Raw genomic sequence first — 120,504 nt, forward strand, 5'->3', positions numbered from 1 at the left:
GAGAGGAGAGGAGAGGAGAGGAGAGGAGAGGAGAGGAGAGGAGAGGAGAGGAAAGGAGAGGAGAGGAGAGGAGAGGGGAAAGGTGAGGTGAGGACAGAGGAGGGGAGAAGATGGGGGAAGAAAGGAGAGGAGAATTGGTGAAGGTAGAGGGATGGAGAGAGGAAATGTGAGGTGAGGACAGAGGAGGGGAGAGGATAGGATAGGATAGAAAGGGGAGGAGAGAGGAGAAGAAAGGATAGAGGAGAGGAGAGAGGAAAGGTGAGGTGAGGACAGAGGAGGGGAGAGGAGAGGAGGGGAAAGGAGAGGAGGTGAGGGGAGAGGAGAGAGGAAAGTTGAGGTGAGGACAGAGGAGTGGAGAGGAGGGGAGAGAGAGAGGAGAGGAGAGGAGGAGAGGAGGAGAGGAGAGAGGTGAAAGGAGAGGAGAGGAGAGGAAAGAGTGAAGAGGGAAGGAGGGGGAGAGAAGAGAGGAGAGAAAGGATAGGAGGGGAGAGGAGAGGAGGGGAGAGGAGGGGAGAGGAGAGGAAAGGAGAGGTGGTGAAAGGAGAGGAGAGGAGAGAGGAAAGGTGAGGTGAGGACAGAGGAAGGGAGAGGAGAGGAGAGAAAGGGGAGGAGAGAGGAGAAGAAAGGATAGAGGAGAGGAGAGAGGAAAGGTGAGGTGAGGACAGAGGAGGGGAGAGGAAAGGAGGGGAGAAGAGGAAAGAAGAGAGGATAGAGGAGAGGGGAAAGGATAGGAGGGGAGGGGAGAGGAGAGGAAAGGAGAGGTGGTGAAGGGAGAGGAGAGGAGAGAGGAAAGGTGAGGTGAGGACAGAGGGGGAGAGGAGAGGAGAGAAAGGGGAGGAGAGGAAAGAAGAAAGGATAGAGGAGAGGGGAAAGGATCGGAGAGGAGAGGAGAGAGGAAAGGTGAGGTGAGGACAGAGGAGTGGAGAGGAGGGGAGAGGGGAGAGATAGTGGAGGAGAGGAGGGGAGAGAGAGAGGAGTGGAGAGGAGGGGAGAAGAGAGGAGAGAGGTGAAAGGAGAGGAGAGAGGAGGGGAGAGGCAGGGAGAGGAGAGGAGAAGACAGAGGAGAAGAGGAGTGGAGGAGAGAAGAGAGGAAAGGAGGGGATGCGAGAGAAGAGGAGAGAGGAGAAAGGAAAGGAGAGGAGTGGAGCGAGAGAAGATGAGAGGAAAGGCAGAGGAGGGAGAAGAGAGGAAAGGAGAGGATGAGAGAAGAGGAGAGAGGAGAAAGGAAAGGCAGAGGAGGGGAGAGAGAGGAGAGAGGAAAGGCAGAGGAGGGGAAAAGAGGGGAGAGGAGAGGAGAGGAGAAGAGGAGATAGGAGAGAGGAGAGGAAAGAAGAGGAGAGAAGATAGAGGAGAGGAGAGGAGAGGAGAGGAGAGGAGAGGAGAGGAGAGGAGAGGAGAGGAGAGGAGAGGAGAGGAGAGGAGAGGAGAGGAGAGGAGAAAGTTGAGGAGAGGAGAAAGGTGAGGTGAGGACAGAGGATAGAGGAGAGGGGAAAGATGAGGTGAGGACAGAGGGGAGAGGAAAGGAAGGGAGAGGAGAGGAAAGGAGAGGAGAGGAGAGGAGAAAAGATGAGAGGAGAGGAGAGAGGAAAGGAGAGAAAAGGAGAAGAGAAAGGAGAGAGGAGAGGAAAGCAAAGGAGAAGTGGAGAGAGGAGAGGAGAGAGGATAGGGGCAAAGATAGGAGGGGAGAGGAGAGGAGAGGAGAGGAGAGGAGAGGAGAGGAGAGGAGAGGAGAGGAGAGAGAGGAGAGGAGAGGAGAGGAGAAATTTGAGGAGAGGAGAAAGGTGAGGTGAGAACAGAGGATAGAGGAGAGGGGAAAGGTGAGTTGAGGACAGAGGGGAGAGGAAAGGAGGGGAGAGGAGAGGAGAGGTGTGGAGAGAAGAGAAGAGGAGAGGAGAGAGTAGAGGAGAGAGGAAGGGAGAGGAGAGGAGAGGAGAGGAGAGGAGAAAAGATGAGAGGAAAGGAGAAGAGAAAGGAGAGAGGAGAAGAAAGCAAAGGAGAAGAGGAGAGAGGAGAGGAGAGAGGAAAGGAGAGGGGAGAGGAAAGAAGAGAAGAGGAAAGAAGAGAGGATAGAGGAGAGGAGAGGAGAGGAGAGGAAAGGAAAGGAGGGGAGAGGAAAGGATAGAGGAGTGGGGAAAGGTGAGGTGAGGACAGAGGAGGGGAGAAGATGGGAGAGGAAAGGAGAGGAGAGGTGGTGAAGGAAGAGGAGAGGAGAGAGGAAAGGTGAGGTGAGGACAGAGGAGGGGAGAGGAGAGGATAGAAAGGGGAGGAGAGAGGAGAAGAAAGGATAGAGGAGAGGAGAGAGGAAAGGTCAGGTGAGGACAGAGGAGGTGAGAGGAGAGGAGAGAGGAAAGTTGAGGTGAGGACAGAGGAGTGGAGAGGAGGGGAGAGAGAGAGGAGAGGAGAGGAGGAGAGAAGAGAGGAGAGAGGTGAAAGGAGAGGAGAGGAGAGGAGAGGAGAGGAGAGGAGAGGAGAGGAGAGGAGAGAGTGAAGAGGGAAGGAGGGGGAGAGAAGAGAGGAGAGAAGAGGAGAGAAGAGGAGAGAGGATAGGAGGGGGAGAGGAGAGGAGAGAGGAGGGGAGAGGAGAGGAGGGGAGGGGAGAGAAGGAGAGAGGAGGTGAGGGAAGAGGAGAGGAGGGGAGAGGAGAGGAGAAGAAAGTAGAGAGGAGAGCAGAGGAGAGGAGAGGTGATGAGAGGAGAGGAGATGGGGAGAGGATGGGAGAGTGGAGAGGAGAGGGGAGAGAGGAGAGGGGAGGGGGTTGAAGGGAGAGGAGGGAAGGGAAGGGGACAGCAAAGGAAAGGAGATGAGAGAGGAGGGGAGAGGAGGGAGGAGAGGGCAGAAGAGGAGGAGGGAGGAGGAGAGAGGAGGTTGGAGAGAGGAGATAGGAGTGGAAAGGAGAGAGGAGAGGAGAGAGGAGAGGAGACAGGAGAGAAGAGAGAGAAGAGAATATGAGAGTGGAGAGAGGAGACGGTATAGAGGAGAGGGATAGAGGAGAGGGGTTAGATGAGGATATGACGGGCACGATACACTAGCACAGGATGCCGTGTGTTGAAACACCGCTTCCCATTCATTTCCATGGACGGAAAGTGGTGAGAAGCAGAGAGGGCGGGGGACCTTTGGGTGGTGCAAAATATCAACTTTGACCAACTTTATGCAAATCACCAGCCGTGACCGCTGGGCGGTGACCAATCATATTGAGTGGTTCCTATGACGAATTTGACGCTATGCGACCCAAGGCTGGAGACTTTCTTCAGCAAAGATGGCTGAAAATTGCAAAAAAATGTTGACAGGAATAGTTGACGGGAATATGTTAGTTAATGTAGAGACAAACGATTTAGCATATTTTTTATCATGAAGTTAATTTACGAAAATCATGATTTAGCAAGCTAGCTTACTGGCTAACATTAGCCAGCTAGCTTTATGGGTGTTGTGACATGAATATGAAATTGTAATTCTGGTTGTTAATGTTCTAGGGACTCCTGAAACAACCAGCAAACTGGGCTGTCGACTTGTGAAACAGTGAATGTAAAGAATCTAGCTAGCTAAAGCATTTACAGCAAATTGAATGTACAATTTTGTAAGCTTGCCTTGCTGATATTTTCCATGCAATGCAGATAGATGAAATAACGTAGCTAGCTATGTTCTTGCTTATTGTGCAGTGGAGGATAAAAATACCTGTATGCCTATGGATGTGTAGCTAGCCATCTAGCCAATCTGTGTATGGACCCAAACGTTTGGTATACATATTAGTTCAGAACCTAGCTCTGAACCTCAGCTATCATAGCCAGTTGAATCAACTTCAAAACAGTCTGCATGACATTAATGAAGCCTATGGATTGAGTAGAATATAATATAACTTTGTGCCAAGGATGCAAGTCGTATATACATGTAGTTATTACCATGCATGAGATCCCCACATTGTAGCCTGTACATTTAATATATTCACTGATCATGTACTCTACCTTGGCAAATAAAGGTGCAGTTCAGGTATGAATGTCTTTGAGATGATTTTTCAGTCATATCCAATACCAGGAGTATCAAATTCCAGTCTTTGAATGATGCTGTGTCTGCATGTATGTATTACAATTATACACGTCAACAGTGTTTACCAATCTTGGTCCTGGGACATCAATGTTTACACACTGTAACTAATAGACTAGAAACAGGATTTAAGTAGTTTAAGGCTGATTTGTAATTCGTATATACAGAAATATAATTTTAAAAACAGTACAATACACTTCCTATGCATCATGTAAATAGTCTAAAAACAGTTCATCTCAATATCTAATGCCCTTCATCTGCATTGATCTGTTAAACACAGGATAGGTGGAGTATTTCAACCAACAGAGAAGTGAAATGCTTTATTGAAAGAAGTTCATTATCCAAGTGTTATAAATACATAAATGCATTATAAATATTATAATTGTAATATTACAAGTACAAGTTCAATCTGTATGCACATCCAATGCACATCTGTTGTGTATTATAAAAACAGAGGAAGAAAGAGGAGGTGGCGAGAGAGGTGTAAAAGCGGGTGAGGTGGTGATGATGGGACTGGGGGTTAGCATCCTCTCTCACATCAAAACATATCTGCAGATGAGAGACAGATGGAGAGAGAGAGATAGCATGTTTAAGCCTTGTGTTTTAATTTTTTTATTCTAACACTGTCAGTCATCATAATCATCAGGAGGTGAAAAGCAAAACTGCCCTTGGATCATTAACTCTGGGACTACTACATCTCTATCTTCCTTTCAATGTAAAGCATCTCTTTAATAATACTTCCTGTTGACCTGTCTTACTATTCTCCATGGTTGGCCCTCTTGCCTATTCTTTGAAGGTGGCAGGAGCCACAGTTACACACCCGAGCCTGCTTACTGCATAACACAATCCATCAATCAGATTGATACATGAGTGTGGAGGTGTGGGTTATAGGGTGTCTAATTGTTCTACATTTTTTTCAATAAGGGTGATTTAAAATAGCCTGTTTTGTTTTTGTACGGACATCACACCCTTACCTAAACAGCACCCTCACCTGAGAAGTAGAAATCAAAGGGAGAGAAACTGTGAATTGAATAACTGCAGTTGACATAGCTAAGTAAATGGAAGAATACACTTATTGCAATGTGAATGGCTCTAAAAAGAGCCTTTGGTTGTGCATAGTGTAGTCTATGGTGTTGCCAGGGAACAGCGCCCTCTTCCAAGAAGTAGGAGGTGAAGATCTCCTGCACACTGATTACCTCTCCTGCTGTGTTGTTGGACCCCATCCTTGAAACATCCTGCAGAGCAGCAGACTTCTCCTCTGGCACACGGCGGCGAGCTGCAGATCCCCTCCTGGTCCTCCTGTCCATCCTCATGAAGTTATGCAGGACACAGGTAGCCTTCACACACCTGAATTACTCCAGGAGGCAGTCCCAGATGGCCATGGTCACCCAACCTTGCAGTGCCCTACACGTTAACTGCAGGCAATCGTTTTGAAGGAATCTCCAGTTACAAGGTATCTGTAGGAATATGGAAGACAATGTAATTATTAGACTTACACATCACCAGGTCATTGTGGATTACTAAAGTATAATATCCCTGATAACAAATCATGATAACATTGGATTGATAGATGCACGGGCACACATACAGTTGAAGTGAGAAGTTTACATACACTTAGGTTGGAGTCATTAAAACTCGTTTTTCAACCACTCCACAAATTTCTTGTTAACAAACCATAGTTTTGGCAAGTTGGTTAGGACATCTACTTTGTGCATGACACAAGTAATTTTTCCAACAATTGTTCACAGACAGATTATTTCCCTTATTTCACTGTATCACAATTCCCGGGGGTCAGAAGTTTCAAATACACTAAGTTGACTGTGCCTTTAAACAGCTTGGAAAATTCCAGAAAATGATGTCATGGCTTTTGAAGCTTCTGATAGGCTAATTGACATCATTTGAGTCAATTGGAGGTGTACCTGTGGATGTATTTCAAGGCCTACCTTCAAACTCAGTGCCTCTTTGCTTCACATCATGGGAAAATCAAAAGAAATCAGCCATGACCTCAGAAAAAAAATTGTAAACCTCCGCAAGTCTAGTTCATCCTTGGGAGCAATTTCCAAACGCCTGAAGGTACCACGTTCATCCGTACAAACAATAGTACGCAAGTATAAACACCATTGGACCACACAGCCATCATACCGCTCAGGAAGGAGACGCGTTCTGTCTCCTCGAGATAAACGTACTTTGGTGCGAAAAGTGCAAATCATTCCCAAAACAACAGCAAAGGACCTTGTGAAGATGCTGGAGGCCGCTCAGCAAGGAAGAAGCCACTGCTCCAAAACCGGCATTAAAAAGCCATACTACGGTTTGCAACTAGACATGAGGACAAAGATCGTACTTTTTGGAGAAATGTCCTCTGGTCTGATGAAACAAAAATAGAACTGTTTGGCCATAATGACCATCGTTATGTTTGGAGGAAAAAGGGGGAGGCTTGCAAGCCGAAGAACACCATCCCAACCGTGAAGCACAGGGGTGGCAGCGTCATGTTTTGGGGGTGCTTTGCTGCAGGAGGGACTGGTGCACTTCACAAAATAGATGCATCATGAGGATGGGAAATTATGTGGATATATTGAAGCACCATCTCAAGACATCAGTCAGGAAGTTAAAGCTTGGTCACAAATGGGTCTTCCAAATGGACAATGACCCCAAGCATACTTGCAAAGTTTTGGAAAAATGGCTTAAGGACAACAAAGTCGAGGTATTGGAGTGGCCATCACAAAGCCCGGACCTCAGTCCTATAGAAGGCAGAACTGAAAAAGTACGAGCAAGGAGGCCTACAAACCTGACTCATTTACATCAGCTCTGTCAGGAGGAATGGGCCAAAATTCACCCAACTTATTGTGGGAAGCTTGTGGAAGGCTACCCGAAACATTTGACCCAAGTTAAACAATTTAAAGGCAATGCTACCAAATTCTAATTGAGTGTATGTAAACTTCTCACCCACTGGGAATGTGATGAAAGAAATAAAAGCTGAAATAAATCATTCTCTCTATGATTATTCTGACATTTCACATTCTTAAAATAAAGTGGTGATCCTAACTGACCTAAGACAGGGAATTTTTACTCTGATTAAATGTCAGGAATTGTGAAAAACTGAGTTTAAATGTATTTGGCTAAGGTGTATGTAAACTTCTGACTTCATCTGTATGTGTAGCATGTGACAATATCAGGATCAGATCAAGGATAGCGTCACAAATGAATACATAAATACCACTCGAAGCTTGATGATGAGTTGATCCTTTGAATCAGATGTGCAGTGCTAAGGCAAAACCAAAAATGTGCATCCCTTTGAGTCCCCAGGACCAGGACTGAGAACCACTGCTCTTCATTGGGACCTCTTCATGTATAGACAGGCTTTCATAGCTCTCTTTATCTGAGGACAGAAAACCTCATAATGAACAGACTTCACTGTAGTCAAATTATACCGCACTGAATATTATGTTACTATTATCTCCGTCCTCACTTCTTGGGACAGAAACTACTCAAAAGTACCTGCCCTATCCAGAATCGTCTACTCTCTCACTTTGACAGTTGGGGCTGCTATCCTAGCCAACTAGCTAGCTCATTTGAGTTAGCCTGCACTGTAGCTAGTTAGCTAATAATACATTTCGAAATGTATTTACTTACTTGAATAGGTTCTCCCAGCCTGTTTGTCACCAGAGCGTTTTAGAGGATATTACTATTGAGCTATGTACCCATTTAATAACCAGACCTTCATACAAACTTGCTATGCTGAATTCTTGACGCACAATCAAACATGCTGCTATATGCTGCCATATGCTGCCAGCACGCCCACAAGTGAGTCACAATGGGAGGCCTTAGCGGCACGCGGCACGCGGCAGTTTACCGCTATCTAGTGTACATGCACCGTGAGAGAGGAGAGGAGAGGAGAGGAGAGGAGAGGAGAGGAGAGGAGAGGAGAGGAGAGGAGAGGAGAGGAGAGGAGAGGAGAGGAGAGGAGAGGAGAGGAGAGGAGAGGAGAGGAGAGGAGAGAGGATATGAGATAGGAGAGAGGAGAGGCAGAGGAGAAGAGAGAGAAGAAGAGAGGAAAGAAGAGTTGGGGAGGCCAGACCGGAGCCACACATAGAGAGATGAGGGAGCGTTTTTATCAGACCTGAATTCAACAGAATTTGTTTTCTTTCAGCATTCTTTGAGTGTTTGATTGAGACTGCCTGGTGTGCCAGGTGGGAGTGTTTTGCACTTTTGGGACTAATCCATTATTTCCATTGTGCTAGGCAAGCTCAATCAAGTTCAGCTAGAATATTTGCAAGAAAACAGATACTATTTGAACCTAGGTCTGGTGAGAGTGCTAGCCCAAGGCTATACAAGGGAGATGAGGGAGTGTCCTTGAATTTCAGTTTAAATGTACCCTGTTCACCATCAGATCTGTCTTTGAGGTTGGCATGAAACAATGTGGGGGTTGGATGGAACAGTAATTGGATGTGGGGGGATATGGAGTGGGTTGCCAGATTGACAGATGAAAAGGTTCATATGATCACTGGTCTGCTGGTGCCTCAGCTTGCCAGGTGGGGGATATGGAGTGGGTTGCCAGATTGACAGATAAAGGGTTAATAAAACTATCCCACCAGGTCACCTGGTCATCAGGTGCAAATGAAAGACAAGAGGCTGGTATCTACTGTGATGTGAGGCAGCTAGGTGGAAGCATCTGTTGGTGCATGCTCCTGTTAGGCATTCAGGGGTTGCCCTGGTAGCCATAGGCGAGGGACTATTTCCTCTCCAATATGTTTTGATTAGGGAGGATGGGGGCTGATGAAAGAGGTGTGCCTCAGGGTGAAAGAGGGAAAGTCTCCTGGATTCGCTCTCTCTACCTCCTTCTCTCTTTTCTACATCCCTCCCTCTCTCTCTTTTCTACTACATCCCCCATGTGCCACTTTCATCTCCACCTCCTCCCTTTCTACCTCTCACTCTCTCCTCTCTCTCTACGTCCCTCCCTCTCTTTTCGACACATAGCCCATTTCCACTTTTCATCCCATCACTCTTTCTACCTCTCACTCAGTTTCTCTCTCTCTCCTGCCCTCTCCTCTCTACTACATTCCCAACTGTCACCTCTCTACATCCTCCATCTCTCTACATCCTCCACCTCTCTACATCCCCCACCTCTCTACATCCTCCATCTCTCTACATCCTCCACCTCTCTACATCCCCCACCTCTCTACATCCTCCACCTCTCTACATCCTCCACCTCTCTACATCCCCCACCTCTCTACATCCCCCACCTCTCTACATCCTCCACCTCTCTACATCCTCCACCTCTCTACATCCCTCCATCTCTCTACATCCCTCCATCTCTCTACACCCCCCACCTCTCTACATCCCCCACCTCTCTACATCCTCCACCTCCCTACATCCTCCACCTCCCTACATCCTCCACCACTCTACATCCTCCACCTCTCTACATCCTCCATATCTCTACATCCCCACCTCTCTACATCCTCCACCTCTCTACATCCTCCACCTCTCTACATCCTCCACCTCTCTACATCCTCCACCTCTCTACATCCCTCCATCTCTCTACATCCCCATCTCTCTACATCCCCCATCTCTACATCCCCCACCTCTCTACATCCCCCACCTCTCTACATCCTCCACCTCCCTACATCCTCCACCTCCCTACATCCTCCACCACTCTACATCCTCCACCTCTCTACATCCTCCACATCTCTACATCCCCACCTCTCTACATCCTCCACCTCTCTACATCCTCCACCTCCCTACATCCTCCACCTCTTTACATCCTCCACCTCTCTACATCCTCCATCTCTCTACATCCTCCACCTCTCTACATCCCCCATCTCTCTACATCCCTCATCTCTCTACATCCCTCATCTCTCTACATCCCTCATCTCTCTACATCCTCCACCTCTCTACATTCCTCATCTCCATTTTCCTTTACCCCTTTGTCCTTCCTTCCTTCCCTCTCTCTCTCCCTCCTTCTTTCCCTCTCTCTGCCTCTCTCTCTCTCTCCTTCTTTCTCTCTCTTGGAGTGTTTTCTGCTTCATCTGTGAGCCACACCTCATGAATTATTCAATGTGCAACACAGTGGGGGGTGAGGAGCCGCACTCTCACTATTTGCACATACACGCACACATGCGCACGCACGCACACACACACACACACACACACACACACACGACACACACACGACACACACACGACACACACACACGACACACACACACACACACAGTTCAAATACACACCTCAGCAGAGACCTTTCAAACAGCCGATGCATAGACGCTCATTTGCTAAAGGTAAGCAGTGCCTCGAACACTCACGATTTGGGCTAAAAGATGAACACCTGTGATCAGTGAGCAGTAAGGACACATTTTATGATAAACTACAACCCAGCACTAAGGAAGGGCAGTGAACAGAAGGCAACAAGCATCTTATCTTTCGAGAAACAGCTTGAGGAACTCGTTCACTGACCAGGGGCTTGAGCAATGACAGAACACAGCTATCACAGTCTGAAGGCAGTTAAAGACAGCAAAGCAAAGGCCTTCTCTCACAGACTGAACGGATAGGGAGGGACCAAAGACGACAATATTGCATGGCCATTATTTCACACACACACACACACACACACACACACACACACACACACACACACACACACACACACACACACACACACACACACACACACACACACACACACACACACACACCAAAAATACTTTTGGCAGTGTGTATCATCCTCTCACAGAAGACCTCAATAAATGTTGTTAAAAAGTATAACATGCAATTTGTTATCAGGATTCATTGTATCTTTTGGCAAGTCTTTGTCAGTTCCTTGTTCTCTGTGCCATGTGCTTTCCCTGAAACACACACACCTAACAAGAGGGGTAGTGAAGAGGGGGAAGGGAAGTGTGGATGTACCACGCCCTATCTCAGTCCTCCTCTGTCACAGAATGGTGTTACATTGCTCTCCTCTGTCAAGTGGAAAACATACACACGCACAGACGCAGATGCACGAACACGCACACGCACACACCCTTCACAAATTTCAACATAATAAGAAAGAAGACTATTCACCAGACTGGGCATTGAAGGGAATTACATGATTTATATCAACTCAATGACTGCAGATTGATATCAAACTAATTGGAAAACCGCAGCAGGGAAGAGGGCTCTAGAGAGTTCTGTCATCAGAGTACCTAGCGAGCACCTGAGTGTGACAAAGGAGATCTCTATGGCTACAGTCACCAATGCTGCAGACTGCAGTGCACTTAACAGTCAATGGCTGTTAAACTCCCAAACGATCTCATCATCAGGACAGCATTTTACAAACAGGTTAAACAAGACAGCTTTAAAGGGTCATTCATCAGATATTTGAATAATGTTCAGTTTGGCATGTGGTTTAGATTGACGCAGTGCTACTGAACTGTAGATAAAATAGTCCTTCTTGTTTCTTGGAGTGCTGGTGGGTGTGCGTGCGTGTTTGCGTTTGTTTGTTGTGCATCGTCGGTAGTGTTTTCGTCAAGCGGTGCGACGGTGGTAGTGCCACACCCTGTTGTGTTTCCACACAGTCAACGTGAGGGATGTGTTGTGAATGCAGGAGGGAGGGAGGGAGGGAGGGAGGGAGGGAGGGAGGGAAAAGAAAAGAGGAGAGAGAATGGGTTTGTTCTGACACCCAGTGTGTGATTAGGGGAGTTGTCACTTTCCTCCTGTGATGCTACTGAACATGTGAACCCTCCTCCCACACACACAACCAGCGGGCATACATACACACACAGACGCTCGTAAGAATATGAGAGAGGGCACTGCACACGTATAATACGGAACAGCACGCAACCGATGGTATTAAAGCACACCAGAATACACACACACACAAACACACGCTCACAGCGCCTGAATATTCATAGAACACTAAACCCAACAGCACTGCAAGTTAGGGCACAGAACACATGACCGTATAACATTACACATCAACATACAATACATCCACTTCCTCTCAAAGTATCCCACAGAGAAAGAGTAGCAAACTGTAAAAAAGTGTAGTAGAAAAACAATAGGAAAAACACGTTGGCATGGTTACCTCTTTCATCAGTTGGATGCTTTCACAAGATTTACTGGCATCCAGGGTGTGTTCATTTCACAAATCAATCTGGCACTGAATGTCCTGACGAAATTACTCCGTTTAATTTCAAATCACTGGCAGCCGCAGTGGCAACTGCCAAGATACTTTCAAGCTCTTAGACAAGCATCTGGGTCATTGCCATCCAGAACATCATTCATTTGTTTCTACCAAACAACATTTCTGTTTTATTTCCTACTACAAACAAACTACCACTACATCCATTCCTCAACAGTCTGTTGTATTTTGTAATGGCAGGAGCAAATGAAACTACTAAGGAGAAACAGACAGAATAGAAGCTGTGATCCACATATTGATAGCTAAAGGATGGACATGTTTGAGACTGACTACCTTTTGCTGCACATGATCGCTGATCTACAAATCCCCTTGCGCACACACATGCAAGCACGCACACATCACGCACACATCACACACATCGTCACGGAGACACAAAGATTCAATGATGCTCCACATGGACACTCAGGAAGAGAGAAGCTGCTATCTGTACATTGATGCTATAGGAGGTCTGCAGTATGTCTATGTGGCATTTCAGGAGGCAGGTGGCAGATTACGCATTAATTAAGACTACACACTGCAGGTCCTGTCTCTGGTAATTGCTATTGGAGGGGAGTGCCAAACAGCCATTGATCTTAAATCAATAACCTTAGACCCTTTTACGTGTGCTTCAGCCCTGAGCCAGCATTACTAGGGGGCAGATCTACAGTTCTATACATTATAGATCTATCTGGAGGGGGGGGGATTATTAACAACAAACCTTAGGATTTTGTTTTTAGGTGATGAAGAAAACATTAATATCGCTATTAATAGAAACAGTAACTCATCTAGGAAAGTTGATCTTATTTCTAGGGAGTTGTCTACGTGACAGGTTCCTCTTCATCTCCAGCAAACTAGTGATGTCCAGGTTCTCTGTAGACCGCTGCTACCTCCTACCTCCAGGGTGTCATTACACTGACAGTCCAGCACCAGCTTTTACATGCGGTGGACCTGGGTCCTTGACAGGGGAGGAGTAGGTGTAGCTGGAGCACTGCGTTTGTTGCATAACAGCTGCGGCAGTCTAGGGCGGTGTGGGGCGAGGAGGGGGAACGCTCAGACGTTAGCATTACCCAGACCAGGGTGTGGTCCCATGCAGGAGCAGATGTGGGACTGAAAGTCCGTTCTAGTACTCTCATCTTCATCCTCCAAACAATCTCTCTGTTGTGTGATCCAGAAGCGGACATTCTAAATGTTAAACGCTCGTGTTTCACTAACTGCTTATTCTATTAATAATAGATGCAGGGGTTAATAAGTTCACTTGTGACCAGAATGGTAGCCTAGCGGTTAAGAGGTTGGTCCAGTACCCGAAAGGTTGCTGGTTCGAATCCCTGAGCTGACTAGGTGAAGAATCTGCTGTTGCGCCCTTGAGCAAGGCACTCCACCCTACTTTCTCCAGTAAGTTGCTCTGGATAAGAGTGTTTGCTAAATGACTAAAATGTCAAATGGATGGACCTTTCCTCACAGAGTATAACTTTCAACAGAAACCTATTGAATTTCCTACTTAATGCTGACAAGACTTCCTGCTATGATATTGTATACGAAACATACTAGTTTGCTTTTCAACTGAAATGGTGCATTCTCTTCTTGTACTGTGTCTATGTAATTGATAATGAGGTCTGGTGTACAGCCCATACTGAGGAGTCTGGGGGATTCTGTACGAAGGACTGCAGTGCAAGCTCAGCAGGTGTGCTGCAGAAGTGGATCTGATAACCTCCTCTTCTTCCCCCTTTTCTCTCCTCCCTGTAACACCAATCACATTGCAATAAATCACCTTATTCAACAGAGGTCCCCCAACTCACAGGGTGCATCCAAAATGGCATCGTATATTGTCACACCCTGATCTGTTTCACCTGTCTGGTGCTTGTCTCCCCCCCCCACCAGGTGTCTCCCATTTGTCCCCATTATCTGTGTATTTATACCTGCGTTTTCGGTTTGTCTGTTGCCAGTTCGTCTTGTCCCGTCAAGTCTTACCAGTGGGTTTCTGTGTTTCCTGTGCACTAGTTTTTGGTTTTCCTAGTCATCCCAGTTCTGCCCATCCTTCCTGCCTGCCTGCCTGCCTGCCGTCCTATACCTGCCTGACTCTGAAATTGGATTACGACTCTTTGCCTGCCTTGACTTCCCTTTTGCTGAATGGATGATCTCTGCATGTGTGGTTCCCACCGTGAAGCATGGAGGAGGAGGTGTGATGGTGTGGGGGTGCTTTGCTGGTGACACTGTCGGTGATTTATTTAGAATTCAAGGCACACTTAACCAGCATGTCTACCACAGCATTCTGCAGCTATACGCCATCCCATCTGGTTTGCGCTTAGTGGGACTATCATTTGTTTTTCAATAGGACAATGACTGAACACACCTCCAGGCTGTGTAAGGGCTATTTGACCAAGAAGGAGAGTGATGGAGTGCTGCATCAGATGACCTGGCCATCACAATCACCCAACCTCAACCCAATTGAGATGGTTTGGGATGAGTTAGACCGCAGAGTGAAGGAAAAGCAGCCAACAAGTGCTCAGCATATGTGGGAACTCCTTCAAGACTGTTGGAAAAGCATGCCAAGAGAGTGCAAAGCTGTCATCAAGGCAAAGGGTGGCTACTTTGAAGAATCTAAAATATATTTTGATTTGTTTAACACTTTCATTTGGTTACTACATGACTCCATATGTGTTATTTCATAGGTTTGATGTCTTCACTATTATTCTACAATGTAGGAAATATTCAAAACAAAGAAAAACCCTTGAATGAGTAGGTGTGTCCAAACTTTTGACTGGTACTATATATAGAAAAACACAGTCATGGGAAGCACAAATATAACATCACAAATCTCCCAGAAAATAAATGACATTCCTCAACTAAGTCTCCAATCAATGTTTTAAATTGACCGAATGGCATCAGAACATCAAGATGACATGTACACAACCGTTCAAAAGTTTGGGGTCACATAGAACTGTCCTTATTTTTGAAAGAAAAACACATTTTGTGTCCATTAAAATAACATAAAATTGATCCGAAATACAGTGTTGACGTTGTAAAAGGCCAGCATCCCGGAGTCGACTCTTCACTGTTGACATTGAGACTGGTGTTTTGCGGGTACTATTTAATGAAGCTGCCAGTTGAGGACTTGTGAGGCGTCTGTTTCTCAAACTAGACACTCTAATGTTCCTGTTCTCTTGCTCAGTTGTGCACCGAGGCCTCCCACTCCTCTTTCTATTCTGGTTAGAGCCAGTTTGTGCTGTTCTGAGAAAGGAATAGTACACAGCATTGTACGAGATCTTCAGTTTCTTGGCTAATTTCTCACATGGAATAGCCTTCATTTCTCAAAACAGGAATAGACTGACGAGTTACAGAATAAATGTCTTTGTTTCTGGCCATTTTGAGCCTGTAATTGAACCCATAAATGCTGATGCTCCAGATACTCAACTAGTCTAAAGAAGGCCAGTTCTATTGCTTCTTTAATCACAACAACAGTTTTCAGCTGTGCTAACATAATTGAAAAAGGGGTTTCTAATGATCAATTATCCTTTTAAAATTATAAACTTGGATTAGCTAACACAACGTGCCATTGGAACACATGATTAATGGTTTCTGATAATGGGCCTCTGTACACCTATGTAGATATTCCGTTAAAAATCAGCCGTTTCCAGCTACAATAGTCATTTACAACATTAACCATGTCTACACTGTATTTCTGATCAATTTGATGTTATTTTAATGGACAAAAAATGTGCTTTTCTTTCAAAAACAAGGACATTTCTAAGTGACCCCAATCTTTTGAACGGTAGTGTATTTTGAATTTTGTTCCAGCAATAGGGTGCATTCAAACTAAAAGCTGATTGATTTAAATTCTGACATGTATTAGATCAAATTGCTATGAAACTGTTGAACCATGTAAACACATACTGACATGTGGTTTTGGCCAAATCTAAAGCAATAGTTACAGATGTAATTTGATCACTCTTTTGTTGCTGAGAATGATGGGCGTCGTGATTTCAATCAATTGACTGAAAACCCACACTAACACACGGTTATATCAACAGTGTTGCACTTTTCATGTAGTCTACTTTCGGTCAGCTTATAGCCTAACCACTGATCAAGCAACATTATAGACTAAACGCTCAAATCCTGTTGCTGCAGGATTGTTTTGCTGTGACTGAATATAGATCAAATTAAGATCGTACACCTGTATGTTATTCCTTAAAATAATCAATATCTTAAATGAAATCTCTATGTACAATGTCCTTAGACAAGATGACTAGTCTGGCTAAAGTCAGATAAGCAGTGTAGAATATAAGAGGATATACAGGGATTAGTGAAGGACAAAGATTCCCATCAGAAATCTTGCTGGGAGAATGATTGAACACAGGCTGCAATAGCATGAATCCTTGTGGCTCAAAAGAGAGAGAGAGAGAGAGAGAGAGAGAGAGAGAGAGAGAGAGAGAGAGAGAGAGAGAGAGAGAGAGAGCTGGCCACACTGTAAAGGGGTTACCATGAATTTACAGGCAGCTCGGTGGCAAGTAAAATTCTGTATTTAATATTACTGTACACCTACTGTAATATAAACATGGTATCAAAGCAAGTACTGTGTAATGACACAGAGTACAATACTGTAAAATGTACATTCTCACTCATGGGTGCAACAAATATAGCCTTTTACAAGGCGCGCCTCAAAATATGTTAATGAGCCAGAAACAACAATACCATGCACCCACTAGTGGTCAAAAGGTTTTTGACGCTCCAAAGATACAGTATTCTGTGGGATGGAATTACAGTACCATTCGATATACAGCAATTTTCCCACAATGCACCATAATTTACAGTATGCTGCAGTTAAACATTTGAGTTTTTTACTGTTGATAATACCTAAAATGAAGGTATAAATTACAATTTCCGTTAAAGTGCAGAGAGAGAGAAAGTACAGTGGCATACTTCACATGCCCTGTAACAATGAGTACGTTTGCATGCACACTAATCATTTGAATATTACACATGATTATGGCAGTAAGCCAAGTATGGCAATAGTCATGTAAACACTTTAGTCTTTTTATCTTAATCGGAATAAGGTAAAATTCTAAGCATACGCCAAATAAAACACCTAGTTTGCTGAGAAATCTTTGGAATTATTAGAAATGTTAACACCTTACTCGGTGTTCCAGTGGTGTGTTTGATCTGCGCAGGCACCAGCACCGGTAGGACAAGCCTCCCTCTTAAGCGCAAGTGAAGGGAGTTCGGAAAAAGTGAAAGTATGCATCTTAGAGATAGTTTTCACATACAAACTTTACATGTCCGAACTCAGAAACAAATAGGCTTCACAAAAATACCTTGGTCGCTGTGGTAGAAAGTTCAATTTGACTGGATTTTTTTCTGCACTTATTTAAAGAAGTTTACCCAAAATCAAGAAACTCTGAAGTGATTCCATACATTGAAACTAGTTCATTGGAGCTTGTCCTCTCCCCCTCTCTCTCACTGTAGTGTTATACTGAAACAACTGCAAAAATGGGTCACATGACTCCTGACATTGCTGAATGCAAGCTCAGCGACTTTGCCATTTCAATATCAGTTGAAAGACCAACTGACTAAACTGTAATTTCATGAGCCAATGACATACGTAAGGTGGAAATCTACACAAAAATCTTTTCCATATATAGTGAATTCATGATTCAGAAATATGTGAACAGTTGTTCTATTGAAAGCCTCTGGCCGAATTAGCTATTTTGGTCAAAACTACTATCGGTTTGAGTCAGGAAATGTTTACTTATTCACCTAAGTTCCTCCTTATTGTCCCATCAGGTAGCCTGATTTCAGATTTGTCCATGTAAACTGGATTATTAGGAAAATCGTTCTTCTTGCAAAGCATGTAAACAGTTTAAACAAACTATTATATTAATCTGACTATCCACAATAATAAATCAAAATTGCATTATTGTATTATTGTGTGCATGTAACCGTACTCAATATGTCTTTCTCATAGAATAGACTGACAGCACAGCATTGTTGAAGGAGCAGCAGGTAGCTTAGCGATTAAGAGCGTTGGGTCAGTAACCGAAAGGTCGCTTGGTCGAATCCCCGAGCCGACTAGGTGAAAAATCGGTCGATGTGCCCTTGAGCAAGACACTTAGCCCTAATTGCTCCTGTAAGTCGCTCCCTATAAGAGCATCTGCAAAATGACTAGAATATAAAAATGTATTGCTTTTTCTTTCCTTTTTTTTACACCATTTCATTGAAAACATCAGCAATAAAAAAATATACTGGTATTGCCGAATCCCTTTAAGGAGATTTGATCACTCTCTCAAACGTCAGGGAAAGTGACAGTGGGCCCAAAGTGCCACCTACTGGTACAACTGACACATGACTGGCACATATAGATCACAGATCCCCAATCAAGGATAATCATTTTTTGTATATTTTTGTTAGCAGGTGAAAAATATATACTGACTAAAACTAAAAGCAATACAAGTAATGCAAAAAATATTTACCTCTAAGCTATTAGCTGTCCTCTTCAATAATGTTAACTAAGTTACAAATACAAGATTTTCATATAATACAAAAATGTTAACATCATAGCACAATATTTCTACAAGCAAGAAATATGAGTTGGCCATAATAAATCGTTCCTAAAAATAAAAATTGAAATTGTTATAAACTCGAATTTTGATTGGCTGCTGTACAGGAATGACGGTTCTCTAAGAATCCGCCTACACCACTGAGAACCGACGACACTACAATCTGTCCTTAGGGAGGACCAATCAGAATGCCAGATATTGTGCGGTCCACGTTTCTTTATTTTGCCCGTACATGCGCACTTCATTTCGAAAATGGCGGCTGTGCAAGATGGTCAGCTCAATCTGGAGGTCGAAAAAGACATAAAAACAGAAATAACAAACGATGGGTCTGGAAATATCAATGCAAACTCTTCGTCACCCGGTTCTACGTCTTCGGGCGGTAAATCGAAATCTCCTGCGGGATCGGGTGAAGATCAACAGACACTGCTCGCGGTGCTGCAATTTCTCAAGAGGAATAAATTGACCGAGTCGGTCGACATTTTGCGGCGAGAAGCGGGCTTATCTGCAGATGATTCCCCGGTATCCGAGTCGGCGGGAGCTGGATCGGGTGGCGTCCCAAATGTCAGTGCTGATGGGGGGGATGCCAACTCTCTCCTCAGCCGAGTGTCAATGGCCACCCCCGTCGCACCCCCGGCCACCGCAGCCCCAAAAGGTCTCGTGCGATCACATTCAAAAGTCATGCGTATTGTTTTTATTTTCCTTGTTAGCTAACTACCCAGCTAAGATACCAAACGCATGAGTATAACTTGCATATTCACAAGGGCATGTAATGCAATTGATTTGTTATTACCAGTTGGCTTACTGTTGAATGAATGAGACACGAGAGAGCTTGACAGGCAGTCCTGAAACTACTGTTTTTGTTCCTCATACTGTTGCTGGTAGATGTATGAAAACAGTTATTGTGATAAGACCATAGCCGCGGGAAGTAGGGGTGTTGAGTGTGTGCAGCACCCCCTGAAAAAACAGAATAAAAAAAAATAGTAACGCAAAATAGTAATATTTTTGGGAAAAATTATTTTCACAAAAGTACGGACTGATATAGAGGTCTGTTACCATGAAGCACATTTCCTTTTCTCCAGCATCTCTGCTTTGGCAAAAAAGGTAGTTAGTTGTATAATTAAGAACAGTATCTTTCATAATTCAATATTTGCAATTGTAAGAGTTGTTGCTCTGTCCCTGCGATTGTCATTCTAATAGAATCCAGAAAGAACAAAACCCCATCCTCAAACATTTATATTTGAGGACAGGGTTTTAATATTTTGACCAAATAAAATAGAAAAAACACAATTGACCATCCTTACAAACCACTTAATGTACATTACTGTATTGTACATAGGCTGGTCATCTAGGTTAGTACCGGTAGACTTTCCATCACTATGAAGAAAAACAACGTATAATACAGTAATTGAGTACATTGAGACATCAAGTGGTTTCTGGTGACGTGGCTCAGTTGGTAGAGCATGGCACTTGCAATGCTAGGATTGTGGGTTGGATTCCCATGGGGGGCCAGTATGAAAATGTATGCATCACTACAGTAAGTTGCTCTGGATAAGAGCGTCTACTAAAATGGAAAAGGAATGAATAGACCATTTTCCCTTTGCACAAATAAATAAGTTGTATTTCCTTAGTATTTCAAGAAACTGGAAAACATATATCAAGCAAGTATTTTTATGTTCCACAAGTTAACTGTTTTGTACAGATAATTATCAGACTGGTTACAAATGCAGGTAAACACTCAAATACATTTAGCTTCTGTTTTCACAAAAGTATGGGCCTTTCCTAGTCGCAGCACCCCAACCCCCAAACTACTATGGATATGACCAATAGTTATATTACTATTAGTTAGCTACTCCAATATATTTTCATTCTTCTAACTGTGCTTGTACAGTGGTGGCAGCATCAGGTGGGGAAGACCAACCAGACGTCAACGTTGTCTTGTCGGCCTATAGCCAGCAGGGGGACCCTGTCCTCTACCCACTCTACTATAACGGCCTGAAGAAGTTTATTGAGTCTGTCCTGGACTGCCACAGAGCTGAACTCTCCCAGGTCTTCTACCCACTGTTTGTCCACATGTACCTGGAGCTGGTCTACAACAACCACGAGAATGAGGCTAAACAGTTTTTTGAAAAGTAAGTGTTGTGGACTGGTAGTGTTTTTGCTCCCTTGTAGCGTCTCCAAAGTTCCTGCCTGTCAAGTACATGTCTTTATTGATTTTAGGTCCAACTGGTGTATTGATTTGTCAGGGACTTTTATGAGTTCCACAATCAAATGGAAAACAACCTGTTCTATTTGTAACTGCCTAACTTAGTGTAATGTTACACTATGCATGCGTTATTTAGATGTTAGATCCACTGACTCTTCTCCCTGCTGTCTCTTCCTACCTCAGGTTCAGCGGTGACCAGGAGTGTTACTACGAGGAGGACCTCCGCATCCTCTCGAGCATGTCCAAGAAGGAACACATGAAGGGAAACGAGACCATGCTGGACTTCAGGACCAGCAAGTTTGTCCTCCGCATCTCCCGAGACTCCTACCAGGTAAGTAGCCTTGGTGGGCCATTAACTTCAAATCCCAGCACTGACTGGGGGGGAAAGGAAAACCAGAAATGTCAAGGTCTCTGTGGCAGTTGACAATAACGTATCATATGTTATCTTACCAGCTGCTGAAGAGGCACCTTCAGGAACGTCAGAACAACCAGATCTGGAATATTATACAGGAACATCTCTATATTGATATCTTTGACGGGATGCCTCGGAGTAAAAGTCAGATTGATGCCATGTCGGGCAGTCTGGCTGGGGAGGGCAAGAGAGATGCCAACAAAGCCAAGGTGTGTGTGTGTGTGTGTGTGTGTGTGTGTGTGTGTGTGTGTGTGTGTGTGTGTGTGTGTGTGTGTGTGTGTGTGTGTGTGTGTGTGTGGGGGGGGGGTTTGTTTTAAAGTAGTGTTATCAATGTATGGGTGAGCAAGCCAGTGAGCAATACTTTTTAATTTTAGATATGCATTACTGTATTTGCTGATTGAGAGACTATCTGTACTGACTACACTTACTGTACCACTCCTGGCTGTTGTGCAGGTGTTCTATGGTCTTCTGAAGGAGCCAGAGATCGAGGTGCCTCTGGATGATGAGGATGAGGAGGCAGAGAACGAGGAGGGCAAACCCAAGAAGAAGAAACCTAAGAAGGACAGCATGGGCTCCAAGAGCAAGAAACAGGACCCCAACGCACCCCAACAAACTAGGTACTTCACCACTGACACACATTTCTTTAGTTAGGGGTTGTTTTCCTTACACCACACACCCTAGCGAACCGTTTTGCTAGGGAAAAATGAAAAAGTTTATTTCTTATTGGACCAGTCCAGGTAGTCCCTGTTTCAGTCAGTTTTCATTTGGTGCCTAATAAACGCAGCCCAGATTTCCTTATGTTTCAGAGACCACGAACAACATTTGTACTCTATTCTGCACTAGAGTTAGCCACGAAGCTTGTTAGCATTTGCAGTCCCTCCCCATTGAAACAACTGTTACTGCCTGACTATGACTTATACATTGACCGTGTTAATTTTTCATATCCAAGAATCCCCCTCCCCGAGCTGAAGGACTCTGACAAGCTGGACAAGATCATGAACATGAAGGAGGCCACTAAGAAGATCCGTCTGGGCCCAGAAAACCTACCCTCCATCTGTTTCTACTCCTTCCTCAACGCTTACCAGGTCAGCCATGCTTGGATATGGATTTTGAATGTTTGATAACTTTATTAGTATTCAAGTATAACTTGATTTCAATGTTGACAAAACCTTATTCATGTTTTTGCGATGAGCTCAGTGTTATCAACGTGAAGCTTCTAAAGCATCATTATTTAATATTATGAATAAAACTTTTATTCACAGTATTACCACAAAACAATGCGGTAACATATACAGTATTCTGTCTTGACCTTTGACCTGTAGGGTCTGACAGCGGTGGACTTCACAGATGACTCCAGTCTGATCGCGGGGGGCTTCGCTGACTCCACCGTTAGGGTGTGGAGCGTCACCCCCAAGAAACTACGCCGGGTCAAATCTGCAGCAGGTAAATGACAGTGGTGACCACAGAGATAATATACAATACATCATACACATGTTATAACCAAGGCAGAAAGTAGCATTCCACAAGCCATCTATAACCATTGTTGAACTTGAGATCATAAGCTTGCACATACATTGCTAGTAACCATGACTTTAAATCTGCTCCCCCTCTCTCTCTCGTCTCCCTGTAGACCTGAGTAATATTGATAAAGAGTCTGATGACGTGTTGGAGAGGATCATGGATGAGAAGACGGCCAGTGAGTCTAAGATCCTGTACGGACACAGTGGACCAGTATACGGCATCAGCTTCAGCCCTGACAGGTAAGATGTTATAAAGTGATCATTGGGGAGGACACTTTCCCAAACTCAGATTAAATCTGGTCCTGGACTATGAAGAATGCTCAATGGAGAATGTATAAGGTAGGGGTTTCGAACTGATTTTGCCCCGGTGGGGCCGCATTCGAGCTTCAATGAGGTCTGGAAGGCCGTACTGAAGCCGTCTTATTTCCTTGCCGTCAAATGTTTCTAAAAAGGAGTCCACTATACATTGTTAATGGAATTGTTATGCTCCCTGACGGTCTAGTGATTATTAGCGAGCTGGACAGTCAAGAAACGACACTGTTTTTATTTGACACCCCTGGTCTAAGGGCTTTTTAGTCCAGGACTATGCTTAATCTGTCTGGAAAACTGGACCTGGGTGTATCATGTAGTGTGGTGTATCGGACTAATGTTAAAGAGGAGGCAAGGATACATTAGTTTGAATTAATTGTTAACTTCATAGAGATTTGAAACACTAGAGTTAGTCTTTTCTAGTGTTCTTATTTCTATGGTTAACTTCAGTTCTCCTCTAATCATGTATTTTAGGAACTACCTGTTGTCCAGTTCTGAGGACGGTACGGTCAGACTGTGGAGTCTGCAGACGTTCACCTGTCTGGTGGGGTATAAAGGACACAACTACCCTGTCTGGGACACTCAGTTCTCACCCTATGGTTACTACTTTATCTCTGGGGGACATGACCGAGTCGCTCGGTAAGAACCCTTATTAATACCTAATGTTACATTTGTTTCAATGCAGTTGATGAATGGCATTCTTTGGGCCTGTTTCCTGGACTGAAAAGGATGTTCAATGGAAATCCTCTATTGACGGCTTTCAAGGCTTCATTTATGTCTAGAGAAAAAGCCTGATTTGTAATTTGGTTTTGTTTACCTGATGGGTCACAAGAAAACAGCCACTGGTCCTTTGAGGTTATGCGTTGTCTTCTTCCGCAGTCTGTGGGCGACTGACCACTATCAGCCCCTGCGTATGTTCGCTGGTCACCTGGCTGACATCACGTGCACCCGCTTCCACCCTAACTCCAACTATGTGGCCACGGGTTCAGCTGACCGTACCATCCGCCTCTGGGACGTCCTGACTGGAAACTGTGTCCGCATCCTCACCGGTCACAAGGTATGAAGAGTTCAAGGTTGTAGGGCACCTGGTGATCTGTTCTCTCCCAATAGAATGTGTATAGGATGGTTTGGTGTTCAAGGTCATGTTTAGTAGGCACGAAATGGGAGACTAAACCTTGAAAGGGAGGAGGAACAACCTGAATTGATTTTTTCCACAACCCTGAGTAACATGTCCTTTTGTACAAATGTATATATGATTTAAAATAACTTGTTGCAAACTGTACACAAGAGTAGTGTGTGATGTTACTGAACCTCCATATCTCATTAAACCGGTTTGGTTCCCAGGGCCCCATTCATTCCCTGGCCTTCTCCCCCAATGGGAAGTTCATGGCCTCGGGAGCAACTGATGGGAGGGTTCTACTGTGGGATGTTGGTCACGGCCTCATGGTCGGAGAGCTGAAGGGACATGCTGACACCATCTATGCCCTCAAGTTCAGCAGGGACGGAGAGATACTAGCCTCAGGTTGGTGTCCCTTTTAGTCAAACTGGCATGTAATAGCCTTTTCATACTACTGAGCCCTTTGTGCTGGCCTGGTCATGCACCCACCATACTTGAAAGGACAACGTGAAAAGAAAATACCTGAGCAAGCACAGTATGGTTTAGGAGGATATTGGGTCTACAAGAAACGTATGCTTGTACTTTTCCACCACTCCACTTATATAATTTATTTTCCAGGCTCAATGGATAACACTGTTAAACTGTGGGATACACTGAAGGCCTTTGATGATGTGGAGCTGGATGACTTCACCGCGGCAACAGGTCACATCCATCTACCAGAGAACTCCCAGGAGCTGTTGCTAGGCACCTACATGACCAAGTCCACCCCTGTCATTCACCTGCACTTCACCCGCAGGAACCTACTGCTGGCTGCAGGGGCCTACAACCCATGAGGACATTCAGAGAAGCCCCTGCTAAAAAAAACTAGGGCTGTGTGAGATGAGAAATTACAAAAGTCGTATCCAACCGGTTAAAGACAGTGGATCAAAGCAAAATGCCCAACCAGTTGAGTTGGCTAACTGAAGTTTATCTACTGTGATGCAGACCTAAGGACCATGGTTGTTCCAAAAGCTGCAGCACCGCCAAGCTGATCTAGGATCTGATTGAGCCCACCCAGCCTAAAATGGCTCTGGGGTGAAATTGCCCTAGACACAGATCCAGGATAAGCTTGTCCTCACAAATCTAAATCCTTAGTGGGGGAAATGCAAAACTGACCCAGGACCAGTGTCTAGGAGCAATGTCACCTTACTCCCCTAATGAGTGCCATTACTAGCCTGTTAAAGAGACCATGTTTTTTCACTGCCACAAACACAGCTTTATGTGGCTGTCATGCTGTATAGTCTTTTATAACGGTGCATATTGTGTAAATAAAACACTTTTTTAATGACTTGGTGGGTTAAATTTTACATTGTTTTTAATGTTAATAACACGATGATGCCAAATAATATGGCCTTATTTCTTACAAGCACATCCAGCTGCCGCCAAACTTCCGACCACTATACTACAGAACAGTCAGGACACCTGTGAGGAAACAAAAACACATGGGAAATATACAGTTAGCTTTCCACAGGCAGAAACATGTATTGTCCATACAAACACTCCTGATTATAGTCAAATACACATTTCTGAATAAAACAGTGCAGTCTTAACAAAAAATTGTAAGTTTGCTAGACAAAATGGGTACGAGAAACTGACAGTATCCTATGCAATACACTCACATCACTTTGCCGTGACAGCCGCCTGTTTCTTGGGCTTCAACTTGAAGAAGAGGGCAATGGTGGCTATGCTTGCATATGTGAGCAAGACACACTGTGGACAGAATAGCACACGTGTGACCTTTCTGAGAATGTGAACTGGTTGTACACCACCTTGCACAGTAATTCATGCATGAACTTACATTCCTCCTGCCTGTGATTGTGTATGCATTGAAGTACTTGGCAAAACCAGTAAACTGGTGACTGGTTCCTGCGTCGTGTCCGCCCATGTTGGATAGTAGCTGGTCCCGAGAGAAATAGATTACTCAGTCAATTACAATGCATTGATAATAGGAGGCTTACAGAGGGCAAGTAAAAAGTAATGCCAACCGCAAATTATGGAACGGCCTATTTCTAACACCCACGCGCAAGTAGTTAATATCAGTACTTATTGTACTGGGGGAAAAAAGGATTACTCAAGACAACTTGCCTGTCAAACATTGAAGCTCAGTAGCCCTAGCTGACAAGCCTGACGGCCTGCAAGCCAGGCAGCTTCTTCCCACAAGTGGAAACAAATCGGCTAACGTAACGTTAGCTAGTTACAGTAATTATATCATGTAATTGTGTGGTACCATTCAACACAAAGCGGACTGCTATATTTGTGTGGGTATTGCTTGTTTGTTAGCTGGTTCGCATTCATTCAAAAACAGTAGCTGGCCAGGCAGTAGCTAGCTAGCTCCCGCTAGAGGTTAACGTTAGCAAACGATCTGGCTTGTCTTGAGCTACCTCGCTAACGTTAGCAATATTGTCTAGCAAGATTAGTTGGTACTGACAAACAACTAAACGGGCATTTTAGAGACACCACAAGCAACAGCATCCAGGACAACGCTGTTATAAAACGTAGGGAAATGAATAAAGCTAGATGTTATATTGATTGTCACTATTCTTACCTTCAACACACGACCCTTGTGCACGGAATTGAACAAGTGCCCTTCAACGAGAGAGGCCGAAATGCTAAAAGTATCAGGAAATCCCGCCTACTCTCTACAGCGCATGTTCAGTAGTTAGTATTTAGTGAATCAATGTTTGTGGACAAAGCTAACGTCAGTCAATGAATAACCCCGCCTTTTTAAAGTAAAATTGGACAATGACAGGTTTGTTGAAACGTCAATCACTTGAAAGATGGACGTGAATGGACAATTAGGGAAACGCCCACTGAAGTCAGTTTCCGGTTTGAAAACTTGGTGTGCTTCTGATCCACACATGTGAGCTTGCATACCAACTTCTGAACTGGATATTTAAAAGAAAAAGGTAGAGTTTGCTGGTGGATGTAACATTTGTATAAACATGTACAATCGAGGAAAACGTTGGCACGTATTGATTGTTGTATTTTTTTGTTTTAACCGATTGTCTGGTTTGTATAGCTTGCATGCTAACGGACTGTAGCTTACTAGCTAACGTTAGCAATGCAGCTGATGTTTTGAGATGTGCTAGTGGGGATGTAGCTAGTTAGCAAGCCATCAAGATTCTAGTTAAATATTTTGTGAAGCAGAAGGTAAATAATACACTCAATGTGCATGTAGGAATGCCAAAGTGTTCACAATCAAAAGCTTTATCATAGGTGTATTAGAAATAGTCGATATATGAAACTGTACAATCATACATTGCTTGACATGTGCAGTGGTGTAAAAATACTTTTAAGTACTACTTAAGTCGTTTTTTTGGTATCTGTACTTTAATTTAGTATTCATATTTTTCACTACATTTCTAAAGAAAATAATGTACGTTTTACTCCATACATTTTCCCTGACACCCAAAAGTACAAATTACATTTTGAATGCTTAGCAAGACAGGACAATTGTCCAATTCACTTATCAAGAGAACATCCCTGGTCATCCCTACTGTCTCAGATCTGGCAGACTCACTAAACACAAATGCTTCGTTTGTAAATTATGTCTGAGTGTTGAACTGTGCCCATGGCTATCCTAATAAAAACAAGAACATGGTGTCGTCTGATTTGCTTAATATAAGCAATTTTAAATGATTTATACTTCTAATTTTGATACTTAAGTACATTTAACACCCAATACTTTTAGACTTTTACTCAAGTCGTATTTTACAGGGTGACTAACTTTTACTTGAGTCAATTTCTTTAAAGGTATCTTTACTTTTACTCAAGTATGAAAATTGGGTGCTTTTTCCGCCACTGGCATGTGTTCTAAAAGAGCCCTTGTCGCCCCCTTTCCTCTCTGATTGATAACATTCACTGTGTAATTTGTCTCTGTAGACCTTTAAATCAGTAAACAACCATGGCATCAACGGAGGAGGACTTCCCTCGTGGAGGTAAAACCAAGCAGACCACTGAAAGTAAAGCAGAACCTGTGAGAAGGCATACAGAAGTGGACAATCTGTTTGAGGTAAAAAAAAAAACGAGTCTAGTCAATCATCAATGTGATATACGAACCTTATTGTGGTTTAGCTCAAGTTAGCTCTGGTCCAGAGATTCGTTCGCGACAGTGCAACCTACTGACACCCTGGACCAGAGCTAAGCTCAAATGTGCATCTCAATCATTATTCTGACTCAATACAGATACTATTGTGGTTGACTCTTTCAGACACATGAACCAGAGGAATCCAAGAAAAGGAAGGGACAGAAAGAGGATGCCTTGAAGAAAGCTAAGAGGCAAAAGACGAGCAAAGAGGAGGCTCTGAAGCTCAATACAACAACCTCTGTAGATATCCTACAGTTAAAAGTAAGTTCAATCAACAACATACGTTTTAACATTTTATATTTCTCTGCCATCTCATTTCCTTTGCACACCCTTTGAATGTGCTCTGAACCTGGGTCATGCTCATAAGGGCACAACGTTGCATTTTTTAAAAAAGATTGTGTAACAGGGAAAGGGGTAAACAAGTGTTTCTTATTGGACAAGTCCAGGGAGTCCCTCTATGTTTCAGTACATTTTCTTCTGGTTGATTACTAATGAACACAATCCTGTTTTTTTACCCCCAGAGCTTGAAGGTGGGTACCCTACTGCTGGGCTGTGTGAAGGAGGTGGCAGATTTTGAGGTGACGATTAACCTGCCCAGCGGCCTTTTGGGATACCTGAACATTTCCAATATCTCGGACTCGTACACCAAGATACTGAGTGACCACCTGGACTCTGCTTCTTCAGAGGTAACACATTTAATCTAACTCCTACCGAGGGGATTGTTCTGTTTTATATAGGTAAAAGGCTGTGCACTTGTTTTTGAGATGTCTAATAAGGCAGTACTAAGGACATGTCCTCACTTGACACATAGATGCTAGTTCTGCTATCAGAATACGATAATCACTGAAAAGACAGTTCTAGGCGCACAAAAGTCGCGTTGGGTTCATATAAGGCTGATCACCTCAGGGACGCATTGTGTGCAGATTTCTCCGCAGTCTGGACGCAATCAGGCTACTGAAAGCGTATTTAGTGGGCGAGGTCATCAGCATTCCAACGGCAAGTCTTTAGAAACTTGTTTTTTGGGAGCGAGAGCCATCTTTTCATTATATTGTTGTGGGGGAAATAGTGTGTGAGGAACGTGTTTGCTGGCTTCATAAATGCAATCCAGCTGGCTAATATTTTGAAAAACACAATTTTGTTTGGCTAGAGTTATAGAGATGGTTATGCTAACCCCTTTAGCTTTCCGAGCTTGCTGGCTAGCTACAGGGGCTAGTTGACTAGTTACACTATTTTGCTACTGCCATCAAGTTCTTGTGCTATTATCATCTTTTGCCTATGCCACCGTTTGCAGAATGCTTACTGACATTTGAATATAGCGCGGGAAAGGGAATCCGGACACTGTGGACACGGTAGACATATTTAAATGTAGAGTAGATGCATGATCTAAAGTCCTTGATCAGAATACAACAAACCTAATGAACTAGTCTACACACGGCCTGAGCGGTCTTATCCTCATGTTACACCATATATAGAAGAACTGTGCTCTGAGTTCTTCTGACCTCACGGAGTTCAGAAGAAAATGCCTGATACTGTACGAATGAGGTGTGAACAACACATCCTAATGGATCCACTTTGGTCTTTCTCTCCAGGAGATCTTCTCTCTCTCCAGTCTCTTCTCCCCGGGCATGCTGGTCAGGTGTGTGGTAGCCAGGTTGGACACTGCCAAAGGAGGATCGGTCAGCATTCAGCTATCAATCAACCCCAAAGAGGTCAACAAGGGCTTCAGTACTGGCTCTCTGAAGGCTGGTTTGGTGAGTCAACACCTACAGTATACGTGATATAGTACAAATTAAAAACAGGCTCTGGGCCCGTGATCTCCTCTTCAGTGATGATACGCTGACGAGTCGGAACGGGGCACAGTCTGTCTCGGGGGGGGTCACTGAGTCAGGGTCACGTTTTGTGTGTCTGGGCCCAGTTCCTTCAGTTAAAGGCATAGAGGCATTTGTCTAAGAAGAGCTAGAAAAATAAAGAAAAGTTGTGATATCCTGTTTATGATTTGAGGTCATATTTTAGGCTAAGACTGATGTCACGTTTTTGTTTCAGATCCTGAGTGGTTGTGTAGAGAGTATTGAGGATCACGGCCACCTGGTTGACCTCGGCATCAAGGGAACCAAGGCCTTCCTGCCCAAGCAGGCAGCCAAAGACAAAACCAATAGTCCCAAAGGTATCTAAAAGAGTCCCCTTTCACATCAAATATAGTACACATTCCATTCAATGTCACGCTGTTAGTTTCTCCAGAGGTCTGATACATTTCTTCAATGTACTCTGTAGACGTCAAAATTACTAATGTGTTATTAATTGTGTTGAATGTGACTTTTCTGGGTCATGTTCATTGTGGCTCGCAATCGAAAAAGTTTACAATGTTTTGCAACGGAAAATATAAATGAGTATGGGTAGCCCCTTCCTGTTTCAGTCTGTTTTCTTCCATTTGATGCCTAATGAATACAACAACCCTGGTGTTGCAGAGCTGAAGGTGGGCCAGTATGTGACTTTTCTGTTGGAGGAGGTGAAGAACGATGGGCGTGTGGTCCGTCTGTCCATCAGCCCCACGGCGGTGGCTCAGGCCGTTGCAGACACAGAGCACGGCTGGACCCTTACCAACCTGCTGCCTGGCCTACTGGTCAAAGCCCAGATCAAAAAGGTACATTGACTGAATACTGTATTCTAACAACAATCTTATACATATTAGTAGTCTAAGTCTAAGCACAGAGAAGTGTTGGTTTACACCTATGATTTTAAATGAACAATTACACCGTTTCGTGGCTTAGTATTGTTGGCAAATGTCTCTTGTTGCTTGACGTATAAACTTTTTGTAATATTGATAGCAACTAGAGAACTTGCAATTTAGTATATCTGAGAGGTCTCTTCTTTTGAAGTCAATAATATGTTGATTTCCTGTTTCATTGTGGTTGACCCTGTGGTTCTAGGTGACCCTACACGGTCTGATTCTGGAGTTCCTCTCCTCCTTCACCGGCCTGGTGGACTTTATGCACCTGGAACCAGAACAGGCCTCCACATTCAGCGAGGGAGACAACGTAAGAATTTACAATCTATTAGGCTATTGCCAATCAGTCTGTCGCACAGTTGGATGAGACAGAATGGTATAGAATGTCGGACTTTGCATCGTATGAAAGTGAGTTTTTCAACAGTAATCGTACATGCAAGAGTTGTACAAATTTCTACCTCAAATAACAAAACAAAAACAAGCAATTCGTGAGAATTTCAAATTGGCCAATTATGACTGTAATCTAGTTTAGACATTACATTCAGTTGACCTTTATTGACTTTTGACCCCTTTCTCTCCCAGGTGAAGGCCTGCGTCCTTTATGTGGAGCCGTCCACCCGGCTGGTGGGCCTGTCCCTGCGCAGCCACCTGCTGCAGCCAGGGGGCGATGTGGACCTGGTGGCCACTGAGAGGATAGGGGAGGTGGCGCATGGCTGCAAGATGACCGCTCTCCATCACCTGTCTGGAGCCATGCTGAAGCTGCCTGACCAGACTGTGGTGTTTGTACATGTGAGTCCGTGTTGTTAGACCATACTTGTGTTACGTCTTGTGAGTTTAAGTACCAACTCGTGTCTTTGTACATGTTAGTTCCTATTGCTGGTAGACCATATTGTTGGTGTACCATACTAACTATAGCCAAGGCCCTCTTTGTAGACCTGGTAGAGCACCTTACTACTGCCAAAATGCTAAGGATAAAAACAGTGTTGTAGAGAATATTGCGACGGTTTTGAATGAGGAAGTTCATCAGCTATGGTGAGAACATAATGGTGAGCCCATGCCCCTTGGATCATGTGACAAACCAACATTAAAAACAATGCAAAACCTCAAACCCATGGCTGTTTTGACCTGGCCCAGTGAAAGTGGACTGATGTGGTCTGTGACTGGCCTAGGGGCAGGGGTTTGATTTGATAGCTCCGTTTCTCCCGTCTCCAGAGGAACCACATGAAGGAGCCCAGGGAGGCGTTCAACCTGAATCGTGTCATGGCCAAGCCTGAACACACCTGTAGGATCATGGACTTCAGCCCCATGGAGCAGGTGCACCTGGTCAGCCTGCGTCAGTAAGTGTGGTGTGTGTGTGGATGGACATCCTGTAGTGCAGTGGTTTTCATTTTCTTGGCCAGAATTTCTGGCGACCCCCCCCCCCAAATCTAATGATTTACATCAACACTTAACCAATTCAATATTTTCTATCAAAATTAGGAGAAACAATAAATACATTAATTCAATGAAATAGTAATTTTCAAGTTATCATTTCTCAAACGTTTGTATATTGTCCCATATAATAATCTGTATTTTTAATTGTCTGTTTGGGGTGACCCCACTACAATTCCCAAGCAACCCCACTAGGGGTCACGAACCCGACTTAGAATAGCGTGTGTGCGTAAAAGCCCTGTTGCAAATGTGTGTGACGTTTTCAATTCCATTCAATACATCTGGAAAGGACGTATGTTTGTTCCAGCTTGTAAAGGACGTCTGTTTGTTCCAGCTTGTAAAGGACGTCTGTTTGTTCCAGCTTGTAAAGGACGTCTGTTTGTTCCAGCTTGTAAAGGGCGTCTGTTTGTTCCAGCTTGTAAAGGACGTCTGTTTGTTCCAGCTTGTAAAGGACCTCTGTTTGTTCCAGCTTGTAAAGGACGTCTGTTTGTTCCAGCTTGTAAAGGACGTCTGTTTGTTCCAGCTTGTAAAGGACGTCTGTTTGTTCCAGCTTGTAAAGGACGTCTGTTTGTTCCAGCTTGTAAAGGACGTCTGTTTGTTCCAGCTTGTAAAGGACGTCTGTTTGTTCCAGCTTGTAAAGGACATATGTTTGTTCCAGCTTGTAAAGAACGTATGTTTGTTCCAGCTTGTAAAGGACGTATGTTTGTTCCAGCTTGTAAAGGACGTCTGTTTGTTCCAGCTTGTAAAGGACGTCTGTTTGTTCCAGCTTGTAAAGGACGTCTGTTTGTTCCAGCTTGTAAAGGACGTCTGTTTGTTCCAGCTTGTAAAGAACGTATGTTTGTTCCAGCTTGTAAAGAACGTATGTTTGTTCCAGCTTGTAAAGGACGTCTGTTTGTTCCAGCTTGTAAAGAACGTATGTTTGTTCCAGCTTGTAAAGAACGTATGTTTGTTCCAGCTTGTAAAGGATATCTGTTTGTTCCAGCTTGTAACCTTGCGGTCTCTCCTATAGGAGCGTCATTAATGCCCCGTTCTTCAGAAGATACCATGACATCCACCCTGGACAGATTGTTCAGGTAAGATATTTTTTATTTTTAGTTTGTCTCTCTCTCACACAACACCTCTGAAAGGTCTTCAAAAAAATAAACCACATTTGCCCATTAAAGTGTGTGTGTAGGGTGGAAAAATTCTGGTAACTTTTCTAGGTTTTCTAGAAATCCAGGTTGGGGGATTCTGGATGATTTGCTCCTGATTCCAGGAACCTTCCAACCGGGAATTGTGCATTCCTAGTGGCGTGTGTTTTAACCCAGTTTGTCCTCTCTCTCTCCCAGGGCACGGTGACATCCCTCCAGAGCCATGGCATGATGGTGAAGGTGACAGACTACATCAGAGGCCTGGTTCCACGGACACACCTCTCTGACATCATCCTCAAGAACCCCGAGAAGAAGTACACAGTGGGCATGACCATCAAGTGCCGGGTCAGTAGTACTGTGTAACCTTTAGAAAGGGTCAACTGTTGTGACCTTTAACCTTGGGGAACCAATCATTGATGAAATAAACACCTACTCATAATTCTCTTTAGCAAATATTAGGTGTAGGTTAATCTACCTAATAAGTAGATGAAAAAGTGTCTTATAAGGATCTGACCCTTTTTTCAATTTTCGTCTAAAATGTCATACCCAAATCTAACTGCCTGTAGCTCAGGACCTGAAGCAAGGATATGCATATTATTGATACCATTTGAAAGGAAACTCTTTGAAGTTTGTGAAAATGTGAAATGAATGTAGGAGAGTATAACACATTAGATCTTTTTTGTTCCATCGTCTTTGAAGTGCAAGAGAAAGGCCATAATGTATTATTCCAGCCCAGGCGCAATTTAGATTTTGGCCACTAGGTAGCAGCAGTGTATGTGCAAAGTTTTAGATTGATCCAATGAACCATTGAATTTCTGTTCAAAATCTTGTCAATACTGCCCAAATGTGCCTAATTGGTTTATTAATAACTTTTCAAGTTCATAACTGTGCACGCTCCTCAAACAATAGTATGGTATTCTTTCTGTAATAGCTACTGTAAATTGGACAGTGCAGTTAGATTAACAAGAATTTAAGCTTTCTGCCAATATCAGATATGTCTATGTCCTGGGAAATGGTCTTGTTACTTACAACCTCATGCTAATCGCATTAGCGCACATTAGCTCAACCGTCCCGCGGGTGGAACACCGATCTGTAGAGATCCTTAAGAGGTTTTAACGTACTCTGTACTTGCTTGTCTGGTTTGCTGTTTAATCTCTTAGTTTAAAACTGTTTCCCTCCATCCCTCTGTCTCAGGTGTTGTCGGTGGACCCACAGGAGAAGAAGCTGACCCTAACTAGGAAGATGGCCCTGGTAGATTCCTCCCTCCCCCTGTTCCTGACCTACGAAGATGCCCGCCGCGGTCGCGTCTCCCACGGGTTCATCGTCTGTGTCAAGGACTTTGGCTGCATCGTCTGTTTCTACGGCGAAGTCAAGGGGCTGGTGCCCCCCAACGAGCTCAGCACGGAGCCGGTGATAGTTCCTGAGAACATGTTCTACGTCGGACAGGTGAGGGGAAACAAAATGGCTGCCTGGAACTTTTCTGTATCTTGATAATTCTTATGCGTTGTCGATTTGTGGTTGTTTTTCTGTGTTCTACTTGCGATATAGGCTAATTGTCCTCTTGAATAACCTTGAAGTAGCCTACTGATAGTTATTGAACTTTGACACATAAAACGGTCACTTTAATTGAAGTTCTTCCACCAGTTTGTCTTGCCGGTGTCAGAAAAGGTTCAGTTTTAAACTTCTGTATCAAAACAGGGAAGGCTTAGTTTAGACAGACAGCCCAATTCTGATCTCTTTTTCACTAATTGGTCTTTTGACCAATCACATCTGAAAAAGATCTGACGTGAAAAGGTCTGATGTTAAGTGTCAAAATACCAATGAGTGGAAAAAATATCAGAACTGGGCTGCCTTTCTAAACACAGTTTTAATGGCTACCTTGGTTCTCTGTTCTATTCAGGTGGTGAAGGCTAAAGTGCTGAACTGTGACGTGGAGAAGGAGAAGCTCCTTCTTTCCTTCAAGGCAGTGGCAGGAGGAGACACTGAGGCACCGCCTAAACCCACGTTTGACTTTGAGGTTGGGAAGGTAAGAAAATGGCAGCACATTCTTTCATATTGTTAACACATATAATCATTTCTGAATTTGTAAAAAAAATATGGTCTCTCTTTTATATAGTTGCATGTTCTATGCAGTTGTTGAATGTGTTAGGTTAATCTCCATTGTTGGCTTGGAGTCTAAACTGATCTTTGCGTTCAGTTTTTTTTGTCTTTTTATTGTTTTAGAAAGTGGAGGTTAAGGTGGTGAGTAAAGTCCTTACCGGTCTGGAGGTGTCCATTCTGCCAGAGGAGACCACCGCCTTGCTACCCATGATGCACCTCTCCGACCACGTGTCCAACTGCCTACTGCTGTGGGAGGGGCTGCAAGAGGGTGACATCATCTCCAACATTGTCTGCCTCAGCAAGAAGAAACCGAATATTGTATCCTTTTCATACTTTTAAACTTCAGATCGCTCACTTACCTTCACACATTGATTTCAGACACATAGCCCAAAACATAACAGACCGCTCTCATCAGTGTGGTTGAATGTTGTGTTCGTCTCACCATTGCGGCTGGCTGTCGTGGTTGTGTTTAGAATGTAGTGGCTATACCAAGGAAACGACTACCTCTTACTAAAGGGCATCGTAACCGCTTTTTACTGTAGTACGACTACACAGTACCTTTCCCTTAACCCTGCCTGTCTCAAGACCCTGACTAAAAAGCCCACTGTGAAGTCATTCCTGGAGGAGGGGGGCGTGGTGGCTAAGGAGTTCTCTGACATCACAGTTGGGGTGCAACTGATTGGCTGGGTCAAGAACATCATGCCCTACGGAGTGTTTGTGGAGTTCCCCTATGGCCTGGTTGGCCTGGCCCCTAAAGCGGTGAGTTAATTGGGAAGGAGTTACTAGTGGCATTTAGCCTCAGTCAATTGGAGGTAGTGGGAGTAAATTGGAATGATTGGAATGTACTAAGAGTTAGTAGGGTTCAATGGGTGTTAGTAGGGTTCAATGGGTGTTAGTAGGGTTCAATGGGTGTTAGTAGGGTTCAATGGGTGTTAGTAGGGTTCAATGGGTGTTAGTAGGGGTCAATGGGAGTTAGTAGGGGTCAATGGGAGTTAGTAGGGGTCAATGGGAGTTAGCTAAGAATATTTTATGCAGTTTGTTGAAAAGGTATAGTCACCCTGACAAAGATCCACAAGGATATGAAGCTCAATCATATGGTGGACCAAAGAAACCCTATCGGAACAGAATATTTTTCAGGATTCGTCTCTTTGTAGAATTTATGCAGCTCAGCTCTCCTTTCTCCTTCAAATCATCAACAACATTGTCTAAAAGCCATTAGTATAGAATCATTTATATTGACGTACTCTTTCTCCTCCAGGCCATAAGTGACAAGTTCGTCAGCGACACGGGGGCTCACTTCCAGCTGGGCCATACGGTGGTTGCCAAGGTGACCAACTTGGACGAGGAGAAGCACAGGTTCTTGGTCAGTCTCAAGGTGTCAGAGGTCACCTCCCCTAAGAGAGACGGCCAGGCCAGGCTGATCCAAGGCCTGCAGGAGAGGAAGGCCGTGATGGAGATGATGGCCAGCAGAGGTACGTGTGTTGAGTTGTAACATTGTTGTCAACTGTTCTAGGAACTATTAGTTTTCTTACGTTTGCTAAGTTCCCTTTTCCTAGTAGGTTCAAAAGTGCTATTCCAATCAATTTAAATTGATCAAAATGATTATGCTAAGAGTTAGCTTTAACTCTCTCTTTTCTCTTGTTCCTCCTCCCTCTGTCTCTGACAGGTGACTCTGACCTATTCACGCAGCTGTCTGCGGTGACCATAGGCCAGAAGATGAAGATGAGCGTAGACGAGGTGAGGGAGGATGGGAGTGTCACCTTCAAGTCAGACGAACTCAGCGCAGCCACCGTACTGGCCACCAAGGACAATGTGCCGGGTGAGTATTCACTATATGTCCAATCAGGGTTGGGCTCAATCCCCTTTCAATTCAGGAAATTAATTGAAATTACAATTGTAACTCCTGCATTAACTGAATTTACATGGAATTGACCCTGTACCCAGTGGAACTTCTACCAGACATAACATGGGGAATCTTTTGACTTTTACATTTACGTCATTTAGCAGACACTCTTATCCAGAGCGACTTACAAATTGGTGCATTCACCTTATGATATCCAGTGGAACAACCACTTTACAATAGTACATCTATATCTTTTGGGGGGGGGGTTAGAAGGATTACTTTATCCTATCCCAGGTATTCCTTAAAGAGGTGGGGTTTCAGGTGTCTCCGGAAGGTGGTGATTGACTCCGCTGTCCTGGCGTCGTGAGGGAGCTTGTTCCACCATTGGGGTGCCAGAGCAGCGAACAGTTTTGACTGGGCTGAGCGGGAACTGTGCTTCCGCAGAGGTAGGGAGGCCAGCAGGCCAGAGGTGGATGAACGCAGTGCCCTTCTTTGGGTGTAGGGACTGATCAGAGCCTGAAGGTATGGAGGTGCCGTTCCCCTCACAGCTCCATGGGCAAGCACCATGGTCTTGTAGCGGATGCGAGCTTCAACTGGAAGCCAGTGGAGTGTGTGGAGGAGCGGGGTGACGTGAGAGAACTTGGGAAGATTGAACACCAGACGGGCTGTGGCGTTCTGGATGAGTTGTAGGTGTTTAATGGCACAGGCAGGGAGCCCAGCCAACAGCGAGTTGCAGTAATCCAGACGGGAGATGACAAGTGCCTGGATTAGGACCTGCGCCGCTTCCTGTGTAAAGCAGGGTCGTACTCTGCGAATGTTGTAGAGCATGAACCTACAGGATCGGGTCACCGCCTTGATGTTAGCGGAGAACGACAGGGTGTTGTCCAGGGTCACGCCAAGGCTCTTAGCACTCTGGGAGGAGGACACAATGGAGTTGTCAACCGTGATGGTGAGATCATGGAACGGGCAGTCCTTCCCCGGGAGGAAGAGCAGCTCCGTCTTGCTGAGGTTCAGCTTGAGGTGGTGATCCGTCATCCACACTGATATGTCTGCCAGACATGCAGAGATGCGATTCGCCACCTGGTTATCAGAAGGGAGAAAGGAGAAGACTCATTGTGTGTCGTCAGCGTAGCAGTGATAGGAGAGACCATGTGAGGATATGACAGAGCCAAGTGACTTGGTGTATAGCGAAAATAGGAGAGGGCCTAGAACTGAGCCCTGGGGGACACCAGTGGTGAGAGCACGTGGTGCGGAGACAGATTCTCGCCACGCCACCTGGTAGGAGCGACCTGTCAGGTAGGACGCAATCCAAGAGTGAGCCGCGCCGGAGATGCCCAACTGGGAGAGGGTGGAGAGGAGGATCTGATGGTTCACAGTATCAAAGGCAGCAGATAGGTCTAGGAGGATGAGAGCAGAGGAGAGAGAGTTAGCTTTAGCAGTGCGGAGAGCCTCCGTGACACAGAGAAGAGCAGTCTCAGTTGAATGACCAGTCTTGAAACCTGACTGATTAGGATCAAGAAGGTCATTCTGAGAGAGATAGCAAGAGAGCTGGCCAAGGACAGCACGATCAAGAGTTTTGGAGAGAAAAGAAAGAAGGGATACTGGTCTGTAGTTGTTGACATCAGAGGGATCGAGTGTAGGTTTTTTGAGAAGGGGTGCAACTCTCGCTCTCTTGAAGACGGAAGAGACGTAGCCAGCGGTCAAGGATGAGTTGATGAGCGAGGTGAGGTAAGGGGAGAAGGTCTCCGGAAATGGTCTGGAGGAGAGAGGAGGGGATAGGGTCAAGCGGGCACCTTAGTCATCGCGATGAACCCAATAATAGAGCTTTGTTTACCCTTCTACCAGACACAAAATGAGGAATCTTTTGAGTGTGACACATGGGGAATGTTTTGACTGTTACATCATAGTTATAATGTAAACTAAATGTGTGTAATGTTTCAGGTAAGTTGGCGACGGGACAGAAGTGCATGCCGGTAATCCTCCACGTTGACCTCATGACCTCTCAAGTCTACGTGTCCCTCTTGACTAAACTGACCGGCAAGAGGCAAGAGGTGAGTACAAGGCTGCATCGCAAGTGACACCCTGGTTCCTATATAGTGCGTTTGGAACACTGCCTTACTAGTATCATTTGTGACTACGTGAAGCTTCTTTATGAGTGATTGGGTGGCTGAAAGGTCAATAGTGGATAATGTGGTTAATTTGGTAAAACATTTTTTGAAAACATTCAATGCAATAGATCTGTATTATCCCTGAAGTTGAAACTCCCTGCACCCTTATGGTCTAAACAATCTTTTCCACTTTGAAAAGCCTTAAAATCTTGATAGTTCATAACCTGTGTCCTTATAGGTGGAGGCAGGGTCCACACACACTGCCACTGTGCATCACGCCGACCGCGACTTTGCCGTCATCTCATTGGGCGACACGGCCCAACTGACGGTCATCCAAACCACCAATCACCCCAACGAAACGTTCCGCTTCGACTCTGAGAAACTGACCGCCGGTAAAACCCTGACGATCACCGTCACCAAATCCAGCTGCGAGGCACTAGAAGGTCTCCCCCTAGTGTCCTGGGAACTCGCCCCGCCCGAACGCAAGAGATTCATCTCCGACTCCAAGAGGTCGAAGGGCACGTATCGCTACGGCGACGTGGTCAAGGGGAAGGTGAAGAAAGTGAAGCCTACGTGTGTGCTGGTGACGCTAGAGGACGGGAGCACGGGGTGCGTGCACGTGTCCGAGATACAGGAAGTGGTGTGCGTGGGAACGTTCCCCACGTCCCTCCTCAAGATAGGAAGTGAGGTCACAGCCCGGGTCATCGGAGGACGGGAGGGCAACAGTCACAGGTAAGGATAACAATATCGTAACAGATTTAAGTAGTCACATTTTCTTTATATAGTTCGATCATTTGAAGGATATTTCTGAATTACAGGTATTCTGTTTGAAATATTTGCGTTATTTTAGTGTTGCAAATATATATTGTTTCTTTTTTTTAGGTTCTTGCCGTTCTCCCATCCCAACTTCACTTACTCCATGCCTGAACTCACACTTCTTCCCAGGTAAATGTTCTGAACATTTAGAAAAACATATTCTGTTATTATAGTGCCTTTTTGGTTTCTTGTTAGATCATCTTTCCCTCTCTGGTCACAGTAAACTGAAAGAAGACGCAGATATTAAGCCTGTCAAGACCAAAGAGATGCTGAAGCGTTATCAGGTCGGAGACGACGTCATTTGCTTTGTGTCAAAGGTGAGTTTGAACAAACGTAAATTGAAGTTAAGTGACTTGTTATACAGAATGTGTGAAACATGTTTAGTAGTAGTACTAGTTGTGTTAAATGTGTATTTCTTCCTCAGTACTTTCCAACGAGGAAGTGTCTAGAAGTGACTACTGGTCCCTCAGTAACTGGAACTGTTGAACAACTGGCCATGACCTCTGACCCTAAAGTATGTTTTATATACACTTAACTTTTTTCTCATTCCTTCTATGGGGAATTCCCTCAAAGACCTCAAGACATTTTTGTAAAACTGTAAAATGAAGATGGTGTCATCCCTCAGATGTCCCTTATACTGTATGGATCTGTGTTCACCCTAATAGGTTCACTGAAATCTTTTTTATTTTTATGAATTCAGGATGCCAAACACCCAGAGAAGCTGTTCAAGCTGGGCCAGGCGGTCAGTGCTAAGGTGGTGACAGTCAGCTCCTCCAAGCCCTCACGCCTCTCATTGTCTCTCAATGGTAAGAACACAAAATAAATACAAGACACACCACTCTCTTCTAACCATCAATACAGTGAATATAAGACCCTTCTCCAACCATCAATAGTACATTGAATATTACATAGAACCTTCTAAACATCAGTATATTGAAAATAGGTCCTTCTAACCACCAATACAGAAATATCAAGGTATAACCAACTTATAACCAACGTTTAAACTTTGAACCATCAATACAGACAGGTCAACTCACCATATACAGCTCTCTCGCTGTGTTGTAGTTGCATTTACTCACTCGTAATGTTGGTTGTCAATCACTGTCAGGTGTACACAAGTTGGAGAAGGGCCATGTAATCATGGGGTTGGTGCAGAAGCTAGATCCAAACCTGGGTCTGCTGGTGAAGCTGCCATTCAGCGCCATGGGAACAGTTGCCATGGAGGACCTGGCTGACAAATATAAGCCAAAACCTCTGGAGCGGTACAGCAAGGACCAGCTGGTCAGGTCAGTGGCACGCTTTAAACCTGGGTTAAAGGCTAACTGGACCAGTCTAAAAGTTAGTCAAGTTAAAATGGTTTTGGAGTGTTAAATAAAAGACCAGCTTTAGAGAGTTATGTAATTCAAGTTATTTCAAGGTTAAACTAAGTAATGTGTTAATGTTTTTGTGCTCTTTCTAGGTGCTGCATTGTAGGAGAGGCGAAGAGCAAATGGCAGCTGTCCCTCCGCCCTTCGAGGTATGATTCCCTCTCTGACTTGGTTTTCATGGACAAAGTGAATTAAAGAGTTCAAGTGTATTAGGAAATAACTCCCAAAGCAATAACGACACCCTATACATGTCTCTCTCTTCATTCTTCTCCTCTATTCTACTGGTCCATTCGAACTATCATCATATATCTATGTTAGGCGCTTTGAGCAGTGGAAAAGGGCATTTTCTAAATGAATCATTTGAATGATCTTTCAGGACGAACCCAGGGAAGGCCTCAGTAGTAAAGGACCCAGAGATTGTGTCTCTGGAAGACCTGTCAGAGGGGCAGATCGTCAGAGGCTATGTGAGGACTGTCAATGCACAGGGAGTCTTTGTTAGGTAACTCAGTCCATTATCCCTTTATAGAAACCAGCCCTTTTATTCAAAAAATGACATACCTTTACAATGTCCTGGAAAGACATGAAACTATGAATGAAAAATACATGTAAGGTTTTCATTACTTCTGTATTATACTTAGACAATATATCTCCAGATTCACATATTCACACCTTTAGTATACATGTACAATGGTCTGGGAAGATATGAAATTATCATGCAGCTTTTTCCTGAAGATCAATTATGATTATGAAAACCCAACGTAGAAAAGCTGTTGCTATGGTAATATAGCTAATTGAAAATGTTGCCTTTTTGTTTTTGACAGTTTGTCTAGATCCATAAAGGGCAGAGCCCAGTTCCAGAAGGCCACTAAGTACTTTGTGGCTAGCCACCAAGACTATGCCAAGAAAGTACCACAGTCCACACTGCTCACCACCAAGATCCTCAGGTAAGACCCCCCCCCCCTACAATCATTTGGTACAACCACACCACTGCTAGGGGAATAGGTTGGCCCTTCCTGACCATCTAATTCTTGAATAGGGGTGTTCCATAAAACAAGGAAGTTGTTAGTCATATTGTGGGGTAATAACCTAGATTTAATTGTTTTATTGAACATGTTTGTGACCCACAGGGTTATTATGGAGCAAACAAGAGCACCAATGTGTAGGAGTTTTTAGTTTTCTACATTTAGTTTTTTTTAACATGAATGTGTTGTTCCTCTCAGCATCGACAAAGAAAAAGGGCTGGTGGATCTGTCTCTGCTCCAAGAGGACACTGGGAAACCAGACGTTATCCCAGAATCCCTGGGGCTGCACCTGCGCGTGACAGGAGAGGCCAAGGAGAAGCGTGACGCCACCAAGAAGAGGAAACGCACAGAGTCGGAGAGCAAGCAGGTGTCTATTTGTCCCTCTTTTCTTAATACAAGGTCATCTAACGTAGCAGGCGTAAAACAGAAACGCCTGAGCGGGGTCACCACATCCAGTTTTCAGAGGAAAAGGAAGCTACGTTGGAGATGCTGGATCCCTGAAAACCGGATGTTTCTGCTTTCTAGTGACCCCACTGAGGGTGAAATACAAGCTAATCCTTTCTAGTGACCCCACTGAGGGTGAAATACAAGCTAATCCTTTCTAGTGACCCCACTGAGGGTGAAATACAAGCTAATCCTTTCTAGTGACCCCACTGAGGGTGAAATACAAGCTAATCCTTTCTAGTGACCCCACTGAGGGTGAAATACAAGCTAATCCTTTCTAGTGACCCCACTGAGGGTGAAATACAAGCTAATCCTTTCTAGTGACCCCACTGAGGGTGAAATACAAGCTAATCCTTTCTAGTTTCAATCAACAAAGTGATACGACATTTGCAACAAGATAGCTGAGATGTGCGAGTGCTTTTTATTAAAAAAATTATACGTGTAATACAATTTAGATAATAAGCTATTTTAAAAAGAAACCTGTCCTCTTCCATGATGTCACTGATACTAATACTACTACACAGAATAGAGGAAGCACTGATCTCTGTATAACTTGGATTGCCCTAGCAGTTCGACTGGGGACTGGAATGTCTAATCCATATAATCACTTATCTTGTGTCTTAACACAGGGAACTGCAGAAAAAGTTCTGAAGAAGAAGAAGACGGGGAAAGGGGAGGACAGCGACAGCGGAGTGGAGGTGTACTTCAGAGAAGAAGAAGTAGAGGAGGAAAAGAAGTTGGAACCTGCGGAGGTGGAGAAGCCCGTCCCAGTGCAGCCGGCCAGACTACAGGTGACCGGAGGGTTCTCCTGGGATGCAGCGCTGAGCGCCCTGAAACCAGCATCCGCTGCCCTGGGGGGAGAGGACTCCAGCGACGGGGAGGACGACGAGGTGAACACTAAGGTAAGGAGTAATGCTGGGGTTGCACTATGAGTGCTACCTACTAAAGGAAATCGCGTAGTAAAGGAATGTTTGCATTGCATTTTGCTATGAGGGTTATAATGGCTGTACAGCCTCCAAAATGTTCATGGAGGTGTACGTTTGACCTCTCCCTTGGATTATTTATAGTACTGGTGTTGTCTTTATGACCTTTCTCTATCTCTCTTTCCTTCCTCTCTTTAACTGCCACTCTCCTCTAAATCCTTTCTTCTTCTTTCCTTGCTTTCATCCCCCTCGTCCCCCCAGCCCCAGAAGAAGTCTCGCCATGAGCAGGAGGTGGAGAAGCGGGAGGCTGAGAAGGCCCTGACCAAGCTGGAGACGGAGCTGATGGACCCAGGCCTGCGACCCCAGACGGCGGCTAGCTTTGAGCGCCTGCTACTCAGCTCCCCTGACAGCTCTCTGCTCTGGCTGCAGTTCATGGCCTTCCACCTGCAGGCCACACAGATAGAACAGGCCAGAGCGGTGGCCGAGAGGGCTCTGAAGACTATCTCCTTCAGGTTAGTGGTGGGGTGGGGTCAGGTGTGTGTGTGTGTTCATAACACGCTCCTTAGATCCACCTCTGGAGGGTTCTCCTGTGCTGGTGCTGTCGTCGCTCTCTGAGTGCTGCAACTCCAGCCTGGAGGCCCTCAGCAGCTTTCTGGCTGTACAGTTGGAGGTGCTTGAGTCATTGGTGTGTGAGAGCAGTCTACCTGCCTCGCCCAGCCCCACTGTTGCTCTGGCAACCCTCAGTCCTACTAGGGGGATTCTACCAGCGCAGCTAGGCTGTGGGGCGGACAACACGAAGAAGAAAACGGGTCCTGTGGGTGGGTTGGCGTGGGGGGGATATGAATGTGTTGATTAGGTCTGGGCAGTATACCGTATTTTATGATGTACCGGTATTGATGCACGGACCGGTTTATTTATTTTTTTACTTGACCTTCTAAAACGGTATTTGAATGTTGGGTTTGTTAAATGGGATACGCTTTGTGTAACGTCCATTTTTCTAGTTTACTTCGCTACTTGGGTCATCTCTCTGCTCTCTCTCCATGCCCGTTTCCACAGACCTAGTCCCGCCCCCCGTCACTCAAGGAGCGCGTTTGTTGTTCCTCGCCCAGGAGACACTTGCGTTCAGTCTGCATGGTCAATGCAGCACATGCAACAATGTTGATGACAACGATGCCGTTTTCACTTTGCTTCTTAATATAAATCCACTAGTGTTCTGTAATTACACTATTAGTTTGTGTTGCTTACATCTGCAAACAACTAGTTTGTCTTTTCTTAGAAAATTGGGTCTTAATCTTATTTGCCGCAAATGCTAATCCCTAGTTAGCTGGCTAGCTAGCTAATAAATGTACTGAGTCAGAGCAAACGTAATCAGCTATATAGCCTGATAATACGTGTATCTTCAGTATCAACAGTATCTTCTAAATCAGAGAGGAATACGCAAAGCATGAATATGTTAGCTAAATTAAGTAGCTTAAAGAAAACATTCAATGTAGCCAAAGATTATAGGGTCCCCAAGGAGACACTTGTCAACACTTTGGTTCCTACCCTATCACAATAACTCCTCCCTGGCATTTTAATTCGTTGTCATGTCAAACAACACTATTCAAAGTGCCCACTATTATATTCTAACTATAGAATTAGAATAATCATTCTAGTTCCATGATTCCAACAGTTCACCCAAGTGTTTTGCTCTGAATTGCAAGTCAAATCGCAGTTGCCACATTTGGTTAAAAATAAGGCCTAGATTGTTTGCCCGTATCGTGCAGGCCTACGTGGCAGTGTGGAAATGAGCTCAAATTAGTGCAGGAAATGCAGAAATGTAGAAAAATGTAGACAAATATTTGGGGTTGAATTGAACAGTATTAAACAATCAGAATGTAGAAAGACCCATTTGAAAATCACTTAGAAAATATGCGTTGCCGCCCTAGGGTCACGCACTACTCATAAAGCAAATTTAGAACATTTATTCAAAAACATAAAATACCGTCATACCGCCTTTAAAAAATATATATAATTTAAAAACCCTAGACTAGTGTTGATTGTGTGTAATGTCTGTATCCTGTCTGTCATCAAATAATTCGTACAAAAATGTATCACAAAAAAAAAGAGTGAAAGAGAAAGAAGGAAAGTGTGTTTAACGTATGTATTCTATAACACGCGTGTATTCTCCCGCAGAGAAGAGCAGGAGAAGCTGAATGTGTGGGTGGCTCTGTTGAACCTTGAGAACCTGTATGGGACAGAGGAGAGTCTTCAGAAGGTGTTTGAGCGAGCCGTGCAGTATTGCGAACCCATGCCCGTCTACCAGCAGCTGGCTGACATCTACGCCAAGTGTCAGAAGACTAAGGTAGCTTACTGCCAGGGCTCACAAACATTCATTAAAACGGCTAACATTCCTCAATGAAAAAAGGGATATACTTCACGTATTTACTTGTCGTATTAGAGCACGTTAGATGTTGTATTGGGAGTTTCTTTCTGAGCTTGTAAGGTTTCTTCTGTTGAATGGTGTGTAGGAGGCGGAAGGTCTGTACAAGACCATGGTGAAGAGGTTCCGTCAGGAGAAGGCTGTGTGGCTGAGCTACGGGACCTTCCTGCTTCAGCAGGGTCAGAGTGACGCGGCCAGCGCCCTGCTACAGAGGGCCATCAAGAGCCTGCCTAACAAAGACAGTAAGGCCCCTGTTATTACCTTTAGGACTCATACACACTGTTTGGGAGCCCCATACACACCTTTTGGGAGCCCCATACCTCAACACATTCTCCATTCGACCTCTAGCTCCTATTGGACACTGGGTTGGATTGATATAAACAAGTTGGCAATGGCGCCATCTTGTGGAATTCTGGCTGTATTGCCAATCTTTCCTGTCCTGATTCTACTCAGTCCGTTTATCTTTCAACAGATCTACTCGCCAAGTCATTTTTCCAGGTTGACAGCTCTTAGTTAGTACCTTTTTGACTCTATGACAAAAAAGTACTAACACCTTACATACAGTATCTCCATGTTAACCATCCACCTTCTCCGTCGTCCTCCTCTTCAGATGTGGATCTGATAGCGAAGTTTGCCCAGCTGGAGTTCCGCTACGGAGACGTAGAGCGAGGAAAGACCATGTTGGACAAGATCCTGACCAGCTACCCCAAACGCACCGACCTGTGGTCCGTCTTCATAGACCTCATGGTCAAACACGGCTCCCAGAAGGAAGTGCGGTGAGTGAGCCCGACGGCACCTCACTGGTTTTGTTTTGTTTACGAAACGACGTTGGAATAGCCTGATCCCAGGTCTGTTTGGCATGACAGTGACCATAGGAGTTGGCAATAAATCACCAACACATCTGGGACCAGGCTAACCCGGTAATATTTCATTTATGAAAACATGTCATATTTGAATATTAAATAGGATCAACTTTAGTCTAGGAAATATGTACATGTAAGTTCAACACCACTTCAACTGACAAACTTGTATTCATTAATTTGACTTTTGTAACACATAACCAGTCATGAATTTAGGTGTTATTGAGGGTATATGCTAACTACCATATACAGTGCATTCGGAAAGTATTCAGACCACTTGACTTTTTCCACATTTTGTTACATTATAGCCTTATTCTAAAGTGGATTAGAAAAAGAAAAATCCTCAATCTGCACACAATACCCCATAATGACAAAGCGAAAACAGGTTTTTGGAAATTGTTTTGCACATTTATTTAAACTAAAAAACAGAAATACCTTATTTACATAAGTATTCAGACACTCGAAATTGAGCTCAGGTGCATCCTGTTTCCATTGATCATCCTTTAAATGTTTCTACAACTTGATTAGAGTCCACCTGTGGTAAATTCAATTGATTGGACATGATGTGGAAAGGCACACACCTGTCTATATAAGGTCCCACAGTTGACAGTGTATATCAGAGCAAAAACCAAGCCAGGAGGTCGAAGGAATTGTCCGTAGAACTCCGAGACAGGATTGTGTCGAGGCACAGATCTGGAGAAGGGTACCAAAACATTTCTGCAGCATTGAAGGTAAAAGGCACATGACAGCGCGCTTGGAGTTTGCCAAAAGGCACCTAAATGATTCTCAGACCATAAGAAACAAGGTTCTCTAGTCTGATGAAACCAAGACTGAACTCTTTGGCCTGAATGCCAAGCGGGATGTCTGGAGGAAACCTGGCACCATCCCTACGGTGAAGCACGGTGGTGGCAGCATCATGCTGTGGGGATGTTTTTCAGCTCAGACTGGGGCGAAGGTTCACCTTCCAACAGCCAGAGCCCGGACTTGGGCCCGATCGAACATCTCTGGAGAGACCTGAAAATAGCTTTGCAGTGACGCTCCCCATCCAACCTGACAGAACTTGAGGGATCTTCAGAGAAGAATTAGAGAAACTCCCCAAATAAAGATGTGCCAAGCTTGTAGCGTCATACCCAAGAAGACTCGAGGCTGTAATCGCTGCCAAAGATGCTTCAACAAAGTACTGAGTAAAGAGTCTGAATACTTATGTAAATGTGATATTTCATATTTTATTTTATACATTTGCAAACATTGTCATTATGGGGTATTGTGTGTAGATTGAGTTTTTTTTTATTTCATTTTAGAATTAGCCTGTAACGTAATAAAATGTGGAAAAGGTCAAGGGGTCTGAATGATTTCCGAATGCACTGTCATTGGTAGCAAGGTGTTTCCTGTCATGTGACCTGGTCTAACATCCTGTTTCCTGTGTTCAGGGCTGTGTTTGACCGTGTGATCCACCTGAGTGTGGCGGTGAAGAGGATCAAGTTCTTCTTCAAGCGTTACCTGGAGTATGAGAAGAAGAACGGCACGCCAGAGAGCATCCAGGCTGTCAAGGAGAAGGCTCTGGAGTACGTGGAGTCTAAAGGGACCGAGGCCGCCAGATAGAGACACACACACACACACACACACGTACGTCATGTTTTGGGCATTTTCCAACAGCTGTTGTGCAACTGTGGGGAAAAGAGGCAAACTGGCAATGAGCTCAAGGGAAGCCTGACCTGAGTGTCATAACAGCCTCGACACACACACACACACACACACACACACACACACACACACACACACACACACACACACACACAGATGGACACCCTGCTGTTGGATATTCAGAGAAGACATTTGTTAATTGCTTGAAAGCTTTCAAATGGTGACATGTCACACATGATATGGACTTGGAAATGTGGGAGGTCATTCTACCTGGTCGTTTTAACCCATTTTGTATAAATAGCACCATTTAAACTAAATTGACTTTTTTTGTGTATGTATGGATGAAAAAGCATGCTGACCTGACTGAATAGAATGACTATCATTTTGTAATAAAATAAATGATACTAACTGATCTTGTCTTATATACCATCTACTAATCATTTACACAAGATGCACCACAGAGAGGAAACATATTTTATTTAAAAGCAACAAACGATACAAAATTACAAGATGGGGGATCACAACGTTACGTACATACATACATACAGGCAAGACTAGCTGTCTATCAGTCTTCGAGGTTATGGACCTGGTTTGTGTCAAATGGCACCCTATTCCCTATATAGTACACTACTTTTGACCAGGGCCTGCATAGGGTTCTGGTCAAAGGTAGTGCACTGTGTAAGGAATAGGGTGCCATTTCAGACACACTCCTGGATATATAGTTCTGTACATCAGAGAGCTGCTGTGATGTTGGTATTGGACTGGTTTTGTGATTCCGGCCTGTGGCCGCGTTCCAGACCGACTACATTGCAGTCGCTTGCCAGATCTCAATGGCTGCGTTCCAGACCGACTACATTGCAGTCGCTTACCAGATCTCCACACCTGGATAAGTGTTTAACATGTCAGCTAACCGCATACGACTGCGCAGTCGATGACATGGCATAGAACCATTGGTTGCTGCGTGCGGCAATGTAGTCGGCCTGGAACGTGACCAATGTTTTGACTACCTCAGTATAGTGTTACCTAGGTTGGAGTTGGCAGTATTGGACATGTTCTGTGTGTGGCACATGGTATTGAATGGCATGTTTGTGCTGGCTTGTATTGTAACACCCCTGAGGTATGAGAGGTATCCATTTACATCAATCCTGATACTCGACCAATGACCTTCTCAGAATGCCTGATGTGTCGTTTGTGATTGGCTGTTTCTGGCAGTGTTGTACCAGGCATCGTCCAAAGACTGGGGGAGAACTCGGTATTCTAAAGTGGCTCCCGTTCCTATGTCACTTTCCTCTCATTCTCACTGGAGATACTATTAGTACGCTGCTGACCTGCAAAATGAATATTCGGGTCAGGAGTGTCCATATAGCCTTTACTCATTCTCACTGATCTAAAGGGGGAGGACAGACAACAGCTTTATGAAGCTCCACTGCTAATCTACTAGGGCCAAATTCCAAACACCACATCCCTCAAGGTTAAGGTTATCGTTTTGTTTTTAGGTTCCATTGCTAAACTAGTAGGGCCCGATCCCGAAACACTCTCTTGCGCCCTGCCCCTCGGACATCGTTGACTTTCTTGACGATCTGAAAGGCCTGGACGGGTGTAATCAACATCCATATACAGTACCCAAACCCCAGCCATATTGATTAATGCTCAGTCAAAGACTAACACCATGGAAGCCACTTTAAGAATACAATCGACTGTGTGATGTCCATAAAATGACCATCAATTCCGTGTAAATGTGTACAGGTGCGTATGGCGGTCGTGGTGGCCCCTGTGGGTCCTTCACACCTCCTCTGGGTCCTGGGGCCCCTCAGTTCCCTGTGTGGGGTCTGGGTGGAGCCTGAGGATGGGCTTGTTACACATGGGGCACACGCTGCGGATCTCCAGCCACTTCAGCAGGCACCTGGATGGGACACACAAAATAGACTGAGATGTTCTCAAAAGTGCATAACCTGTTCAAATATTATAGAGATGCATCCTTCATTTATTCTGTCTGTCCTTCATTCCTTTTCCTTTCTTCTATGAGCTAATCATTGATCTGACGAGGATGTTAACTTCCAAGGAAGGGAGCATGGAAACAGAAGGATTTATGATGTAATCATGTTAGTTTATTGAACGTCATTATGACCACATATGTCTTGACATTTTGTAAGCTTTGTCTATAAGGAGAGCCTGATGGTTAACTCACTTCTTGTGAAATGCGTGCGAACACGGACACACGGCTAGCTCATCTCTGGTCCGAAACTCTTCCAAACATACTGCACACGTTTGCTTTAAGGGCGAGAAGAAAAAATTGGGTTTGTGTGTGTGTGTGTGTGTGTGTGTGTGTGTGGGTGTGTGGTCACATCTACAAGAAAAATGATTGAGTCAACCCGCTCTGAGTTAAATGCATCTGAGTTCCCATTCAAACACTCAACACCAGGTTAAATCAAAGGCATTGCATCGCCACGGGGGTTTCCCAAGCAGATAACACGAGCCACACAGAAATGGTTCAGAAAATGTGACATTATTTTCCAAACAATCTGCATTGAAATAAAAACGTCACACAGAATAACACGACTTACTCCTAGAAGGCTCAGCTTCTTGCCTGCCCCTTTAAGAACCACCTATTGAGAACGAAAAAGAATCAAAAAAGCAGTTTGTACATGTGTTAGAGTGAGCTATAAGCTGCTTGACACACACGGGTATTGGTACAAATCCAGGGTTGACGTAATGAAGGTTAACTATAATGAGTAGTGGGCGTTGTGTTTCAACACACGCTGACCACAACAGACAGTGTGAAATACTGTAGAAGTAGTTGAACCCTGGTCAGACCCCAGTGCTACATGTGCTCGTGTAGTGATAGGCCTACCTCATTGTAGCTGAACTGCTCCCTCGTCCCTTGCTGTTTCAACCTACAAAGAGACAAATACAAAATGGCCGTGTTTAAAGATGGAGTCCGGGAACTTAAGCACTTACAAATTTGAAACATATTGTGCGAATTGGAATTCATAACATTTCTTATTTGAGGGGTGGGGGGGAAATAACGTACACAAAATGGATGACATAGTACACAATTGGGCACAATTATACAAAACCTCTGTAGCATCACTTTAAAATGCAGGGTATTCCAATGGCCTATCTTATACAGTGCCCTCAAAGTATTCACACCCCTTGACCTAGACAGGCACTGTATGTCGGACTTGGTATTTATTGCTTACATTGCATGGTGCTTTGTTAAAATGTAGAATATAACAACTGATGCATTAACAGTGTAATATACCAACATAATGTAATATACAGTGGCAGTCAAAAGTTTAGACACACCTACTCATTCAAGGGTTTTTCTTTATTTTTTACTATTTTCTACATTGTAGAATAATAGTGAAGACATCAACTATGAAATAACACATGGAATCATGTAGTAACCAAAAAAGTGTTAAACAAATCTAATATTTTATATTTGAGATACTCCAAAGTATCCACCCTTTGCCTTTATGAGAGCTTTGCACACTCTTGGCATTCTCTCAACCAGCTTCACCTGGAATGCTTTTCCAACAATCTTGAAGGAGTACCCACATATGCTGAGCACTTGTTGGCTGCTTTTCCTTCACTCTGCAGTCCAACTCATCCCAAACCATCTCAATTGGGTTGAGGTCAGGTGATTGTGGAGGCCAGGTCATCTGATGCAGCACTCCATCACTCTCCTTCTTGGTCAAATAGCCCTTAAACCACCTGGAGGTGTGTCGGGTCATTGTCCTAATGAAAAACAAATGATAATACCACTAAGCGCAAACCTGATGGGATGGCGTATCGCTGCAGAATGCTGTGGTAGCCATGCTGGTTAAGTGTGACTTGAATTCTAAATAAATCACAGACAGTGTCACCAGCAAAGCACCATCACACCTCCTCCTCCATGCTTCACAGTGGAAACGACACATGTGGAGATAATCCGTTCACCTACTCTGTGTCTCACAAAGAGACAGCAGTTGGAACAAAAACTCTCAAATTTGGACTCATCAGACCAAAGGACAGATTTCCATCAGTCTAATGTCCATTGCTCATGTTTCTTGGCCCAAGCAAGTCTCTTATTCCTGTTGGTGTCCTTTAGTAGTGGTTTCTTTGCAGCAATTCGACCATGAAGGCCTGATTCACACAGTCTCCTCTGAACAGTTGATGTTGAGATGTGTCTGTTACTTGAACTCTGTGAAGCAGTTATTTGGGCTGCAATCTGAAGCTGGTAACTCTAATGAACTTATCCTCTGCAGCAGAGGTAACTCTGGGTCTTCCTTTCCTGTGGTGGTCCTCATGAGAGTCAGTGTCATCATACCGCTTGATGGTTTTTGCGACTGCACTTGAAGAAACTTTCAAAGTTCTTCATTTTCCAGATTGACTGACCTTCATGTCTTAAAGTAATGATGGACTGTCGTTCCTCTTTGCTTATTTGAGCTGTTCTTGCCATAATATGGACTTGGTCTTTTATCAAATAGGGCTATCTTCTGTATACCACCGCTACCTTGTCACAACACAACTGATTGTCTCAAACGCATTAAGGAAAGAAATTCCACAAATTAACTTTTAACAAGGCACACTAGTTAATTGAAAGGCATTCCAGGTGGCTACCTCATGAAGCTGGTTGAGAGAATGCCAAGAGTGTGCAAAGCTGTCATCAACGCAAAGGGTGGCTACTTTGAAGAATCTCACATATAAAATATATTTTGATTTGTTTAACACTTTTTTGGTTATTACATGATTCCATATGTGTTATTTCATAGTTTTGATGTCTTCACTATTATTCTACAATGTAGAAAATAGTAAAAAATAAAGAAAAACCCTGGAATGAGTATGTGTGTCCAAACTTTTGACTGGTACTGTATATAAATAATATCATAGGCCTATAATATGATAATACGTAATTAAATAAAGGCTCTTGAAGCATGATAAGTGAAGCCTCCATGTGGATAAATCTACATGTTAATATCCTGATTGCAATGGCAACCAGCCAGCAGCCATCTTTGTTTAGGTCCTTCCCCCGACGGTTTCCAATAGGTGGCACAGCCACAAAGTCAAAATACACTATATCATAAAAATGGATGAGCACAAAAACTAGCTTTTTGGTCTTAATTTAAGGTTAGGCATAAGGTTAGCAGTGTGGTTAATGTTAGGGTTAGGCTTAAATTCAGATGTTAAATTGTAGAAATAGGCAGGGTTTATCACTTTGTGGCTGTTCCAGCTAGTGATGACCCTACATACCTGAAGAGGTAGCAGCAGAAGATGAGGCTGAGCATGAAGACGAACAGGCCGATGCCCAGCACTATCACGTAGACATTGAGCGGCAGGTGATAAGTGGTATCCATCTTGCTAAGTCCACAGTACTTCTCAAAGTGCTGGAGACCTAAACCACAGGCATCCTGAGAAGAAGAAAAATATTTGCACACAGCTTGTTGTCATGAAAGAGATTGTCAAAACAATAGAGGGACTTGAACGAAAACATGTCACAGCTTACCTCACTTACCATATAATGGAAGTGTTATAAATACTCATATGTTTTCCCCTCTGAAAACAGAGGAGCCGGAGACATATCCCCACATGCAAACGGCTCACAGCTTCTTGTTTACACACCTTTTAAAACAGGAGAGAGAGACTCTAAAATGGAACACAGATTCTCTCGCTGATTCACTTCTCATGTAGGTGTTATAACTAGAGACATATTTATATATGGACTAATATTTTTCAATCTAAACATAGGGCTCCTGTTATAACTGCATTGCTTATTGTATGGTATTCCTCCCTTAGACAATACATCTCCATTATATCCTCCATGTAGGACACAAGAGCCATCAACATGTGTTTTACTATCTAGGGCTGCATGTTAGAAAGCCTAGTAAGCCTTGTATTGACAATTCAAACGACAAGGTCAATATTTGGTGAGGAGGGAGGGGGAAGTGACTGCCTGGTATTTGGCTCTCATCCCACCCATACTGCTCTGTATTGCTCTGCTCTGACTGGAGCCGAGGCACGTAATTAGCAGTGAACTAAACCAACATGGAGTAAGGTGGCTCCACTTCCGTCGGTACGCCATCTGTTCCACAGACTCCCCTTCACAGACTAGGTGGCTGGCCTGTGGGCTGTGTGTGTGTCATGGGTGGGGGTTGGTTGGGGGCTTTAGCTAGCCTTTTCATGAACAGACACACAACACTCTCGGGACTGAGGCACCATTTGGCAAGACAATGGTAACCAGGAAGCACCACTTATACCCATATGCCCCATGTGTTCTGTTCTTGTGAATTTGCCTCGCCACGGACCAGATGCCCCCTTACCCCCCTCTCTTTGCCAGTCTGTTTTAACGGCCATGGCCGTGTCACTTAATTTGGAGTGATAGAACGGGTACAGCTTGAGCACAGTGGGGGGTATGGGGTCATTAATTTGACATTGGGGTAAAGGGAGGGGGGAATGGGAGTGGGGGGGGTCTTAGAATAGAACATGGTTACATAGACAGTTTATTTTCTCAGATGTAGAATGAACCATATGCAGAGACCAGCTAGGTATATATATATATATATATATATATATATAGAGAGAGAGAGAGAGAGAGAGAGAGAGAGAGAATAGCTAAACAACCTCTAGTAGTACCATTAGTTACATGATGGTTGCTATGTAGCCTATACATAACTAACTAAACATGACCCTGGAAAATATCATTATTTTGAGTGCCGTTTCACCCCTTTCGACAAACCCAACTGAACCCACATTCAATTTCGTCATTTCTCAAGCATATCAATTCCAGAAGCTCTGTTAGCAGTAAGTAAAGAGTTGAAGGGAGAGGTATAGTGGAACACACAGGCTGTGTAAACTACGGACTGCATTACATTGACTTGGCAGAAGGTTGAGGAAAAACACTTACCGTTACACCATTGGAATGGTTGCATGAAATCTGACTCCCAGGACTGCAGCAGTAAATCCAGGCCCTGTCAGGAGAAGGCTGGACCTGTGTGAGGGCCAAACTACCAGGTTACCCCGACGCCCGGAAGCCCAAAATCAGTCTCTAAACTGGGGCTAAAAGAAGACAAACGAGTCGCTGGGGTGGTTTTGGTTGTGGTGGATCGTCCAAAAACAAAACCATGAAGATGATCAGAATTCCGAGAAGAAGATTGTGCAGATTCTGGCTGTGCGGTTTTGTCCACTCAGCAATCCATGCGCGACATTCCCAAATCTGGATTAGCTCCCGAGGGTTAGGATTGGGAGATGTGGGATTGGGAGTGCTGCAGTCCTCGTGTGTGCTCCTTCTCCTCTCTCAACATTAACGATGACGTCCAAATGATGACTGTCAGAGAGAGACGAAGAAATCAGTTTAGTCACATGGCTCTTACCTCATGTCAATGTCCACTGTTGAAGTGGTGAAATCTGCTCTCAACACTGAGCAAAACAACCCACATTTCCTTTCCTCACAATCAAAACAACTTGCATTCAGGAGAAAAACAGCCAGATAAATTGCAATCCGGTAAACAACAACTATCCAGTTCATCACAGTGACAGAAAACCATTCCAAACGACAGAGTCCCTGCTCTTATTCCAGTGTGGGAGGTATTCGTCCCTGCTTTGTCCCCCTCCAAATCCTTCTGAACTGAGAGATTTTCACAAGCCTTATCCCCTCTGTCTGCCCTCTCTTCTCCTCCTCTTCCTCTCCTCCATCAGTGCTCTGATCTACTAGGGGGGTAGAGCGTACTCTTCACAGCAGGAAAAACATGATTCCCCAAAACACAAACAAAGAACAGTCTTCTAGCTGGGATATTTTTGCTAGTGTGTATGTGTGTGTGTGTATTTAGGAGGGGGAAGTTCCTACTCTCCCTCTAACCATCTGCTGCTTCGATTGAGAAGAATGTTGAGACAAAGACAGTCTCCCACCTCCAGCTGGCCTGGTCATGGTGGCAGGGCTCCCTCTCCGTCTCAATCCATAATGGTGGTCTAGAAATCTGCCTCGATCCTCCTCTGCTGCTTCTGCTATTGCTGCTGCTGTTCCTATATTTCTGCCTCTGCCTCTCTCAATTCAATACAAGAGTCTCTCTCTCTCTCTCTCTCTTTGGTTTGTAAACAGAGCTCTGGCTGTTAGTCATGTGACCAGTCCTTTGCCTCGCAACTCTCGTTTCCCTCCTCCCCCTCCCTCTCCTTTGGGCCCTCCCCTCTCCCTCCATCCTCCAATCCATGTCTCTCTCCCTCTCTCCCTGGGAGAGATGAAAACAGGCATAGGCAGGAGGGTAGGCAGGGGGGCTAGACATTGACGAATGAGACGACTGGATACGGTGTGTGTTGTAGTCTTGCAGGAAAGACAAGGAGGGCCGGATCAGTGACATGTGCACTGCTGCTGTCCAGACAACAACCCAGTCTCTCATGAATTATGTGCTATATGTACGTTGCAGCCCAGCAATGCAAAGCCAGGCAGGGTGAAGGGAAGGCCAGCAGCCAACCCTTTTAGTCAAAACAAAACTATCACTTGGCAACAAAACCAATATGGCTACCACAGCCAACGCATATAGGGGGATTGAGAAGCTAGCTCTGTCAGTCGAAGCTCTGATTATTTTCCAGTTTTGTTTCTCTTGGATCTATAGTCTATATATAAACGTGTTGCTATCATGTTGGTAGAGAGACAGGAGCAGGGTTGGAGGGAGAGAGAGAGAGAGAGGGAAATACAGAGAAAGAGAGATCAAGAGAAAGCAGAAAGAAAGACAAATACTAGAGAGCGAAAGATGGCCAGAGACATCCATCCTTCCACCCCCACACGTCAGTCCTGCCAGACCAGCAGGCCTCAGAGACAACAGCTGCAGGATTTGGGCTGTAGGGTAGGGAGCTAGGAAGGAGGATATGTGCTTTCCTGGTTCCCTGGGCCATGTTCATTTGGCACCAAACGGAAGAAAACAGACTAAAACAGCCCTTATGGGGGAAAAACAGATGAATTTCACATGTGAGGTATTCCAAAAACACGTTTTCATGTTATCATGTGATCTTATGTGAAGTTAATGTGATAACATGTGACAACATGAAACTACACGTGAAAACGTGATCACGTGCAGTGTTCCAAAAACACGTGAAATCATTTGTTTTTCTGTCATATTGTTTTTCTAGAAAACCCTTTTTACATCAGCAGATGTCACAAAGTGATTATACAGAAACCCAGCTTAAAACCTCAAAGAGCAAGCAATGCAGATGTAGAAGCCCGGTGGCTAGGAAAAACTCACTAGAAAGGCAGGAACCTAGACGGAGACCAGTCTTTTTCTGGCTGTGCCAGATGGAGATTATAAGAGTACATGGCCATTATAGCATCGTCAAATAATATTCACAGTGGTTATAGAGGGTGCAACAGGCCAACATCTCAGGAGTAAATGTCAGTTGGCTTTTCATAGCTGAGCATTCAGAGGTCGAGATAGCAGGTGCAATATAAAGAGAGAGAGGTGGTCAAAACACCAGGTCCGCTGAACAGGTCAGAGTTCCATAGCCTCAGGCAGAACAGCAGAAACTGGATCAGCAACATGACCAGGTGGACTAGGGAGGGGTCATTCAGGAGTCCTCAGGCCAGGTAGTGCTGAGGTATGGTCCGGTCCTAGGGCTCAGGTCCTCCGGGAGGGGAGAGGAAGAGAGAGAGAGAGAGAGAAAGAGAGAGAGAGATGGGAGAATTCGAGGAAGCATACTTAAGATCACACAGGACACCAGATAAGACAGGAGAAATACACCAGATAGGACAGACTGACCCTAGCTCCCCCGCACATCGAGGGACACTGTGTCCCTGTCCGACGATACCCTGCTCTCCCATAGCATACCAGGGAGGGAGTGACTCCCTGAACCTATCTAATGAGAAACTGTTGTTTTCTTACTAATGAAAATGACCAGTGTGTGGGAGGATACCCTGTTCCCAGATCTGCTCTATAGCTACGCCCTATGGTCATACCAGTTGGCTATACAGCCCAAACTGATCTGGGATGAGCTGCTATGAGGAGGAAGTGGAGGCTTCCGTGGGATCCGGGGGATTCATTACATTCTCATTATCCTATAATTATGACATCACCATTATCCAGAGCACAGCTGTATTGTCTGTCGGTCCAAGATGAATCTCTGCTCCCGGAACCAAATCAGCTACTCTGTTCAACGCTTCCACGAGAGTGTAGTACAAAACAAGATGAAGATGTTCAGTCGATACGGACGTTTTTGATTTATAAGGATGCCCTAGGCTCCATTAACATCCTCAAATCAAATTTCTGACTTATTGTGGGTGTAGCGAAATGCTTGTATCTGGTGTCCTGTGATTTAAAAATGAGCAGGGTGTTGACCATTCTTTTACACCTCAATAGTGTTGACAAGCAGCTTTGGGAGGTTAGGTTTGGTATTTGGAGTTTTTCTACCCTCTAGTGGTATGCTATGGGAGATCAGTGTTATGTCAAACCGTGAACAACTCACTGATATATGAGGATAAATGTAATCTATCGCCATGCATATGTAATGAAATAAATAAATGGCGTTTTAAGAAATGTTATTTTAAAAGCTTCATGACAGATAAAGTGAAGTAAACATTGATTGCCAAAAGGCTACCTGACTGATTAAAAAGCACTTTACCTGAAAGCTTGGGGATAGGATGAAACGAGAGAGAGAGATGCAAATCCTGACCTTGTTTCTATCCCATCATGTAAATTGTTATGGCTGTGTGTGTGTGTGTGTGTGTGTGTGTGTGTGTGTGTGTGTGTGTGTGTGTGTGTGTGTGTGTGTGTGTGTGTGTGTGTGTGTGTGTGTGTGTGTGTGTGTGTGTGTGTGTGTGTGTGTGTGTGTGTGTGTGTGTGTGTCCAGTTTGCATGCAATGACTGAGTGAGATGGAATATCAGGTCATCGTGAGTCATGAGGACACTTGTCATGGTTGAGAGAAGGCCTGGAATTCTGATAAGCCTTAATTGAGTCACAACTGTAAATACCATATGAAATTACATACAGTATGCTGATGTTTTAGTATCTGGGTTACAGTTGACAGATGTTCTTCAATTTGTAAATTCTGTTTGACAGAATTGTGACACTCAATCAATAAAAGTTTATTTTCAGTGTGTCAAAAAACATTCCAGAACAACAATCTAACACTATCGGTCAGCATTAGAGTATGAAAAGATGTTTAAATCATTGATTGTTTGCAAAATGCCACTAATACAAACAGTACTACTCATGGTAGCCTTTAAGCCAGCATTCAGGGCATTCTGATCTCTTGTTTGGTATTCTACAATGGGTTTAGCAAAGAAACAACAATGCTTTTAAGGAAGACAAAAGTTGATTCCACAAGCATGAGGCGCACCCAACAGCATAATTCTGACTCGAAGGCTCATTGGTTTTGGAATTACAATATCTTTGTTGTGGAACCTCTCAGAGCCAAGTTGATCACACCAATGCTGCATGCATACAGTTGAAGTCGGAAGTTTACATACACTTAGGTTGGAGTCATTAAAACCCGTTTTTCAACCACTCCACAAATTTCTTGTTAACAAACTATAGTTTTGGCAAGTCGGTTAGGACATCTAAGTAATTTTCCCAACAATTGTTACAGATTATTTCACTTACAATTCACTGTATCACAATTCCAGTGGGTCATAAGTTTACATACACTAAGTTGACTGTGCCTTTAAACAGCTTGGAAAATTCCAGAAAATTATGTCATAGCTTTAGAAGCTTCTGATAGGCTAATTGTCATCATTTTAGACAATTGGAGGTGTACCTGTGGATGTATTTCAAGGCCAACCTAGAGATGAACGTACTTTGGTGCGAAAAGTGAAAATCAATCCCAGAACAACAGCAACGCACCTTGTGAAGATGTTGGAGGAAACAGGTACAAAAGTATCTATATCCACAGTAAAACGAGTCCTATATCAACATAACCTGAAAGGCCGGTCTGCAAGGAAGAAGCCACTGCTCCAAAACCGCCATAAAAAGCCAGACTACGGTTTCCAACTGCACATGGGGACAAAGATCGTACTTCTTTCTTGGAGAAATGTCCTCTGGTCTGATGAAACAAAAATAGAACTTTTTGGCCATAATGACCATCGTTATGTTTGGAGGAAAAAGGGGGAGGATTGCAAGCCGAAGAACACCATTCCAACCGTGAAGCACGGGGGTGGCAGCATCATGTTGTGGGGGTGCTTTGCTGCAGGAGGGACTGGTGCACTTCACAAAATAGATGGCATCATGAGGTAGGAAAACTATGTGGATATATTGAAGCAACATCTCAAGACATCAGTCAGGAAGTTATAGCTTGGTCGCAAATGGGTCTTCCAAATGGACATTAACCCCAAGCATGCTTCCAAAGTTGTGGCAAAATGACATAAGGACAACATAGTCAAGGTATTGGAGTGGCCATCACAAAGCCCTGACAATCCTATAGAAAATTTGTGGGTAGAACTGAAAAAGTGTGTGCGAGCAAGGAGGCCTACAAACCTGACTCCGTTACACCAGCTCTGTCAGGAGGAATGGGCCAAAATTCACCCAACTTATTGTGGGAAGCTTGTGGAAGGCTACCCAAAATGTTTGACCCAAGTTAAACAATTTAAAGGCAATGCTACCAAATATTAATTGAGTGTATGTAAACTTCTGACCCACTGGGAATGTGATGAAAGAAATAAAAGCTGAAATAAAATCATTCTCTCTACTATTATTCTGACATTTCACATTCTTAAAATAAAGTGGTGATCCTAACTGACCTAAGACAGGGACTTTTTGCTAGGATTAAATGTGTATGGTGTATGTAAACTTCTGACTTCTACTGTATTTCCTGGTAGGAAAACGAAATAAAATCTTACAAACACTTTTTGGGGGGGTTGATCTCAGAATTATGCTTTTTATGTAAGCTAGGATGAGTAAAAAAGTTATGAATTTAGTCAACCACAGTAGCGTTAGGCTAAAGGAAACATTTAATCGAGATTCTACAAGGAGCCATTTGATGTTTGGTTTAATTGATAAAGAATTTTTCAAAAGTCTACACATAGCAGTAATAACAACAAACAGACTGTACAACATGACATTTCTGACACATTATGTACAAAAACTCAAGTAAGGTTCCCCCTTTGGGGGTAACCATCCTGAAACCAAGGAACAACAAAAGTGCCAATGTGGGAGTGTTTGATGTTGGATGCCAGGAAACATTTCCAACTAAGCCCTCCATCAAAATATGAATTATTATAAATAATCACACCACAAAAAGGACTTCACTACTATCTTTAAACCACAGTCTAAATCTTAAGGACAATCAGTCTTATCAGTCTAAATAGTTAATCAGTGCTTAATATCCATGCCACAGTGAATGGTGCTTTTTCCTCTTTTGAAATGTTCAAACTTTGCTGTAGTATACCGCCCATTCCCTCTTAGGCAAATCGGGAGCGTGACGGTTAGGATATCCATTTGGCCCTTCACTGACTCCATGGACATCTCCATTTGGTATGAGCCCTTCATGGGATTCTCCATCCGGCTGTTCCTTCCTCAGGGCCAGAGGCGGCTTACACCTGTGCCAATTCCACAGAACTTTATTCATATTGTCCTGGTCGCGGATCCCGAGAAGCTTGTCCTCGTCGCTCTTCTTCTTGTCATCATCATCATCGTCGCTATCATCTTTGCTTGACCGGTGCTTGTGGAAGCTGTGCATGTCGCCGCTGATGCTCTCGAAGTACTGCTGGATGCAGACCTTGGCGAAGGTCTTGGCGTGCTCCTTGCACGTCTCGTCGAAGAGCTTGCGTTCGATGTCAACGTAGTGAGACCAGTATTTGGTCTTGAGGAAGGCAGCTTGGGTGAAGCAGGGTCGGATGGCTCGTATCATGAAGGCTGCTAAGGTCATCATCAGCAGGAATACCCAGCCAAAAGCCTACAGGGAAACACATGATGATAATACGTAAACAAAGACCTTGCTTTACCACTACAACAAACTTACTTTGAACCAATGGCCCGGTTCACACTTAGGTTGGACAACTGATGTACAATGGATTTAACACAACATTTATTTTGAAGGAGATTGTCTGCATCTAAATGTGAACTAGGCAAATATGGAAACTACCAACGACAACTTACCTGGGATATACACTTGATATATCTCGATGCCGCTTCTCTCGATATCACCTCGGGCTGATCGAAGATATTCTTGCACGGAATCTTCGCTAACAATTTAACAATCTCCACTTCCGTCATTCCCTCAATAAGGGTAGAATTCCCAAACTGACGAATGTCCAAGTTGACGCTGAACGCACACAGGAAGCTCTTCCCGTCCATAAGAGTCACAGATATCCACACCATGGGCGCGATCAAGGACCGCTGGGTGATCGAAACGAACATGTAACGAAGGATCGTCGGATCCTTCACCCTCTTCCCTGTCGGTCTTTTCCACTCCTCGGCTAACATCGAAACATTGTTATTCAACACGAACCCTAGTAGGAAGAACCATATAGGTGGGATAACCAGTAGTCCAATCCCATAGGCGTAGTTGTACTCTGGGATACAAGGGCAGCTAAACTCGAAGGCTGAGTAGAGCTGGGCGCTAGCTAGGGCCATGATACCACAGATGCCATTCATAAAGGACTCCTGGTTGGATTGGAGGAACTGGAACATCATACGGAACTTATCCATCTTGAATGGTCTGCTGGTGGTGCCTTTTTAAAATGTACTGAGATCTGTAGAAAAGGATGGATCCAGTTGTTTGAAATCAATTTGATAGTGGTGCCTCTGAAGTATTCAAATCTGTGGGAAAACATGGAGGCAGATGTTAGAATTCAACAGCAAAAGATGTGAAGGGGCCCAAAATGTGAAAGGCACTCGGTCATATGATGTGGGAGAAATCTTGTAGCCTGTGTCTGTGTACATTTGCAACTCATAAAATGTAGACAAAGAAGTAAATGAAGATGTTGTTTACAAGTAGTACTGACTAAACAATTTAATCAATCTCCCACTGCTTTATAATGAAACATCAATGGTTTGAGTGTCTGAAGAGCTCACAAATCATTCAAGAATGACTTATTTTTATTGAACAACTGGTAAATCAATGTTAAGTTTCTTTCCAGCAAGCCAAGGAACAACAAAAGACTTAACAAAATAGACCATGAGAAATCAATAATCTCAGTAACTGAAAAAAAGGCCTACTTACTTTTCTCCTCTTCCAAGTATGCAGGTGATGAAATAATCTCAAATGATGATAAGGCAACAAATGGACGATCACAAATATTTCTTTAACTTCTCTTGATACACTCCAGCTTTGCCAAACCTCTTGGTATACTAACTCTCCTCTTTCTAGTATGCAGTCTTTGATTAAATCAAGTTCAATGAGCTCAAATGATGATAAGGCTGAAAATGTATGGCAAATATTTCTCCAGGTACTTTTGGAATATTGTTGTTTCCGATGCTCACTCAACCCTTCAAGAACAGTCTATGGGGATGTAGAATGGTGGAAAGCAAAGGCAAGGTCACGTCGTCTGTCATCAGCTAGGCCCCTCCCTGTGAAGGCACCTGCACTCCTTTCTGTTGTACTGATGTAACAGGTTTCCCATCTCCCCCTCTCCATTGTCCCAAGAACAAACATGTTACAGGCCCTAGAAAACACTTGGGCTACGGCTACTGCTTTGCAGACTTCAGTCTGCCATAAGACAGTAATGACTCAGGACTTTCAAGAAGAGGTGACAACCACCTCAAACTAGAGCAACTAATATTTATTGTGTTTTTATTCTACTATATGTCGGTCTGTGAAATGCATTTTTTGTGTCTACCTTTATATGCCTATATTCATATAAAGAAGAGGTTTGATACATCTATTTGCAGTTGTCTGGACAGGATGAGGTGGTTTTCTGTCCCTAACCAGAGCGACACAGCTGAAATTCCCACAGCTGAGATGCAAAAATAGTATCAGCCCATTCAAATGATCTGGGTTATTCTCTCTGAAATATTTGTTCACAGATTAATGAATCACTGTTTCCACTTGGGAATCACAGTGATGTGACTGGCATCTCTGTATTTAACAATATTATTTATAGACCAAATCAATTACTTTATAATTAATTATACCAGTACACATACAGGATACTGCTGTCATCTTATATACCCTTAGTCACACGTGACTTTTACCATATTACATATGGTTTAGGCGTCCTCCGGCCTGCCTTCCTGTGTTTAGTCTTACCTATACGATAGTAATGGGCTTTATGTGGCATCCAACTGCACCTAGGAGAATGAGGCACAGCCGGACAAACCAGTTAAAGCTAGTTAATACCAGTTCATACCCCACAGGACCATATAAAAGCTTGTGTTTAGTCCCCTATTGTGGGACACAAGTCATTTTCCATACATTGTTAGCTTTTGTTTGAACAGCATTGTTAATGTGAGGGTATGATCAAAAACATGGAATATTCTATTATTCTACTCATGGCATCACATAATGTTATATTACTATTATCTGGTGTTGTCCTACTACCCAGTAGTGTAAAGTACTTAAGTAGTACTTTCAAGTATTTTTAGTTAAGTAGTTTTTTGTGGTATCTCTACTGTACTATTTATATTTTTGCATATTTTTACTTTACTACATTCCTAAAGAAAATAATGTACTTTTTACACCATACATTTTCCCTGACACCCAAAAGTACTCATTACATTTTGACAGGAAAACAGTCCAATTCGCACACTTATCAAGAGAACATCCCTGGTCATCCATACTGCCTTTGATCTGACTCTCTAAACACAAATGCTTTATTTGTAAATTATGTCTGAGCGTCCCCCTGGATATTTGCCAATAAAAAATACAATAAAAATTGTGCTGTCTGGTTTGCTTAATATAAGACATTTTAAATGGTTTATACATTTACATGATACTTATGTATATTTAGAACCAAATACTTTGACTTTTACTCAAGTAGTATTTTACTGGGTGACTCCCTTTTACCTGAGTCATTTTCTATTAAAGTATCTTTCCTTCTACTCAAGTATGACAATTGAGTACTTTTTCCACCACTGCCAGTAGCTTTTGATGTATATCAGTAGTAGAATCTTTCTACAGACGGCAAAGGAATTTTCTCAAACGAAGTTCAGTTTACTCTGGATTTACTCTGATAGCCACAGAAGGATGTAGCAGACTTGAGAACTTTGGAAGAAGACTGTCTTCTCCCCAGCTTTTTAAATGATGGTTGATCAACAATTTCAGAGAAAATAAAATTCAAAATGGAAGAAAGGAACATATTGAAGCATTTTCAGAAATTAAGCAAGAACGTGTGCTTTTGAATGAATAAAATCTAAAGTCCAAATCGATTTCAGTCATCCATTGACTAACTAGAGAGATAAATGTAGTCTTGGTTTTATTTGGAAAAGTATGTTTCTCCACCAACTGTGTGTTTTAGTTTTTTGGGGGAATAATTATTTATTGACAAGATTTCCCATTAGCCATTTATTTTCAGATTCAAAATTGCTTTATTGGCATGACAGACATAGAGCTAATATTGCCAAAGCATCACTACAACTACATTGAATGGTATACATTGTAATAAATAAAAGATACAATGATAACAGCAATAACAATAAAAAGGACAATAGGCTAAACATGGTAACAATAACATGCTACTACCATTACGTCTCACTCAGAATAGCTACTGTGACGATAAGGCAGGAAGAACGTTCGGTTTTAGAATACTGTAGTGCAGATAGTATAGCCCCGTGTTCTACTGTGCACATTCGGTATGCATGATAGCCGCTCATTGGTTAGTGGGCGTGTCATGTTGACGTTAGCCGGTTTTCCCACAGCTAGAAGGTTTGCTCGCATGCTCATCGCACGGACGTCGATCTGTGCCCGAGCAAGAGCGCCTAGACATATACTGGTGATAGCACATGCGAAGAACAAATGTACTGAATGCCAGTATCGTCATGCGAATTCCCATCATCATACCTGTATCATCTGCAGTGCCTGACTTGATTGAGATACGTCTATAGTTGGCTCTGCTTCCTCATGTACATGAAGCTCAAGGTCAAAAGTACATATAAAGTGAAAGGTCTGTGAGGCAGTAGAGAAAGAAGTTTAGCCAAACCTACACCACTCCAGGTGTAGGTTCTTAAAGTTTGGGTTGAGTGGATAAATAAAGTCAACAAGTTGTATTATTTTCTCCTTCACCATTAGTCAAAACATCAGACTATCTTTTAAGCCTGGTCAGAGAGTACACAGGATAACACAGTGAAATATACAAACAAAAACAGGTTTTGGTGCAGGGTCAAGGGAATCACTACCTAAACTTGAATTTAATTTCAAATCAAGATACATCAAATATATTCTCTAAAAACTTAGTCAGTCAAACACTAACAACAGGCCACACAGCAATTTCCCCATACATGCACCTTTCCCCCATGCGGCCATACCTTAAAAAAAAGAGACCCTATTTAAGGAAACAGTCAACCACTGAAATTAAATCAAATTGTATTTGTCACATGCGCCGAATACAATAGGTGTAGACCTTAACCAACAATGCAGTTAAGAAAAATACCTAAATAAATAAGAAATAAAGTAACAAATAATTTAAGAGCAGCAGTAAAATAACAATAGCGAGGCTATATACAGGGGCTACCGGTACAGTCAATGGCTTGGGGGTAGAAGCTGTTTAGAAGCCTCTTGGACCTAGATTTGGCGCTCCGGTACCGCTTGCCGTGCGGTAGCAGAGAAAACAGTCTATGACTAGGGCGGCTGGGGTCTGACAATTTTTAGGGCCTTCCTCTGACACCGCCTGGTATAGAGGTCCTGGATGGCAGGAAGCTGGGATGTACTGGGCCGTACGCACTACCCTCTGTAGTGCCTTGCGATCGGAGACCGAGCAGTTGCCATACCAGGCAGTGATGCTCTCGATGGTGCAGCTGTAGAACCTTTTGAGGATCTGAGGACCCATGCCAAATCTTTTAAGTCTCCTGAGGGGGAATAGGTTGTCGTGCCCTCTTCACGACTGTCTTGGTGTGCTTGGACCATATTAGTTTGTTGGTGATGTGGACACCAAGGAACTTGAAGCTCTCAACCTGCTTCACTACAGCCCCGTCGATGAGAATGGGGGCATGCTTGGTCCTCCTTTTCCTGTAGTCCACAATCATCTCCTTAGTCTTGATCACGTTGAGAGAGAGGGTGTTGTCCTGGCACCACACGACCAGGTTTCTGACCTCCTCCCTATATGCTGTCTCGTTGTTGCTGGTGATCAGACCTTCCACTGTTGTGTCATCCGCAAACTTAATGATGGTGTTGGAGTCGTGCCTGGCCGTGCAGTCATGAGTGAACAGGGGGTACAGGAGGGGACTGAGCACGCACCCCTGAGGGTCCCCAGTGTTAAGGATCAGCATGGCGGATGTATTGTTACCTACTCTTACCACTTGGGGCGGCCCGTCAGGAAGTCCAGTATCCAGTTGCAAAGGGAGGTGTTTAGTCCCAGTGTCCTTAGCTTAGTGATGAGCTTTGAGGGTACTATGGTTTTGAACACTGAGCTGTAGTCAATGAATAGCATTCTCACATAGGTGTTCCTTTGGTCCATGTGTGAAAGGGCAGTGTGGCGTGCAATAGAGATTGCATCATCTGTGGATCTGTCGGGGCGGTATACAAATTGGAGTGGGTCTAAGGTTTCTGGGATAATGGTGTTGATGAGAGCCATGACCAGCCTTTCAAAGTACTTCATAGCTACAGACGTGAGTGCTACGGGTCGGTAGTCATTTAGTCAGGTTACCTTAGTGTTCTTGGGCACAGGGACGATGGTGGTCTGCTTGAAACATGTTGGTATTACAGACTCAGACAGGGAGAGGTTGAAAATGTCAGTGAAGACACTTGCCAGTTGGTCAGCGCATGCTCGTAGTACACGTCCTGGTAATTCATCTGGCCCTGCGGCTTTGTGAAGTTTCCCTGCATTAAAGTCCCCGGCCACTAGGAGCACCACCTCTGGATGAGCGTTTTCCTATTTGCTTATGGCGGTATACAGCTCATTGAGTGCGGTCTTAGTGCCAGCATCGGTCTGTAGTGGTATATAGACAGCTTTCAAAAATACAGATGAAAACTCTCTAGGTAGATAGTGTGGTCTACAGCTTATCATGATATACTCTATTCATGTCGTCGTTCAGCCACGACTCGGTGAAACACAAGATATCAGTTATTAATGTTCCGTTGGTAGGATATACGTGCTTTTAGCTCGTCCAATTTATTTTCCAGTACTACGGATGGCAAGGGCAGATTAGCCACTCATCAGCGGATCCTCACAAGGCACCTCTATCTCTTTCCGCAATATCTTTGCCGTCTCTTCCTCGTGCGAATGACGGGGAGGAGGGCCTGTTTGCGTGTCTGGAGTAAATCCCTCTCATCCGACTCATTAAAGAGAAATTCTTCACCCAGTTCAAGGTGAGTAATCGCTGTTCTGATTTCCAGAAGCTCTTTTCGGTCATAAGAGATGGTAGCAGCAAAATTATGTACAAAATAAGTTACGAAAAATGTGACAGAAAAAACAAACAAAATAGCATGGTTGGTTAAGAGCCCATGAAACAGCAGCCATCCTCTCCAGCGCCAATTACAGGATCAATCATTCAATTAGCAAGGTAGAAGCATGCATAATAAGCAATGGAGGCTCATTGTCACACCTGTGACAAATTGAACCATACTACCTTACAGTGAATGCCAAGTCAAAGTCTTCAGATTTTGCTGCAAAAAAATGTTAAAAAAATTATATTACCTAGGATTTTTTTCCTACCAATGTACACAATCTAGTCCACATTTCCAAAGTGAAAGAACATTTTCCAAATTTTGGGAGGGAGTACTCCATTTAAAAGCAAATGTATTTATTTATTTAGTTTGTTTTCTCCCCTTTTGTGCATATTCAAATACTTTTACCATCAATGGATAATATATATAAAAATAATGTTGACACTAGCATATAAAAGCATGCTGATGTCATTGACATTGAGATAATGAGTCAGATCTGCCTCTGTGTGCCATTGTATTTTCAATTTTTGTGGTGGCAGCATCATGTATGCTTGCCACCGCCAGGGGCTGGGGAGTTTGTCAGGATCCAAAAGAAATATGAAAGGAGCAAAACCCAGGTAAAAAGTTAGATGAATACACCCCTTAGTCTTCTTAAAACCCTGGGATAGAGTTGTATTTTTCAGTGGGGCAATTACACAATGTTTTATGCAAAAGACACACCAGAATAGCTTTTCCAAGAGGTGTTGAGTGTTCCAGCCTCAGTCCTGACTTACATTTCAGAGACAAGGTATGAATATTGCTGTCCATCAATGAATTACAACTCAATTTACTGAGCTTGAGCAATTTTGACAAAAACAATGGATAAATGTTGCCCTAAGACAGCTTTTCCCAAACTCGGTCCTGGGGACCCCAAGGGGTGCACATTTTGGATTTTGTCTTAGCATTATACAGCTGATTCAAATAAACAACATATCATCAAGCTTTGATTATTTGAAGCAGCTGTGTAGCGCTAGGGCAAAAACCAAAACGTGCACCCCTAGTTTGGGAAACGCTGCCCTAGGAGTTGTTTAAAGTTGGTAGAATCTTATTCAAAACAATTCACAGCTGTAATGGCTGCCAAAAGTCCTTGGGGTGTTTTTTTTTTTTTAAAGTATACTTTTTTGGAAAATGTTCTGTAATTCACTTTGAAAATGTGGAGTAGGTTGTGTAGATTGCAAAATGTGAATCCTTTCACAAGCGACTGTATGTACAGTACCTCTATATTTGGCCCTGCTGTGTTGTGTCTGATGACCCTGATTCTTATCTGAACAGTAGAGGAAGTGTGCACTATCCGGTTTGCTCTGTGTATTGCAGAGGAAAGTGCCGCACAGCCACAGCACATGGGCAGGGTACTCACTCAGGAAATAAGTCAACCTACAACTGCATCTAAAATAGGAAGAGATAGCAGTGTTGCTGTGCAAGGATCTCTTTTTCGTTTCCTCCTCTACGGTACATCCATAACGACCATTGCCGAGTACAACTAAATATACAACTAGACTACTTATTCCAGTCAGGTAAGTGTTATTATTGCAACTTTTATTTTGATTGAGAAATAATTCTGTTTTGTGTGCGTACTGAATGAATTTATGAAAAGTTAGATGGTTTCAAGCCAACAAGGAAGTCCTCATCTCGGTCTCTCATCCACTCACTTTTCTTTATGCTTAGCATTGTCGTTTTTCAACTGATAGGATACATCGTTATGGATTTCTGCTAAATCAGAATTTCACAGAAACTACCTGCACCTTTGACTTCCTTGTGCACACTGATGCACCCATCGAAAGTTTGGTATAATTTATCATACTGTACGTTAAAATCTCATATTGGACTTCACGTGCGTTTTGAATGAGAAGGATGGGAAAATAGATATCATCATGGTGTCAGGGAAATTGCAAGATTATGTTATAATGCTTGTATTGCATTATAATGGTTGTTTTATTCGACAGAATAGAGTATTCTGTTAACTATTGTGTGTGTTTTTTACTGAAGAGGGGCCTCTATGAGATAACACTGACAGAGGAGATTTACGATGTCTTTTGGTGATAAAACCTAAAGAGCATTCCAGAGGACATGAGTTAATGTTTCTGTTCTATACCGTACCAGGGAGAGATGGTTCCAGTTTGGAGTAGGAGGGCCAGACACTGGTCTATACAATGAAAACTGTTGACACAGCAGATGCTGTCTGCTATGTATTATAGATATCTTTCATACAAATCTTAACCTTGTGACCATTCTATGTATCTGTTGTTCGTCATGTAGGTTGAAAGGGGTGTATCTTGGCTACAAAAGATCTTTGTACTTTTGTTTTGCCACTCAACGGATCATTAGAAAATGGTGAATCGTTGACAAGTCATTGCTATTGCAACGCTCTTATTATTAAAGATGTAGTTTAAGTATAACTCTGGTGTGATAAGTTTGTCTCTCCTCATTTGATAGTAAAGAAATGAACCACCACAATGGATACCATAGAATAGAAACTGACATTTTTCATATGTCTTATTCTACTCCACAGAGACGGTTAAGGATGCAAGATACCATTCTCCGGGTGTTTGTGCTGGCAGTTAGTCTACTGTATCCCATCCCCAGAGAGGACAGAACAGGACAGGTTCAGGATGATCACATAATGGGCATGCAGGAGCGTGAAGATTGGCTGCTGAGGGAGAGGGCAAAGCTGGAACAGGAAGTGTCACCACTGGTAACCCAAGAGGAAGGGCCCATCGACCAAAACCCCTTACAACTTGAAGTACAACAGGTCTATCAAATCGACCAGAACCATTATCAAAAGGGCTTGGAAGAGACTCTTATCGAACAGAAACATTCTCAAGAGAACAAAGAGGAGAAAGATGAAGAGAAAAAGGAGGGATCTCACATTGACCATAAGCTTTCACAAGTACACCAAGATGTACCTCAGACAGAGCAAAACCTCTCACCAGAGGACAAGGAACAGTCTATCATTGACCTCAGCCTATCATTAACCCTTTCACAAGGAAACGACCAAGAGCAGCCTGCTTCGGACACAGAGGCATCTCACAATGACAAGAAGCTGTACCACTTGGACAAGGACATGGCGAATGTCAATCAACAGTGGCCACAAGAGGTCCAGACTGGTTGTTGCCATAGTGACCAACAGACATCACCAGAGCGTCAGGAAAAGTCTCAGGTCGACCAACAGCAATCTAAAACAGACCAGGAAGCAGAACAGAAGGTGCCACCCAACTTCAGTACATCAGAGGGGAACCAGCAAGAGCATCTCACAGACCAGCCGTCTAACACACATCAGGAAGTAAAAGTACCACCTAACCTCAGAAAGGCAGATGACCAGCAACATCTCACAGAACAATATAACACAAACCAGGAAGAGACGCCGATTCTCAGCGAAACATCAAAGGATGACCAGCAGCAGGAGCATGTCACTAATATCATAGACTCGGAGAGTGACTACACCTGGTACCTATGGAACGCATACTCCCTCATCTCTTTTGTTCATTTCTCCATTAAATTCTTCAGAAGGCATTCACAGAAGAAGCCCCATCCAGGAGAGATAATTCAGGAGGATATGGAAGACATCTCTGTCGTGAAAAACCTCTCGGCTGAAGTTCCGCTACCGGACTGTGATACACTCAACCGTTTTTACGACAAATGTGTCAAAGTCTCACCCAATGAGAGCTGGAGGGTGACTGAGTTTGTGGAGGGTTTTGCTAATGACCTATTAGAAGCCATGAGGAGCATGAGTGATGTGGAGGTTGGCATGGTGATTGAAGACTTTGTGGTGGAGGGCAGGATCAGTTCCCTTGTGTGTGACATCATAGTTCCCATTGCCCCGTTAGAGCCATACAGTTTTCAGTTTCAACTCTGGTGTAACCAGGTTATTGATGATATGCCACCTGAAATGGAGGGCTGTGGTAGAGTCAAAATGATGGATGGTGGTGTGAACCAAAATGGCTGCCCATGTCACACAGCTGCCATAGGAGATGATGATATGCTATGCCTGCTGTGTTGTGACAATGAGAAAGTCAAAGTGGTGAAAGTCACTGATGTATTGGATAGCGCTCTTTGCTCAAAACACACCCCGTACCTGGCCAAAACCCAGGTTACCAAATGGTTCCAGACCACGATTAGAAAAGCTTGGGGACAGATATCCCACAAATACGAATTTGAGCTGACATTTCGCAATATGGACGCCCCAGGAGCTCTGATGGTTCGATTCAGATCAGGGAAGGTGATAACCTTCGATATGGCTCCCGTGGTGAAACTCAAAGACACTGAAGCTTATTTCACCATTTCTCCTTCCACCCCAACTAGGAACAACTCCTTGGACACATACTGGAACCTCTCATTGACCACTTACGAGGACCACTTCCTGAAGTATCTGGCCAATCACCTGCCTGAAAACTCCTGCCACCTTCACTGCCTTGGAATTGTAGCGTTCCTTCACAAAAAGCAAACGGGCCTCACAGGCAGAAGTATCCTTACAAATCATCACTTCAAAACAGTGTTAATTCACTTGCTTTTGAGTAAAGAGCCTTCTGACTGGTACCCTGAACACTTGGCTAGCAGGTTACGTGATGCATTGAGCTTCCTAGAAAATAGCCTTCAGGACAGGAAGTTACTTCACAGCTGTATTGGAAAGCCTCTGGTTCCAAGTGAGATTGGACTCCCTGCTGTATTTAGTGATGCAGAGCCTGTAAACCTCTTCCGCCCTCTTGGGGTACAAAATGGCAGCTACACCAAGACTGTAAAGCACTTGCAAGAAATGCTCAGGAACTCCTCCATGCTGATCCAGGAGTATTTGCCAAAGCCATGCAATGGTCTGGACCGAACTTCCACAGGTACAGAGAGTTGAACAATTTTAAAGGTTGATACTGGGCAATTAACTGTAAAGCGATGCGAAATCTACAATGACCTTCTCAAATGCCGAGAAGTGAATCATGAGAACACATGCTTAAGTGATTTCATGTTCAAATGCAACAGAAAAGTTCCACCCTGACCCAAATAAATGCTTATTTGAAAGTTACCTGAAATACTTTAGCATTTTTCAAATGTGGGCCAAAACTACATGGTCAAATCACTTCCTATAGCCTATTTGAAAAAGTAAAAATATTTCCAAATACCAAACAGACCTGGGTTCAACTGTGTAGGAGTATATACACTCAAATTGTTTTACTAAGTTCATATGGAAATCAGTATGTTGAAATACATTAGGCCCAAATCTACATTTCACACAACTGCAGGAGCACAGCCATGGTGGGCTTTCCCACACACTTGGGAGCTAGGCAGAGCCAGGCCCAACCAATCACAATGAGTTTCCCCCCACAAAAGGGCTTCATTACAAACAACAAAAAAATACTCCAGTGTCAGCTGTCTGAGTGGCTGGTCTCCGATGAGCCTACAGGTGAAGCTGGATGTTAAGGTCCTGGGCTGGTATAGTTACTCATGGTCTGCAGTTGTGAGGCCCGTTAGACAATGCCCAGTCCTCTAAAGTATGCGACAGTTTATGGTAGCAAAATTAACAAGATTCTGGCAAAAGCTCTGGACATGTCTGCAGTCAGCATGCCAGTTGCACACCCTCAATTTAGACATGTGGTCTTGTGACAACAGCATATTTAAGAATGGCCTTTTGTTCCCATCAGAAGGTCCACCTGTGTAATGATCGTGCCATTTAAGCAGCTTCTTGATTTGCCACACTTGCCAGGGTGATCGAGTATCTTGGCAGAGGAGAAATGCTCAAACATGGATTAACAAATGAAAACTTGAACTAAGCTTTGTACATATGGAACATTTCTGGGTTCTTTAATTTCAGCTCATGAAATTAACTTTACAATATTCAACTACATACCAATAATTTCCATGTGCATTTCCAAACACATTCCAATAGTCAACTACTCAAATAAAAACGAAAACATGCATGTCTGAAAGCGATCAACTTTAATATTTGAACCCAGTTCTGCCTGGACCTCTGCAGCCATTTTGCATTAACTCAAGACACATGATATTTAAAGTTCAGTTTTAAAAGTTTATTTTATCAGAGGAATTGTCTACTGCTCATCAAAGCCTCTCAACAGCACCTAAAAACACAAGGGAAAAAAGCTATTATTTGCAGAAATTTGTGCTCATACATGAACATAATGAAACATTCTTAAGAATTAAGCAGAGTGACTGAGTACCTTCAGTAGCCCCATCCTTGAAGTTTTCCATGCTCCGTGTTTTATTTTTAGCACGTTCATCATGGGCCATCGTCATAAAATGACTGCTCACAGTTTGTGCGTGAGCTATGAGAGAGTTGTCAGATAGTATTGCATTTTCCATTTCCATTTTCCATTTCCAGAGATTACGGTCAAACAAACCATAATGTAAAATAGTGGTATGAATGCATGCCCGCATTAAGTCCTCAAAATGGCTTCCCATTCCCTTCTAATGCACTCAGATGAAAGGGTTGTGACAATGAGACAAGACATGACTGGTCATGAACTAGGCCTATATGCTCACCGGAGGGTTGTAGAGAAGGAGAAGGACAAGAACCGACGCAGCATGAGCAAACCGCGGCATCGCCACACAGTTCCACCCACCTAGGACAATCACAATAAATATTAGTTAACCCTCATAGCAAGGAGTCCCCCAGAACTCAAGTGAACCTACTTTTTAGTCTTTGTGTCATAGTTGCAGGACTTGGAACTTGGAGTTGGAGTGACATTCCCCGTAGTTATTTCACAGTGCAAGTGGAGTTTCTGGAAGGAAATAAATGTACGTTCTATTTAAAAGGTGCATTACTGTAGGCCAATAGTATTAAAGAATCAAACCATGATAAATTGTTGGGAGATGCACACATGAGTCAGACCTGATTGTCCAGGCCCTGGAAGATGAAAGCTCCGACAGTGAACCTCAAAGCATTGTTGGTGGTGTGTGACAGGAACTTTGACTGGACAGTATTCTTGCCATCCACCATGCATCTAGTGGAGAGGAGATTGTGTACTTAACACTAATCCCTCCAATTTGGGACAAGGCTCACCCACTGGTTCTTATTCGCCTTGTAAACCAGGGACTGAGTTACAAGAGACTAGGGCTGTGTTTACACAGGCAGAATGTTCTGATCTCTTGGTTGAGGTTTAACAGCAGTTGGCATCCAATATATTGCATTACCACCCCCAACTGAATTATAGGTCCATTACTTTGACACCAAATGGGAACCAAAAAGGCACTGAATATTACCCTACACTCCTTTAACATCATCTGATCCTTCCCCAGGCCAACAGGCTGAGAGGGCAGGACACTACCATGCTACATACGCTGTGTGTGTCCCCTCCACCTTACATGTCACTCATTGGCCCATCCCTCTGTGCTGTCAGACATCCCATTCACAGGAATCCTCAGAATTGCTTACCCTTGACCCATTCTACTTCACTCCCTCAGCATTCGACACCTTGTGCACTACTCTGACAAGCCACGGAACACTTCGATCCCCAGCAACATGTGCACCCTACAGTTGACCACTTTATCCAACGAAACTACACAACCCTCTATCCCACATCTTGGAATCTCCCTCCTACACTGCGACATGTCCATAAATGTTGCAGCTGAAACAGCAGTGGAATCGCCACAAAAGCACCAACAGGATAATTGACAAATCCTAACATGATCTTTTCAGGTAAAGACTGACTCAACTTAAAAGGACTGACAGCGACTCACCACCGGGTCTCCGTCGCGCCAAACTTCACAGGAATCTTCAACTTCCATTGCGCCACCTCTACACTTAACGCTACCCCAGAAATCACTCTTAAAATGGTGCGCAAAGCAAGAATACACTAGTCGTGTCGCAGAGAGCGCCTGCTCCCTCTGATCTAAAGACAAAATCACAAGTCCACTTCACCGACTCAAAAGCACACCCTCTTTTCCACCCATGGATCAGCCAAAAGACCTGGTTCCGAAATGTCTTTAGCCGTTGGGAGACATGCTAAGCTCTGTACTCCCACGGCAAACTTTGATTTGACCAAGCAGATAAGTTCTGAAAAAGACTTGATGTGATTGGTCTTTCAACCAATTAGTGGACAAAATAGAGTTAAACTGCCTGTGTAAACTGCCCAGCTGTGGAATCTAGCCAATTAACAAGCAAGAAATTAACTACCAGGAACAAGACAAAACCAGGCCAAGATAAATTGTAGTACGATAAAATAAGTTTTACCCATAGTTGTCGACCACCGTGTATTTGAGAGTGGAGTTGGGGCTAGCAGTCACGTAACAGTTGTTAATATACACCCGCCGATGCAAAGAAATAGTGGGAACTTTGGCCTCAAAGTACATTGGTTGTCCAATGATATAGGTTTTATTTTCAGTGAGCTTGTTCCATGATTCTGAAGAGAAAGAAGAGTTAAGATTCTTTAACAGAAAATACTGCAAGTGCATTCTGATTTAGGTGACATCTGTCAAGTCAACTCACCATCATAAGAAGTGAGGGTGACTCCAACCTTGGATTTAAGGGCCTTGAAGACTTTCCCCGCCAAACGAGGATGAAAGCCATACTTGTAAGAGTGGTGGATCCTGCAGAAAATGGCCATTAGTGCAACCAGACACTAATATCCAGACTAGCATACTACCTAGTATGGAGCCATGTATAGGATATGCTAGTGTGGACATTGGAACGTAGCCACCAAATGTGAAAACATAATGAAGTGGTAGTTCACCGATTGTAGCGGCATTCGATGTGAACAGAGAATGGCAACTCCCTCACAATACCGCCTATGGCCCCTGGCTCGTACTTCAGCACGTTGGAGTAGGAAATATAGTCAGCGGTACACTGGAATAGAAGAAACAATTAAAAACAAGCAATACATCTGAACATACTCAATTACAGCCATGGAAATACAATCCCTTCAGACCATTGCAATTTAACTGGATCACTCATGGCATACATGCGATGTCTGAGTGACAGGGGATTGCATTTCCGATGGCATTGGTAGCCAACCTTTCTATGGAAGCCACAGCTTTTGATGTTGTAGAGCATGTAGTAGTGTTCCGCTGTGGATTTGTTGACTTTGCAGTTGTGGAGTTTGAGGTACTTGCAGGCGTCGGGGTTGGTGAAAGCATCCTTTCTGATTCTCACATAAATCCTGTCAAGGTGGCACAGGACCTCAACCTTCTTAGAGTGAACTGGAGGAGTGGTGGGTGGAGATGCGGTGGGCAACAGGATGTGCTTGACTGAGAGCGGCAGCGGCCTGAACTTCCCTTCAGGCTTAAAGACATACGCTTGGTCTTCAGAAGCACGAATAGGGATGTAGTCTGGTAGCTTCAGATAGTCTGGCTTACGAGAACGCTCCAACATGGGAGTGGCCACGATTTGGGAATGAGATCTGACCTTGGGTTCAGATTCGTCATCAACCCTCAATCGCTCCGTCTCATCCCACAGAACTTCAGTGTCATCAACAGCTAAAGGGAAGCCCTTACCTGACAAACCATAAGCAGAGGAGTAACTCAGGAGCAAAAGCACCAATTTCACCACCATCTTGCCATTCACCACCAACTCTCTCAACTAATCCGGAACAGTAACAAGGTGTATGAGAGAACCACCATTTGCTTGTGTGTTTTATATACTAGCTACAGCACCCAAGTAATTGCAACACCTGGTGCTGACTTTAATCAGTAGCAGAATCAACCAATCAGCAGTCACCAGGGCCCAGTTTTTCAAAAGTTATATGATCATAATTTTATTTTAAAGCAGCCATAAATCGCCTTGTGATGGGGAATGGAAGTTTATTATGTTCAACAGGGAGGGGCAATTGAAAGTAAGATTCACAATAAAAGGTTTTATTGTTGAAACCTTTCTAGCCTGTCTATCTATGGGTGACAGGGTTGACATTATGTTTGACCCATTGACTTTTCCACCACAAAATGGGCCAAAAGAATAGAACCAGCCCACCTGCTTTTATACTATAGTTTGACTATTATATGTTAAATGTTTCTTCTGAAATAAATATTTTAAAATAAATAGTTTCACTACATTAAAACGAGAGCTCAGTTCAGAGTTGACCTTAAAATGAGGGACAGACGCATATTAAATCACATTAAATTAATAATCTTCATAAATGAATTTGTCAAAGCAACAAAATAACAAAGCAACAAAATAACTAGGGCTTTACAATGATGGTGGACTCATGGAGAAATGTTGGTATTAAGTGGGAACCAACTGAAGCTAGGACAGCTGAGTCCCGACACATCTTCTGAAAACATCTGAAACCCTGCCTCTTCAAACAGTATCTTAAAATCTTTCACAGAAGTCAGAGGGTGCACAGTCACATGTCAAAATTAGGAATTTTGGCACTTTAGCAAGTCATTATTCATATAAAAAATTTGCTTATTAAATTATCCATGTGATCTATATTAAAGGGCACTTCAATTAATATAACAGGCTTTTAAAATACAATATTGGTGTACAATTTTTACCCTACTTAAAATATCAAAGGGAAGCAAAAGGCACTCATTTCGTGGAACGACCCAACTGCTGGTCAAAGTAAATCGTCAACCTTGGCTTTATACCTGTTCAAACAATACACTCCAGGTGGCAGTATGCACCCTTTCAGTTTGTTTATCAACTCAAAGAAGTAGTAGAATAAGAAAATGGGCTACTTCAAAATGGAGATGAGATGGCCTCAATGGTGCCACAATGTTGCGTCACAGAGAGAACAAGGAGCCAGATGATTCAACATAAAATCTTAAGCATCTGGTTGGAATTTCCGCTCCCCACCAAATATGGAGGGGAGAGGAAGCCCAGTGGCCGGCAGTGGGAAAGTATGGAGCGAGATGGAACTGGGCCGACATTTGGCTGATTTTCTCATCAAAGAAAAGCCCGATCTCAATACAGTTTTCTGTTCCCAAATCTATGATATGTTATGAAAAGAGTACACTAAGTTTTGTTGATGTGACCCTTTGCCAAAGTTTAAAAAATGTACATTGTTTAAATCGAATTTAGTTATCGCACACTTCACAGAGAAGGCGTTCTCTTCTTCTTCTTCTTCTTTGTCTTCTTCTTCGGTGGGGTTTAATGGCGTTGCATTACTGCCCCCAACTGGACTCTAGTAGAAGAAGAACAATTATAGAAATAGTGGCATGAGGTATAAATGCACAGTGAATAACGAATAACAATAACAAGTAAAAATAACGACGATATACAGTGATTACCAGTACCTAATCGATGTGCAGGGGTACGAGGTAACTGAGGTAGCTATGTAAGGTTGAAGTCGGAAGTTTACATACACCTTAGCCAAATACATTTAAACTCAGTTTCTCACAATTCCTGACATTTAATCCTTGTAAAAATGCCCTGTCTTAGGTCAGTCAGGATCCCCACTTAATTTTAAGAATGTGAAATGTCAGAATAATAGCAGAGAGAATGATTTATTTCAGATTTTATTTCTTTCATCACATTCCTAGTGGGTCAGAAGTTTACATACACTCAATTAGTATTTGGTAGCATTGCCTTTAAATTGCTTAACTTGGGTCAAACATTTTGGGTAGCCTTCCACAAGTTTTCGACAATAAGTTGGGTGAATTCTGGACCATTCCTCCTGACAGAGCTGGTGTAACTGAGTCAGGTTTGTAGGCCTCCTTGCTCGCACACGCTTTTTCAGTTCTGCTCACAAATTTTCTATGGGATTGAGGTCAGGGCTATGTGGTGGCCTCTCCAATACCTTGACTATGTTGTCCGTAAGCCATTTTGCCACAACTTTGGAAGTATACTTGGGGTCAATGTCCATTTGGAAGACCCATTTGTGACCAAGCTATAACTTCCTGACTGATGTCTTGAGATGTTGCTTCAATATATCCACATAATTTTCCTACCTCATGATGCCATCTATTTTGTGAAGTGCACCAGTCCCTCCTGCAGCAAAGCACCCCCACAACATGATGCTGCCACCCCTGTGCTTCACGGTTGGGATGGTGTTCTTTGGCTTGCAAACATCCCCCTTTGTCCTCCAAACGTGACCATGGTCATTATGGACAAACAGTTCTATTTTTGTTTCATCAGACCAGAGGACATTACTCCAAAAAGTACGATCTTTGTCCCCATGTGCAGTGCACATCAAAGTGTTTCCTTTCAGATGGTACCAAGAATATGCATATAATTGATTCAGGGCCTGAGCTACAGGCAGTTAGATTTGGGTATGTCATTTTAGGTGAAAATTGGAAAAAAAAGGGGTGGATCCTTTTAAGATACTGTTTGAACAGGCAGGGTTTCAGATGTTTTCGGGAGATGGGTAGGGACTCTGCTGTCCTAGCTTCAGTTGGTTCCACTATTAGAGGGTCAGGAAAGAGAAGAGCTTGGACTGGTCTGAGCGTATACAGTGTATTCGGAAATTATTCAGACCCCTTCACTTTTTCCACGTTTTGTTACGTTACAGCCTTATTCTAAAATGGATTAAGTTGTATTTTTTTCCTCATCAATCTACACACAATACCCCATAATAGCAATTTTTGGACATTCAGAGACTTGTCCCGAAGCCACTCCTGCATTGCCTTGGCTGTGTGCTTAGGGACATTGTCCTGTTGGAAGCTAAACCTTTGCCCCAGTCTGAGGTCCTGAGCGCTCTAGAGCAGGTTTTCATCAAGGTTCTCTCTGTATTTGGCTCTGTTCATCTTTCCCTCTATCCTGACTAGTCTCCCAGTCCCTGCCGCTGAAAAACATCCCCACTGCATGATGCTGACACCACCATGCTTCACCGAAAGGATGGTCCAGACGTGTCGCTTGGCATTCATGCCAAATTGTTCAATCTTGATTTCATCTGACCAGAGAATCTTGTTTCTCCTCCACAGAGGAACTCTGGAGCTATGTCCTTCCCCAGATCTGTGCCTCGACACAATCCTGTCTCGGAGTTCTACGGACAACTCCTTCGACCTCATGTCTTAGTTTTTGCTCTGACATGCACTGTCAACTATGGGACCTTATATAGACAGGTGTGTGCCTTTCCAAATCATGTCCAATCAATTGAGTTTACCACAGGTGGACTCCCATCAAGTTGTAGAAACATCTCAAGGATGATCAATGGAAACAGGATGCACCTGAGCTCAATTTCGAGTCTCATAGCAAAGGGTCGGAATACTTATGTAAATAAGGTATTTCTGTTTTTTATTTTTTATGAATTGGAAAAAATGCAAAAAAACAGTTTTTGCTTTATCATTATGGGGTATTGTGTGTAGATTGATGAGGGGGGGAAATCATTTGATCAATTTTAGAATAAGACTGTAACGTAACAAAATGTGGAAAAAGTCAAGGGTTCTGAAAACTTTCAGAATGCACTGTATACAGCTTGTTGCATCGGGGCTATAGACATATAATCCATAGAAGGGTTATGGAACCTCTTACCCTGGCACTTGACTATTTATCTCATGGGTACACTAGCAATGGCTGCCAGTCCTGACTTGAATGGGAACTGCCATCTGTGGATTATATTTCTATGGTTGGGTACAGCTGTTTGCCTTTTGCAAATTAAAAAATAGAAAGAACGACAGTTTGGAAAGCAAATGCCTACTTCTGACATGAGAAGACTAACCGTTCTGTAGAACCAATACCAAAAACAGCAGCACTGTTTTTCAAAGTAGGTTACCTCATCTTGAGACAGGCTATTGCCAAGACTCGTGCATCGGCCATCACCGTGAGTAGTAGCATATGGCTTCATCTTCATTATTAGGTGAGGAAGTTTGCCATTGGAAATGTTATTTAGTAGCCTACTGTAGCCTATAATGTTCCCCATGTGTGAAAATCCTAAAAACACCTCAGCTCAACTGTTGCCTACGCCACATCGCAAATGTTATTATAGTTTTATAATGAAAGGGCTTTTTCTTCAACAGTAATTGTACCACGCACGAATTGCATCTTGGTGCATGGACTTGTATACAGTACGAGAAGAAGAAGAAGAAGTCTTGGCCAAAGCATACATGGAATTGTTGCTTGAATCTGAAAGTGCGGCAAGTGAAGTGTGTGACAATGAGTGGAACATGGTGAAATCAAAGAATGGAAACGAAACTAGCTAATCAAATAAAATTGTATCTGTCGCATACACATATTTAGCAGCTGTTATTGTGGGTGTAGCGAAATGATTGTGTTCCTAGCTCCAACAGTGCAGTAATGTCTTACAATACAAATACACAACAATACACACAAATCTAAAAAGTTAAAGAATGGAATTAAGAAATATATAAATATTAGGACTAGCAATAAATATATGATGGGATGTATAAATATTATGGACAGTATATGAATAGAATATGTAGTATATCTGTAGAATACCTGGAATAGAATAGTATATGTACAGCAATAGTTCAATAGGATAGAAAAGCAGGGTGATTTTGTTTAGTTTAAAAAAAAATGTTGATAGTTTGTATGATTTTTTATACCCCACTTTGTTTCCTTTTTGGGATCCTTATTATCCACCCGCAAAGTAGGTAGCTTAATGCAAATCAAATTGTTGTGAACACCATTATGCCAGAGAAGAAGAAGAAAAAGTAGAAGAAGAAGAATACCGGCAAACTGGATGTAAGGATATATAAGTTATCCTGTACGAGCATATGGGCATGTGGCAGCAGTGTGTAGGAGGGAGGTTCCTAGGTGTGAGAAGTGACCAGAAGGGCATGAGACAAAGGAATGTGTAGCATTGGGGAAAGTAGTGGTACACTTGAAGTCGGAAGTTTACATAGACTTAGGTTGGAATCATTAAAAGTTGTTTTTCAACCACTCCACAAATTTCTTGTTAACAAACTATAGTTTTGGCAAGTCGGTTAGGACATCTACTTTGTGCATGACATAAGTAACTTTTCCAACAATTGTTTACAGACAGATTATTTCACAACTCACTGTATCACAATTCCAGTGGGTCAGAGTTTACATACACTAAGTTGACTGTGCCTTTAAACAGCTTGCAAAATTCCAGAAAATGATGTCATGGCTTTAGAAGCTTCTGATAGGCTAATTGACATCATTTGAGTCAATTGGAGGTGGAGGCTAATGAAGCACAGGGGTGGCAGCATCATGTTGTGGGGGTGCTTTGCTGCAGGAGGGACTGGTGCACTTCACAAAATAGATGGCATCATGAGGTAGGAAAATTATGTGGATATATTGAAGCAACATTTCAAGACATCAGTCAGGAAGTTAAAGCTTGGTCGCAAATGGGTCTTCCAAATGGACATTGACCCCAAGCATACTTCCAAAATTGTGGCAAAGTGGCTTAAGGACAACATAGTCAAGGCATTGGAGTGGCCATCACAAAGCCCTGACCTCAATCCCATAGAAATTTTGTGAGCAGAACTAAAAAAGCGTGTGCGAGCAAGGAGGACTACAAACCTAACTCAGTTACACCAGCTCTGTCAGGAGAAATGGTCCAAAATTCACCCAACTTATTGTGGGAAGCTTGTGGAAGGCTACCCGAAACGTTTGACCCAAGTTAAACAATTTAAAGGAAATGTTACCAAATACTAATTGACTGTATGTAAACTTCTGACCCACTGGGAATGTGATGAAAGAAATAAAATCTGAAATAAATCATTTCTCTACTATTATTCTGACATTTCACGTTCTTAAAATTAAGTGGTGATCCTAACTGACCTAAGACAGGGAATTGTTTACTAGGATTAAAGGTCAGGAATTGTGAGAAACTGAGTTTAAATGTATTTGGCTAAGGTGTATGTAAACCTCCGACTTCAACTGTATGCATTAATTGTAGGGGTGCCCATGGGGCTTTGGATCAGAAATGTCCCGTGCGAGGCAGGTTGAGGTTTCCAGGGTTAGAGTAATGCAAAAGTTGTCATATGCTGAGGCAGTGAAGAAAGTAGAGGAAGATGGGTCAAGGGGGATGGATCCTGAGAGGAGTGGTGTGAGTAGTAGATCTGTACCAGTACAGAGGGATCGGGCAACAAGTGATATATGTTTCAGTAAGATTGGATCTTTATCATTTATAGCAATGGATATCAACTGTTCTGCAGGGATGGAACGTAAGTCACAGAAAATTGAAGTTGTGGCAGCCACAGAGAAGTATTTGGGTGTGCGAGACTTGACATCCAAAGAGTTACAGGGTGTGTTAAGTGGTGATGTGCCATCCTTTCAGGTTGTTGGCATACTTTTGATTTTGACCCCCCTTTGTTCAGGGACACATTATTCCATTAATGTTAGTCAGATGTATGTGGAACTTGTTTGGTTTATGTCTCAGTTGTTGAATCTTGTTAACGCAGTTGACAGTGAGCAGACGTTTCTTTTTTTTGCTGAGTTTATAATGGAGTTGAACTCCAGTCTAGTAGGTGGCGGTAATGCAACATATATTGAATGCCAACCGCTATTAAACTTCATCGAAGAAGAAGAGGAACCGGCAAACTGGATGTTGATGCTGGCAAAAGCAAAATCTAGGTTGTTGTTATTTGCATTGCTTAGCTACTGACGCGTACTCGAAGGCAACTAATTGTTATTTATGGACTCTTAAATGAAGTACCATTTTCGTTTTGAATTAACATTTCAGAAACAATGTTATACCTTGTAGAGGACATTTGGTTTTGGAGGCAGAATGGCCCAGATTAACGTTGTTTTCGTAAATTAGTTTAGGTAGCTAACGTTAGCACGGGGTATTTTTCTTTCACATAATTTACTAGATAGCTAACTAGCTAGGTAATGGATTTTCAAAGAAAACGATGGAATTGGAGATAATTCGTGCTCAACGCTCATTGTATTTTTTGTAGCTGGTGGTGCGAGACACTGCTAGCTAGTAAGCTTCATTTCTCAGTGGCTAACGTTAGCTACAGTATCGTTAGCTTGTAAACAACGTCGTTCGCCCTTAGTGTTTGACAAGGCATTCCCCACATAAATTCTCCCACCCGCAGTCGTGGATCTCCAAACTCGGTCTTAACTTGATACCAATGCGTGGGATGATGGCTACACAGGGCAGCCCTGTCAAGAGTTACGACTACCTCCTGAAGTTCTTGCTGGTTGGAGACAGTGATGTGGGGAAAGGAGAGATCCTAGACAGTCTGCAGGACGGATCAGCAGAGTCTCCCTATCCCTACAGCAGTGGTGAGTGTATGTAACTAGTTAGAATATATCAAGTGTATACATTATATGAAGTATAAACATTCTAGTCAGAGTTTTTTTTATTTTTTACTCAGGAATCAAACTGGCCATTTGCCATTATACTCTCCATCCTAAGCTATCAATCTTGTGGATGAAAAATCAATCCCTTGTAGTTTGAGGTTAAGGTTGGGCTGTCTGCTATAATCATGTTTGTTTTCTCAGGGATTGACTACAAGACTACCACAATCCTGTTGGATGGTAGAAGAGTCAAGTTAGAGTTGTGGTACATGTAGAAAATACTTGTCTAATACTTGTAGAAAACTCATTGACAGAAAGCGAAATGGAATCTAACAGGGTCAATCTTTGTTCAACAGGGATACGTCAGGACAGGGTCGATTCTGCACAATCTTCAGGTCATATTCGCGTGGGGCACAGGTGACTTAGACCCCTTAATTCAAAATGCTTCAGGTTCTAGGCTATATCATCTGTGTATTTAGGGACAAGTGGACTGTTTACTGATTAAAGATGTATTGCTTGTTCATGTCCCCCCACTCCCCCAACCCACAGGGAATCCTGCTAGTTTATGATATCACCAATGGCTGGTCGTTTGATGGCATTGACCGCTGGATCCGGGAGATCGATGAGGTAAGCTAGTTTGCTGACTGATCGTTTAACACTGCACGTCTGACGATGTGACTCAAGTCTTCCTTGTAAACAGCATATCTGCCTCATCATGCTGCAGTAATAGCTCAAATGAAATCCACCATACCGGTTTGTAGATAGTAGAATCACTAGCCATGTAGAGCTATTGCCGGGCAGGCAGGCTGTAGTCTGAGGATCTGCTGTTATCGAAAGACTCCCCTCTGGCAAACGGTTTAGGTCAGTCACGACCAAAACCTCCCACACCCTGAATAGCTTTTTACCTCTGTGCTGTGGCCTTCACTAACTGGCCACTGGTACACCTTTTATCTTCCCGCTCAGACTTTACACTCTGCACTATTGGGGTGGCAGGTAGCCTAGTGGTTAGAGTGTTAGGCCAGTAACTGAAAGGTTGCCAGATCGAATCCCCGAGCTGACCATGTAGAAATCTGTCGTTCTGCCCCTGAACAAGGCAGTTAACCCGCTGTTCCTAGGCCGTCATTGTAAATAAGAATTGGTTCTTAACATACTTGCCTGGTTAAATAAAGGTTCAATGTAAACAAACAAAAAAATCCGCAAGGATGCAAACTCAGCACTTTTTGGAGATATTCGCCGTTTTCATTTGAAAATAGGTTGTTCGCGTGAATCGTGTAGATCCGCAAAAATAATAATGGAAGAGAGGCCGAAAAGATCTCCTCCCTGTGTGATCACTAAATGATGGTGCGTTTCTCATTTAGAAATGAATGACTGAGCACAGAATGCTTCCCTACGCGTCCTACAAATAAAATATTAAACCGAGTTAAGAGTGTGACGTCATGTCAGAATGAGTACTTCACCCAATGTCAGGTGCGACAGCTGTGAGCAGCCAGCCACATCCCCTAACCAGCCATTAGCCTACCTCAGCTGCTCCTCTCCATCCGTTCTCCGTCAGTTTATAAATGTTATGTAAGCCGTGATGGCGAGCTGGGGTGTGCAGACAGTGATGAGGCTTGTGGTTACATTTGTTTAGTTATTGGAGCGGCTCGCACCACGAAGTGGATACAAATGGTTTAATTTCTCCAGTAAGAACAAGCAGGGCCAGTCTGACTAGGCTTCTCTGTCACGCAGCCTCTGAGTGCCACTGCCAGAGAGGGAAAAATAGAGCAAAGTGACAGTCATGCTTGCGCCTTTACAATACTGAAAGCCACTCAAAAGTTATGCCCCATGTTACTGGAGCTACCTTCTCCCCTCTCTCCCTTGAATTGGTGCACATTTCTATACAATATTCTCAGTTTTAAACTACTCGCGGGCCGCAAGTTTTTGGTTTGATAACAAACAACCTTGTTTAGCCATGCTACCTGGCTGGCTAGCTAACATCATGGTACCTTGTCTATGCACACATTTGGATGGCACCGGAAAAAGGGATAGATAGCCTTCTCTAAGAGATGCTTCAAAGGTAGGATGAAGAGTAGTCTAAAGATGATTTCATGTAGGCCTAGTGTGTTTTCCCCTTACTGCCACAATGAAAATGCACATCATTATGCATTTCTATTCCTTACTACATTCCTCCTGCCCAATCACAGGTAGGCCTTTGGATATGAGCAAATCAGCTATTTTTTTTGCAGTAGCCTTTTCTACTGTACAGTAAAAAGTGTGAAGTTAAATTCAATGTGTTGTTTTGAGCAGAGGTGTGAATATCAGGGACAGGGTTTTGTGCAGAACGTATAGAGAACGGAAACACTGGATTTAATAACTGACATCAATAAGGGATCATAGCTTTCACCTGGGTCCACCTGGTCAGTCTGTGTCTTGGAAAGAGAAGGTGTTCCTAATGTTTTGTACACTCAGTGTATAGTTCTAATGTAGTTTTAAAGTGTTAATTATGTAGTCTGTCGTTTTTTGCTTCAGTGTACTTGCTGTGTGTGGATTCTGTGTCTCTATATTTAGTCTTTTCTGTCTATTGTCTGTCTGACTCTGTAGCAGCACCATTTCACCAAGAGAAATTCCTGGACATGCAAATGTGTTTACAGAATAAAGGTCATTCTGCTCTTCTTGTTTCCTTTCCTGCTTTGAGAAGGCCGGTGTGTTTCCTGTTCGAACAGGGTTTGTGTGTGATTTGATTAAAGGAATCGTACACAAGATAGGAGTTGTTAACAAAACAACCCCTACCCTCAATATCATCCTCCTCCTATTGCTTTCTTATCCTAACCTTAACTTTCTCTCCTTTCCCCCAGCATGCCCCGGGGGTGCCCCGCATCCTAGTAGGCAACCGGCTCCACCTGGCCTTCAAGAGGCAGGTGCCCACGGAGCAGGCCCGCGCCTACGCCGAGAAGAACGGCATGACCTTCTTTGAGGTCAGCCCGCTGTGCAACTTCAACGTCGTGGAGTCGTTCACGGAGCTGTCGCGCATCGTGCTGATGAGGCACGGCATGGAGAAGTTCTGGAGACCAAACCGAGGTGAGGAGACCAGGGAAGACTAAAGTTACAGCCACTGTAGTGTCTTGGGTTGGGAAGCCTTAGGGTGCAGTAAAACAATGGGAAAGGTCAAAGGTTATTGTTGGTGTGAGGAAACTTGGGCTTGTTTGTTATTTGATGTTGCCACTCTTCAGTTCTTTGATTTGATTGATATGTGGAATATATCTCTTTGGAATAATGAAAGGTGGTTGTCTCTTGCTTGCTGTGTTCTCAATTGATGGGAGGAAGCGCACTGGGCTCTCCTCGTCATTGACACAACAGCAGCTGTCCCGCCTGCAAAACAAACCAGCAACACAACTAGATTGTTGTCATGTCCTATGCTATATCGTTATAGCATGTAATACAACATGACTATGTCCTTCCCTGTCCACCAGTGTTCAGCCTCCAGGACCTGTGTTGCCGGGCCATCGTCTCATGCACCCCCGTCCACCTCATAGACAAGCTGCCTCTCCCGGTGGCCATCAAGTCCCACCTCAAGTCCTTCTCCATGGCCAACGGAATGAATGCTGTCATGATGCATGGACGCTCCTACTCCGTGGCCACCAATGTGGCGGGCGGCGGCGTGAGCGGCAACAGCAGCAAGGGAAACAGTCTCAAACGCTCCAAGTCCTTTAAACCGCCTCCGAGCCCCCCCAAGAGTAGTAGCATCAAAAGTAACTGTAACATCACCTAGTGAGGGGCGAGGGAGGAACTTCTGAGGCCTCCCATTGGGCCTAATGCTATTGCTGTATGGGGCGCTCAGGGGCCCCAATTTGGAGATGCATAAACGCACAACAGGAACTGTAAGAGCTGTGAGTGAGTCCAATATGGCTTTCACTCTTTCTGAGCCCCCTAGCGCCATCTTGTGGGTCACCGTTAAACCCACAGCTACCACCCACTGTGACCAGTAGAGCTTGTAGTCCTTAAACCCGGAAGTGAGTTACCTCTGGTTCGTTCAGCCTTTCCTATGGGGAAAGAATATGGTTTTGGGATGAAGACTGAAAATAATGTCTGAGGTTAACACTGGCTTAGGAGATCTTATACAGTACACTTTGTTCTATGAGATAATAGCAGCCAGTTAACATGACCTTCATTCATTTTTGAAGCCTTTATGTGCTTTTTTTTTATTACATAAATGCTTCAAAATTCACAAAGTGACGTTAGCTGATGAAGATTATCTCCTAGAACAAAACGTATAAGATCTCCTAAGCCTGTGTTTACCACAGACCTTATTTTCTGTGTTTATCTAAAAACACTGAAAGGCTTTGTCCATCGAACCGTGGCGGAGTTAGTGCCTACAAAAAGACATTACTATTTCTCTCCATACAGCCTCTTGGACTTCAAGCTGTGACGTCATCACTCACCTTACTGTCAACACTACAAGAGCGTATGAGGACTCTGAACAGATTCACTGGGTAAATGTATATTTAAGTAAAGACTTATTGTACATACGTGGTAATCGGTCGGCTTGTTTTCCAGTGGATTTTTTGCACTGACCTCTTACGTGATTCGTCTTGAATGTTTTGGGAGTTTGTGTTTGGGATTGTGTTAATATGCCTGTCTGTTGACTTTGTACCTCCTCTTCAGTACTTATAGCCTATGTCTGGGTCGTGTTCATTAGGCCATGCGATGGATAACGTTTTTCAACGGAAACCGAAAATTTGAGCGTTTCTTATTGAACAAGCTCAGGTTGTCCTTTCTTGTTTGTCTTTTTTATTTTCATTTGCTGCCTACTGAACATGACCCTGGTTTGATATGGCTCAGAAACACATTGAGCGATTATTCTTTCCAAATCTCACACGGATTTGCCAACAAATAGAACAATTAAAATATTGAAACTGCAGCTTTTTTAAAAAAAAATGTATATACTCTCTGCCAAAGTTTTTGTGTGTGTTTTAATGTCTTCATGATTTTATTTGACCTTTATTTAACTAGGCAAGTCAGTTAAGAACAAATTCTTATTTTCAATGATGGCCTGGGAACAGTGGGTTAACTGCCTTGTTCAGGGGCAGAACGACAGATTTGTACCTTGTCAGCTCGGGGATTCGATCTTGTAACCTTTCGGTACCTGCCGCCCATCCATCTGTTGGTCTTCTGTGTGTTGCTCTGTCTGTTGACTTGGGTCTTTGTCCTGTTTGGCACCAGAATGTATAACATCAGTCTGGTCTGTGCTCATATGATTGATTCAAAGCAAATGGGGTCAAGCTGTTATAGCAAAGGGTCATTGTAGATTACACTGGTTTCATTTCAGAATAATGGGTGCAATATCAGACTGCTCTCCCTCACTGTTTGGATTTTAAAGGTACTCGGGGGGGGAGAACTACCGTAACAACTAAGCATGAGGCTCTACTTCTGTGCTGTTATAGTCCCATGGCTACCAGGCTGTGAACAGTGTGAAGTGAACACAGATACTGTGTGATAGTGAAGTCTTGCATCTTGATCATCTCCATATCTGCAGTGCTGCTCGTGGCAATGTCATTTAGCTGAGTCTACCTTTAATGCTGATCAGAGAGCCAATGGTGAAATCGTGTGTTGATCCAAGTCTGTTTGCTCATTCATGGCCCTTTGCCCTGAGTGACCCTATGGGTCCAATATGTGCCTGGCTTTTTACCGGTATCATGATTTAACTTGAAGTATCAGTAGGATTTTTTGGGGAATGCCGCAAAGGGCTAAAATATCTTTCATCTGAATCACTTTGATAAGTGGTTATGTTAACTTGTGACTTACTAACTTTGCACTCCAGTAAACGTACATTTATCCACATAAAGCAAATTCCATACAGGCTTAATAAAAAGAGTTCATATTCACAATTTTATTTATACCCATTTGTTTATAAATAATATTCAGTTTTTCTGTTGGTGTGTTATATTTTTGTAAAGGACACCATTTTTAGAATGTATTTCCCTATGCTCACTGCAAGAGAGATGAAAACCAATGCATGCAATTTTTCTCTGTTTCTATGCCCTTTTATTAAATAAAAGGTCAAGGAAAAGAGTCATTATTCAGGGTATTATAACCACTACCTGTATGTGGTATAAGCTGCTGAGTTGATTGTAAGGATGATGAATGGTTTTGTAAATAAATGTGGCTGCATATTTTCCATGGAAAGAAATGGTTTTCCCCAAAATTAAACTGTTATACTTTTTTATTCAAAAATGTTTTTTTTACTGAATAACTGCATTGTATATTTTTGATTAGTTGGTTAAGTTTTGCTCATGTGCATATTAAGTACTTGCCCTTCTCTTCCTGGGGACCAAACAGGAAACAAGAGACAACAAATAATATACATAATACCATGTCACCTGTTTCTGCCTCACGCATCAGAAAACTGATGGCTTCTGCCCTATGAGCCGTTCTGGCTTCTGCCCTATGAGCCGTTCTGGCTTCTGCCCTATGAGCCGTTCTGGCTCCTGCCCTATGAGCCGTTCTGGCTCCTGCCCTATGAGCCGTTCTGGCTCCTGCCCTATGAGCCGTTCTGGCTCCTGCCCTATGAGCCGTTCTGGCTTCTGCTCCTGCCCTATGAGCCGTTCTGGCTCCTGCCCTATGAGCCGTTCTGGCTTCTGCCCTATGAGCCGTTCTGGCTCGCATAAGCAATGGCTCGTGCAAGGCCACTTACCTACATAATACAGTGCAAATTACAATACAAAATATATTTAAAAAATAGCTGTCTCTTCACAGTCCCCGTTGTGCCGTAATGTGTTCTTTTATCTGGTTTTATTGCTAGCTTGAGTTTTGTGGTGATATTATTGGCACAGCTTTGGCAAAGTCAGTGCGCGAGTGGTGGGAATTTTTTGTTTGCCTTTGTCCTCTCCGACCCCTTGGCTGTCGGTATCAAGCTCAAGTGAAGTAAAACGGTGGGGGATCTGAATTGATTAGTCGCCCCGGGGTTATTGGCTCCGCAGCCCCTGGCTCGCGGCCTCTCCGCAGCGGCTCTGAATGCCGGCGGTCAAAAGTCACGCGAAGGTTGAAGGGTCACGTTCAATGAAAGCGAGGGGAGTTTGCTTCTCATAGCCCTTTGAGCCGTGTGGAGACAAAGATGAGTCACACGCCATTGAAAATGTGTCGCTTTACGTCTTGCCACCTGACCGTGGCATCTCTGAGCTTTGTGTGAATGATGGGTGTAAACTGACCGACGCGTCTAGACTTCGACTTGAACACAACCAAACGTAAACAGCATGTTTCTATGCATGCACTATCAGTGTCAAGTTACACATATTTCTTGCCACTTATGCTGTGCGCGCCTACTCAAAATGTTTGATTCTTTCTCATTCAGATAGCCTATCTAGTCTTATTAATCCCACATTTAAAAAGTTGTCTATGTTCATCATGACATATTTAATATCAACATTTTATATGTTCTAGATAAACTAGATCAAATTACACCATAGCCTACTTATTGCGTAAAAGTGGATTGCGTAAAAAACTGAATTGGACACTTATGTCAACTTATTTGTCAGTGTGCATTTAATTAATTAATTAATTAAATTTCACCTTTATTTAACCAGGTAGGCCAGTTGAGAACAAGTTCTCATTTACAACTGCGACCTGGCCAAGATAAAGCCAGTGCATGGGTTCACTAGCAAACAAAAAGTACCTCCTGTTAGGAAACTTCTCAATCATGGCCCATTTATATGAGCATTATGAGCAACACTTCTAGAGTGTTTGTCTGGACGCATGAAACATTGATGGATTTCTCGCCGGAATGTTTGGCCCCGTGCGTACTGTTGTTGGGACAGCTTGACAACACCGCCCTATCAAGATTCCTTTGATGTCTTTACAATGTTTGTCCAGTTGCTTAGCGCATGGTGCTGCTCCATAAAAGTTTCAGACACTGGACAACCATGGGGGCGGTCAGAGGCGCTGCCCTTCCTACCTCTAGTCACACCAAAACCGATATTGCGTCTCTCTATCTCTTTGTGTAGTGAGTTGACTCCGCACGCCTTGGAAGTCAGCGTAGATATAGCATGATTTTTCTGTTGTTGCAGTTTTTTGTTTTAGTCTAACGGTTTTGCGATTTGATCAAACCAGAGTGGATTCACATGTTATTTTTGACCTCTTATTCGAGGCTACTTGTTGAATCAATGTACAGCGCAGAGGGAGATCTTTTTGTTGGACAATGGTATTCATCTGAAATTTGAGAACCGTTTCTCTTGCGTGGCGAGCGACAAATTGGCACTTGTACCAAGATTGGTTACGCACAAACTGGATGGCTAAGTTTGAACAGAATGGACGTATTTTCTTGAGGGGCTGCACGGAAGTTATGGAACTTGTTGATGGATGACTTTCATGAAACGTTCCTTTTAAAATGAATATATTTTCCCTCAGCCGTCGAGGGGTTGGAGGTGGAAAGAACGTGGACACAAACCAGAAAAAAACACTTATATACCCAAAAGGACTCTTATCAGGACGCGTTGGTTGGTCCTCTCTTGTGTTTTTGGTTTGCCTCTGCGTATTCCCACAACAGACGTGGAGTGCAAGTCTAGCTGGTTCCAAAGTGGAACATCCAGGAGTTTGTCCCAACAAGCTGAATGCTAACCTTTGGGTTGATGCACAAAGCACCTGCGAACGGGAATGTGAAGTTGACGAGGTGAGGCATTTATATGTATTCAATATTTAATTCCACAATCCATTGTGTCATTTGTTTATGACAAACAATTGTAAGGAAATGTGTTATACTGTATACTGTACATGTTCATTACATTTTCTATTTACTTTATTAGGCCTACCACTTGGTGTGTGTTGTATTGAAATATACTATGTATTTTTGCCTCAGTAAATGCCTGTTGTTATTCCCCAGGACTGTGCTGGCTTTGAGAAATGCTGCACCAATGTGTGTGGACTCTTCAGCTGTGTGGCCGCCCGTTTCTCTGATGGCACCCCTGCTCAGCCGGATGGCCAGGGCGGAGGAGAGAAGGGCTCCGGGGGCCAGGGCTCCATCGCCACCTGCCAGGGCTTCATCTGCAGCCAACAGGGGGCCACCTGCGACATCTGGGAGGGCCAGCCCATCTGCAAGTGCCAGGACCACTGCGAGAAGGATCCCAACTTCACCTGTGCCTCCGACGGACTCACCTACTTCAACAAGTGTTACATGGACGCTGAGGCGTGTACACAGGGTGTGACGCTAACTGTGGTGACCTGCCGGTTTCATCTATCTGGGCCTCAAACAAGTCCACTCCCCCAGGACACAACAGCCAATCCAACGCTGACATCCTTCCTGGAAGACCCCATTCCCCCAACGCTCTTCTCCAACCCCAGCCACCAGTCGGTCTACATAGGCGGCACGGTGAGCTTCCACTGCGATGTAATGGGTGTCCCGCGGCCCGTCGTGACCTGGGAGAAGCAGAGCGAGCGCCACGAGAGCCTGGTAATGCGGCCCGACCGGATGTACGGCAACGTGGTCATCACCAACATCGGCCAGCTAGTCGTCTACAACGCCCAGGTGTGGGACACAGGCATCTACACTTGCGTCGCCCGAAATGCAGCCGGGGTCCTCAGCGCCGACTACCCTCTCTCTGTCATCCGTCGGACCGAGGACGACATCTTCTCAGAGGACCCCGAGATGGCAGGCATGCCCATGGGGCCCCCGTTTTCGCCCGCCGACTGCCTGGCGGAGGTGGACCGGCGGGAGTGCTCCGCCGAGCGCCACGTTGACTGGTACTACGACGCCGAGCAAGGTACCTGCCTGGCCTTCTCCAACGGGGGCTGCGATGACAGCCGCAACCGCTTCGAGACCTACGAGGAGTGCCAGGCATCCTGCCAGAGGGAGGGGATGGGGATCTGTTCCTTACCTGCGGTCCAGGGCCCCTGCAAGAGCTGGGAGGCCCACTGGGCCTGGAACTCCCTCTTGAAACAATGCCAGGCCTTTGCTTATGGCGGTTGCCAGGGCAACGGCAATCGTTTCCGATCCAAGAAGGAGTGCGAGGCAAACTGTCCGCAGTCCAAACGACGAGCGTGCAAAACATGCCGGGTCAAAGGTAAAATCGTCCCGAGCCTGTGCCGGAGCGATTTCGCCATCGTCGGTCGATTGACGGAACTGATCGAGGACCTCGATTCTGGGATCGCCCGGTTCAGTCTAGAGAAGATCCTCCGCGACGAGAAGATGGGCTTGGCATTCTTTAACACCCGCCACCTAGAGGTGACCCTGGCTAAGATGGACTGGAGCTGCCCCTGCCCCAACATCACCATGGAGGAGGGCCCCCTATTGGTCATGGGGGATGTACAGGACGGCATGGCCGTGATACAACCCAACAGCTACGTCAGACCCATCTCCGATAAGAGGCTGAAGAGGATTCATGAAGTCTTGGAGAAGAGGACCTGTGAGATGCTGCAGAGGTTCCGGGACTAGGGGCTCTATTCAATTCGTATCTCGGAAGTTCAGCGTTACAGTGCGATTTAAATTTAAAGGCAATTCTCCTGCATTTGAGGAGACTGCATTCACGGTAAACACTGCAAATGTCGGCTCAATAGGAAATGACCTTTACATTTCTATCACGCAATCTGTAACGCTTCAGCGAGACAGATTGAATAGAGCCATAGGACTGATCACCTCAACTTGGGCTGTCAGAGCAAGACTAATATACAAAGACATAGCCCTACAATGACATTTTCTGAAATGGAATGCACCGTACAGGTTATGAGAAACTCTTTGGTGGAGTTTGTGTCATGATGTACTGTATCAAACCACAGTCCATTTCTTTCTGACACTGTTTTCATTGCCCCATCAAATCAAGCACTGACTTTTCAAACAATACCAATGTTGTACATAACGCAATCAAATCGAGATTTGTAAATACCATTATTCAAATAGGTTTATTCAAATGTAATGTTTCACGTGTAAGATTTGTATTCACTGTAACGTGCTGTACTGTTTTCTAGTGATAATTCTATGCTGAAGTGGTCTAATGTTTCTCCTTTTTTGAAATCCCATAACTTCGATGCTTACTTCTTAATAGTAAATTAATACTCCAAGTTGATTGAAAAATGTAATACTTTTTTCTACACTTTTCTGATGTGGGTGTCATGCAAAAGCACCTTCCTACAACAATCCTATTCATTTTAATCAATAAAGGCGAGCACCATACATTTTGAAGTTACCAAACAAATCACCTATGTGTAGATAGAAGTTGGAAGGTGAGGGAATTATTGGATTTGGCATTGATTCAAATAAGGTATCAGTTCAGGTTCATTTTCAAACAATTGTTAAATATCCATTACTGGTAATGTTATACCCTGTACAGACAGGAGCGTGATGGTGCATTTGTGATGTTGGAATGGAACCCCAGAGCCGGCAGTGGACTTCACACCAGACTCTCCTTCCGGAACAGAAGGCACTTGTTGTTAGCTGGCATGTCAACCTAACGTTACAACGACAAGAGAAAGTGGTTATAAGCCAAGAGAAAGTGGTTATAAGCCGGCATCACAAAGTATTTCACGCATTTCGAGGTAAGAAATGGTAATGGATGTTTTAATGTTGCATCTTTTGCTATTAGAATACATTTGGTCTGACACAGTTCATTTAACATGTTTGTGTTACTTATGCAGATCATTGGATTTCATTCACATCATTATGAAAATCCTAAATGACTGATATTTGGAGTATCGCTTCTTACCATTTTCTCCAGGAACAAGCCACTCCTCTCTGCCACAGACCTGAGCAGGGTGACGTCCCTTAGGCCCCACTCGGGATTTCTATAAGACATCAACAGTTTGAGTTATTTGCTTCGATAATGTGTGGTCAAATAGCAGATATATTCACATTCCGGCATTATTGTAGTGCTCACTTACCTCGACCTTAGACTGAGGTCAAAGTCGATGTTGCTTTGTGGAGTGATCTGTCCATTTAACGCATAGGGCTAGAGAGACAATATTAGAAGACGTAAGACCAGTTCATGAGGGCAATTTTTCACAGTGAGTTCTAAATTGGACTCCCTAAAAACACGGCACTTCGATACAAGTCACTTTTAGGAGAGCATTTTCCCTAATCCTTTCCCTAACCTTAACCTAATTCTCCTAACTTTTCGTAACCTGCTGTGTAAGTTCTCCTAACCTGCAACGAAAAGGTATATCGAAGTTGCATATTTTTAGAGAGTCCCAGTTCTAAATATGGGAAATACACAAATATTGCTTCCAACATCCTTTCTTCTACATGCTTATTTACTGCCAACATCAGGTTGAGGATATAGTCAACAATGTGCTTGTAACAGCATTATAATATACCCCGTATGTCAGCAGTACTCCTTGTGGTTTCAGGATGGTTCCCGCTCCTTTGAACAAACCCTGTGAGTAAAAACATAACATCACACGATAATGAGTAGTGTAATAATGAGTAGTATGCAATAAAAGTATCATCAGTTAGTGGACCATTAACTGTGTATTTCTAAGAGCATCTCTATAGACAATATGTAGGCCTAAACAGTATTCACCTCAGTGCAGGCCATTGGGGAGATATGGATCATGTTGATGTTGAGTACCAGGTCCAAGGACTCGGGCTGGATCCCACCCCAGTTTTCACAGGGTAGAGAGGCGTCGAGGTGGATGGCTGGCTTCACGTTCGGCAGGTTGTGATGCGCTCTGTATGCGTCTATACTGGTAGCGGGGACAAAATAGAACATTCTCATTGTAAGCATCAACAAAAAAGAATAGCTGCTGATATAGGCCTAAAGAAAGAGTTAGGCCTACTATTATTATCAACATGAATAACCTAAGTAACCTATTTTGAATAACGGGCAGCTTTGGATTTTGGGAAAAACAACTCAGATCTGGACTCACTGAACCGTTATGCCTAACGTTACCACATTATATATTAATTTGCAAGCCACAAAAAAACTCTTTAAACTCACCTGGCTAAAGATTGTCGGTCAAATTCTGACGGCTGCCAGGTAATATTTCGTAAACCCTGTGCGAAGTGGGTGACATGTTGCCCCGTACCAGACGATATCTCCAGTGCATTCAACGGTTTCGCCGTATCCACACTCTCACGGAGCACCGCAAGGATGGGTTCCTTATTTCTCTCGGCGGCAGGTGCATTGAGCATTTTGGCAACTCCTGGATACACTCTCCGCGCTAAAAGATGCAATTGTTTCCACCACTCCAGTTGAACTAGTTGGCTGTGCAAGTTAGAGTCACAACAGAGCTCTGAACAATATCGCCTCCGGACTGTAACAATATTAATCGACTTCCGCGTTTTTGTCACGTGATTAACACGTCACCCGGGCTGGTGTAATAACTGCAACGTTTTAAAAAGCTGCACAATGTGCACTTTTCCTGAGATTGCGGTTCCTTAGGATGGAGTAGCAGGGTGATTCTTCAACTACGGGCACTAGTATGTCCTCTTGGAACATTTTGTGGATTTTATTAAACGTCAGCCTCGAAACCTTAATGACTTGGAGAACATCTGCAAAGGGGAGTGGGACAAAATCCCTCCTGAGATGTGTGCAAACCTGGTGGCCAACTACAAGAAACGTCTGACCTCTGTGATTGCCAACAAGGGTTTTGCCACCAAGTACTAAGTCATGTTTGGCAGAGGGGTCAAATACTTATTTCCCTTATTAAAATGCAAATCAATTTATAACATTTTTTACATGCATTTTTCTGGATATTTTTGTTGTTATTCTGTCTCTCACTGTTCAAATAAACCTACCATTAAAATTATAGACTGATCCTTTCTTTATCAGTGGGCAAACGTACAAAATCAACAGGGGATCAAATACTTTCCCCCCCACTGTATATAACGTTATCTACTCGTGAGAGAGTCAATTAAATGAAATATATATCAATATTTATTGTGAGTATGCCCTTTTTTAAGCATCCATTTTAGTTGAAAATGAAATGTCAGGCAACACACCACCTCAGTCACCCAATGAAAATGGGGCCAACATACCTGCAGGTATGTTGGCCCCATTTTCATTTGGTGACTGAGGTGGTGTGTTGCCTGACAGGTAGGTCTCCATTGTAACTGTTCTCTTTAAAGTCTGTGTTATATTCCATTGGTTGCATTTCCATTGCTTTCTCTTACTTCTTTGTTGTTGCTTTTTAAGCTCAGAGAGAGATTTCACTTCTCCCTTCTTTTTTTTTCTTCCAGTATCTCTCCCAGTATCTCTCCCTGATACCCCTTCCTCATTGTCTGCAACAGGAATGAGAAGTCGAATACTTGCTGCAAGGAAAAAGGTTGGAAAAGGTTGCTCAAAAACATACAAAGATCTTTGCATGACAAATGTCAAACTTGATAAAGCTTTAAGGAAAGCTGAGAAATACCCAAAAATGTATGATCAACTGATAAAGAAAATGGAGAGACAAGATTCCACAAAGACAAAGACAAAACTGCTAATGGCGGGAACTCCGAAGAACTTGAGAAGGATTTTATTGTTTCAAAATGCCATCATTGCAGAGTTAAAGCCAAAGTATAAAAAAATGTGCAGTGCCAAGAACAAACAAGTGGCTTCAAAAACGCTCAGAGGCAACATCCTGAGAAAGTATGGGCTGGTCAAAACCTCAAACAGAGAATTTAGATTTTCAGTAAAAGCCATGAGGGCAAATGAAAACAGGCCAACAAGTCTTCAATACTCCAAGAAAAAGCAGTGGAACAGAATTAGCACAGCCACCGAAGAGCAAATCGCTAGATTCTATCAACGTGATGACAACAGCAGAGCAACAACAGGGAAAAAGGACACACTAACGAGGAACAAGAAAAAAAAGCAGGTGCACTTCTTTTCAGACATTTAAGAGGGAATATTCAGAGATTAAAATGTCCTACTATGAATTCTGCAAAATATGTCCTTTTTGGGTTGTCAAGCCAACAGTCCAAGATAGGGACACATGTCTCTGCAAAACCCACGCCAACCTCCAGTTCATGGCAGACAAACTATAGCATCACAAAGTGATCAGCTGCAGTAACATTGAGAACCTTATTGAGTCTTTGTGCTGTGAGGACCTGAAGAAAGAGTGCATGCACACAGAGTGCTCCCTTTGTCAAGCCAAAGAGCTTAAACATCTGACTTTGATGCAGTTGAGCAGACATGGTGGCTTGGTTGGGAAAACAAAGCTGAAGAGAGAGAAGAAGAACAACAACAATTAGGGAAACATGGAGAAGTTCACTGTACATTTGACAGTAAAAGAAAGGGAGTGTGGCAATGCAGATTCTATCGGAGGACTTCTTCAAAGGATTGAAAGAGAAGTTGGGGAAACAGGTGTACAACATTCGACACCAATACTCCAAACTGAGAGAATGAAAAGAGAATCTGGGGAAAGAGGAGATCATCGTGCAGATTGACTTGACAGAGAACTACCTGTGTAAATACACCAGTGAAATCCATGCAGTTGACTTTGGTGATTCTCACAGTCAGGTGACCCTCCACACCTGTGTTGGATATACCACAAATGATACAGTTTCACTTTGCTCACTGAGCTTTTCTATGCGCCATGAACCCTCTGCTATCTAGGGCTATCTCATAAAAACACTAGCCTACTTCCTTGAGCTCTGCCCATAGGCTACTTTTGGAATCTTACTTTTCTCTTATATTAAATAAATATTTAACAATGCTTGGTGTTTGCAATATAAAAAAAAAAGGTGTTTTTTTGACATAGATGTCATTTGTTTTACATAGGGAAGTCATATGGTTGTTATCATAATCTCATAAAAAGGTTGGGTGGAAATATCTTATTTTTCATGATAAATGTTTTTAGCTGTCACAAAGGAAAGGTTATACATTCAGGCGTAGTGATGAATTATTAATATTAGGAAACAACCTAAAAAAAATCACTTAAATTAATATTCAATACAAGTTAATGTACAAATGTATAATATATGTGTTATAAATTCATTGTATGACATTTCATTTTCAACTAAAATGGATGTTTAATGACATGATGGAAATGGCTGTCTGAGAAAAATGACAAAAATATATAAATTCCTGAATAGTATGATCGCAGCCATTATCAGATATGGTTTCTAGACAAATCAAAGACAATTATATCACTGGTAAAATGGTGTTTCATTAGGTTTTAATTTCTGAAAGCTTGCAGGGACAAAATGCCTGAAGATGCAGAATCATCCAGCAAGCAAAGTTAGGAGCACTTATGATAATGCTTTTATCAGCTGCTGAATTCGAGGGGATGCCCATATTAGGAATCCCTGTAGGAGTTCCTACCCTATTTCATGAATAATCATTTGATATTTCATGTGTAGTTAACTACGGCTAAGTAGGCCTATCATCTCATTTAAATTACTGCACCGTTGGAGCTAGGAACACATGCATTTCGCAACACCTGCAATAACATCTGCTAAATATGTGTATGTGAACAATAAAATGAGATTTTATTGAAATGTGGGTTATGAAATAGTGAGATGGTCATTATTGTACTTTCCTTTGAGACATGGAATTGAAATTAAGACTTGAAAAGTGAAATGTTGTGCAGGATACATCATATTGATGCTCTGTTACATTTACATTTACATTTAAGTCATTTAGCAGAGCGACTTACAAATTGGTGCATTCACCTTATGATATCCAGTGGAACAACCACTTTACAATAGTGCATCTAAATCTTTTAAGGGGGGGGGGGTTAGAAGGATTACTTTATCCTATCCTAGGTATTCCTTAAAGAGGTGGGGTTTCAGGTGTCTCCGGAAGGTGGTGATTGACTCCGCTGTCCTGGCGTCGTGAGGGAGCTTGTTCCACCATTGGGGTGCCAGAGCAGCGAACAGTTTTGACTGGGCTGAGCGGGAACTGTGCTTCCTCAGAGGTAGGGGGGCCAGCAGGCCAGAGGTGGATGAATGCAGTGCCCTTGTTTGGGTGTAGGGCCTGATCAGAGCCTGAAGGTATGGAGGTGCCGTTCCCTTCACAGCTCCGTAGGCAATCACCATGGTCTTGTAGCGGATGCGAGCTTCAACTGGAAGCCAGTGGAGAGAGCGGAGGAGCGGGGTGACGTGAGAGAACTTGGGAAGGTTGAACACCAGACGGGCTACATCATCAGCAGTGAGTGGACAACTCGGGAAAAACGACGGGCTCCATACTACAGCCTCTGTAATGTTCATATATATCACAGTAAAATGTTACCTGAACAAATACTCTACTACACATGTGTGTGGAGCCTCAGTCATATACCATTGCATTGGCAAAAAGTATTGATCCTCTGTCTAAAATACTATTATTTTCTGATTGTTCTTGGTGAACTCTTGTCAGTTTTGTTTGATAAATAACAGACAATAGGCCTCAAGAATATATCAAATTGTCCTTCTGTTTGTCTAACCAACATATAATGCCTATAGCCAGAGTCCTTTACTGTAATAGAAGACCGCCTGTACAGTTCTTTAAGTTCTCTATTCATAGCATCCTTTTCTGAGGGCTATATTTCACTCAAAAGTCGAATATGGTAAAAAAAATGTGAATGTGTGCAAGTTTGTGTGCAAGGCAGTGAACTGGAAAGATAGGGCAAAATGACTATAGGCGCGGGTACGCCTACACTGCCCAGGTGTGGAAAAGTGAAGGGCTGAGGGCACTTATTTCTGTGACAGTGCGCACGTCCCGCGCTTTTACGCACGGTCTCTTTGCAGTTATGCATAAACGTTGTTTTGGTGTTATGACACTAGCTTACTCGATATTTTACAACTAATAAAAAATAAGAAATTAAAGATGTTTACATTTGGTTTATGGCTAGAGCTTGTGGTAAAGCGAATTAGAATTCCATTCCGATTCTAAACAATGTGTAATGACGTATTCCATCTCTATGCGACCGAGAGGGTCACAATTCCGACGCTTCACATGGAACTCCAGAACCCAAGAGATATGTTCAGAACTCTCAAAAAATCTTCAGTTCTTGATCGACAAACAACGAGAGAGACAGCATTATTATGGCGAGCTTTTTGTTTCAGTATGATATATTGGATAAAGTAATAAAGACAGACACCAATGTCTAGTTCAATAGCCTTGTTCATGCATTGTACAAATCCCTACACGCAGAGTCCGGGGAACAGTCCGGCTAGTCGATTACCTATCAACTAGACTCCGTAACATCATCCTTTTCAATAGAAAGTGCAAACATAACAGCATAACATTAAATTCTTAACAATCAAGTCATAACAATTAAGAACGCATGACATTTTCTTTTTACTTCAGTTGTCATCTTCCTTTCTTTTTAAATTTTCTTTTTTCTTTTTTTTCTTTTATTTTGTTTATTTTTATTTTTTTAAATGTTTATTTTTATAAACAGGAGGACAAGTTAACACAGTCTCTTGCTTACAGAGTAAGCCTGTCCGGTGGCTTGCACAGCCGACCCACCCGTGAGTAAGTATTGGCTCTGACAGGGGTAGGATTAGGGCCACGAGCTGGAGAGCTTGGTGGGGTAGAAGCCTCACCTTCAGTTGGCTCATGTCTCAATTCTGCACCTCTTACCCTTAGGCCTGGACTGTGATCCATCTCATCTAGGTGAGTGTATGGCGTGTTCTGGTTTGTCCGCTCTGCTATGCGCAGATCCACCCGATTGCGACGGTAGAGGGAGCCACCAACATCCACCAGGTAAGAGCGTGGTGCAACTCTCTGTAGGCACGTGCCCAGCCTCCAAAGTCCTGTGTGGTCTCCCGGCAGCGGTTTCATCCTTATCGTTTCACCCACCTCCAGTTCTGGTAGGTCTCGAGCAGTCCGGTCGTAGAAGCACTTAGCGAGCTGCTTTCTGCGACGCAGTTTGTCCGTGACGCCAACCATGACGCAGGGCTCAAGTAGCTTGTTAGCTACGGGGATGGTAGTCTTCAGACGTCTGGACAGAAGGCGTTGTGCTGGGCTGCTGTCCATGTTTTCGGTGGGTGTGTTCCTCCACTGTAAGATCGCTTTCCATGGGTCGTTGCTGTCGCGCGCGGCCCTGCTTAACAGGTTTTTTGCAATCTTGACAGCTGACTCTGCCTTGCCATTTGCTTTTGGGTGTCTTGGAGAGGAGGTTACATGGTCAAACTCCCATTCTGAGGCGAAACGCTTGAACTGTGCAGTGAATTGTGGGCCATTGTCCGTGATTACCTTGTCAGGCTGACCTTGCCTGGCAAACTGCGCCTTGCAGCGCTTTATGACCATCTCTGCAGACAAGTCAGGGAGCAGTTCAATTTCCCAAAAGTCAGAGTAGTGATCCACAATGAGAAGATAGTCCTTTTGTCTGTGGCTGAATAAGTCCATGCTGACGATTTGCCAGGCCCTTGTGGGCAGTTCGTGTGACATCATGGTTTCCTTTTGCTGTTCATGAGCGTACTCGTTGCACGTGGTACAGTTGCTGACAAAGTCTTTAATTTCTGCTTGCATGTTTGGCCAGTATAATGTTTCACGAGCCTGGCGGTAGCATGCGTCACCTCCAACGTGACTGGAGTGTATGCGGGTAAGCATCTCTGGACGTAGTGATTTGGGAATAATGACCTTCTGACCTCTGAACAAGACGCCATTTTGCACGCTGATCTCATCTCGAAAGGTCCAGTATTCTCTCACTGTGAAAGGTGTCTCCTCTTTCAGGTATGGCCAACCTGCGAGAGCCATGGACTTCAGTGATTGTAGGTGTTCGTCCTTGTCAGTGTGTTGCCTGATCTGGGCTAGGCGGTGATCTGTGACGTTTAAGTAGTCTGCCTGATTGATCTGTTGAACATCTTGTTGTTCCTGCTGTAGCGAACAGATGGCCTGCCGCTGATAGGCAGTGCCTCTGCCTGTACATTGTGCCGTTGCCCTGCTCAGTGTGTCGCTGATGTACATCTCTGGTCCTGGCTTGTAAATGACCTTCAGGCTGTAGTTTTGCAGAGTCAGGAGCATGCTTTGAAGCCTCTTGGGCGCGTTGAGGAGAGGTTTACTGAATATGGCAATGAGTGGTTTGTGGTCAGTTTCAGCGGTGACCAGCTCTCGACCATACAAGTAGTGATGGAATCGCTGGCAAGAGAAGACGATGCTGAGGCACTCTTTCTCAATTTGTGCATAGTTCTGTTCGGTGGGGGTGAGCGCTCTCGAGGCAAACGCAACGGGTTGGCCTTCCTGCATAAGGCAGCATCCAAGTCCCCTTTGACTGGAGTCACTCTGGATTGTGACAGGCTTCGTGACGTCGTAGTAGCGCAACACTGGCATGGATGAAGCCAGAGATTTCATCTCCTGCACCGCTGCCTCGTGCTTGGGTAGCCAGTGCCATGGTGTGTCTTTGTCCAGCAACCGGCGCAGAGGCTCACAGACTGCTGATAGGTGTGGCATGAACTTTGCAAGATAGTTTGCAAAACCGATGAGACGCTGTACTCCTTTTGCATCAGATGGGTTTGGCATGTCGAGGATCGCTCGGACCTTGTCTGGGTCCGGCTTCAGGCCTTTTGCCGAAAGAATGTGGCCATGGAAGTGGACGTCTTTCACCTTGAACTGTAGCTTCTTCAGGCCAAGACGAAGCTTAACTGTTCGACAGCGCTCCATCAGTGCCAGGAGCTTCACATCGTGGTCGCGTTCTGCTTCATCGTCTGTGTCACCACAGCCTACGATCAGGACATCATCAGCGATGGGTTCAATGCCCTTGAGCCCAGCCAGTAACTCGTGCTGCTTGCGTTGGTATACCTCAGGTGCCACTGAGACACCAAACGGGAGCTTGAGCCAGCGTTTCCGACCCCAGGGGGTCCAGAAGGTAGTCATGAAGCTGCTTTCTTCGTCCAGCTTGCATTGAAGGAATGCATCTCGGGCATCCACCAAGGTGAAAATCCTGGCCTTGGGAAGCTTGTAGAGGACATCCTCTAGTGTCGGCATGATGTAGTGGGATCGTTTCAATGCTTGGTTCAGATGCTTTGGGTCGATGCAGACCCTCAGCTTCTCTGGTTTTTTCACTATGACCATATTGCTGATCCAGTCAGTTGGTTCGGTCACAGATGTCATGTAGCCATCGGCCTCATACTTGTCCAGCTGGGCCTTCACAGCCACTTTCATTGCAATGGGCACATTGCGAGGAGCACACTGGACTGGAGTGATGCTCTCATCCACTTCAAAGTGTACCTCACCAGGCACTGATTCAACGGGCATGTTGAATACATCGTCATATCTGCTGAGTAGTTGTTCTTTGGACAGGGGTCCATGCTGGACATGATCCACAATGTGCAGGTCATTTGGTACAGTGAACTGCATCAGTCCCAGGCGTTCGCATGTAGAGCCTGAGAGGAGAGGATGTTGACTGGTTTTCACAATCTCAAACTCCAGCTTGTGTTTGCGTCCCCGAATAACACATTCGGTCTCAAAGGTGCCCATAGAGCTCATTAGCTCTCCTGAGTACAGCTTTAGTCTAGTATCGCTGGGCAATAGATGCGTGTCAGGTGCCAGATTGATTTTGTCTTTGTAGCTCATTACGTTGCATGTAGCACCGGAATCCAGTTGACATTGTTGTTGCTTGTTGTGTAATCGTAGTGTCACAAACCATTTCTTCCCTCTTGAGTGTACAGCCCCAATGGATTCATGCATGTAAATGTCACTTTCACTGTTCAGCTCTGAACATTGAGTGACATCATCAACACAGTGAATCTTGCCCTCACTCACCCTTCTTTTGCTTTTGAGACACACTTTTGCAAAGTGATTATTAGTTCCACAAGCTCTGCATGGTTTTCCATAGGCAGGGCAGTGCTCTTTGCCACGTGTGTGCGTATTCCCACAGTATTTACATGCCACTGGGCTCTCTGTGTTCACCGTTCGTGGTGAATTACTCTGCCTTGATTGGTCTTGCCTGAATGTCTGCCTAGCAACAGCGTGAACAGTGTCAACGTCGGAGCGTGGGGTTTCGATTTCCATTGCTCTCATTCTCATGTCAGTGACTTCAGCAGTGCGGCACATTTCGATGGCAGTTACTAATGTTAAGCCTCTCTCTCTCAGTAGACGCCGGCGTGTATCCTCATTTGCAATTCCCAGTACTATTTTGTCACGAATCAATTCATCTTTCAATCCCCCCGTATTCACAAGTGGCGGATTTTTCTCTCAAACGGGTTACAAAGTTGTGTACTGACTCACCCCTCTTCCTGTTTGCAGCTTCCGAAAACGAACCGCTCGTAAATTACGTTTCTGGCGGGTTTGAAGTAATTCTCCAATGCATCCAATATAGCCTTTGCATCACACTGTTGTCGCGCTGTGAGGGTGAGATTGTGCCGGTAGATATGCCTGCATTCGCTGCCCATTAAACTCCTCAGAGTTGCCGCTTGTACCTCGTTGGGTTTCTCATGTAGACCGGTCGCCAGCGCATAGTCCTCGAATTCATCCCTGAAATTGTCCCAATTAGTATTCCAGTCCCCTGTGAGAACCATGGGATTAGGTGGCGGAATGTTCGCTGCCATAGCGATGGAATAGGAGACTTCTTTGCCTTCAGTCATCGAGGTAGGTAGTGATGCTAGCTAACCAGCTAACAACTAGTTGATCAGTGTTGTGAGTAGGAATCGGCGTGTGTTCGCATTTGGAACGTAACCGCGCCTATACTGTACTTAGCTACAAAAATAACAAACGTATGGTTTTCGAGCCACTTCTGATACCATGTTTCAGTATGATATATTGGATAAAGTAATAAAGACAGACACCAATGTCTAGTTCAATAGCCTTGTTCATGCATTGTACAAATCCCTACACGCGGAGTCCGGGGAACAGTCCGGCTAGTCGATTACCTATCAACTAGACTCCGTAACACTTTTCATTCATCTTCCCTGAAGACAGACATTGTTCCATTAAGGACAACGAAGTCAATTCAGGTAAGAACAATAACATACATTTCCGTCTTTAAATACAAAGATTAATTAAATGTGTGATTGTTAGTGGAAAGAAAATAAAAAACGTTGAAGATATGGCTTTAGGCGTTTGTTGTTAGTTACCAAACAATGTAACCGTGCAAAATGAGATTTTCCAGCTGACTATGGTGTTACTTAGGCCAATGAAAATACTATATGTCCCAACTATCTCTCCTTACACCAAAAATGTGCACTTGTTCACTTCCCTTCACTGATTTGAAAGGAAATGACTGGTATATTAAATATGGTTAATATGGTACTAGCCAATGATTTTAGATTTGTTGAAAGTATTGAATGAGTGCACACTTCAGGAGAAATAAGATGTTATTGGGATGCATGAAGAATATGAAGAATGCAATGAAGAATATCTCTTGCTTGTAATGCTGAAATCAGTTTTGTTAACCCTGTGTTGGTGTTTCTTTCAGGGTGGATGTCAATGGTGACCCAGCTCAACGCCCTTGGCGGTCCAGAGTCAGAAGTTCCGTCAGAGCTTTGCAGAGGAACTTGGTGACAAGTACCACTACGCGAATGCCATCGACAGCTCTCTGCTCTGGACTGTTGGGTACACCCCCTACATTCCTGCAGCTCTGAAAGGAAGAAGCTTCCCCTCTGTCGAGAGCTTCTTCCTGGATGAGTGGGAGCCACTGACATTCCTGCAGACTCCTCAGGTTCTGTCCACCAGTGTTTCCATCGAGGAAGACAACCTGATCCAGTCTGCTGCAGGCCTAGTGTCTCAGGTTCTGTCCACCAGTGTTGCTATCGTGGAGAGTGACCTGATCCAGTCTGCTGCAGGCCTAGTGTCTCAGGTTCTGTCCACCAGTGTTGCCATCGTGGAGAATGACCTGATCCAGTCTGCTGCAGGCCTAGTGTCTCTGGTTCTGTCCACCAGTGTTACCATCGTGGAGAATGACCGGATCCAGTCTGCTGCAGGCCTAGTGTCTCAGGTTCTGTCCACCAGTGTTTCCATCGTGGAGAATGACCAGATCCAGTCTGCTGCAGGCCTAGTGTCTCAGGTTCTGTCCACCAGTGTTTCCATCGTGGAGAATGACCTGATCCAGTCTGCTGCAGGCCTAGTGTCTCAGGTTCTGTCCACCAGTGTTGCTATCGTGGAGAGTGACCTGATCCAGTCTGCTGCAGGCCTAGTGTCTCAGGTTCTGTCCACCAGTGTTTCCATCGTCGAGAATGACCAGATCCAGTCTGCTGCAGTCCTAGTGTCTCAGGTTCTGTCCACCAGTGTTTCCATCGTGGAGAATGACCTGATCCAGTCTGCTGCAGGTCTAGTGTCTCAGGTTATGTCTACCAGTGTTGCCATCGTGGAGAGTGACCTGATCCAGTCTGCTGCAGGTCTAGTGTCTCAGGTTCTGTCCACCAGTGTTGCTATCGTGGAGAATGACCTGATCCAGTCTGCTGCAGGCCTAGTGTCTCAGGTTCTGTCCACCAGTGTTGCTATCGTGGAGAGTGACCTGATCCAGTCTGCTGCAGGCCTAGTGTCTCAGGTTCTGTCCACCAGTGTTGCCATCGTGGAGAATGACCGGATCCAGTCTGCTGCAGGCCTAGTGTCTCAGGTTCTGTCCACCAGTGTTGCCATCGTGGAGAGTGACCTGATCCAGTCTGCTGCAGGCCTAGTGTCTCAGGAGCTGTCCAGCAGTGATGCTAGAGTGAAGGATCGTGATGATTCCACACTGAGAGACTCCAACCAACCTGAGGTCCATGTGGCTGATGTCTCAACCAAGAGAAGTAGACTAGTCATCACTATTTCTATGTTTTCAACCGAGCGTTGCAATGCTTCGGTCCATGAAGTTGATGCTATTGCTACCAGCCTGGAGCACTCTGCTGAGAAAATGTCTACCTCTACCGCTGATGGCCACATTGTTTCATCCACTGCTGTTGCCAATCAGAAGAAAACAAGGGGTGGATTCGTCTCAGCTCTTCGGAGATTGTTTACGAGAAAGAACAGGAAGCCTGTCAGTAATACTTATATAGTTTTTTGTACTGTAATATGTTATCATTTATTAACTATTGTTATACTAATATCCAGTGTTAATGGTTGTCTTTAAAATATTTTTCTCTATTGTCTACTTGTCTGTTTTTCAGGCTAAAGTGGCTTCCAAGAAGGAGCACATTCACTTGGTTGACCGCCTCAATGCTGAAGTCACCCACTGAGGACACTCACTCACTGCTGAAAGCATCCAGAATGATGCTTCTGTTTCTCCTCAGCGCCACCTACACCCCTGCCCCTCTCCCCCACACCAAACCCTACCAGGGTTGGGGTGAAATCCAGATCAATTCAGTCAATTCAGGAAGTAAACTGAAATTCCAATTCCAATTGTTTCTCATAGGAGGCAATGAGGTAAATTTGAATTGCTATTGGAATTTCAGTTTATTTACTGAATTGACTGAATTGAAAATGAATTGACCCCAACCCTGATCCCTAAGCCCCCACCCCATCCATTTCTATCTTCAGTAAATTTAGTAGAATTTTATTTGAATGTGTTTTGTATCTTCATTAAAACCACAATACATCTCTAATGAGGGTCACTCATGTTACACATCTAGATTTATCCTCAAATATCGTAGAATTCAACAAATGCAGTGGTTTAGCAGTTCAACTTCAGTACTTGTCAATGAGTCATTGCACTGTGACCTTCAGAAACATGTAACATTGTGGAACAATTGAAAACTTTTGCTGACATTCTGTTACAATGTAACTACACTGAACAAAAATATTAACGCAACATGTAAAGTGTTGGTCCCATGTTTCATGAGCTGAAATAAAATCCCAGAAGTGATCCATATGCACAAAAAGGTTATTTCTCTCAAATGTTCTGTTTACATCCCTATTATTGAGCATTTCTCCTTTGCCAAGATAATCCATCCACCTGACAGGTGTGGCCAGGGGCGAAAATCTGATATCCACTTTGGAGGGGACAATTACATGAAATTTTCTCAAGAGCAATTCCTGAGGGGGTCACCAAAAGTAGTGCTGTAACACATAGCCTACATTGTAATATGGTAAATGTATATTGAGGAACCAAAGAAATAAGGTGTTTGCCGTACTCCTAACTACCGGTACCCAAAACTACACAACTAATCACAACAGCAATACCATTGCCTTTAACAAATCTTAGTTCAGTCACCAGTTTAAGTTGAGAGTGGGGGTATCCATGGCATTTTCCAATTATGTTCCTATTTCACAAGTCCAAAAAATTGAGAACCTTTCATAATGTTGCCAAACAAAGACTCAACAAACTTACCTGAGACTCCCTGTCTCTGCCAGTCTGTCCCTGCATATCTGTCCCCAACTCTGCTGTCTGTGTGCCATCTGTTGCCTGCTCTGCCTAATGACATCATTGTGAAACATTTCCATTAGAATTTCATTTCTTTCTTATGAACATTTTATCAACTAGTCTTTGAGATATTAGGCTACTAGGGTTCTTACTATGCGTTTTGGTGTATTGAAAAATACTCTGATGTCCGTCTTTTATTTTTCTGCCATTTTTCTACCTGGCTGGCTACACACACAGTGTGTAGGTTATTTACAGTAGGAGATGGGCTTCTATCATCTTCAATCATTCTATATGGGCTTCGATCTAAAAGGTAGCTAGCAAATGTGAAACGGATTAAAATGACAAGAGTTGACAGCTGTATGAGTTCACCATTTACACAACATATGCTGCAACCTTTTGTAATTTTAATAGTTTTGTTTCATATTGGCTGGCTTCCAACAATAGCTGAATTTGCAAAGCTAGCGAGCACCAATTCAGTTTCAGTGGTGTTTGCTATAATCTTTGCTACCCGGGTTAAATAAAGGTGAAATAAAATAAATAAATAAAAGTTCCCTTGCGACAATGTAGCTTTTGCAACGAGACCATTAAATATATTTAAGACAATGGTAGATGAGAGTGTAGTTCTGTTCAGTTTGGACTTCAGTTTATCGGCAACCTTATCACAGGGACATTGAAGCACTAACTTACATCATCTGCATGCTGATTCCATCTTTGACGACGCCACATAAATGGAATAGGTACTAGCTAGCTTAATAGTTAATATTTGCACGCTAGCTCTGCATATTCAGCTAGTGTGTGTCTGTGCGCGATTGACTGGATGAACCTCACGGCAGTTACGTAGCAAGCTAAGGAACTGGCAGTGGATCAAACCATTGTGAGGCAAAGGGCGGGGGGGGTCGCAATCTTTTGAAACTTAAAAACGCGCTATTAAGTGTCTATAATCAGCACAATTGCTTTCATTGCGTATTATTAATATTATTTAAATTACATAGTTATGTTTCAGTGATATATTGGGGGGGACAAATCATATTTTTCCCAGGATGAGAGGGTCGTGTCCCCCCCGTCCCCCCCGGGATTTCCGCCCCTGGGTGTGGCATATCAACAAGCTGATTAAACATTATGGTCATTACACAGGTGCATCTTGTACTGGGGAAAATAAGAGGCCACTTTAAAATGAGCCGTTTTGTCACACAACACAATGCCACAGATGTTGGAAGTTTTGAGGGAGCGTGCAATTGGCATGCTGACTGCGGAAATGTTCACCAGAGCTGTTGCTAGAGAATTCAATGTTCATTTCTTTACCATAAGCTGTTTCCAATGTGGTTTTAGCGAATTTGGCAGACCACACCAGGGGCTGAGGAGTATTTCTGTCTCTAATAAAGCCCGTTTGTAGGGAAAAACGCATTCTGATTGGCTGGGCCTGGCTCCCCCAGTGGGTGGGTCTGGCTGCCAGGTGGGTGGGCCTATTCCATCCAAGGCCCACCCATGGCTACACCCCCTGCCCAGTCATGTGAAATCCATGGACCTAATGAATTTTTTTCAATTGTCTGATTTCCCTATGTGAACTGCACCTATAGTAAAATCTTTCAAATTGTTGCATGTTGTGTTTATATTTCTGTCTGCACATTTTCTTGAGAATTACATGCATTCTCACTCATAACCTCTAGAATAAGAAATCAAAACAGACTCAACGTAATATATTAAAGGAATGAAAAGGGCTTTATTCAACTGTGGCTCCTGAAGTCCCTGCACACATTTACATTTACAAGGTTTCATCTTCACTGAGGACAATCTCAGTATTTGATTTCTTGCCGAGACAATCAAGCAGAGACAATGAAAAGCAAATAAATAAACAAATAGAACAAACCAAACAAAAACACAGTCCCCACATGACACATGACACATGACATGACACACGACACAAGACATGACACATAGCCCAAGAACCATATTGGTGCGTTTTTCCTAATCAGATGATTACTGATTGTGTTTGTTATTATAAGTTCACTGTAATGTCCAGCGTGGTAATAAACTAACATGGTAATGTAATGTACATGTTGTCTACTAGTCTGTATGTACTATCAACACTCTGGACAGTGAGCTATGGTTTTGTGGTTGAAGGTTTATGTGTATAACTAGATCTACTGTATGGGACAACAAAAAGTACATATGAATAGGGAGTTTAAGCATTTGTAGAGTGACACGGCCTATAAACACAAATTAAAACACATATCAACACAGCCTTATAAATACTAATAAAAACATAGGCTGCATAATACTGAAAACTTTTGTCAATCAACAAAGGAAGACTATCGATGTGCTTTTTTGGAAACCACAACTTATTCCCTAAAAGTACATTCTATTTACATCTTCATTTGGACTAAATATAAAAATATGTACATTAGAGAAACAAGTGTTTTATTTAAACCTTAATTTACTAGGCAAGTCAGTTAAGAACAAATTGTTATTTTCAATGACGGCCTAGGACCAGTGGGTTAACTGCCTTGTTCAGGGGGAGAACGACAGATTTTTTTTTACCTTGTCAGCTCGTGGATTTGAGCTTGCAACCTTTCGGTTACTAGTCCAATGCTCTAACAACTAGGCTACAAGTCGCCCCAGTATAAGTATAATATGTGAATCTGTCTTCGTATGTTTTCAGTGCATCTTATCATTATATACAGTCTATAATCTCAGCCCAAAAACAGAGATCTTTTAATACTGTATAACACAATGTTATAATGACTAGGACTGCATTGTAAAAAGTGCCTAAAACCAAAACATCACTACTTCAAAAGCACCTATAAGGAGAATAACAGCTATTGCATTAACACAATAGGAAATTATTCTGATGTTTGCTTCTCTTTTAGACAATGTTGGTACTACGTTGGTAATGGTTGGTACTACTTTGGTAATGGTTGGTACTACGTTAGTATTGACATTCACAACTCCCTGTTTCTATTGCAGAACTCAATACAAGACTGTATACATGCAACTACAAACTGCTTGTCATCAGCAATCAGCACTGAGTGATTTCCACAGTATCACTCTCACAGTCACTCTCACAGTGTCTGAGAAGACAGTCTAGGTTGAACGGGGTGCCGCTGAAGAGGGATTCTTGGCAGGTGGATTTGGGCCGATCGGTGGCTACATCTGGGTTTCTGGGGGGTTTGCTTCGGGGTGGTGGTTGATTATCAGTCTGGTTCTTCTGGATTGTTCTGCTTGCTTATTGCGGGGATCTCCTTTGAGACATGACTGAGTCATGGTATTGAAATTAAAACTTGAAAACAAAAATTTTGTGCAGGCTACCATACTGATGCTCTGTTACATCATCAGCAGTGAGCGGACAACTCGGGAAAAAGGACTGGCTCCATACTACAGCCTCTGTAATGTTCATATATATCACAGTACAATGTTACCTGAACAAATACTCTACTACACATGTGTGTGGAGCATCAGTCATATACCATTGCATTGGCAAAAAGTTTTGATCCTCTGTCTAAAATACTATTATTTTCTGAGCTATTGTCAATTTTGTTTGATAAATAACAGACAATAGGCCTCAAGAATATATCAAATTGTCCTTCTGTTTGTCTAACCAACATATAATGCCTATAGCCAGAGTCCTTTACTGTAATAGAAGACTGCCTGTACAGTTCTTTAAGTTCTCTATTCATAGCATCCTTTTCAGAGGGCTATATTTCACTCAAAAGTCGAATATGGTAAAAAAAAAAGTGAATGTGTGCAAGTTTGTGTGCAAGGCAGTGAACTGGAAAGATATGGCAAAATGACTATAGGCGCGGGTACGCCTACACTGCCCAGGTGTGGAAAAGTGCAGGGCTGAGGGCACTCATTTCTGTGACAGTGCGCACGTCCCGCGCTTTTACGCACGGTCTCTTTGCAGTAATGCATAAACGTTGTTTTGGTGTTATGACACTAGCTTACTCGATATTTTACAACTAATAAAAAATAAGAAATTAAAGATGTTTACATTTGGTTTATGGCTAGAGCTTGTGGTAAAGCGAATTAGAATTCCATTCCGATTCTAAACAATGTGTAATGACGTATCCATCTCTATGCGACCGAGAGGGTCACAATGCCGACGCTTCACATGGAACTCCAGAACCCAAGAGATATGTTCAGAACTCTCAAAAAATCTTCAGTTCTTGATCGACAAACAACGAGAGAGACAGCATTATTATGGCGAGCTTTTCATTCATCTTCCCTGAAGACAGACATTGTTCCATTAAGGACAACGAAGTCAATTCAGGTAAGAACAATAACATACATTTCCGTCTTTAAATACAAAGATTAATTAAATGTGTGATTGTTAGTGGAAAGAAAATAAAAAACGTAGAAGATATGGCTTTAGGCGTTTGTTGTTACTTACCAAACAATGTAACCATGCAAAATGAGATTTTCCAGCTGTCTATGGTGTTACTTAGGCCAATGAAAATACTATATGTCCCAAGTATCTCTCCTTACACCAAAAATGTGCACTTGTTCACTTCCCTTCACTGATTTGAAAGGAAATGACTGGTATATTAAATATGGTAAATATGGTACTAGCCAATGATTTTAGATTTGTTGAAAGTATTGAATGAGTGCACACTTCAGGAGAAATAAGATGTTATTGGGATGCATGAAGAATATGAAGAATGCAATGAATAATATCTCTTGCTTGTAATGCTGAAATCAGTTTTGTTAACCCTGTGTTGGTGTTTCTTTCAGGGTGGATGTCAATGGTGACCCAGCTCAACGCCCTTGGCGGTCCAGAGTCAGAGAGTCAGAAGTTCCGTCAGAGCTTTGCAGAGGAACTTGGTGACAAGTACCACTACGCGAATGCCATCGACAGCTCTCTGCTCTGGACTGTTGGGTACACCCCCTACATTCCCGCAGCTCTGAAAGGAAGAAGCTTCCCCTCTGTCGAGAGCTTCTTCCTGGATGAGTGGGAGCCACTGACACTCCTGCAGACTCCTCAGGTTCTGTCCACCAGTGTTTCCATCGAGGAAGACAACCTGATCCAGTCTGATACAGGCCTAGTGTCTCAGGTTCTGTCCACCAGTGTTTCCATCGAGGAAGACAACCTGATCCAGTCTGATACAGTCCTAGTGTCTCAGGTTCTGTCCACCAGTGTTGCTATCGTGGAGAATGACCTGATCCAGTCTGCTGCAGGCCTAGTGTCTCAGGTTCTGTCCACCAGTGTTTCCATCGTGGAGAATGACCTGATCCAGTCTGCTGCAGGTCTAGTGTCTCAGGTTATGTCTACCAGTGTTGCCATCGTGGAGAGTGACCTGATCCAGTCTGCTGCAGGCCTAGTGTCTCAGGTTCTGTCCACCAGTGTTTCCATCATGGAGAATGACCTGATCCAGTCTGCTGCAGGCCTAGTGTCTCAGGAGCTGTCCAGCAGTGATGCTAGAGTGAAGGATCGTGATGATTCCACACTGAGAGACTCCAACCAACCTGAGGTCCATGTGGCTGATGTCTCAACCAAGAGAAGTAGACTAGTCATCACTATTTCTATGTTTTCAACCGAGAGTTGCAATGCTTCGGTCCATGAAGTTGATGCTATTGCTACCAGCCTGGAGCACTCTGCTGAGAAAATGTCTACCTCTACCGCTGATGGCCACATTGTTTCATCCACTGCTGTTGCCAATCAGAAGAAAACAAGGGGTGGATTCGTCTCAGCTCTTCGGAGATTGTTTACAAGAAAGAACAGGAAGCCTGTCAGTAATACTTATATAGTCTTTTGTACTGTAATATGTTATCATTTATTAACTATTGTTATACTAATATACAGTGTTGATGGTTGTCTTTAAAATATTTTTCTCTATTGTCTACTTGTCTGTTTTTCAGGCTAAAGTGGCTTCCAAGAAGGAGCACATTCACTTGGTTGACCGCCTCAATGCTGAAGTCACCCACTGAGGACACTCACTCATTGCTGAAAGCATCCAGAATGATGCTTCTGTTTCTCCTCAGCGCCACCTACACCCCTGCCCCTCTCCCCCACACCAAACCCTACCAGGGTTGGGGTGAAATCCAGATCAATTCAGTCAATTCAGGAAGTAAACTGAAATTCCAATTCCAATTGTTTCTCATAGGAGGCAATGAGGTAAATTTGAATTGCTATTGGAATTTCAGTTTATTTACTGAATTGACTGAATTGAAAATGAATTGACCCCAACCCTGATCCCTAAGCCCCCACCCCATCCATTTCTATCTTCAGTAAATTTTGTAGAATTTTATTTGAATGTGTTTTGTATCTTCATTAAAACCACAATACATCTCTAATGAGGGTCACTCATGTTACACATCTAGATTTATCATCAAATATCGTAGAATTCAACAAATGCAGTGGTTTAGCAGTTCAACTTCAGTACTTGTCAATGAGTCATTGCACTGTGACCTTCAGAAACATGTAACATTGTGGAACAACTGAAAACTTTTTCTGACATTCTGTTACAATGTAACTACACTGAACAAAAATATTAACGCAACATGTAAAGTGTTGGTCCCATGTTTCATGAGCTGAAATAAAATCCCAGAAGTGTTCCATATGCACAAAAAGGTTATTTCTCTCAAATGTTGTGTTTACATCCCTATTAGTGAGCATTTCTCCTTTGCCAAGATAATCCATCCACCTGACAGGTGTGGCATATCAAGAAGCTGATTAAACATTATGGTCATTACACAGGTGCATCTTGTACTGGGGAAAATAAGAGGCCACTTTAAAATGAGCCGTTTTGTCACACAACACAATGCCACAGATGTCGGAAGTTTTGAGGCGGCGTGCAATTGGCATGCTGACTGCGGAAATGTTCACAAGAGCCATTGCTAGAGAATTCAATGTTCATTTCTTTACCATAAGCTGTTTCCAATGTGGTTTTAGTGAATTTGGCAGACCACACCAGGGGCTGAGAAGTATTTCTGTCTGTAATAAAGCCCGTTTGTAGGGAAAAACGCATTCTGATTGGCTGGGCCTGGCTCCCCAGTGGGTGGGTCTGGCTGCCAGGTGGGTGGGCCTATTCCATCCAAGGCTGCACCCCTGCACAGTCATGTGGAATCCATGGATTAGGACCTAATTAATTTATTTCAATTGTCTGATTTCCCTATGTGAACTGCACCTATAGTAAAATCTTTCAAATTGTTGCATGTTGTGTTTATATTTCTGTCTGCACATTTTCTTGAGAATTACATGCATTCTCACTCATAACCTCTAGAATAAGAAATCAAAACAGACTCAACGTAATATATTAAAGGAAGGAAAAGGGCTTTATTCAACTGTGGCTCCTGAAGTCCCTGCACACATTTACATTTACAAGGTTTCATCTTCACTGAGGACAATCTCAGTATTTGATTTCTTGCCGAGACAATCAAGCAGAGACAATGAAAAGCAAATAAATAAACAAATAGAACAAACCAAACAAAAACACAGTCCCCACATGACACATGACACATGACACATGACATGACACACGACACAAGACATGACACATAGCCCAAGAACCATATTGGTGCGTTTTTCCTAATCAGATGATTACTGATTGTGTTTGTTATTATAAGTTCACTGTAATGTCCAGCGTGGTAATAAACTAACATGGTAATGTAATGTACATGTTGTCTACTAGTCTGTATGTAATAT

At 43.5% G+C, this 120,504-nt stretch overlaps 11 protein-coding genes and 1 non-coding gene across 14 annotated transcripts; 7 read left to right on the plus strand and 5 right to left on the minus strand.

Moving 5' to 3' along the window:
• The first annotated feature begins 18,996 nt into the window (after window positions 1-18,996).
• Window positions 18,997-25,632, plus strand: LOC106588642 (transcription initiation factor TFIID subunit 5). The gene is made up of 12 exons (XM_014177822.2): window positions 18,997-19,396; window positions 20,633-20,873; window positions 21,131-21,278; window positions 21,401-21,568; window positions 21,813-21,976; window positions 22,309-22,444; window positions 22,682-22,802; window positions 22,990-23,119; window positions 23,663-23,827; window positions 24,068-24,245; window positions 24,533-24,710; window positions 24,924-25,632. The coding sequence occupies exons 1-12, from the start codon at window positions 18,997-18,999 to the stop codon at window positions 25,136-25,138; spliced, it is 2,244 nt and encodes a 747-aa protein (XP_014033297.1). The 3' UTR covers window positions 25,139-25,632.
• An 11-nt stretch (window positions 25,633-25,643) lies between these two features.
• Window positions 25,644-26,961, minus strand: usmg5 (Up-regulated during skeletal muscle growth protein 5). The gene is given in 4 exon segments (NM_001141854.1): window positions 25,644-25,766; window positions 25,964-26,054; window positions 26,143-26,241; window positions 26,890-26,961. Coding segments are annotated over 2 exon segments (177 nt in total). The 5' UTR covers window positions 26,230-26,241; window positions 26,890-26,961; the 3' UTR covers window positions 25,644-25,766; window position 25,964.
• Window positions 26,962-27,165: 204 nt separating this feature from the next.
• On the plus strand, window positions 27,166-49,678 carry LOC106588633 (protein RRP5 homolog). The gene is made up of 35 exons (XM_014177810.2): window positions 27,166-27,250; window positions 28,227-28,356; window positions 28,555-28,692; window positions 28,953-29,117; window positions 30,021-30,182; window positions 30,475-30,595; window positions 30,897-31,072; window positions 31,359-31,466; window positions 31,739-31,945; window positions 32,369-32,493; window positions 33,597-33,660; window positions 33,916-34,062; window positions 34,912-35,163; window positions 35,618-35,743; window positions 35,941-36,135; window positions 36,403-36,576; window positions 37,076-37,289; window positions 37,484-37,636; window positions 39,602-39,711; window positions 40,007-40,500; window positions 40,651-40,713; window positions 40,805-40,901; window positions 41,009-41,098; window positions 41,285-41,390; window positions 41,693-41,870; window positions 42,044-42,100; window positions 42,328-42,450; window positions 42,773-42,895; window positions 43,172-43,340; window positions 44,047-44,319; window positions 44,602-44,852; window positions 46,516-46,684; window positions 46,851-47,004; window positions 47,373-47,538; window positions 49,053-49,678. The coding sequence occupies exons 2-35, from the start codon at window positions 28,249-28,251 to the stop codon at window positions 49,222-49,224; spliced, it is 5,430 nt and encodes a 1,809-aa protein (XP_014033285.1). The 5' UTR covers window positions 27,166-27,250; window positions 28,227-28,248; the 3' UTR covers window positions 49,225-49,678.
• LOC123739869 (small nucleolar RNA SNORA53) lies at window positions 44,893-45,133 on the plus strand. Its single transcript, XR_006767980.1, has one exon. It is a non-coding gene; the product is annotated as a small nucleolar RNA SNORA53 (small nucleolar RNA).
• A 48-nt stretch (window positions 49,679-49,726) lies between the features above and the next one.
• Window positions 49,727-57,373, minus strand: LOC106588617 (RING finger protein 122). 3 transcript variants are annotated; one of them, XM_014177783.2, is made up of 8 exons: window positions 57,151-57,373; window positions 56,150-56,569; window positions 54,761-54,867; window positions 54,499-54,656; window positions 52,118-52,160; window positions 51,831-51,872; window positions 51,455-51,537; window positions 49,727-51,169 (listed from the first exon to the last, which is right to left on the minus strand). In XM_014177783.2, exons 3-8 carry the CDS (start codon window positions 54,761-54,763, stop codon window positions 51,049-51,051), a joined length of 450 nt encoding a protein of 149 aa, XP_014033258.1. In that variant the 5' UTR covers window positions 54,764-54,867; window positions 56,150-56,569; window positions 57,151-57,373; the 3' UTR covers window positions 49,727-51,048. The 3 variants fall into 3 exon arrangements, with proteins under 3 accessions (XP_014033258.1, XP_014033275.1, XP_014033268.1); XM_014177800.2 differs by lacking the exon at window positions 54,761-54,867; XM_014177793.2 differs by lacking the exon at window positions 57,151-57,373 and having other exon boundaries at window positions 56,150-57,129.
• A 4,820-nt stretch (window positions 57,374-62,193) lies between these two features.
• On the minus strand, window positions 62,194-63,975 carry LOC106588603 (calcium homeostasis modulator protein 1). Its single transcript, XM_014177762.2, has 2 exons — window positions 63,319-63,975; window positions 62,194-63,115 (listed from the first exon to the last, which is right to left on the minus strand). The coding sequence occupies exons 1-2, from the start codon at window positions 63,868-63,870 to the stop codon at window positions 62,588-62,590; spliced, it is 1,080 nt and encodes a 359-aa protein (XP_014033237.1). The 5' UTR covers window positions 63,871-63,975; the 3' UTR covers window positions 62,194-62,587.
• Window positions 63,976-71,091: 7,116 nt separating this feature from the next.
• Window positions 71,092-74,757, plus strand: LOC106588599 (inositol 1,4,5-trisphosphate receptor-interacting protein). Its single transcript, XM_014177757.2, has 2 exons — window positions 71,092-71,253; window positions 72,249-74,757. Exon 2 carries the CDS (start codon window positions 72,261-72,263, stop codon window positions 74,577-74,579), a length of 2,319 nt encoding a protein of 772 aa, XP_014033232.2. The 5' UTR covers window positions 71,092-71,253; window positions 72,249-72,260; the 3' UTR covers window positions 74,580-74,757.
• A 956-nt stretch (window positions 74,758-75,713) lies between these two features.
• Window positions 75,714-79,261, minus strand: LOC106588682 (zona pellucida sperm-binding protein 3). The gene is made up of 9 exons (XM_014177918.2): window positions 78,693-79,261; window positions 78,412-78,524; window positions 78,168-78,268; window positions 77,913-78,081; window positions 76,572-76,683; window positions 76,373-76,461; window positions 76,223-76,302; window positions 75,901-76,005; window positions 75,714-75,801 (listed from the first exon to the last, which is right to left on the minus strand). Exons 1-9 carry the CDS (start codon window positions 79,227-79,229, stop codon window positions 75,782-75,784), a joined length of 1,326 nt encoding a protein of 441 aa, XP_014033393.2. The 5' UTR covers window positions 79,230-79,261; the 3' UTR covers window positions 75,714-75,781.
• Window positions 79,262-86,059: 6,798 nt separating this feature from the next.
• LOC106588598 (ras-related protein Rab-40C) lies at window positions 86,060-91,709 on the plus strand. The gene is made up of 6 exons (XM_014177756.2): window positions 86,060-86,771; window positions 86,991-87,051; window positions 87,143-87,203; window positions 87,336-87,413; window positions 89,621-89,843; window positions 90,236-91,709. Exons 1-6 carry the CDS (start codon window positions 86,618-86,620, stop codon window positions 90,532-90,534), a joined length of 876 nt encoding a protein of 291 aa, XP_014033231.1. The 5' UTR covers window positions 86,060-86,617; the 3' UTR covers window positions 90,535-91,709.
• Window positions 91,710-93,521: 1,812 nt separating this feature from the next.
• On the plus strand, window positions 93,522-97,920 carry LOC106588590 (WAP, Kazal, immunoglobulin, Kunitz and NTR domain-containing protein). The gene is made up of 2 exons (XM_014177743.2): window positions 93,522-95,427; window positions 95,638-97,920. The coding sequence occupies exons 1-2, from the start codon at window positions 95,146-95,148 to the stop codon at window positions 97,183-97,185; spliced, it is 1,830 nt and encodes a 609-aa protein (XP_014033218.1). The 5' UTR covers window positions 93,522-95,145; the 3' UTR covers window positions 97,186-97,920.
• LOC106588597 (methyltransferase-like 26) lies at window positions 97,631-100,051 on the minus strand. The gene is made up of 6 exons (XM_045707226.1): window positions 99,680-100,051; window positions 99,263-99,425; window positions 99,057-99,116; window positions 98,625-98,692; window positions 98,450-98,528; window positions 97,631-98,194 (listed from the first exon to the last, which is right to left on the minus strand). Exons 1-6 carry the CDS (start codon window positions 99,871-99,873, stop codon window positions 98,138-98,140), a joined length of 621 nt encoding a protein of 206 aa, XP_045563182.1. The 5' UTR covers window positions 99,874-100,051; the 3' UTR covers window positions 97,631-98,137.
• An 8,070-nt stretch (window positions 100,052-108,121) lies between these two features.
• On the plus strand, window positions 108,122-112,355 carry LOC106588582 (topoisomerase I damage affected protein 7). Its single transcript, XM_045713262.1, has 3 exons — window positions 108,122-108,132; window positions 110,027-111,542; window positions 111,673-112,355. The coding sequence occupies exons 1-3, from the start codon at window positions 108,122-108,124 to the stop codon at window positions 111,739-111,741; spliced, it is 1,596 nt and encodes a 531-aa protein (XP_045569218.1). The 3' UTR covers window positions 111,742-112,355.
• The last annotated feature ends 8,149 nt before the right edge of the window (window positions 112,356-120,504 follow it).

The sequence above is a fragment of the Salmo salar genome, chromosome ssa02 (genome assembly GCF_905237065.1).
Source record: "Salmo salar chromosome ssa02, Ssal_v3.1, whole genome shotgun sequence".
Classification (NCBI taxonomy): Eukaryota; Metazoa; Chordata; class Actinopteri; order Salmoniformes; family Salmonidae; genus Salmo; species Salmo salar.

Excerpts from the sequence above, each read along its gene's own strand:
- LOC106588642 (XM_014177822.2), top strand. The coding sequence starts at position 18,997 with ATGGCGGCTGTGCAAGATGGTCAGCTCAATCTGGAGGTCGAAAAAGAC. Across the intron at positions 20,874-21,130 it reads GCTAAACAGTTTTTTGAAAA|GTTCAGCGGTGACCAGGAGT; the intron begins GTAAGTGTTGTG and ends TTCCTACCTCAG. Across the intron at positions 23,828-24,067 it reads GGACATGACCGAGTCGCTCG|TCTGTGGGCGACTGACCACT; the intron begins GTAAGAACCCTT and ends CTTCTTCCGCAG.
- LOC106588633 (XM_014177810.2), top strand. The coding sequence starts at position 28,249 with ATGGCATCAACGGAGGAGGACTTCCCTCGTGGAGGTAAAACCAAGCAG. Across the intron at positions 31,946-32,368 it reads AGACTGTGGTGTTTGTACAT|AGGAACCACATGAAGGAGCC; the intron begins GTGAGTCCGTGT and ends TCCCGTCTCCAG. Across the intron at positions 41,391-41,692 it reads CCTCTCATTGTCTCTCAATG|GTGTACACAAGTTGGAGAAG; the intron begins GTAAGAACACAA and ends AATCACTGTCAG.
- LOC106588617 (XM_014177783.2), bottom strand. Across the intron at positions 52,161-54,498 it reads TTCTGCTGCTACCTCTTCAG|GTTGAAACAGCAAGGGACGA; the intron begins GTATGTAGGGTC and ends GTCTCTTTGTAG. Across the intron at positions 51,538-51,830 it reads AGAAGCTGAGCCTTCTAGGA|CAAACGTGTGCAGTATGTTT; the intron begins GTAAGTCGTGTT and ends TCGCCCTTAAAG.
- LOC106588603 (XM_014177762.2), bottom strand. The coding sequence starts at position 63,870 with ATGGATAAGTTCCGTATGATGTTCCAGTTCCTCCAATCCAACCAGGAG. Across the intron at positions 63,116-63,318 it reads ATATCAAGTGTATATCCCAG|GCTTTTGGCTGGGTATTCCT; the intron begins GTAAGTTGTCGT and ends GTTTCCCTGTAG.
- LOC106588599 (XM_014177757.2), top strand. The coding sequence starts at position 72,261 with ATGCAAGATACCATTCTCCGGGTGTTTGTGCTGGCAGTTAGTCTACTG.
- LOC106588682 (XM_014177918.2), bottom strand. The coding sequence starts at position 79,229 with ATGGTGGTGAAATTGGTGCTTTTGCTCCTGAGTTACTCCTCTGCTTAT. Across the intron at positions 78,269-78,411 it reads ATCGAATGCCGCTACAATCG|GATCCACCACTCTTACAAGT; the intron begins GTGAACTACCAC and ends CATTTTCTGCAG. Across the intron at positions 76,684-77,912 it reads ACGGTGGTCGACAACTATGG|ATGCATGGTGGATGGCAAGA; the intron begins GTAAAACTTATT and ends CCTCTCCACTAG.
- LOC106588598 (XM_014177756.2), top strand. The coding sequence starts at position 86,618 with ATGCGTGGGATGATGGCTACACAGGGCAGCCCTGTCAAGAGTTACGAC. Across the intron at positions 86,772-86,990 it reads TCCCTATCCCTACAGCAGTG|GGATTGACTACAAGACTACC; the intron begins GTGAGTGTATGT and ends TTGTTTTCTCAG. Across the intron at positions 87,052-87,142 it reads AGAGTCAAGTTAGAGTTGTG|GGATACGTCAGGACAGGGTC; the intron begins GTACATGTAGAA and ends TTTGTTCAACAG.
- LOC106588590 (XM_014177743.2), top strand. The coding sequence starts at position 95,146 with ATGAATATATTTTCCCTCAGCCGTCGAGGGGTTGGAGGTGGAAAGAAC. Across the intron at positions 95,428-95,637 it reads GGGAATGTGAAGTTGACGAG|GACTGTGCTGGCTTTGAGAA; the intron begins GTGAGGCATTTA and ends GTTATTCCCCAG.
- LOC106588597 (XM_045707226.1), bottom strand. The coding sequence starts at position 99,873 with ATGCTCAATGCACCTGCCGCCGAGAGAAATAAGGAACCCATCCTTGCG. Across the intron at positions 99,426-99,679 it reads GACCGACAATCTTTAGCCAG|TATAGACGCATACAGAGCGC; the intron begins GTGAGTTTAAAG and ends CCCCGCTACCAG. Across the intron at positions 99,117-99,262 it reads CCCCAATGGCCTGCACTGAG|GGTTTGTTCAAAGGAGCGGG; the intron begins GTGAATACTGTT and ends TTTTACTCACAG.
- LOC106588582 (XM_045713262.1), top strand. Across the intron at positions 111,543-111,672 it reads CGAGAAAGAACAGGAAGCCT|GCTAAAGTGGCTTCCAAGAA; the intron begins GTCAGTAATACT and ends TCTGTTTTTCAG.